The following is a 144,179-nucleotide window of genomic DNA, read 5'->3' on the forward strand; positions in this document are numbered from 1 at the left end:
CACAGCTTATCACATGAGTTCCGGCAAAGATGACGTCGTTTGACCTCTCGGGTAAAGATTTACCTGGCAGACGTCTCAACAGACAGCTTACCCGGGTGTTCTCAGGAGGCTACCCCGAGCCTACTCTGAACAGTCAAGGCAAAGATTTATCCTCAGGGGGCTACCTGGGGGCTACTCAGAGGCTGTCCGTGTTGCGTCTTAAAATGGGATGTTTACAGAAATGAGATGACAATTTTACTCTGCGTTCTATGGTTTGTTACGGGTCATTTGTGTTAAATTTTTCTGGTTGCACATGTGCTACACAGCGTCATGAGCTGGAGAAGAATTTTTCAATTCATCCAACTTGATGCCTCCATTCCATAAAGATTTTTCTCTCACTGGTTACTCATCGGAAGCTAAGTTTATCGCTTCCGGATTTTTTTTTCAATGCGTTTCAACTATGGTCCATGCGATGCATGCTAGTAATATTAATATAATCGACACTCAGTATTGTGAGACATGTAATATACTGTATACTCATCCAACACTGGGGTTCCGCTGTAATCTATGCGATATATTAATCATGATATATCATGTCAATGATTATACGGTATGAATATGATGAAGAGGAGAGTTAGCCATCAAGCAAAATAAAACATCAGTTTGTTCACTAGTGTCTATAACGGCTGCATCCAGCCATACCCATAGCGGTCCTCTTGAACTTCCGGTCTGTGGCAAAGAGAATGACGACGTTCCACCAGATACTACAGTACGTCATGCTCCCTATTATCTCCATACAGCGCATCGGCAGGAAGATCCCGGTGGACTGGGCTAACAAGATGGCTATCTTGGGCACCCACGGGAGGTAGAACGAACCACAGATAAGAGTCAGGGTGACGGTGGTCTTGAAACACTTCCTCATCCTGCATGCTGAATGTGGTGAAAAGGTTTTGGAGTGCGAGTAAGACCCTGAATCTCGGACTCCTTGGAGAACGTCCGGACTTGACTGGGGGTTGGAAGACACGCTCGCCAACCCCAATACTCTCTGATACTTGGTCACTCTGTGAACGAGGCGCCTGACGATGACAAAAGTGTGCAGATTCACGAAAGTTATCGTCGCTAGCAAACCGATTGACAGGAAAACCAGCATGTATAAGAGTACTCTTATTGAGTACAATACCTTGGGTAATGTCTCTTCGTCGCATGTGACGAATGCCTTAAATACTTTTTCGGACAGCGAATTCGGGAGCGGCATGTAAATGAGGGATGTAAGAGAAAAACAACATGCCACGGAAAATGCTACTTTTGCCCTGTAAAGTGTGACGATTGTTGGGTATTTCAACGGACTGACGACCATCACGTACCTATTCAGATTGATCAAGAGAAACAGTCCCTGGGTGGTTATCATAAACGCCACCTCTACGAACGCGGTACCCATCACGATATACCTCTCCAGCATTATTGCCTGGCAGATCCGCGTAGTAAGGCAGAAAGCGCCATAAAGACAACTGAGGGTTGCGAGTGCGCGTAGAAGGAAGTGAGATACATCATCCAGATTGGCGATGGTCTTCCGAAGGACGGCAAGGGCAAATCCGTTGAAGATAACTGCGAGGGCGAGATGCGCGTATACAGAAATTGAAACGGCATTCATCCCGACAAGGCGACTATGTATTGCGGTGATGTTCATATAGTGACAAGACGCCATGGTAAATTATTTTACCGTGCACACTGTGTTTTGAAAGATCAGTCCTGCAGACGTAAGATACTGTTGTCCGTACTGAAGTTTAGATGCTCCAGCTTCGGCGAATCTGAGCTTCTGTTGAGCGAGGTGTGAATAATCGTAATCGTGTAAGAAGCTAGCCTGGTTGCTAAAATGAAGTTGGCGACGGATTAGAATTTGGTCTAGTTGAGACCTAATCGTCAAGATCTACAGTCTTAAAATACCATGACAGTATTACATGTGAGCGTCTCACGTATGCTCCACCAAGATTTAGATTCTTAATACACAAACGCAGACGCTGCGCAAAGCCACGTTTTCATCAAACAAATGGATATACGAAAGCCAAAAGGAAGTGAAAAAAATGACAAGATGTATACTGTAGAGGGAATAATAAACAGTACCTACAGTAGCTGCAACGGCCGAATGATTTAGCACATATATTTCTATCTCCCACTTTGCCTTTTCATAGTCTCATTTGATTACTTACAGAACGTATACACCCATTACAACAAGTGCAATTATTTCGCCATCAGTTGGTGCGTTGTTTGACCACTTCTCTAGTTTTGACACAGACAGATTGCCGGTGTTTATATCAATCGATAACACTCGATGAATAATGAGCAGTGAACGGAGTTATATATTATCAATGTCCAAAGGGAGTATGCTCCTTTCCGCGACCAAAGATCACAAACTGAAGCTTGTATGTGAGTGTGTTTGTGAATGTGTGTGTGTGTGTGTGTGAGTGTGTGTATGGGTCTCAGAAAACTGATTTGAAGCCAACTTTCTCGGCCAATACGTCAGAGACACCATGTATGATTCAAATAGCTTTATGCGTAGGTAGTCTCTCACTAGAGGATGTTCCTACCTGATCATTTCTAATCATTTTGCTTTTCGCTTTAGACGAATATGTCAATTATAACAACTTTTACTCTTCCCCAAATGTTAATCCCGTATGGACCTTATTAGGTCAGTGCTGTTACTGTCACAGACATGTTAATTATTATACTTAAGACAGTATCTTAACAGGTGTTGTTTGAAGACCTTTTCCGGGTACATACCATGGTAACCTCGACCGTCCCTGGCGCCAGCTTGCTGCTGATACACAAACTGTGTGTACGTATACTTTGTCGCCAGTAGGCCCTATGTCACAACGTCGGCAACGCTTGTGGCATGACCCGAGGCAAAGTTGCCGTCATCTGACCTCTCCAGGTAAGATCTACCTGGCAGACGTCTCAACAGACAGCATACCCGGATGTTCTCACTCTGGACAGTCAAGGCCAAATTTTATCCCCAGATTAATCGGAAGCTACTCCGAGGCTGTCCGTGTGCGTCTTAAAGTGGGATGTTAACAGACACGAGGTGACAATTTAACGCTTGCGTTCTCTGGGTGATACCATGGGTTCTATTGTCTGTTACGGGGTATTTGTGTTAAATTAATGCGGTTGCACATGTACTATATAGCGTCATGAGCTAGAGAATAATTTTGCTATGGATGCATCTTCATACCTTCATTACACAGAGATTTTCTCTCACTGGTCACTCATCGGAAGCTAAGTTTATCGCTTCGAGGATTTTTTTTTTCAATGAGATTCAAGTGGTCTATGCGATGCATACTAGTCAATATTAATATACTCGACACTAAGTATTTAGGGATAGGTGATATACTGTATTCTCATCAACACCGAGTTTCCGCTGTGATCTACGCGATATATCAATCATTATATAGCATATCAATTATCATATGATATGAATATAATGAAGAGGAGAGTTAGCCATTAAGCAATTAAAACATCGGTTTGTTCACTAGCGTTTATAACGGCTGCATTCAGCCATACCCATTGCGGTCCTCTTAAACTTCCGGTCTGTGGCAAAGAGAATGACGACGTTCCACCAGATGCTACTGTACGTCATGCTTCCTTTGATCTCCATACAGCGCATCGGCAGGAAGATCCCGGTGGACTGGGCTAACAAGATGGCTATCTTGGGCACCCACTGAAGGTAGAACGAACCACAGATAAGAGTCAGGGTGACGGTGGTCTTGAAACACTTCCTCATTCTGCATGCTGACTGTGGTGAAAAGGTTTTGGAGTGCGAGTAAGACCCTAAATCTCGGACTCCTTGGAGAACGTCCGGACTTGACTGGGAGTTGGAAGACACGCTCGCCAACCCCGATACTCTCTGATACTTGGTCACTCTGTGAACGAGGCGCCTGGCGATGAAAAATGTGTGCAGATTCACGAAGGTTATCGTCGCTAGCAACCCGATGGACAGGGCAACCAGTATGTATAAGGGTACTCTTATTGAGTACAATACCTTTGGTAATGTCTCTTCGTCGCATGTGACGAATGCCTTAAATACCTTTTCTGACAGCGAATTTGGGAGCGGCATGTAAATGAGGGATGTAAGAGAAAAACAACATGCCACGCAAAATGCTACTTTTGCCCTGTAGAGTGTGACGATTGTTGGGTATTTCAACGGACTGAAGACCATTACGTACCTATTCAGATTGATCAAGAGAAACAGTCCCTGGGTGGTTATCATAAACGCCACCTCTACGAACGCGGTACCCATCACGATATACCTCTCCAGCATTATTGCCTGGCAGATCCGCGTAGTAAGGCAGAAAGCACCATAGAGACAACTAAGGGTTGCGAGTGCGCGTAGAAGGAAGTGAGATACATCATCCAGATTGGCGATGGTCTTCCGAAGGACGGCAAGGGCAAATCCGTTGAAGATAACTGCGAGGGCGAGATGCGCGTATACAGAAATTGAAACGGCATTCAACCCGACAAGGCGACTATGTATTGCGGTGATGTTCATATAGTGACAAGACGCCATGGTAAATTATTTTACCGTGCACACTGTGTTTTGAAAGATCAGTCCTGCAGACGTAAGATACTGTTGTCCGTACTGAAGTTTAGATGCTCCAGCTTCGGCGAATCTGAGCTTCTGTTGATCGAGGTGTGAATAATCGTAATCGTGTAAGAAGCTAGCCTGGTTGCTAAAATGAAGTTGGCGACGGATTAGAATTTGGTCTAGTTGAGACCTAATCGTCAAGATCTACAGTCTTAAAATACCATGACAGTATTACATGTGAGCGTCTCACGTATGCTCCACCAAGATCTAGATCCTTAATACACAAACGCAGACGCTGCGCAAAGCCACGTTTTCATCAAACAAATGGATATACGAAAGCCAAAAGGAAGTGAAAAAAAATGACAAGATGTATACTGTAGAGGGAATAATAAACAGTACCTACAGTAGCTGCAACGGCCGAATGATTTAGCACATATATTTCTATCTCCCACTTTGCCTTTTCATAGTCTCATTTGATTACTTACAGAACGTATACACCCATTACAACAAGTGCAATTATTTCGCCATCAGTTGGTGCGTTGTTTGACCACTTCTCTAGTTTTGACACAGACAGATTACCGGTGTTTATATCAATCGATAACACTCGATGAATAATGAGCAGTGAACGGAGTTATATATTATCAATGTCCAAAGGGAGTATGCTCCTTTCCGCGACCAAAGATCACAAACTGAAGCTTGTATGTGAGTGTGTTTGTGAATGTGTGTGTGTGTGTGTGTGTGAGTGTGTGTATGGGTCTCAGAAAACTGATTTGAAGCCAACTTTCTCGGCCAATACGTCAGAGACACCATGTATGATTCAAATAGCTTTATGCGTAGGTAGTCTCTCACTAGAGGATGTTCCTACCTGATCATTTCTAATCATTTTGCTTTTCGCTTTAGACGAATATGTCAATTATAACAACTTATACTCTTCCCCAAATGTTAATCCCGTATGGACCTTATTAGGTCAGTGCTGTTACTGTCACAGACATGTTAATTATTATACTTAAGACAGTATCTTAACAGGTGTTGTTTGAAGACCTTTTCCGGGTACATACCATGGTAACCTCGACCGTCCCTGGCGCCAGCTTGCTGCTGATACACAAACTGTGTGTACGTATACTTTGTCGCCAGTAGGCCCTATGTCACAACGTCGGCAACGCTTGTGGCATGACCCGAGGCAAAGTTGCCGTCATCTGACCTCTCCAGGTAAGATCTACCTGGCAGACGTCTCAACAGACAGCATACCCGGATGTTCTCACTCTGGACAGTCAAGGCCAAATTTTATCCCCAGATTAATCGGAAGCTACTCCGAGGCTGTCCGTGTGCGTCTTAAAGTGGGATGTTAACAGACACGAGGTGACAATTTAACGCTTGCGTTCTCTGGGTGATACCATGGGTTCTATTGTCTGTTACGGGGTATTTGTGTTAAATTAATGCGGTTGCACATGTACTATATAGCGTCATGAGCTAGAGAATAATTTTGCTATGGATGCATCTTCATACCTTCATTACACAGAGATTTTCTCTCACTGGTCACTCATCGGAAGCTAAGTTTATCGCTTCCAGGATTTTTTTTTTTTTCAATGAGATTCAAGTGGTCTATGCGATGCATACTAGTCAATATTAATATACTCGACACTAAGTATTTAGGAATAGGTGATATACTGTATTCTCATCAACACCGAGTTTCCGCTGTGATCTACGCGATATATCAATCATTATATAGCATATCAATTATCATATGATATGAATATAATGAAGAGGAGAGTTAGCCATTAAGCAATTAAAACATCGGTTTGTTCACTAGCGTTTATAACGGCTGCATTCAGCCATACCCATTGCGGTCCTCTTAAACTTCCGGTCTGTGGCAAAGAGAATGACGACGTTCCACCAGATGCTACTGTACGTCATGCTTCCTATGATCTCCATACAGCGCATCGGCAGGAAGATCCCGGTGGACTGGGCTAACAAGATGGCTATCTTGGGCACCCACTGGAGGTAGAACGAACCACAGATAAGAGTCAGGGTGACGGTGGTCTTGAAACACTTCCTCATCCTGCACGCTGACTGTAGTGAAAAGGTTTTGGAGTGCGGGTGAGACCCTGAATCTCGGACTCCTTCGAGAACGTCCGGACGTGACTGGGAGTTGGAGGATTCGCCCGCCATCCCCGCTACTCTCTGATACTTGGTCACTCTGTGAACGAGGCGACTGGCGATGAAAAATGTGTGCAGATTCACGAAGGTTATCGTCGCTAGCAACCCGATGGACAGGGCAACCAGTATGTACAAGGGTACTCTCATTGAGTGCAATACGTTGGGTAATGTCTCTTCGTCGCACGTTACGAATGCCTTAAATGCCTTTTCGGACAGCGAATTTGGGAGCGGCATGTAAATGAGGGACGCAAGAGAAAAACAACATGCCACGCAAAAGGATGATTTTGCCCTGTAAAGTGTGACCATTGTTGGGTATTTCAACGGACTGACGACCATCACGTACCTATTCAGATTGATCAAGAGAAACAGTCCCTGGGTGGTTATCATAAACGCTACCTCTACGAACGCGGTACCCATCACGATATACCTCTCCAGCATTATTGCCTGGCAGATCCGCGTAGTCAGGCAGAAAGCACCATAGAGACAACTGATGGTTGCGAGTGCGCGGAGCAGGAAGTGAGATACATCATCCAGATTAGCGCTGGTCTTCCGTAGGACGGCAAGGGCAAATCCGTTGAAGATAACTGCGAGGGCGAGATGCGCGTATACAGAAATTGAAACGGCGTTCAACCCGACAAGGCGACTATGTATTGCGGTGATGTTCATATGGTGACAAGACGCCATGGTAAATTATTTTACCGTGCACAGTGTGTTTTGAAAGATCAGTCCTGCGGACGCAAGATACTCTTGTCCGCACTGTAGTTTAGATGCTGGGACTAGTTAGAATTGGGTCTAGTTGAGACCTAATCGTCTTAAAATCCACAGTCGTAAAATTCCATCGCTGTATTACATGTGAGCGTCTCGCGTTCGCTCCACCAGGATTTAGATCCTTCGTGCACAAACGTAGACGCTGCGCAAAGCCACAATTTCACCGAATAAATGGATATACGAAAGCAAAAAGGAAATGAAAAAATGACAAGATGTACCCTGTAGAAGGAATAACAAACAGTACCGATACCTACAGTACCTGAAACGACCAACTGATTTGGCACATACAGCGTATATTTTCATCTGACACTTTACCTTTTAATAATCACGTACAGAACGCATACATCCATTACAATAAGTGTAATTATTTCGCCATCAGTTGGTGCATTGTTTGACTGCTTCTCTAGTTTTGACACTGACAGATTACTGCCGTTTATATTAACCGATAACACTCAATGAATAATGAGCAGTGAAAGGAGTTGTTATCAGAGTCCAACGGGAGTATGCTCCTTTCCACAACCAAAGATCAGAACTAAAGCTTGTGAGTGTGTGTGTATATGGGTATGTATGTGAGTGTGTGTATGTGTCTTAGGAACTAATTTGAGGCCAGCTTTCTCGGCCAATACGTTAGAAACACCATGTATGATTCAAAAAACTTCATGCGCAGATAGTCTCACACTTAAGGATGTTCCTACCTGATCATTTCTCATCATCTTGCTCTTCGCGTCAGACAAATAATATTATGTCAATTATAACAACTTTCCCTTTTCCCAAAAATGTTAACCCCGTATGGACCTTATTCGGTCATTGTTGTTACTGTCACAGACAAGTTAATTATCATACTCCTGAGATAATATTTATTTAACAAGCAATGTTTGAAGACCTTTGCCGGGTACATACCATGGTAACCTCGGCTGTCCCTGGCACCAGCTTCTTGCTAATGTACAAATTGAGTGTACGTTTACTTTGTCGCCAATATGTCACAGCTTATCACATGAGTTCCGGCAAAGATGACGTCGTTTGACCTCTCAGGTAAAGATTTACCTGGCAGACGTCTCAACAGACAGCTTACCCGGGTGTTCTCAGGAGGCTACCCCGAGCCTACTCTGAACAGTCAAGGCAAAGATTTATTCTCAGGGGGCTACCTGGGGGCTACTCAGAGGCTGTCCGTGTTGCGTCTTAAAATGGGATGTTTACAGAAATGAGATGACAATTTTACTCTTGCGTTCTATGGTCTGTTACGGGTCATTAAGTTAAATTTTTCTGGTTGCACATGTGCTACACAGCGTCATGAGCTGGAGAAGAATTTTTCAATTCATCCAACTTGATGCCTCCATTCCATAAAGATTTTTCTCTCACTGGTTACTCATCAGAAGCTAAGTTTATCGCTTCCGGATTTTTTTTTTTCAATGCGTTTCAACTATGGTCCATGCGATGCATGCTAGTAATAATAATATAATCGACACTCAGTATTGTGAGACATGTAATATACTGTATACTCATCCAACACTGGGGTTCCGCTGTAATCTATGCGATATATTAATCATGATATATCATGTCAATGATTATACGGTATGAATATGATGAAGAGGAGGGTTAGCCATCAAGCAAAATAAAACATCAGTTTGTTCACTAGTGTCTATAACGGCTGCATCCAGCCATACCCATTGCGGTCCTCTTGAACTTCCGGTCTGTGGCAAAGAGAATGACGACGTTCCACCAGATGCTACAGTACGTCATGCTCCCTATGATCTCCATACAGGGCATCGGCAGGAAGATCCCGGTGGACTGGGTTAACAAGATGGCTATCTTGGGCACCCACTGGAGGTAGAACGAACCACAGATAAGAGTCAGGGTGACGGTGGTCTTGAAACACTTCCTCATCCTGCATGCTGACTGTGGTGAAAAGGTTTTGGAGTGCGAGTAAGACCCTAAATCTCGGACTCCTTGGAGAACGTCCGGACTTGACTGGGAGTTGGAAGACACGCTCGCCAACCCCGATACTCTCTGATACTTGGTCACTCTGTGAACGAGGCGCCTGGCGATGAAAAATGTGTGCAGATTCACGAAGGTTATCGTCGCTAGCAACCCGATGGACAGGGCAACCAGTATGTATAAGGGTACTCTTATTGAGTGCAATACCTTTGGTAATGTCTCTTCGTCGCATGTGACGAATGCCTTAAATACCTTTTCTGACAGCGAATTTGGGAGCGGCATGTAAATGAGGGATGTAAGAGAAAAACAACATGCCACGCAAAATGTTACTTTTGCCCTGTAGAGTGTGACGATTGTTGGATATTTCAACGGACTGACGACCATCACGTACCTATTCAGATTGATCAAGAGAAACAGTCCCTGGGTGGTTATCATAAACGCCACCTCTACGAACGCGGTACCCATCACGATATACCTCTCCAGCATTATTGCCTGGCAGATCCGCGTAGTCAGGCAGAAAGCACCATAGAGACAACTGAGGGTTGCGAGTGCGCGTAGAAGGAAGTGAAATACATCATCCAGATTGGCGATGGTCTTCCGTAGGACGGCAAGGGCAAATCCGTTGAAGATAACTGCGAGGGCGAGATGCGCGTATACAGAAATTGAAACGGCGTTCAACCCGACGATACGACTATGTATTGCGGTAATGTTCATATAAATATGGTGACAAGACGCCATGGCAAACTATTTTACCTTCACACTATGTTTTGAAAGATCAGTCCTGCAGACGGAAGATATTGCTGTTGTCCGCATTCAATTTAGACGTTCCCGCTTCTGGAGTCCTATGCCTGAATTGGATCGTCTGTTGACTGGTTAAAGACGTGAATAACTGACATCGTATAAGAACCTAGCACGGTTGCTGAAATGAATCGGCAGATGGGTTAGAACTAGGTCAAGTTGAGACCCAATCGTCTTAAGATCCACAGTCTCAAAATATCATTGCTGTATTACATGTGAGCGTCTCGCATTCGCTCAATCAGGATTTAAACCCTTGTTGCTCAAACGTAGACGCTGCGCAGAGCCCCGTTTTCACTAAATCAGTGGACATACGAAAACAAAAAGGAATTGAAAAAAAAAATCACAAAATGTACACTATAGAGGGAATGATAAACAGTACCTATAGTAACTACAACGACCAAATGATTTGGCACACATATTTTCATCTGCCACTTAGCCCTTTAATAATCACGCACAGAACGCATACACCCATTATAACGAGTGTAATCATCGGCATCAGTTGGTGCATTGTTTGACTACCTCTCTAGTTTTGTCACTGACAGATTACTGGCGTTTATATCGGCCGATAACACTCAATGAATAATGAGCAGTGAACGGAGTTGTTATCAGTTATTACCAAAGATCACAACTGAAGCTCTTGTGTGTGTGTGTGTGTGTGTGTGTGTGAGTGTGTGAGTGTGATCATGTCAATTCCAACAACTCTCACTCTTCCCCAAATGTTAACCCCGTAAGGATCTTATTGGGTCACTGCTGTTGCTGTCACATACAAGTTAATTATTATATTTCTGACAGTACCTTAACAGGTGTTGTTTGAAGACCTTTGCCGTGTACATACTATGGTAACCTCGACCGTCCCTGGCGCAAGCTTGTTGCTGATATACAAATTGTGTATACCTCTACTTTGTCGCCAGTATGTCACAGCGTCTGCAGCACTTGTCACATGACATCTGGCAAAGATGACGTCATCTGACCTCTCTGGGTAAGATGTACCAGGCAGACGTCTCAACAGACAGCTTACCTGGGTGTTCTCAGGAGGCTACCCCGAGTCTACTTTGGACAGTCAAGGCCAAGATTTATCCCCAGGTTAATCGGAAGCTAATCGGGGGCTGTCCGTGTTGAGTCTTAGACTAGGAGGTGACAATTTTACTCTTGCCTTCTCTGCGTGATACCCTGCGGTCTACGGTCTACGGGGCATTTGCATTAATTTTTGGGTTTTTTTTTCAGGTTGCACATGTACTACACAGCGTCATGAGCTGGAGAAGAATTTTGCAATGGATCTTTCTTCAAATCTCCATTCCACGGAGATTTTCTCTCCTTGGACATTACACTCGTCGGAAGCCAAGTTTATCTCTTCCAGGCCCCACTTAAAGTGAAAGAGTATGTGTAGTAATCGCTGAGTGAAACTTTAACAATTGTATGAGAGCAAAGAGAGTGAAAGTGTAGGCCTATTGAATCGCAGTCTGATGGATCCGACTGTAATATGTAGGTTGACTATTAGGTAAAAGTCAAGCATGTCGGGTGATGATTCGATGAGGCAAGATCGTTCGATGAGGATCACGCGCGACATGTACGTCTGGCACTCACCTGTATACTCGACTATCCGGGTCGGATTCATCAGAATGCGATTGGATACACTTCGATAGGTGGAGTAGCAAGCAGCAAGTTTTGCTTCCGATTAGAGACCAATACGAAAAAGAAAAAAAAATCTTTGTGGAATGAGGTCATGAGGGAAACAGTGTGGAATATGTGTAGAGTATTTCACGTTGACACAAATAATGTCTCTTTAGAGTCAAGTATCTCCTCAGTGTAATTATGAAGTGTCTCTCTTATAACTCATTCCATTTAGAGTTGTTTTTCTCATCGGTTATTATAAAGTTGGAAGCAAACGTTTTGCATGCGGCCACCAATCGAAATGTACACTGTTCGCAGTCTGGTGATTCAGACTTGTGTTGATCGACTATCAGATCGGTGTCAGACATGCCGGACGTAATCCGATGAGGCAAAGTCGTCCGATGAAGATAACGCACATGTCTGACACTGACGTGATAGTTGTCTAAACACCAGTGGGATTCCTCAGACTGCGATCCAACTTTGGTGGGTGCAGGATCTGGAGCAATAAATTTCACTTCCGACGAGTGACCGATGGAAAAAACCCACTATTTGGAATGGTTGTATAAGGCGATTTCCGGAATTGTATAGATATAAATTATACATGTACATAGTAAGAATTAAGGTGTATGCCTTTTATGATACTTGTAATACCAGGGAGGTCCCTGAATACGTTGTTCTATCATCGTTACAAGTGGTACTATAATGTCTCCATGTATGAATGTGTGTGTGTGTGTGTGTGTGTGCGTGTGTGTGTCCATCCATGTTTTCAGATCTACTTGAGACGAAGGCAATAATGAGACACGACAAGTCTCCAAGTGTCGTCAAATACCAAGTAATAAATTTTATTCAACAATAGAACGTTTGCAAAGTCCTGGGCGCAAATTCAAATTCAACAATGCCTGCGCCGGGAGCAGCTATAACATACTAACTGCTCTGATACCGACCGGCCCTAGTAGCGCCTAAACTGCAGTCTTTTCGGTTCATATGCTCACGTGTGTGTACATGTAGGCTACAAGGGGGTATCTCACTGAGCGGCGAACGTTTGCGAACGTAGCGAATTTGGGAATTAGCAGGGGTTCGTAAACGGTTGCAAAAGGTTCGTTAACATTCGCAAGAAAATTCGCAAACGGTTTTTATTGTCGCAAACAGTTTTTCTTGTCGCAAAGACATTTTGAACATGTTCAAAATTTCTTTGCGAACCTTAGCGAATTTGTATTTTCGCTAACAGTTGCAAACATTCGCAAACATTCGCAAAACACTCGTAAGAATTCGCAAACGGTCGTAATACGGTGTCGCTAACGTTTTTATATGATTCGCCACCGCTAGCGAACAAGCAACCACATGGTTCCTATATAAAAGCTTCTAAAACAGACAAGGTTCCTCTCTAAGAAAGTTCTTGAAGCTCTTGACATCTCCATCATGATTGTAATTGCTTCAAAAGCTTTTCATATTGACTAAAGTCTGTCCTCTGCAACAAGCACTCTCTGACTCTCTTTCTTTTCTTCTTCCTTTCTTGTTTTTCTTTATCTTATTTCTCTTATGCTGCACAACTCTCTAAAAAAGAAAGAGTGAAAATGTTCACTCTTGAAGGAGTGAATTACAGAAAAGAGTGAGTTTTGAGTGAAATTGGAGTGAATTTTGAGTGAAAATATCTATTTTCACTCATTTTGGAATTACCTCAGGATCACTCGAAAATCTTGGAGTGATCCCTGAAGTCACTCCAAAATGAGTGAAAATGAACATTTTCAGTCCAAAATCACTCTAATTTGACTTGAAACTCACTCTTTTCTGTTATTCACTTCTTCAAGAGTGAACATTTTCACTCTTTCTTTTTTAGAGAGAATAGCTGTAGCAGCAGCCTGACAAAGCAGCTCTTCAAGGATAGCAACACCTTGAGCCTCTTCTTGGCAGAAATTTATTTCCATATCCTGGAAATCCATCTTGAACGGTTGTCACAAGAGATCTGAATTCAGTGGAAGGTTTTATGTCGTTTTATGGGTCTTACTATACACAATCGCCTGGTACTTTTCTAGGTCCAAGAACATTCGCAAAATTGTCGCAAAGGATTTGCAAACAGTTGCTAATATTTGCAAAACTGTCGCTAACATTTGCAAAATTGTCGCTAACATTTGCTAACATTCGCTAATAGTCGCCACCTGTGTTCGCAAACACTTTCGCAAACATTCGCTAAAGTGTTGCTAATTGTCGCTAAACATCGCTAAAAGTCGCTAACTGTCGCTAATGGCAGAAGCGAACTTTGATTTTTCGCAAACATTCGTCAGAAAAGTTGGCGAATCTCAAATTCGCTACGTTCGCAAACGTTCGCCGCTCAGTGAGATACCAGCTTAGTTAGCAGTTTGGCTTTCTTATAATATTGTAGCGCGCGAGGATAACCCCGTGGGCCTTACAATATTGCTATGAAAAGAACCCGGCCCTTATCGGTAATAAGTTGTTCAAATCTCTTCTGTGAATTCTATCAAAGCAGAACGTAACGCGCAAGTAGAACCATTTCAATCATTGATTTTGAAACTATTGGGATAGTGCAACAGATATGGAATAAGAGCTTGTGCAGCCTTCGTAGATTTGCTAGAATAGTGACAACTGCATCGACCAATTCGATTGCTATGGAAACGTCTCTTGCCGGTTGGCAATGGGGTTGTGATGAAAGTATTAATACATGTTCGTTGTCCTACCTAAAAACCTTCTTTAACGCTAGTTTACACCTTGAGTCATGTTTAAACAGCGCACAGCATGCAATACGACGAAGAAAATGTTAGGCATGATGAACAGCACATTATTTTTGGTGTCCCTAACGGCCGCATCCAGCCAAACCCATTGCGATCCTCTTGAACTTTCGGTCTGTGGCGAAGAGAATGGCCACGTTCCACCATGCGCTACTGTACGTCATGGCGCCTAAAATGTTCATCCAGCGCATCGGTAGGAAGATCCCGGCGGTTTCGGCTATCAGGGTAACTATCTTGGGTACCCACTGGAGGTAGAACGAGCTTGTAATGAGAGTTAGGGTGACGGTGGTCTTGAAACACTTCCTCATCCTGTACGCTGACTGCGGCGAGACGGTCTTGGCCCGCGCCGGGTGAGACCCTCCCTCTCGGACTTCGTTGAGGATGTCGGGTCCTGACTGGAAGTTGGAGGGCGCGCTTGCCAATCCCGCTACGGTCAGAAACTTGGACGCTCTGCAAGAGAGGCGCCGGGCGATGACGAATGTGTGCAGATTCGCGAAGGTTATCATCGCAAGGAGCCCGAAGGACATCGCGACAAGCACGTACATGGGTAATCTTATTGAGTGCAGTACGGTGTGCAGGGCCTCTGCGTCGCAGGTGACGAACGCTCTGAGGGCTTCTTCGAAAAGCGAATTTGGGAATGGCATATTAATGAAGGAAGAAGTCAGAGAGAAAGAACAGCCTATGCCAAAGGCTACTTTTGCCCTGCATGGTGTGACAAGCGCTCGGTATCTTAGAGGGCGGACGACCATCAGGTACCTATTCAGATTGATCAAGAGAAACACTCCTTGGGTATTAAGCATAAACGCAATCTCCACGAAGGCGGTACCCATCACGATATTTCGCTGGGGAATTATTGACTGGCAGACCCGCGTGGTCACGCAGAAGGCACCAAAGAGACAACTGAGGGTCGCGAGTGCGCGCAGTAGGAAGTGAGATACCTCATCCAGGTTGGCGTTGGTCTTCCGAAGGACGGCTAGGGCAAATCCGTTGAAGGCTACCGTGAGGAAGAGCTGCACGTAGACTGAGATTGACAGGGCGTTCAACCCGACGAGGTGACTGTGGAACGTGGTAATGTTCATAGGTTGGCAGAACATCATGGTAAATTTTTTCGAAATCCGTCCTATAGGCCTACTTGTGGTGACAGACGGGGCAGACGACTGTTCTCCTTTTATTCAGTAAAGCCGTTCAAATAGGAACTCTTGCAATTTATGTTGAGATGTGAATATCCGTATACCGGTACCTACAAGAATGACGTAGTTACTAAGATGAAACAGGTTGGTTGGAACTGGGTCTATACAGTTGATATGTAACCGTCTAGGGACCACTGACCGTATTAAAATCCAAATGCCATTACATGTGAGCGTCTCCAGTTCGCCTCTACCTGGATTTGGGTTGAAGTTGCGCGTTCGTTGCTCCAGAACGCACACAAACACACTTTCCTACGCATTGCTTTATCACCAACATGACCTCGATAGGAATGTGTGATCTTTAACATGATGAGCAATAAACAGCGTTATGCCACGTATTCACAAGCAGAAGCAGTGAGCGTAATTTATGCGGGATGAAAACAAAGAAAAAGAACAGAAGATAGGCGGTAAAGGGTAGAACAAACAAGAACTGCAGTAGGAAAGACCCAAAAATTGGTACATCACCTATTTCCCTATATAACACTTCGTTTTCCGTGCGTATGCAGAACCTACTTAAGAATGTGTCTATCAAGTCCTACACTCTCTTCAACATGTTTGATTAAAAGCTAGTTCACTGTTTGACAACTCCTCTAGTTTTGACAGGAACATATTCGCGCCATTATGTCTACCGGTACCGGCAGGCCAACAACAATCAACGCACAACTCGTGAATGGCCAATACAAAAGTATGAATAAAGAGCGATGTGCAGAAAATCAGCAGCGTCTAATAGAAGCATACTCAAGTGCAAAAATCATAAACGGAATCAATACTCTTGAAGATTGTGTGTGGGTGTGTGTGTGTGAATGGTGAATGTGATAGGTCACTGCTTTGAGGCCATGCTCCTTCAGTAAGCCAATATATTGGATTAGTTTGGTTACAATGAGCACCTTATGGGTTGCACTGGTATATAGTTTGGGCGAGAGATTGAACCTAGTAGGACACCGTCCGCCCAGTGTTTCCAAGATAGTTTTACGGTATTTCGAGAAGGCTGAATCCGAATCTGGATGATGCAACTCTTGCGTCCTTGAGGATTTGGGGATATTCAAAATTGCCATCAAAATGGCCACCAAAATCTGAAATTTCTAGCATTTCTTTTATAGGTGGCAAAAATTGGAAACGAAAATGAAGATCTTACCTTATTTCAACGCTGCTGAATCTGAATCTGAATGAAGCAACTCTTGCTTCCTTGAGGATTTTGAGATATTTCAAGATGACCGACAAGAATCTCATTTCCAATATGTCCTCATAAAATGGTGAAAGTTAAGGAAACATGATTGTTTAACCTATTTCCAGGGTGCTGAATCCGAAACTGGATGAGGTAATTCTTTCATCCCTCAGGGTTTTGCGATATCCAAATTACCATTAAAATTGAAATTTTGATAAAGTATTTCCATATACAAGGGTTATGAATTGAAGATAAACTGTTTTTTTTTTCCCTTTGAGCCAATTTCGAGAGTGCTGAATCCGAATCTGGTTGATGCAACTCCTGTAATCTAAAGGGCTGTATGATACACTGTATTCAAGATGGTCGCCAAAATGGCACCCCAAAATCATGAATATCTAAAAACCTTCAAGAGTGCAATTATTGCATCAGCCAGATTCTTGATTCAGCGTCCTGAAAAGAGGGCAGAACCATCAATCTATTTTCAATTTGAAAGAAAGATGTTATTCAGAGGGGTGAAGGCTCAGGTTTTGAGTTTCTTCAGTTTGTCTCCCTCTACAAATGAAAATTTGTTAAGATCGCAACTGCTGATCTGTAAATTAACAAACATGTCGGAAAAAAGGAACCAGTGGTACTCGAACCCGTCATCTATTGCTTTCCGGGCAGCGACACTACCACCAGGCTGTCCCTGGTTGCCGGCAGTGACACGATGAATATGGAACAAATACCCAAGCTCCGAGATTCCGACATTGTTATGTTAAGTAGTCCAAGGCGGACAAGGCATAGGATAAATGAAAGAAAGATGTTATTCAGAGGGGTGAAGGCTCAGGTTTTGACTTAACGTAACAATATCGGAATCTCGGAGCTTGGGTATTCTTTTTAATTTTCAATATCCTGTCAAGGATATATTACGTATGTGTGTTTTTTTCCAGTTTTAATGGCCCTTTTGGCAGCCATCTTGAATATTCCCAACCCTCAAGGATCCAAGTGTTGCATCATCCAGATTCAGATTCAGCACCATCGAAATAGAGGGTAGAAACCATCAAAAAATATTGGGCAAACGGAAAAAGAAGTTTAGGCTCAAAATCTGACTTTCATCAATCACACCATATGGGGAGGATGAAGATGCATAAGGAGCCCTTTGCTTAAAGGACAAGTTCACCTTCATAAACATAAGGATTGAGAGAATGTGGCAATATTAGTAGAACACATCAGTGAAAGTTTGAGGAAAATTGTACAATCGATGCAAAAGTTATGACTTTTTACAATTTTTGTGTTGGAACCGCTGGATGAGGAGACTACTAAGGCTCGTGATGTCATATGAGTACAACAGTATAAAGAAAATGTAAAGAAAATTCAACATATTTCCACTTTTTTCGCATAATAAAAGAGCACTTGACTTGCCTCTTTCTAAAGGCAATGGGAATAATATTACCCATAACATATGTCAGTAACGAGTCAAGGGAATGTGTACTTTTTTTTAAAAGATGAAATTTTGTGAAATTCTCTTTATATTTTCCTTATATTGTTGTACGCATGTGACATCATACACTGCAGTAGTCTTCTCATCCAGCGGTGACTGCACAAAAACTTCAAAAATTCATAACTTTTGAACGGATTGTCCGATTTTCCTCAAACTTTCAATGATGTGTTCTACTAACATTGCTACATTCTCTCAATCGTTATATTAATGAAGGTGAACTTGTCCTTTAAGGTGAGCTTTACACTTTGGTCACATCCTCTCATTAATGTGCAATAACTGATTGTAATTTATCTTGTGCTTCAATCGAGAGCAGAGATTGAAAGTTAATGCTACAGGGTACAGACAAAACTGGGCTTCATTTGCTCATCAGACGTCAGTGTAAATGAATAATTGGCAGCTACTGATTGTTAATGACGACTTCAAGTACGAGGGCAAATTCCCCATTAGATTTTCTTGTATGTGTGTCCTGCTTGTTTCACTTCTTTCACTTCTTTCACTGTTCTTGCTCTCTCTCTCTCACAGCACACACACACACAGACATGCGCACACACACACACATACACAGACATATATTCATAATGAGCTACAATATACATATAGTGATATACCTGAATATCTAAAGAGATAAGTTTGCATATGACTTTATCCTATTCCTTTTTCTTTTCTTTTGCCATTATTCCCTAAATTCAAGTTACCATACTCCAAGGAAATGTCAGTGGCCATATATAGCTTGTTATAAGTTCTCATGGTGAATAAACTATACTATGAACAAATATTAAATGTGTCTTGTAAGATACATGTACTTAAATAGTTTTTATATCACTCTAATTGATACAAATACTATTATTTTTGTGTGTGAATGTGTGTGAGTGTGTGTGTGTTCTGGTCTTATGAAGTCTTAATGGTTCACATTATCTGATGAGATTCCGTAGAAATATTCAGAAATGACATCAACATGGTCTCTGAGTCTCATAAAATATCGACACTTTTATTCAACAAAAGAATGTTCGCACATCGACACGCCCTTCAAAAAACATCTGAGCAGTACATCTTCAAAACTACGAAAAGTCTATAAACACATTTATTTCGTCCTTTAAAATGACTAGCACCTGCTACACAATGGGTCTCGACATTTGAAATGATTTTTTAAACATTTCACTATTGACAGGTGCAAACATGGATTGTTGCCATCGCAGTGGCTGCAACACTGAATTTTGGAGATCAACATGCTGCACTACTGACATAGAAAAAATACACAATTTTCAATAAAGTACCATTATGGAAACAACTATTACCTGGGTATTTGAATTTCAAGAAGACTCAAACAAGACATGACAATTTATGGATACAAGGTGTAATGATGCCATTAAATTCATGATTAGATTTTTTTTCTGTTGATCCTGGCTGTCTTAGCGCATCTCAAAATGGTGGTGGGGAGAAAGGAGCCCCGACAGAGCACAGCACCCCCAACATTGTAAATATTTTCAAATGCGATCCCTGCATGTAAAAAATATATTCAGTCTTCAATAATGAAAAGAGACAGATTTTATGGGATTTTAGGCATGAAGCAAATGGAAGGGGAGCTTGCATGCTACATTATGTACATTGTAGTTGCCAATTTGTGCTATGTGATCACAATTTCAAAATATCTTAACTTTCTTAGTTTTCATCACAATTGCCTAAACTTTCACTGTCCTGTCCCTTGAAAAATGTTCTGCTTTCTATTTACACAAACTAATTTTCAGGGTGAACTTCCCCATGTAGGCTTGCTTAATGTGGCTTAACGTTGAACATGGTACTGTAACAAAGCCTGTGTATTAAAGATAGGCAAATAAACAATTTACATGGAATCTAAAAATGACACATAATTCTTGGGGTATACACATAAAAATTAAAATGTACAAACAAGATCATTATATCAACATTCATTACATTATGATAGACAGAATAGGACAGTTTTAATGCACGGACATTCAGTGCATCTTACATACTCAATATGTGACCGTGCACCTAAAACGAACATAAAGTCGCACACACTGATTTTGCGTGAGGACTGAAAATAAGTGAAATGGGGCAACCTAGCCGTACTTGACTTTTTCATATTTTCTGAAAGAGTGGGTCTTCTTTTACATTATGCTAAAATTTGGTATCATAAAACGGGAAGGAAAGTGTGTTTTTCAGCAGTTTATCTCGAAATTTTTTTGGTACAATAATGTGATTAGGTGTGTCTTTAGAATCCCTTTTTCATTTCAGAAAAACCTTGTCCACACTCTTCACTTTCAACTCTAATAACTTATGAAAGGATAGTGTTACTGCTTTGAAAGTTGGCATTAATTATGGACAGAATATGTTAATGAGGCATGCTTAATTTCAGCTTAATCTGATAATCTCTTCATTGTTGTTACCCTGGTAGTTTACTTCCTGTTTTTTGTCCCATTCATCGCACAGCCAGCACGGTTTGGTAAAGATTAAGCGCTTGAATAGACACTGTACTTCAGAGCCTCTTTTCTCAGTTCACACTTTTCCTGAGTTTGTGCTTTCTTTCCAATATTTAGATAGGTTAGGAGAGTCCATTTGATTTGAGTTATACATCATTTTAAAGCTTAAAGTCTGCTCTTTGAGAGTATGGTCTTTACTAAAAATTCATGTCTGGCGACTTTTTGTTTGTTTTGAGGTGCAGTGTCACATATATTCTAATACTTGAAACCATTTCACATGCATCAGTGATTGCTTCATCAGGGAAAAGCTCCAGCAAGTTTGTAGTTGTCAAGAACAACCTTTGTTAGAAAGGTTGGCATTGAATAGGCAGGGTTGCACATTAACCCATTTTTTTCTACTTGCCTGACATGTATGTCAGACCAGTCCCGTACCCAGTTTTTTACTGGTCAATTCCTGAAAAGGGTACTGGCCCGACATTGATTTTTACTGGTCAGGGACCATCGGACCAGTGCCAGTGTGCCAGTGTTGGAATAGGAATATGTTGGTAAACTGGTCTATAATCCAGATCACTGATACAATCTGAACATCTGTGGACTTAACTTAGGGTATAACAGACTTTCTCTTGAAATGGTCCAGTTTACTAACATATTCAAATTTGAATGTTTCCACTGTCTTGACACATCAACGTACTATTCTGTTAACATGTACCTCAAAACCACTTTTCAATATTTCTTCGATATTTTCTAAAGTCATTGCTGTGTTGGGTCAGCTTTCAAGTTAGAAAAACCACTGTAGCAATGGCATGCATAAAATGTTAATATGTTAGCCAATCAGTCTATTGACTTGAAACTTAGGTTTTTGAAATGAAAATTATGTTATGACAATTCATCTATGAACTAGCTGTGTATGAGAATGTACATGTGAATGTTTGATTATTTTCAACCAAATAATGCAAAGCCGTTCATGCAGCACTTACATGTAAATGACCACTTTCTGCTTGGCTGCTTTCAACTGCTCTGGATTTCACTTAAATGATTCATCAAATGTCTAGAAAAATCTGGGGTTCAAAGGTCATTGAAGACCATAGCCACCAGTGAGGGAACTGGACGATCATGGTAAGCAAGCAAACACACCACAGTCTTTTGCAGGGCACGTCTTTCAGGTCTGCAGCTCAGGGTTCATGCGTAGGATGAAGTCTACTGTCTCCTGAAGCAGAGTCATGTTGTAGTGTCTGGAAAGAAATGTTGTGGGAGAAGTGGACAAAGTGAATACTGACAAGAATGACCTTTGACCTTGAAGGGGAATTCCACAATGCCATTTTAAAGTTATTTTGAACAGAAAGGCAACATATGACAAACACCACAGGGAAGATTTGTCAAAATTGGTTCAAAAGTAAAAGAACTTATGAAATATCAAAGATTCACAATTTCTTGCATATTTCTCAATCAATTAATATGAATATGTAAATGAGTCCACTGACTACATCACAAATTATTTAAACAAAAAATAGAAAACTTAAATTTTCTGTCATGAAAGTGTAAAACGAAATGTTGTTCCTGGATTAGTAACTTTAAAATCATGATCAGTTAGTCTTATCAGGTTTGGAGACTGGGACGTAATTGTGTTTGAACAAACAACTGCAAGAGACTCAAAAAATGTCAAAATGTTATGTTCAAACCATATGGCAAGTTGTGAGGGCATGACATCATCACTTCACTATTTGCATAGTTATCTTGAGAGTTCAAAAACTGTTCTCTGAAAAAAACAGTGTAACTTCTTAATTTCATCACTTCTTTATTTTTGATCCAATATTGATTTAATTTCATCCCTGGGCTTAATAGAAAATGTTACTCCTTTTCAGACTAGCTCTAAACTGGTCTGGAATTTCCCTTCAAGGAGATGGGTGCTTTCAAATTGTGTCGGGGATAAAATTCAACCAAGATCTGTGATGAAAAATTGCCATCGGTTGAACCAATGACACACAATAAGTCAGCACATATCAGAGGGACAATCACATCTCATCAGCTGTTCAAAAGTGAGTCTTTTTATCAATGGTTAAAAGTTTAACAAACATTCGACCAGCTGAGCCCTGAACATGAGAACTGCAGTTGCTCTGTCAGGCTTATCGCGTAATCACAAGTATGTTGAACAAAAGGAGACCTATGACTAATTTCATATTCTTTGCAGCTAGGAAGACAAATGACAGACATACTGTAAAACCATTTGAACACTGCTACATGGTGGAAAGGTAGAGGTGTATCATCATTTGCATACACTATTCAACATGTAGAAAGGTCGGTGCTACTGGAGTGATTATTAAAGGGAACGCAAACCCAAAGAGCAATGTGGATTGAGTGAAAGCAGCAACATTTAGTTGAACACATCAGTGAAAGTTTGAGGAAAATTGGACAATCGATGCAAAAGTTATGAAATTTTAAAGTTTTGGTGTTAGAACGGCTGGATGAGGAGACTACTAGAGGTTATGACGTATGAGTGGACAACAATACAAAGAAAATATAGACGAAATTCAACAAAAATTCACTTTTCTAGCATTATGAAAAAGCACTTGACTAACCGCTTTTAGAAAGCAGGGGAAATAATTCCCGCACTTAACATATGTCAGTATCAAGTTGCTGGAATTTGTAATTTTCATGAAAAATTAATTTTTGTGGAAATTTCTTTTTATTTTCTTTATACAGTATTGTTGTCCACTCATACGTCATAACCTCTAATAGTCTCCCCATCCAGCGGTTCCAACACCAAAACTTTGAAAATTCATAACTTTTGCATCGATGGTCTGATTTTCTTCAAACTTTCACTGATGTGTTCTACTAAAGTTGCTGCTTTCACTCAATCCACATTGCTCTTTGGGTTTGCCTTCCCTTTAAGACTTGTATGAGGTTTGCAGCAGTTTTCTCATCTATTCCATTTCTGTGACTCACTTTGCAAGGTTGCTGAACGTTTTCACTTTCCTGATGAACGTCTCGTGAGCGATGACCGTCTTGAAGTTGCCTGCACACTCACAGTACGTCGCCATATTGCTCAATTTCACCTGGTCAATAATAATCATGACGATAATAAAGGTAATAAGAACAATGACACTCATTTTCCATGCATCTGGTAAACAACCATCAGCATAAAGTTCAGCAAAGATTTTTGGAACTTTTTATCTATTTCATAAAACAGATAACTCATTTTTTTTCTTTTAATGTGGGTTAGTAGAAATCAACACAGCACAATACATTGTATCTGAATATCCACAGCTTCATGGGCTCCTAATGATTCAGAAGTACTTCGTCCTACCTACCTACCCTGAAACCTAAGAAATAGGGACAAATGAAGGGAAAATAACTTAAAAAAGGGACATTCCTTAAAATTTCCAATACATTACTACACCAAGATTTTCACAAAAATAGGGACACTTGATAAAGTGGTTAAAGGAATTTTTCTCTCTTTTCCTGGAGTGAACAACGGGACAATCCCTATTAAAAGGGGACTGTTTGCAAGTATGCATTGTGTACATATTTTTTATCTGGACATCTAAACCAGCGAGACATTTTGTGCATTGTGCCAGGGATATTGGATGGTGAGTACAGCACAGTTTGCTGCATCAATTGCCAATCTGAAGCACACTAAGGAAGAAAGTGTTATCAACATTCTATTCACATTTACTTTAGTGTCATTGATGTCATTGGCGACTGTTATTCAAACTTTTTATTAGGGTTATCACAATCACTTTCACAAGCTCTGGGATAGAAAGTGGAGAAACAATGGGACGATATAAACACAAGTGCATTAAAAGACAACTATGACATGCACCACCTGCTCAATTTTCCTTGTCATCAACATTGTTGGTTGTGATAAAAAGAAATACAGTCGAACCTCGATTATCCGGCCATCGATTATCAAGATGTCTTCATATATTTTCAGTGCCTAATCTCACGCAAACAAACAAGTGTTCAACCATATACACGACGGGATATATTCTAATCATCGCAGCGGACTGAAACTTTAAGACAGTATGTGAGATGATGGCAAAGACTGGTGCCGCACTTGTCACTGGCACTGAGTGCACAGCAATGGTACAGTACAATGCAGTGGCAGTATTTGACAAGTCGCAATATTGATCTCATTGTTGGTAAATATCACACAAACAATACATGAACGGATATTTTACTTTATTGAATACATGCATATAAAAAATGTGTTTTGCTTTATTTCCACATCACGAAGTATCTCTCTTATCCCGCAAAATCGATTAACTGGATGCCTGTCGGTCATGACGTGGCCAGATAATCAAGTTCCAACTGTAATGCCAACTCTGCATAAGGTGAGCTTGACAGGACTGATGAAAACACATCAACTCCTGCAACATTTGACTTGCGTGCGTACCAGGGAGTGATATACAGTACACTGTTCATAAGCCTATGAATGCAATAAAATTTGTGACCTTTTTTTTCTTTCGCCTAGAGAATTATTTGACATGTCTATGCAGTGTCAACTTATGCACAGTTGACTGTATCACTCCTTAAGCAAATACATAAAACAAAAAAAGAATTTGTATATAAAACATTCCTGACTACTGACATTATTCACGCTCTGCACAAAATTGACCTTTATAACGTTTTCTTGGGTTGGTAATGCAAGATCAAATATTAAATCAGTATGTCATTTGCGTCAAATCATTACACACACACACACACACAAATCTGAATACATTGTCTCATGTCCCAAGTACATAATAACAGATATCATTGAATGGATGCATTCTAATAAAAATCATGGTGGTATAAAAAACCACACTAATTGGTCGGCACTGTTTTTATTGGTAAATGCTGCGGTAATGAATACCACAGTGATTCACTTGGTATCATTCTCATGCTTTAAAGTTGAAATCCACCCCCAAATATAAATAAACTCTACAAAGAAAGGGAAAGAAAAAAATTCACACAGAACTGTCCTTCGTTTTAAACTCTTCGAAATATGTACCCTGAATGCAAGACAAGGGCAATTCGTTTTTGTTTTGCTTTGTTTTATTTTATCACTCTAATTGCCAATTGAAAGTGTGACTATAGCTATTATCTTAGCAGATCCCCCCCCCCACAAAAAAAGCACATTACACTCTCTTGTATCTATTCATCGACATAAAGTCTTCCTCATTTTTTGTGTTCTAAACTGTCCTTTAACTCTACGAAAGGTACTCTCAATGCGAGACAAAGATTTTTTTTTTTTCCAACTGTAATCGCTTTATGATAGTGTGACTACAGAAGGTAAGGTAATAAAAAAAGAAAACAGTGTGTTAAAGGCGCATAGTCCCGGTAGTGTAGAGGGCGCTGTTGATGATACTGCTGATCACTGTCAGCATTGATACGAAGATTGCCGAAATTGAGCTGTCATCAAGAGTAAAGCACATAGGTGTTGCTAAGTAACGTTGCCTTCGTTGTCTTCTCTCATCATGCAGTCTGCAGTAATGCCAGGGTGTGTGCATGTGCTTCTTAGTATGACATCACAAAAGATGTTTGCTAAAGCTATAACCCCCCAGCCTCAGCCGAATCATGAGCCGCACTGTGATCGGACCACTGACTACAGTGGATCAGACTTCTTTGGACTCGGGGGAAATAGGTTACAGCGTAAACGTTAAGAGGAGCCGATACCGTAGGTCTCTATAGGAAACGTGTTCCGAAGAGTTGCCATATCAGCCCAATGCGATCAGGGTTGGCAAGATACATGTATGACACATGAGGCAGAACCAACAGACACAAGTCAAAAAGCATGCCACAGATACTTAGAAGTACACAATGTTCATGAGACAAATTATGTTTCCTTCTTACAGAACGTGCTCATTAATTTCCAAATTAACGACCCTGCTTGTCGGATAGTTTCACTTCAATTGAAATCTGAATACTTGATGATCAAAATGACACGTTTAATGTGATCAATACGAAACTGATAATCTAAACTAGATCACGGAGAAGTAAAGATGGCATCCATGTCTCTGCTGCCATTATTCTTTGATACAAAGATTGACTGCCTGACTGACATACATGTAAAAAATACCTTTCACATGGTTATGTCTACTATAATTATGAAGGTCACTCAATCTTGATAACAATGAACAGTCACATACATAAAGCAATAAGCCATTCAATAGCAGCTCTTCAAAGCACCATTTAGTAATGATTCCTATCAAAGAATGAATTGCACTTTCCAACATGTCACCCTGGCATCTTTATAATTGTGTGACGAGAGCGATTTGCCAACAGGGATGTATGATGCACACATCAGCATTCTGACTGATATATAACATAAACCCTTCAAATAATGTTTACTTCAATGCATGAAGTCATTCAGTCATAATGATAACTAACAGTCACATTTAATAATAATAGTATGTATACAACTAGCAGAACTTTATGGCAATGTCTAGCAACGCTACTTGTTTGAGAAAGCAGAGCACTGCTGAACGGTGCAACATGTGCCTCTAATATCTCATGCTGTGTGGCAAGAGTAATTTGACTACTGCACAGTTCGACTACTGCACATTGTCAACTGGGATGCCCCCACTTCTCATGCATTCACCGTGTCTGCTGTATGTGGGCCTTCACTTGTACACTAATCTAAAGCACATTCAAATTAACCCCACACCAAAGACTGTTCTTTGATATCTCTCTAAAATTCTCTGCTTTTCAATCTATTTCTACCTGTTACACCAAACAAAATTTTTAATTGGCTTTACCAGCATACAAACCCTTGAAAGAAAATGTGAGGTATTATTGGTACAACTTTTACCACTTAATGTTCTACCGCTAGAGAAACCTTCAAAGATTTCATAACTTTATCTTCTTGAATTCACGTCAGGAGAATCTTACTTTGGCTACATGAAGTATATCAACCTTTGACCTTGACCTCTGACCTTTAAATCAGTGTAATTTCAGACAATTAATTGGTCATTTATATCTATCCTTTAAATACACTATATCGCTAAAGGACGTCCATCGCTGAAGCTTGGGTCGAAAAATGAAATTCCTATTACCAAAGTGCAATAAGCTTTGAACTTGATCTTTGATATATATCAACACTATCATATTCATGCAAATAATCATAAATTATTTCATCCTGTCTACCGAGAAACATCATCACCGGATATGTATAGTTGCACTAATGACTGAAGATCAAATTTTTCTTTCAAAGTGTAGTAACCTTTGACCTTCCTCTCTGTGAACTTTGTGCTTAAAACCACAGCACTGAAGTAGAGTTCTCTGTTGTGACCACAAATTTTGACCTGGTGCACACTTGGCAAGTGCTTCTTGGAAACATTTATAGGGTTTTTTTATGTGAGAGCATTCATAAGATCATATGGGAACAGAAAGTGACCTACAATTGAATTGGCAACAAGCATAGCTGCTGTAGAAAGGGAGGTTCCCGATGAATGATTCTTTTCATTTAAGCGTTGTTGCCGAGTTATGAGTGATCTGGAATTTCCCAGCGGTTGTCTGGCCTTTTAAACAAGAAACTATGACAGTGGTCTTCGGAGAAAGAGACAAGTTCTTGAACAATAAAAGCCACAGAGTACTAAAGTGGTGATGTCACAGTCTTTTCTTAAACTGTAAAAGTGGAAATTTTTGTGATGTGGAAATTTAGCACATTTCATGCGACCAAAAACAATTACTGGAAAAAAGCATGCAAATATTTTTACTTGCTATACCTTCTACGATAAAATGTCTTGATTCCACAGAATTAAAAATTACTAGGGTGAAAATATCCACCTTTACAGTAGCTAAGTGCTGATTGTACATAAGATACAGTTATGTATCCTTGCAACAGGCTCTTGGGAGTCAGTGGGTTGGAACTGGGTACAAGCCTTGTCGGCAACTGCTGCGTTCAAATATATTCGGACCACTTGAGGTAATTTCTTAGAACAAGTTTCCATGGCAATGAATGACTATGACGTCACACTTCTGTACTCTATAAAGTCATGTACGGAAAGCCTCCCCTCCTCTTTCATCCTCCATCGGGATGTTTGCAATGGATCTTAACCCACGAGGACGAGCTGATTTTGCTACTAGTACTACTCGGGACTAGTCTTGAACAGGTTAAAGAGGCATTCCAGACAAATTATATTTAGTTTCACATCAGCTCACGTAGCACATAAATGGACCATAAATGCCATGTACAGATATATGTGGGAATATACATCTCTGCGCAGATAAATCAATCCTGTAAAAAACACGACAATAATACACAAGGATGATGACATACACAGAGGCTAACACACATCTTAGTACATTGTAGCAATGTAATTCCATCACAATACCATTTGCTTTAACAAAGTTCACCTGTGTGAAATGTATGCATGCCTTCTTCTTTTGTTCTGCTCTCTTGAGCACCCAAATCATGCCTTCTATTAAATGTGAAGCTGCTACATCATCATTCTTGTTCATTACGGTTTGTTTTATAACTTTTGAGAACATTCTTATTCCTTATCCCAATCACTGTAATTTCTGAAATTATGTACCCAGTATTGGGTGCTCAAAAGCAAAATGCAAAAGCCTAAATATTATCTGGAGGTCTCCTTTAACTACACTGTGATCAATCATGTGAATGTGAAGTCGAAATCAGCTATACTTCAGACTGCTCACACTTTCTGCCCCGTGATGGAAACTATAGAACAATCTGCCTAGAATGCATGAGCAAACAAATACAGGGTGAAATCTACTCACACAGGATCACAGAGCTCTCGAAGAATCTTCATGTCAGATATCTTGATTGATTCGCATACAAAGTGGCATCACTAGTCCATTTATGAGATTTGAACACGTGTTCATTTTGTTATGAAGCAAAACCACTACTTGCTACATCAAATATGGCAAGTAAGTGGACAGAAGTGTAGAAAGTTTTTCAATGCAACTGATAGGTAAACCCTTACAGGAGCAGGTACTTCACATTTATTCAAATGAATAGTTCTTGCATCAAGTCGTCTTTTATTGCAACTCGTTGACAAATTACCCTTCATTGACCAAGATGGAAAGGTGTTGTACGTGGCAACTCTGATTTCAAGTGGAATATTCAGATTCTCATTAAAACTTCACTTTTTGAATTCAAAGTATCAATTCATAAAGCGTCAGTGTATTGGATAACAGAACAATGGTAAATTTTTCATGAGTATAAATACTCAAGAAAAATTCTTTACAGGAGTTAATGAGAATAACAAACATGCAAATCCCAGATTAATAACAAAATCACAATTATTACATGAGTTAATATGGAGAAAGTAGTTTCGAGAAAGAGGGGTTTGCAGAAGTGCATAAATTAATACCTAACTTCAGCTAATGGTAGGCTGATCATCACATGCTAACCTTCTTCTTGTTTTTTTTTTAATCAATGAAAGACCTGATAATAGCAACGAAGGATTTTTTGTCTGCTTTTAGTGGGACTATGGAAAGTATGACAGGGGGAAGGACTCAAGTGTGCCAACATTTGTGGCCAAAGTCACACACGACAAGTTAGGCACTCATTTCTATCACACATACAGTCAAACCTGTCTGTATCGGCCACCCAAGGGAGACACGAACCAAAGTGACCATTAGAGACAGGTGGCTGCTATAGACAGGGTTGTTTACATCCCCCCCTTCCCGAAAAGGGGGGGGGGGGATTAATAGTGGCCATATGCGGCAAACGGCAGCGATAGACAGACGGTGAGGTTGAATTGTGTGATGTGATGTGGCAAGGTGTTATGTGGTGTGGTGTGGTGTTAAGCTGTGTTGCACTGTATTGCATTGGACTGTGTCATGTTGTATCGCATTGCGTGGCATCGTGTTGCAATGTGTGTTTGATGACACTCTACGCCATGTGATTTTACCGCCACGTTGTGGCATTTTCCATTACCATTTGTTACACTACACCACACTGTGTTACACATGGTCTCATCACATAACACCGATCTACTTAACACAACACCCTACCTGATGACACTTGGTGCAGGTGAGGTCTTGTAAGGTGTATGCCATTGACGCCTTCTTGATGGCCTCCACCAGACTTTCCTCGATTGCAGACACGTCATACTCACTCTGGCACTGACCACACTGCCAGATGGCCCTACAGAAAAGAAGAAAACACCATTTTGTCAAAGTCATCTTAACCCGCTGAGGATGGACTGATTTTACTGTAACACGCATTTCCCATAGACCCCTGCCCGAGTATTCTTGGGACTCGTCTTCAACGGGTTAAAGACCTGGAAGCGTGGGGACACCATGGAGTGGCAAGGCTGGCCCAGCTCCAGTATGTTCCAGAATCCCCGTAATGAATTGTGTATGGTTTTATCACTGATCTCTATGTAAGTACACTCAAAGCCAAAGAATCTCAACTGGAGATGACCGTTACCGATGAACGTACACATTTTTCTGGATGGGCTGGTGGGCCCTATTTGTGGTTTCTGAATGCCCGCGGTGGGCAGCAAATTCAATCTGACTACCCATGTTTCCCCACACTACCGGAGCTTCAGCTTGTTCCCTTTTGTTCAGGCAGCTACGGATTGGACTTTCTTTCTCCGACACCGTTCCAAAGCTTCCAAAAGACATTTGAATCAATGCATCATTCTTAGAATAATGGACAATGATCTACAATCAGTTTGAGATTCAGATTCAGATTGATTTATTGTCCATATAGGAAAGTCTTTTGTTGGCAATGGAAGGCAAGCCTAACCTGGTGCTATGCTGTTTTGAACAAAAATAGACAAATCAGAGAAGCAAACCAGAGAATGACTGACAAAAATCAGACACATTTTATACCAAAATTATGCAAATTCAGAGAGTTTAGAATGAAAGGCAAATAGGCAACTTCATTTTTTTTTCTGTTGCACTGAGGCACATTGTAATACCCAAGTGAGGTGTTTAACGTTGTAGTAGCTCAACATTTGCCTACTAGTATCTATTATGATAATGCATGAAGAGGATATGCATGCAGTACATATTCTTTGTTGTAGTTGTAATATACAGTGTGTTATGCAGTGTGCATATGTACACTGCTGTAGGTTTTTTTTCTAACACACACATACACAGTTACAAGTGTACAAAACTTTTCAACATCTACTGTAGATGGTGGCTTATTTTTGTGTATACATTGTACAGGCATTGCAGGCTAGACGTACCCTGGATGCCCAGGTCACTTCCTGTCTGCAATGTCATGTGATGTCTGGTTTTATGCAAATGAGGTAATAATGAATAATTATCTTTATGACAGCCAATCATTTTAAGTTACGTAATATATTCAGTATTCTTTAGCCAATCAAAATAGTTTTGACTTTGTGGCAATTCAGAGCTTGCTGAGTTAGTTTGCAGGCCCCAAAATCTAGGCAGTCCTGCTGCAACTTTCATAGAGTCACGTACTTGGTCTACGGTCTACGTAGACCCCGAGTTGTTTTCCTGCACAGTCACCTTTATACTGATTCTGATAGAATGTTTTTATATCATTTTGTATTTGGACTGAGCATCATTTTGGATAATAATTCCAACCCCCGGAAAAGCAGGCACTCCTGTGACGTTAGATTTGTACCACAAGAATCTACCAAGGTTTTTATCGGTCATGCCATCGGCCTAGCCTACTCGCTGCATAGTAGACGTCTACTTCTCATTGGACATTGACATACAGCAGCTGTGTATCACTCCGTGGCGTGGGGAGCTTCATCGCATTGGTCCCTTCTTGGTTTCCAGCCGTTTTGTTTGACGATGCCGGCACCCTCCTAGTTTCATCGTCAGCCGCGCCGCCAGGGTTTCCTTCCAGGCTATGGACGGTTTCTAGCACCTGTATACTGTCGGATTTTAACTGTCGACGGACTATTACCGACATACCGACTACCGTGCTACACAAGGCTAGTGCTGGACTATCCTAGCAGGTAGCTTTATATCATACTTGGTATTACTATTAGGTTCTAGATTTATACCTGGTACAACGATGTACTTACTAATGCGTTACAATCCATGTTTGTAAACAGCGGCGGCCTCCCGCTATAGAAACAGTGCCTGTAGCTAACTGATTACTTACAGTAACTTATATATTTTATACACTCCCTGCTGGTTAACATACGTACTGTAGGGCCTACTCTCTTCTTAACGTTACAGTCTACACCTTGCATATAGGGTAGGCTATCTAGTCTATACCGTTTAGCCTCGCTCATTTGTCGGCCATTGGCATTGATGTACGTTAATGTTTACAGTTTAAGCGGCGGCCTTCCGCTATACAAACAGCACCACACCTTACTTATCAACCTCAATTGAAAAGCTCTGGTCTGTATAGACACGCTGTGTTTTCTCTGGATTTATTTTGATGGCTGATGCCTCATTAATAAAAATGGTTTAAGCCAGAGATTTGGAATAGTAATACCGATCATTTCCAAAGCCTTTTTGTGTTGTGTAACCTTAGTGTTAAGCCTACCTGTGAATCCCGTGATCAAAAGTGTGGGGGTGAATGGGCATGTGGAGTCATTGGATTTTTAGTTGTTTTTACTTTGAGCTGCACTGAGAGTTAAAACATATTCATGTGAATAGTGTGTGTGTGTGTGAATTTATTGAAGTCAGAGATCAATCTTACTTTTGGTTACATTTCATCTGATATCACACACTCATTAAATACTCGAGGTATCTCATAGTACATCGAAACACAACAGCATGCGTCTGGTGAAATCCGAACACATGGCTCAAGCCCTGTATTGCACTGTGGGAAACACTGTACGCATGATGGGGAAAAGGGCAGAATTTTGTTAACTTTCAGGCCCATTTTATAAAATTAATTATGAACAGGCCTATTTCGTGGATCGGTAAGAAGCGGATGCTCTCATTTAACTTTGGAAACAGTCAAAGACCCACTCATTGTGCTCATGGGTTTTCACAGTTTCAAAGTTTAACTTGCTCATCCATTTCTCACCAATCCACTCTGTCTTGTGCATCATTTGTGTTATACTGTAAAAGTGGATATTTTTGCGCAACTAATTTTTTTACGCTCGGCAGGCAGGGTAAGTGGAGTTTTGCGTGTTTTTAATTCCGCAGAATCAAGACATCAACCACTGGAATGTATGGCAAGCAAAAATATTTGTGTGCTTTTATTTTTACACTAGTTCTGGTTGCGCGAAATGCGCAAAAATTTAAACACCGTGAACATTTCCACTTCTACAATACAATTGATGACTCCTGCCTCTACAATATATTATGAATGCAACCACACACGTCATGGCAATGATGCACTTGACTCACGCTGAGGAGCCATCTTGGACCAGCATTGGGTCCCGACAGAGGTCCAGGTCCCGACAGTGGTTGCAGACCCGGCAGATGACCTCAGGCAGGACATAGGACAGGCAGGGGTCGCGCCAGTCCGCGTCGTCCGAGAACTCGCCCACGCCGATGAGGCGCAGGAGGTTGCGTTTCATCTTGGTCACCTGACTGGCGATGTTGGTGTCGAGTGAGAGCACCTAGGTGACGGGACGAAGACATAAAGAGAATGAGTGGGTCCTATGGAGTGTGCTGAAAACCATTCTGCTCTAACTCATTGAGGATGGGCTGATTTTGCTACAACACACATTTCCCATAGACACCTGCCCGAGTAAACTCGGGACTCATCCGCAACAGGTTAATACTAGGGCTGTTTGCAGTGAGATGTGAATAAAAGCTAAAACAACAACAACAAAAATAAACCAAATGATCATGCTACAAGTTGGAGATGGTGTTTGCAAAGAGAGAAAAAAAAAATACAAAAAAAAAAAATTTACAAACATTTCCCATTTCTGTTATATACGTCAGAACGTCGGGCCAGCCATCTTTTCAAGCAATGCTTATAATGGCGGCCCTCTGCATAATCGTTTCTTAACTATAAATGTTATTCTTATCACTGCTGCATAGACATGCATACTGTATATCATATCTCTGTCATATCGTTGTTTATGCAAGTCAAAAGACTGTGTTAAATTTATTTTATATATTTCCTACATGTTCATGATTATGTACTTATATATATCGTGGTTTATGCAAGTCAAACGACTCTGCGTTGAATTTACTTTGTACATTTCCTGCATCTTCATGATTATGTAACTTAAGTATATTGATTTGCAGAAAATAAAGTATCTATCAAACAAAAACGTTGATGAATGTTGATACATGTAAAGAGATGCCAAAAAGAATGGTATCTGTTGCCAATTCATGCCTTTCGTTTCTACAAACTGAATGTATTATTATGATCTGTAACATGCCCCATCATATTCTATGTACAAGATAAGCTGTACATACTCATAAATTATTACACACAGTCATACACAGATTCCTCTTAGCTCATAGATGTAATTATAAGAGAATTTAATAAACAGGGGCCTGTTTCATAAAAACTGAGCATAAGTTGCAATCAATCACAAATTGCCTTTCATAAACAACTTTGCCATTGATTGCAAGTAACGCTCAATCTACCAAAAGTTTCACTTGATTTTTCTTGAAACAAGGAAAAGTAGAAATTACGCGGTGCGTAATATATGTCCCCGCCGGAAGTAGCATTTTGTAGCAAAATGTACAATACAGGTCACAAATCAAGATCACAGGTCAAGAAGTCAAAGGTCAAAATTCTGTGTAGAAAGTTTTGAAGCCCTCACCTGCTGCCATCACATAAAGCAAACGGAATCGAAATCGGGTTAGAAATGGCGAAGGAGTAGCATTTTGTAGCCATTGTACAATATAGGTCAAAAATCAAGGTCAAAGGTCAAAGAAGTCAAGGGTCAAAATTCTGTGTAGAAGTTTTGAAGCCCTCACCTAGTGCCATCACATAAAGCAAACGGAATCAAAATCGGGTTAGAAATGGCGAAGGAGTAGCATTTTGTAGCAAAATATACAATATAGGTCAAAGGTCAAGGTCAAAGGTCACAACTGAAATTCTGTGTAGAAGTTTCAAAGCTCCCACATAGTGCTATCATATAAAGCAAACAGAATCAAAATTGGCTCATAAATGACAGAGAAGTAGCAAATTGAAGATTTTGATCACACACGGACGCACGGACACACGGACGGACACACACACGGACACACACACGTACGGAGCCCGTTTCATAGTCCCCTGCTCGAACTCGTTCGGCGGGGACAATTAAGCGCGAGTGTCTTTATGAAACAGGACTTACGCTCAATATTGAACTTACGCTTGATTCAACAAGTTACGCTCAATAGATCGTGCGTGAAATCAATCACAACTCTTAATGAAACAGTCCCCAGATCAGAACCTTTTGGAGACAAGCATCAAATATGGCATTACTGCTTGCATTATCCACAGCTTCTGATATCTACACGATGCGAGATACAACTGACCTCAAACTCTTCCTTTATCTATAAAATGCAAACAGCAAACAAGCTTTGAAAGTAGGAGAAAGTAATGTACAGGTTGTGTTTAATATTGCATACCACAAAACCGAAAGCATAATGATGGCTTGTTGACAAGATGCCTCAAATGTCCCATGATTTATTTCCTGTTTCTCTGCACTACAAATAGACATTGGAAGGTATATGGAAGGTATCAATAGCCAGTGGCCAAAGGACTAATAAATTGTAATTACCTCTGCCAAGGCAGGAGGCTATGTTTTCCTCAGTGTTGGTTTGTTTGTTTGTTTGCTAAATAACTAAATTGTGAATTGATATGAATGAAACCTGCTGGAAAAGTTGATAATGACAAATTGAACATAAAATCTGGGAATTTTTATGGATTTTTAAAGGAATATTTATGTTTTGGCAGATAGGGGCAATAAACTTGGGTGTTCAAGCTGCGCGGCCGTAATCTGGCAGAACTGCATACAACTGTATCTCCTTTAACACATTACGCCAGAAATCGGGTTTAAAGATTCAATGTTACACCTTTCTAAACTGGGATACGATGAGTTGCATTTTTCCTCTTTTCTTGGTCATAGTTGGTCTCAAGAATTTATTTCCAGCAAAAAATTGACAATTTGACCTTTTTAAATAGTATTAATTACCAATTTAAAAAACTTACGCAATTCTGCCAGATTAATTGTCGCCAAAATTTTTACGATCGTAATCTGGCAGAACTGCGTATCTCTGGTCATGTGCCCAGGATGATCAGCCAGAACTGCGTACTAAGTCTTTGGTCATGCGGGGGGTTTTTCAGGCAGAATTGTGTATCTCTAGGAGATACGCAGTTCTGCCTGATAAGCACGTGTTTCTTCAGGCAGAACTACATACTCTTTTTGTCGTCGTATCTCTAGGAGATACGCAGTTCTGGCTGATAAACACGTGGTTTATCATCCAGAACTACGTAGTTCGGTCTATTTTCTGCGGGTTGTCTATCAGATTTTACCATCCACCCCCCTTACTATTCAGCGGATGCAGTGTCAAAACAATGAATATTTTAGATCGAGTACAATTTTTTGAAATATTTGTATTGTATAAAGTCATCATTATTGATTCACATTCAATTTCATTTTATCCATTCATTCGTAAGTGGAAAATAACTTGCTTTCCCCAAATGTTGTCAGTCTGTGTTCATGTTTCAGTATTATTTAGCGGCACAAGAAGTACCGCTACATCAAAAGCCTGGCAGCTGCTTGGGTTATTGTCGATCTCATGAAGCATTGCATTGGATTAAGAATAATATTAGACTAGATGTTAAGCTATATTGTTCATCAAGACTACAGGTACTACATTGTAGACCGTCTAGACCGTAGTCTATTCAGGCCTAACGATACACTAGACATCTAGAGACTAGTAGAGCGGTACGTAGGGATTTGCATACGACAGGCCTACTGATCTCATCATTCCTACTCTATGCCCAAAGTAAGTATAGAGTATGCCTAGACCCTTTTGGCTGAAGGCCTAAACTCTATTTAAACTAAAGAATACTAGGAGCAAGGCCTGACTAAAAGTTTATCTACAGCTTCATTAGAAATAAACAAAAATAGACCATAGGTCTCGTTTGTGTCGACTCCTAGTCCTACTGTAGGCCTACTACAGTACTAACATTTAATAGGGTAGTAGTGTTCTAACCGTTACTCTCTACGCAGGCCCAAAACGTACTAGAACTCTCGAACTCTTTCTACTCGATTGTCAGACTAGGTCTTTGTAACATCCAGACGTCTATTTTGGGGCGTCATTAACAGACTAGTAATATCAATGAAAATTAGTTTCTAGTCTAGACTCTAGATCTAGACTCTATATCCAGGTAGGGGCTAAATCTAGAGCTAGACTGTTTATTGGGGATCTAGGCCTATTAACGGTTAGTACTAATGTTACTAATGTTATAGTAGATCTAAGAATAACGTAAGGCCTAACCTGCCTATCTAATGACTAACCGTAAAGTCTATAGCCTATAATGTCTAGTAATACTAGTAGTATTATAGATCACAGATCTAGATCTAAGTTTCAGATCACAGTTCTAGATCTAAGTTTCAGATCTATTTCTAGGGCTAAATGGTTATAATTTAGCTTTTAACTTGTAGATTCTAGATTCTTCATATTACAGACTTAAAGAATGTCTATGCCGAATCAAATCTAGAAAAATAGAAAACTGAGTAAAGACAGAATAACCGGCGATTCAGCCTAAGTTAAGTAACGGTAGGCCCCAGTAGTCTAAAAGGCCCCTACTGCACAACTCTACTGGGAGTACCGGTACGGTACCGATATTAAAGAGTAAACTTGTAAAAGAGTTAATAGTATTGATCAATTTCTGACGTCTGTAGGATTGGATCAAAAATGCCATCATTATGGACAGTATCCTAGATATTCATTAAACTTCTCGAGATCAATCCCATAGATCCAAGCCAACTAACCGCTTATTACAATGAAAAACAAAATAAGAAGCTATGGATTACAGATATTGTTGTTCGCGTGACCTACGCTATCACACAGTACATTGATTTCACATACACTAACAATGGACAAGTGTTGCAGTACTAAGTAGGCCTAAAGTTGACTGGAGCGTGATGTCAGACAAGATGCAAACTATAACGTTTGTTAGATCTAGAAATGTTCTAGGCTTAACTAGAAATGTCGCTAAGGCGACTGGTATGCCTCCGCCATAATGCATGATTCTCCTAATAGATCTATAGTACATGTAGACAATGTGTGATTGCATTTTCACAAAATTGGCAAAATATTAAAATGACAAGTTTGTCACAAATGTTTTGAATGTTCACCTTCCTTGACCTAGGTTTAATTGGATGAATAGGAGAGCATGTATTTGGGGATTTAAGGACTTTAACTTGACTTTGACCCATTCATAAGTTTATGCATTGAGAAATTTTCAAGTTATGAAGAAAAAGTGCAATTTCTGTATTGAAAAGTTCATTGTTACCAATTTCATCTAGCCTTTGACCCTAAAATTCATAGGATAATCACTGTCAGGCACAACATGCATAAATATGTAGTAAGTTTCAAGATAACTTGAGCCACTTCTGAGATATGGAGGAAAGTTAGTTCAGCACTTTCCCTTGATCTTTGACCTTTTGACCTTTGAGGCAAACCCAAAAAAAAAAGAAAAAAAAAAAGCTTCCAGAGAATCTCTATTAGGTTATACAAGCATACACCAAGTGTAAAAAAAACCAATAATAATCCTGCTGGCACTGCATAAATATGAGGGAAATAGTAAAAATTTGAAGTGTTGCCCTTAACCTTTGACCCCTGACCTTTGACCCACGAACCCTAAATTCTCTGGATAATCACTGTCAGTCAGTACATGTATATATACTATGTTCCATGAAGATGCCTTGAACAATTTCCAAGATATGGAGAAAAAAGTGAAGTTTTGATATTTTTACTTGACCTTTTGACCTTTGACCTTTGACCTAATGACCCCAAACTTTCACCACAGAATCATAATTGGGTAATACATGTATACACTAAGTTTCAAGAAAATATCTCAGGCATTGCATAGATATGGTGGAAATAGTGAAATTTTACGTATTTGACCTTGACCTTTTGACCTTTGACCTTGAGCATGTGCACCAAAAAGTTGATAGGCACAACTTCACCCCCTAATACACATACATGCCAAGTTTCATTAGGATACCTCAAAAGGTTTTTTAGTTACGCTGTCCACAAAATTCATTACGGACGGAAGGACGGACGGAAGGACGGACGGACGGACGGAAGGACGGACGGACGGACGGAAGGACGGACGGACGGACGGACGGACGGACAGACGGACAACCCGAAAACATAATGCCTCCGGCACCACTTCGTGGCGGAGGCATAAAAAACACTAGATTGTAGCAAAACTTAATAGTAAGGCATACCACATATCGACCTGTTTTGAAGCCTGCCAGTCTATGAAGGGAAAGAAAGAGGCAATTTCCCCCAAGAGTAACGAGGGTTATTGCTTTTGGATCCATTGCTTTAGCGTGACTGTCGTCGTGTACAATACTCCGTAGCCGCATACATTACGACGTGTCTAGCTAGCTAGGCACTGCTAGCTTGAACGCGCAGCGCGTTTGTCACTACCAAGGCCGCGCACGCGCGTGTTAAGATGTCCGTGCGGGATGCAGGAACACCTTGGTCCAAGCGTTGTCGTAAGTCGACTTACGCAGTTCTGCCAGATTAACATCGGAAAATTCATTTCGTATCTCGACTTACGCAGTTCTGCCAGATTAATCGCCCTCTCTCCTCAGGAATTTTGCCAAAATTACTTTCTAAAAATAACTTTCCGTACCGAATCACAACTTATTTTTTGGCCCACTTGAAAGAGCATGAGAAAAAACACACAAAACACTCAAAACCTGAAAATCGACCAAAATCGACTTTGGGAGTTCTGCCAGATTACGGCCGTGCGCATATTTGAGGTTTGCATACGCGCTTTAAAGTGGGTGCTCTGCTTGGGAAAGGCGCCAAGCAGCTGGAAGCCGATGACTTAAACAATAAACGATAGCAATACTGAGAAATTGGGCGATTTTTAGCATGCATGTTTTGTGGAAATCAGCTGCTTGGCGGAGGTCTGCCCTCTCCGAGTGCTTTTCTACAATTTGTAGTTAACATCTGTAATCACTTTAGAATCTCAGCTCCTAGAAATTTGCATGATAATGCTCCAGTTGCACAACTACAGGGATGTTTATTTATTTATTTTTTTAATTTTTTTGTATAGCTCCATACAAATGCTGTGCATTATCATCATCACCACCAACACATCATCATCATCATTACCGCCTGCATCAGCACCACTTCCATCATCATCATCATCATCATCATCATCATCATCATCTTCATCATCATCATCATCAACATCACCATTATCACCATTACAAACTCCACCACCACGATCACCGTCATCGCCATTGTCATTTTCACCGTCATCATCATCATCACCACCATCATCATTCATGTTCTCACCTTGGTGATAGCTTTGACAAACTCAAGGGCTGGGTTGTTGAGGGGGAGGTGGGATCCGGGGAGCTGTGGAAATTCGGCCGACGCCTCCTGACGAGAGCGTCGGTTTCCAGACAACTTCATCTGAATCTTCTGTGTGATTCTGTGAAAGAAAAGCGGACAAAAATGATAACATAGGTTCAACTAAAAAATAGAGCTACAATTGCAAGTATTCTTGTGGTATTAGATTAAACCAGAAAAGTTTGGATTTTGCAACTGTCATAACCTAAACTTAGTATTACACCAAGTGTGATGAATCAGAAAGTACCTATTGTAGTCTCCTTTCTTTTCCTTCTGCTACAAGTTTTTCCTCTTGTTCGTTCTTCTTGTTCTTCCACTATTTAATCTTGTTCTTCTTTTTCTTGTTGTTCAATTTCTGTTATAATCTTTGTTCTAGTTACTTCTTTATTCTCTTACGCCTAATCCTGTTTTTATTTTTGTTTTTGTTTTTGCTAATAAAACGTATTGTTCTTAAGTTGCTTGTTCTTCTCCTTCTCATTAATATCTTCTATTTTTTGCCTTCCCCTCCCTTGTCCTTTTCTTCATTTCCTTCTTTCATGTCAACCAGCCTCCATTGCCTCCATTGTGTAATATGAGTTATATCAATTGGTCTATGTACAAATGTAAGTACTGGTTGGTAATTTGATAAATGTCTTAAAGGGATCGTATAGTTTGGCTGAGACCTATGATGTAACTTCCAGTTTCTAACATTTTTGGATGAGATAATGAGAAACCTCTTATGAAATATGAAAGAGCATGTAATTCCAAGAGGAATTCAACATTTATTCTATGAAAATTGTTTTTGAAATGGCTGAGATACCCCAAACAGAGCAATCCTAATGAAAGGTGGGACCCATGTTTTATAACGATCGCTTTGTCTTACTTTGTTTTTGAATGTCTTGGCCATTCCAAACCCCATTCTCATCACATAAACTTTGAATTCCTCTTAGAATGGTATGCTCTGAACTATTTCACAAGTGGTTTCTTGATATCTCACAAAAGTTAAAAGCCCAATCATCATCTCCACCAATACTAAACCATCCCTTTAACGTGACTTGCATGTGAGATCGAAACCATCGCATTGCGAGCAGTGACATCATGTGAGGTACATGACATTGTATAACTTGTCAGGTAATATACTACCAGAATTTGACAGGCTGCCAACAGGGCTACAATGAAATGTTGCACATTTATGTAGACCATACAATATAACAAATATTGCCTTTTGTCTATCATTAATACAATAGTCCTAAGACTTAGACAGTACCTTGCCAGTGGTATATTCCCCCCCTCCCTCCGACAATATTTTCCCTCAGCACTTCACAAACTGGGAAAACATAATCTGTTGGGGAAAGACAATCACTTTGGGAGAGATATTTTCCCCTTGACGTAATATTTTTCTCAAGCACTTCGCATTTGGGGAAAATATAACGCCTGCTGGCAAGTCAAGTGTTACACTGTATTGTACCTCTAAAAAGGCAATATACTGTATGTCCCCCCCAAAAAAAATTACAACGGGACCCTCCGCAACAATAACTTTAAAAATAGTGAATCAATGCAAATGCAATTTCAGGGTATGAAAGTATAACTTACTACCGACATCTTACAGAAAACCCTGTCCGATTTGCTTCAGTGGTCAAAGAGAAATGAGGGCTTTTGTAGAGCATGTTAGGAATCCCTTCCCTCCAAGTTTTGTCCTTTGTGTTCAGACATTGATATGCAGCTCTAAGAGCATCCAAGTGCCTAATGTGGAAGAAGCAGACCCATGACATGCTTTACAACGATCTACATTTCTCTGTGACCACTTAACCCAATTGAATGGGGTTTTCTGCAAACGGATAGGAAAGATGTTATATTTTTAGACCCTGACACAGCATTCAGGCAATTTAATCATATTGAAGGTTATCAATGCAGAAATCTTGTTGTAAATTTTTTGGGGACATACTGTATGCGTCACTAAAGGTGACCAGGATTCTAATGTGATGTTCAAACTCACGCAAACATCCTCTGGGACAGCTCCTCCTCCACCAGCCCCTGGGAGTAGCTGACCAGACTGGGCGTGGTCGTCAGGTCGCCATGCTGCTGCTGCTGGGTGGGCTGGCTCTGGTTGCTACGGCGACGGATGGGCGTGTCCCCGGGGTTCATCCTCTCCTGCTCCTCCTGGATGTGCTTGTGGATGGCCAGGATGTAGCCAGCAATGATCATCTGCGTACATGGAAAACACAGTAAATAAATATGATGCTCAACATACTCAATAAGTGAACTATCCTGCTATGACACAGAGATGCACTTGACAAATCAAGTAAATAACTAATCTTGAATGATCCTTCTCTTTTTTTTTCTGACTGTGCATAATCCCTGATCTATGGCAGTTGTAACCCGAGGGCAAAGCACTCATCTTTGCTGCCTAGTCCTTTGGAAGAGACTTCGAGCCGTTGGTCCTGTGGTTAATCGCTTACAAGCATCAAATACATCCTTAGCACCCATGCAAAAACAAAACACAATGGAGAAATACGGTCAAATCTGCCTTAGCAGCCACCTGTCTATAGTGGCCACCTGCCATATACAGCTATCACAATTCTTGTGAGAGAGAGAAAAAAAAAAGCACTGTTAACGATATTCAGGCATAGCAATACACTCATGAAAAGCTTGCTCGATGTATGCATGCTAGTGTGCAATGACGTGATCAATAACTGCAATGTTCAATGTACAAAAACAGGTGCATAGACTTTGTTCCTTACACATACATGTACATGTACATTGTATATAACACCCATAAAATTTAGAGAATCTTTTTATAGCAGCCATCTGTATATAATGGCCGCTATTTTCATCTCCCTTGGTTGGCCATTATCGACAGGTTTCACTATTAACCCGCTCCATACTGAATTCTGACATCCCCATAGACTTAGTACACAGGCCACCAGTTTCCCAGGTGTGGAATGGGTTAAAAACATGAAGCTAAAGTCTGAACTCACATTAAATGTTGTCTGGCAGGCCCCTGCTGTAGGAAGGTAGTGCATGATATTCCAGTTCATCTCCACTTCCTCCTGATTGGATACAACATAGAGAAAAGACAGCAAAAGGAAGCATGACTTACACACATTATAGATAATACAGAGCCTCTGCCTACGGGAGAATTTTGTATACTGCAAAACGAGGAATGTTCGTGTGCATTTTAATTTCGAGAATTTCGTGAGAGTAGACTTTTCCAAATTAAAATGCACGCTAAAGATCTCGTCTACACCACATGCACCGAATGTTAGAGGCACCTCGTGAAAATTTCATGTGCGAAATACTGTGTTTTAGAGTAACCCTTATTTCATTACTATCTTGCTTCATTCTAAGATAGGCAGGAATGCTGCAGTACTTTGTACAGATGTCTGGAAACTAATTGTCAATGAACACAGATTACCTAACTAAATCCCCCTGCAATTCTTAATTCTAACATCAAATTGGTAACAATATTATTTGCTGTCTAAACTGAAATGTCATTGAGATGTGCCCAATTTCATCCACTCATGACCTAAATCTTAGACCACCATTCCACAGAGATTTTCTCTCATCGGTTACTCATCGGAAGCAAAGTTTACCGCTTCTGGCCACCCACCGAAGTGCAACAGATCACAGTCCGATGAATCTGACTTGTGCTGTTTAGACTCGCTAAATTTATAGTATATACAGTATCAGGTCAGTGACAGACATGTCGGGTGGTGATCTGATGAGGCAATATCATCTGATGAAGATCGAGCGCGACACGTCTGACACTCACCTGATAGGTGACTAACCAATTCAGATTCATTGGACTGTGATCCGATACACTTTGGTGGGTGAACAGAAGCAACAAACTTTGCTTCTGACGAGCGACCGATGAGAAAAAAATACTCTGTGGAATGGGGTTATTAGATGCAAGCAAAGTCTGATATGGTTTATTCTTAATACTGAAAGTAAAACTTAGTGAATGTTGATATCAAGATAACAAGAGGAATTCCTTTCTCACCTCCTCTCCATCATCTGGCTGATTGGGTGGAGTTGCCATGACAACATCCTCCTCTGACTCCTCCCCATTCTCTCCAGTGAGAGATGCGGGTATCCTGCCCTTCACTCCGCCATGGTTGGCCTGGGGGATGGATAAACAGAGGAAACATGACAAGACTTTTAAACTTTGAACTCTGAACTACAAACTTTGACCCTTACACTCTCTGAAGGATGAGACAAAGGAGCAGGTCATAGGATTTTGCTCCTAAAGGTGATCAAGGAAAAGCAAAATGAAATGGGTGTAGCCACGAGAGTAAATTGGTCTAATCCGAGTGGGGACCCATTTCCTGCAATTATATCCACGTTTCACCCATGGCATAACAAAATTTGCTTTGTTCTATACAAAGGGTGTGGGAAGGAATGGATAAAGTCGAAATGAAAATGTAACATCTCGGAGTCATTGTGGGGTGAAACTACTTCGCAGCAGAACAGTAAACAGTGATCTTATCAATTGCTGACACATTGTACTGTATTCTGAAACCATCCATCTTATCAATTCAAAATGCATCATTCCTCAAATAAGACACACTTTTCTTTGAAGCATCGTTTAAGCCCTGTACACTGTAAACCACAGCTCAATAAAAAGACAACAGGTACTGCAAAAGTAGAAATTTTTGCACATATGGCACACCTGAATGAGCACATAAATAAAAGTACACACAAATTTTGTTGTGATTAATACTATTTCATATTTTGATCCTGCAGAACCACAAACATAATCATATGAAATTGATCTTACCCGGCTGAGTGTGAGAAATAAGTTGCTGCAAAAACTGTTCACGTTTAGAAGTACATTTAATATCTTTTACAAAACTCAGCACCATTGACCCCTTGTGGTTCACTCTAAGTGACTAGCAAAAGTCTGCAAACCACAATCCTCTGTATATGCCAAATATTTTGCGAGGTTTTTATTTTCGAGAATTTTGCGAGCCAGGTGCTATTCATGAAATTAAAGACATGCAAAAATAATGACTCTGATCCGGATATGCATGTGACACACACTATACATTTCTCCATTCAGTACAGTACTCCATGCTTAAGAATTTAACCACTCATGAAAACGTTGTGAAGTCCTGATTCGAGAAAATTTAGACTCCCTAAATATTTGGCGTATACAGTACCTCAAACGGCACACCATATGAAAGAAGAAATCTGAAAGCGTCAAACGCATTTCACTCACCGTGTCGAGCCACATGAGAAAGTGCCAGCACTGCTTGTAGGTGAGATCAATGCCATGGAACAGGTCGCTGGACTTGATGGTGTTGGTGACGTAGTCCACGTAGGTCAGGGCGTCCACTACCCGCCGCTTCTTGGTGCACAGGACGATCTGGTTGTAGTTGGCGTGGACGATGACCGCCCCGAGCCGCTTGAACTCCGACATGAGCTGGAGGAAGAGCTTCTTCATCAGTCCATTAAGAGAGCGCCGCAGGGCGGGGTCGTATAGCAGGGCAGACGGAGATCGGATCCATCTGAAGGGTGGCAAGGGTGGATAACAAATAAATCTTCTTCTGTTGTATGCTGCCACACTAATGACAGGTCATAGCCTCATAGTTTAATCTCCAAGTTGCTAATCTAGTCCAGGGCACAATCCTCAGCTTGGGTGATGGCTACTGTCACGTGGTCCACCCTGTCCGGTACTAATGAAATCAACCTAGTGGAATACAACTTTGCACTACAAATAAATAGGAGTGTTTCATGATAATAAACAGAGAACCATATAGGTGTAGTGGACATCAACTAAAATTGGTGTTTAAATATATGTTAAATATAGGATTGATTTTGCTGACTGAGAGTAGATCATGAGTTATGTTTAGCTTATATACCTTATATGACTACAAAAACTGTCATACAAATTCACGGATGCTCGATTTTTCCAGAACATTGAAGTAGATGAAAACATGGAATAACTTGCAAGAGACTATCAACATTAAATTTACTAATGTGGGTACGCACGTGTGGGACTTGACCGTCAGAGATTTGAATTTCTACATCTTGGTCTATGCATGTATATATTCCATGATGTGTTGTGTCTTTATGAGAAAGGAGAATCACTTTATAGGTTTTTATTCACAGTAGTTTTAGATGGTTTGCATGGAACTAGATGCATACTTCTACATTACACACAATCTAAGAATTGAAAAAGCAAGTGCATTTTTACACTCAACCCCCATTTTGCTATATTTTGCTGTTGTGAATCATCCCTAATATTCATAAAGCACTGCATAAATATCAGTACATTCCCTGCTCCGTCCAATCCCATATGTGACATTCTGATTTGGTGTTGACAATTCATTAACCCTTACAACGTTTTGTTTGCCATTTGGCACCCAGGCTAGAGTAATTTCTTCAGTGATTGGCAGGGACGTCTTGCAACTGGCTGCCGATAGATACAGTATTACCTAATCCCCAATCCCTATTGTGTAACCATGGCCTTCCTGATGGACTGAGACACATTACTACACCTGAGTGAACGGGATTGCTAATAAATTTAAAACTACACAAGTTTGGATGGATTGCTGCATGCTGATGAAAATGCTTGGTACAGCTGCATGCCTTGGACACATCTAAAGGGTTAAACTCACCTGTAGAAGTGCATGATCTGATAGTCTGCAAAGACGTTGCTGTACGCCGTCACGTCTCTCAACCATCCATGCACCATGCTCTTCATTATCCTGTTTTAAACCGACAAAACAACAATATCAAGAAGGGGTCGACTTAAACATACAGTGGTTGAAGAGTAGATCACCTAGATTCTCTTTATTCACAGCAATCGAAAACTAACTCGCAGAGAGCCAAACTTCACAAGATGACTAAAAGTAAGTAGCTGTGGGATGAATTTCTTATTCATGCCTGTTGTCGGAGGGAGGTCATACGCATTGCATTTATGATTACACTTTAACATTTCTTCAACTAGCATCAAGCAGATAGTCTCTTCAGTCCAATGCACTAAAATTCATGCCGGTGGAGAAGACCAGTACTCAACCACAAATTGTGCAATCAAGCAACAAACAAAATATGGCATAGAGGAGCTTTTCTACCTGAAGGCCACTGTGCAGAGGGCGGTCTCGTCGTAGCTAGCCAGGGATGCGGCTGCTCCTGGTTGCCCGGATACCATCTCCTCCAGGGATGTCTGCTGGATGGCATCAAAGGCGATACTACCAGCCCCTCCTTCCAGCTCACTCACATGGTGGGACTACAGAGGGAATACACAGGGAAAGGGATTTAAGTTGTCAGAGTACATTGACTGAATGCTGTTGCCATAGTAACCACTTTTCATCAGCAGACAAGACATTCAAAGAGCAGATTATGCTTGTAAAAAAAGACAGTTTCCATTATCTATGCATAGGCATTTCTTTCTCCATCGACAGCTTGCATCTAAGGGCATATGCATGTAAGTCTGTTATCACCTTACAGAAGAAGTGTATATTGTGCATATGATGCTCTTTACACATACAGTTATGTAAGATAGTAACCTCTCAAAAGCCAATGGATTAAAAAATATCGACAAAATATGAAATTAATCAATCCACTGGATATATGGATGAGTAACTGTCTCAAAAAAAAGGGAAAAGAAACATCAACAACAACAAGAAATTGATATCAATAAATTAATGGTTGCATGGACAACACTTATTAAAATAGTTTGAAATCAATCCCTGTATTTCTAATGATGGGAAGCTTGATTTCTGCTTATAGTTCATTACAGGGAGGTTCCAAAAATTAGTTAAATAGAAAGATACTCGTGAAGTACATTGTACATGCAACTCATCATACCAAAATAATCCCCTTATCATGGATAAATTTGTGTTTCAGTGTAAATTTACAAAAAGTAATTTTCCTTCTCAGGGCGCCTGTGACAGAATCAAGGGAAGCTTGGGAGCAGTGCTGTTGGAATAGATTCACTGGATTTGACCGCTCACCTGAAGGAGAGTGTTGACCGCTAGACTGGCCATGTCCAGCTCCACACACACTGTCTGGTAGCACCCACTCTGGTTCAGTTCGACACCGCCAGACTCGTCAAACTCTGTAACAAGTCTGTGCAACAAGAGGGAAAGTTGAGAGAGAAAAAGGTGTGATGATGCACAGATAAGGTCTGATATTTTCAGGCTGATATGGTAATGAGGACAGATAAGATTTCAATTACAAAGTTTCTCTTCGCAAAAGTCAAATATACGAGGAATGCCTTGGGAATTAACAATCACAACTTCCACTATCTTTTTTTGTTTGTTTTAAGCACATCGCCACATGCAGCCACATGCTTTCACAATGATTAACCCAGACTTCATGTTACATTTGGTGGCTGCTCTACAGCCTAACCCATTGAGGATGAGTCCCGAGAATACTCGGGCAAGTGTCTATGGGAAATGTATGTTTTAGCAAAATCAGCCAGGGTTAAATTGTCTTGACAATGAAGTCAAATGTTTGTACTGATTCCTTTTCGACACTGCATTCACTTTTACATTCTTTGTCACACAATCCTGTTTAGAATCAAAACCGTGGACTCATATTTCAGTTCGCTTTCCTATGTTTTGGCAAAACTTCACTCATTCTTTCTATTCAGCAGATGCCATTTAAAGTCTAATTTTGCAGACAATTCATTGGGTTTACATGATTTCACAAAATGGAACAAAAAAAAAAATATTGTTACAAAGGTGACATGAGCAGAGAACTAAACGAGTCCAAAATATATTCCTGCTTTTCATCCTTGCTGTATTACTGTGACCAGACAGACGTACCTGTTGTCGTCAGCCTCTTTCCCGCCAAGATCTGGCCGGTTGGTTGGTGACGCCCACATCACGTGACCGTGCTTGTTGAGGTGACGGGCGAAGAAGAGATCGGCACCGGCTATCCCAGCATCCTCTGGGAGGTTCCCCACTGGGATGTGGAAGTATCGGCTCTGCTCCAAGTAACTCTGTATTCAAGGAAAACAGATGTCAATGTGAAAAATAGAAGGTATTTTTTTTTTTTTCACGAGGGTAAAATAGTCTGATGGACTTTATTGCCAATTTGTCAAAGAAGACACCACTAATATCTAGATATCATTTTCATTCTTATTCTTGTTCTTCTTGTTCTTTTTTTTCTTATTATTATTATTAGTATCACTATCATTTTTGATATTGATATTATTATTATCAATATTACCATCATCTTCATCATCATCATCATCTTCATCATCACCATCATCACCATCACCACCATCATCATCATTATTATTACTTGTTCGCAGATTGGTTGCATGGTTGCATACTGAAGTGTTTGCATCATCATCATCACCATCATCATTATCATTATTATTACTTGTTCCCAGATTGGTTGCATGGGTGCATACCAGAGTGTTTTCTTTGCTGATTGACACATATGTCTGGAAACAAATTGTCAATAAAATAGAGATTACCTAATCCCCCTAAACCGCATTTGTGTCACTATAGCCTTCCTGTCAGACTGAGACATATTGCTATAGAAAGCCTCAGCGGGCTTACTAACATTACAAAGTCTTGTTCCCCTTTCAGTAATTCCTCTGGCTCGGGCCAGGCCCGAACTAAGTCGTAAAATTTTGAGTTTATGAATGGGTTAGGCCAAAGTGGCCCGCGCCAGGAGCGGGCTATTTTGGTGCTGCCGAAGCTAGCACCAGGCGCAGGCCAGGCTTGGGCCTGGTGCCGATCAAAGAGTTTATGAAACGATAGCAGCGCCAGGCTCGGGCCAAAATTCCTTGCACGGTCAAAGGTCACAATTACCTGGCCGTGCCCTCCACCGGAGTGCGCATTCAGTTAATGGTAGTTATCCCTGTGTGGCCGAGCTCGTGAATGGGTCATCATAAAAGCAGCCTGGCTCTGCTATAGTTACTGAATGCAATTTTTACTGCTTGGCACAGGCCAAATTTGCTCAAGCCACGAGCTGATAAAAAATGTATTAGTTACTGAAAGGGGTATACGTGAACTTTGGATGGATTACTAAATGCTGCTGAAAGACCTTGGCAGATGAAGCTACAATTGTAGATGCCTGTAAGCGGGCACGTAAAAGGGTCAACTGCTTTGAAAAACTTTGTAACTTTCAGAACTTTTGAAACTTTCTCTCGCCCAAGAAGAAAATCGAGCATACCAGGAGGAGAAAGTCTGCGTTGAGGTAGTGCTGCAGCAGACGACGCGAACCCTGCCGCTGCCAGTCCAGCACACTGTACACACTGTCACTCTCGGCGACGTGAAGCCTGACCAATGGGAAGTCGTCGAGGGCGGGGATACTTCGCACCAACTCCCCATTGCCTGAAAAGTGATGTATAAAAAAAAAAAAAATGGAGTATGCCGGTATGCTACAAACCTTGCAAACAACATTGCAGTATTTTGAGGGCTGGAAAGGTGTTTTTTTTTTTGGTAGAAAAACACTAAGTATTACTTTTACTGCAATACTTTTGTGCAGTAAACACTGCAAAATATTTTAAAAATTTTGTGCCAATGATAATTCAACTGCAATTGCCTATAGACAAATCCAAACAGAAGTACTGAAGTGAAAAAAAAAAATCTGGAAACCTACTTGATGACGACTGGACAGCAATGAACGTTGGGCCTCTCTTCTCATCTTTAAAAGCCAGTAGCAGCCGATGGATGATTCGATACGCCTGTCACAAGAGTCAAATTGGCAACAATAATCATATTGGAACATTGCTAAATTTAGGATACGTACATCATCATTGATTTCTAAAATATTTCAACAAGTATCAAATGAATGCTGTACTGAGAAAATTACTGGATAGAAATCTCCCTCATGAAATTTTGAACATGTGTTGTCAGTGGCTTATTTTTTTGAACTACATGTAAGTGTCATTTACAGCCATTTATTTTTCTATGCATTCTAACTCACAATCAAAGTCAGCAAAGGACAGGAAAAATATTTCAATGAAAGAAAGTGATGGTTTTCCAAAGAGTATTTCATAAAAATATATTAACGCAGAATACAAAAGGTGAAAATGCTCAAGGTCGAAATGTTGTTGCAGTAGTCACAAGACAAATTCATAACCTTCATGGGTCTCCTGTCAGACTTTATATTGCTTAGACTTTAATATGTAAAAAATCTATAATCAAATATCTAATTTTCTGTATGAACAATTAAATGTATAGGTAATCTTGTATATGCTTTTGTCTTGATACCTTTAGATAGAGATCATGCAAATTGTTTGAAACTTAGCATTACGGTACTACGTACATATGACCATGTTTGATTTTGTACTTATGCTACAAACATCCTGTTTGCCTTTTTTCAAGTCGTCCAACTCTTCATCCTGTAATCAATTAGAGAGGGAGAGAGAGGAATGGGGGAAACAAAAAGACTGGGAACCTTTTTCATGTCCTTCTCCACCATCACATCAAACGTATGTTCCTCTGGAGGAAGGAGTTCAGTCTCGCTGCCTCTTTCAGCCCTGTGAAGGTAAACAAAGTAGAATTATGACCTTTGACCTCATCTCATTCCGTTCTTCTCGCTACAATATACATTCCATGTCAATTTTTAAAAAAAGAGCAGAAAAGAAATCCAGCTTGCATAATCATTATGCATATTAAATCTTTCCCGATGTGAGTGTGAAAATTAAAAGAAAAAAAAATCATAAAAGCTATTATTAGTCTAGTTCAAGGTTTAAACTTCGTTCATTCAATATGTACACCTTAGCATCACAGTGTGCAGAGTTACAACCAAAAGGTAAATGAGAATAACAACTGAAGAACCAAATACAATGTTCACTGGAAAAAAAGATCAATAAACAGAATAACAAATTTCTATTTTGTGTAGGACGAAAATTACATAATTTTTTTTTCTCAAAACAAGCCATTGCATTCAAACTTGTAATGGGTTTTTAAATACCTTGTGGAATTCCGAACTGTAGACAGAGAATAAAATGACTGCGAATTAGCATCATAGTCTTGAAGATTGAGAAGAACAAGCTCACTAATAGCAACAGTGATAAACTAGACCCTTCAAAAGTGAGATGTGCCCTTCTGACGCTGACTCTGCAAAATTACAGGGTAGGACTAATTTGCATTGTCATACAACAATCCCAGACTGATATGACACTTAACGGGCAAAATGTAGACTTACTTTGCTTGTCGCTCATTCTGGTACATGGAGTTGAGGTTGGGCATCTGGTTGGTGCGCACCGTATCCACGGCGATCACTGTCGCCTTGGGTGAGGTGGAGAAGAACAATCCCATCATGCACTTGGAACCCCTGGAGAATCCAAACAATGGTAGAAAAATAAAACAATAACAAGACTTTATACGCCTATTCTATGCAACATCAAAACTTTATGACGTCCATCGGGATTACAAGATTATTTCCTAAAGAGTCTGGTTTACCACGGGTTGTCTTTTTCAATTCAATTCAATTCAAATGATTTTATTTCCATATAAAGTAATACAAAGCAATATACATAACGCTTACATGAGTACATATTATTCTAAGGAATTTTGAATCACCAAAGTTTCAACAAAACATAGATACAATATTATGATAATATCAACTTTGGTCTTTAGATAAATAAACAAGTTTTCATGGTTATCATTGCCCTTGCAGGGGGCGATGCAGTATTCATTGCAACAACTTTGCCAGGAAGTATTTTTTTACACCGAGGTCAAATGGAAACTAAAGGGTAACACATCTTGAATATGAGAGGCGGAGGAAGGGGAGGAGGAGGAGGAGGAGAGGAAGACATAGAGAAAGACGAGGAGGAAGCAATAAAAAAAGATGAAGAATAAGACTAAGAAAAAGAAGATGGAGAAGAAGAAGAAGCAGAAGAAGAAGAAGAAGAAGAAGAAGAAGAAGAAGAAGAAGAAGAAGAAGAAGAAGAAGAAGTAGTAGAAGAAGAGGGGAAAAAATGAGAAGATGATGGAGAAGAGAAGATGAGGGAGAAGGAGGAGGATAACTCACACAACATTGTGGTAGAAATAGATCCGTCGTAGACTTCCAACAGGCAGGTACTGAAACTGGGCGAGTGTCTTGAATTCCAGCTGACTGAGGTCAAAGGTCTCCATGTCCTGGGGCAGACAAAAGTACCAGTAATTCATTTCGTTTGCATGTGTCACACCATGACAAATATTACCCAAGTTCAAAATCATCCTAAAGCTAAGAGCTAGCCAACATTATGATGATTACTAATATTGGCTTTTAATCTTTTTGTCCAACATGACACAGGAAAAGAAGTGGAAAGCAATATTATGCATCAACAGACCTTCCAACCTTTCTGAGTGAAAAATGGGAATAATTTGGCTCAAAAGTAGGAAAGAAAAGGCAGATCCCATAGAAGTGTGTACTAAAATGATCCAGAAAAATAGGAAACAACTACTGAAACAAGAGCTAGGATTGGTAAAAATTCACATTCTGTCCTACAAATTCAGAATTGTTGGGAGGTGTGCATTAATATCTCCCTCCATAACAGCAGGAGGCAATAGTTTTAATATAATCACCCTCCATAACAGCAGGAGGCAATAGTTTTAATATAATCACCCTTCAAACCAGCAGGAGGCAATAGTTTTTAATATAATCACCCTTCACACCAGCATTGTGAAATATCTGTTACCGGCTAGCAAGAATTTCGCATTTTACCCTTCTGGCCAGCTGGTGCCAAATGAGAGTGCTAAGGAGTTTCTCTAAACTTTTAATACTCCTCTAATGAGGTACTGCTAGTTTACCATACAAATGAAGGCACTACATGCACCACCATCTCCCTTCAAGACAGTAAAGCGACCTATTGTACGCTGTATCTGTCACCCACATACAATCAAGTTGTACATTGCCTTCCAGGCTAGCGAGAAGGCAAATAATGTACTGAAGAGCTTTGTGCAATCTTACCCCTCCAAGGAGGTACTTGGCGTACTGCCGGTTCACTGTGCAGATGCAGCCGAGCTTCATGAGGGCCCTGAACTCCAGGGGGACCTGTGTCTCGTACACACCCTCGATGTCTGGGGCTGCCAGGTCCGCTGTCAGCTCACTGGAAGGAGAGAAAGGGGCGGATCCATGTCATCACAATATCTGGTACGGTCGTTCTTTCTGTTCATTTTGAATTCATGTAGATAAACTTGTCTAATGGTTCCCATATGCTGAATATTTACTGGAGTGTTATCGTAGGTTCATGTTATGTTCTCAAAGGCAAAAGCAATCATGGTCAGGCAGATGTAGAGAAAACAGGTTGGACATGAGACAATGCAGAGGGCAGGATGGGCAAACCTGGCAGGTCATGACTGCCTGGTTTAATTTCAAAATAATTTGCTGAAGCAATCACGGAGCAGATGATAAACCTAGTAGGCCAAACTAAAACAGAGTGAGCGACATATTACTGTATCTGCAATGCGATAAGAGAAGACCAAGCTGTTAAGAATGAAGGCCAAAATGTGAATACAGAAAAAGCACAGCCAAAATCCAATGGTACTTCCATGACCGCCAGGAACATAATGTGGACTTTAATAGCAATTCAATATTTCTGTGGCTTGGGCCATGATGGGTATGTATTGTTTCCTCTTTGTCAGAAATATGAGCACTACATCTGTATCCCAATCCCGGCAAGATGTGATGAAGAGTACTGTATACGCTATAATTTTCACGTACATATATTTTCGCGAATTGCCGCTGTCACACATTTTCGCAAGTGGCTAAATTCGCAATTGGGGGACCAGAGAAAATATGAAGTGGCAAAGAAAGTGTGAATTTTCAACTTACTAGCAAATAAGAATGATACTAGTTATACACTGCATGAAAAAAACTTACCAAACTCTGCGAACTAGTACGTTAGAATTCAACATTTTTGAAGTGGTTAAGTCCATCGCGCTAGATTTCTGACGAGTGGTCCCCTTGCGATAAGGGATTGGCTCTCTACAGTATTCGTAAGTAGACGTGGACGTGCGTAAACAAGCTTAGCCAGTATGGTCTGTTCGGTAAGCCGTGACATGGTATACTAGTACTGAAATGTTTGTATCATCAAGGCAAGGGATTCATTTTGGAAGGTAATATTTTCGCATGTTGTTAATTTTGCGAATAGCTCCCGACTCGCGAAATTTGCGAAAATAAAACCCTCGCGAAATATATAGCGTATACAGTATTTTACATGTAGAGGGTCAAAAAATTGGTATCTTTGAGAGAACCTCCAACAAAAGTGAAGCATCAAGACTCTCTGGAATGAGACAGACAAGAGACTCACTTTGCGTGTTGACGATAGAGGTCCTCCGGAACAGTGTACTGGTAGAGGTTGAGGACTGGGTTGGATCTGGGTAGAGTGCGGGTCACTTTCTTCCACACTTGAGACAAAAATTCAACAACAAATCATTAAAAATGGTAGTTGATAGTATTTACAGGTCCACCACATAACATTTTATCTTTACACTACTGCATTCAGTCTTTATTATTTTATGGGAACGCTGCACAAATCATTATTGAGGATTATTCTGATTGAACTTAGAAGGAGAATTTGCTTGAGGAAAATTTAAACATAGTCAAATAATTCTGCCTGATTTAACATGCCATAAATTCAACCACTTTATAACACCTCTACAAAAATCAATGCATTGAGTTTGTACTACATGTATTAAAGTCGCTTTTTTGTCATATTTTGGACAATGACAACAGAAAACTGAACTCGAATCATCTCAAATTGTTTGGAGTGAAAAAGAAAAAAAAATTCACTGAGATGAATATTTGCTACTGCTCCTTCCCACTTTCATTTTTTTTCCCCACTGGATAACGAATTGGTAATCATCAGTGGAATCACATGAAATATAAACTAAAACCACAACATAAGGTGCAAAAAGAAAGTCACACTTTCTTCACAGCTGTGCTCTCTCTTCATAAAGGAACGTATACAGCACAGTTTGAAAACATGGCAATCATCATGACAAGTGGCTATGAACTTGTTTCTGTGTTCTCACTTGCGCCCTCGTTGCTGTCCTTTGGCGTCTTTTGATTGACGTAAAAGATGCGAGGGACCATCAGCTTGACGTGGTGGAGGTCGGAACCAATCAGGGCCCAGAGTTTGAAGAGACCAGGATGACTCGTCTCCATGATCTTTTGGCGGCAGCAAAACAGAAAGACAGACAGTCAGACAATAAGACAACACAAAATTCACACTTGTTATAGATATGGGCCGTGCAGCTGTTCATAAAGTTACGCATGACTTTAGGAGCAACTGGCATATCAAGTGCCAAAATGTGCGCAACTTTTTTTTTTCCTTATGTTTTCACAATGTACGACTGTATGTGAATATTTCATCTATATTGGGGCAAAAATAAACTTTAAGCTAAAAGCATGTGTCAACAAATAACAATAATCATCATCTGCAAATTTCAACTTTAGCTGTTGAAATTAACAATGATTAGGAAACCCACTTGGCTTGCCATATCTAAGTTGTTCGTAAAGTTGTGCGTATCTTTATGAACACCTTTATGAAACTGGGCCCTGGAAGAACAGCTGTGTGCCACTTCACATGATAAAAAAATAGATGTACATGGAGACATAGTAATAGAAACACATGCATGAACGGACAATAATACTTTATGAGCTGTGTTAAAATCTAGCCTGATGAAAGAGTATAATGTGGGAAAAATCTGCTAGGAAATGGACTTTATCAAATTTGACAACCACATTATTTTTGTGACAAATGCGCTAATCCTCTGCATGCCACATTACTTTCCTCACCATAGGTTTGTGTGTGACATTTGTGCACACTTGACTCATTGGAGCAGGAAGGGTTAAGTGGGAACAAAGCTGGTACAAATTTCAGCGTGGTGGCACAACCACCAGTAGGTGACTCACCTGAATGATCTGCCATGGCTGGTCAAGCATGGTCTTGGCAGTGCGGCGGAAGAAGCTGCCCAGTCCCGTGCTGGACAGCGCCCTCACGACCCCGCCGCCGACGACGTCCATCCCGCCGGAGTCCACTCGTCGGCGCTTGCGCTCTCGTCTCTGTCTGGCCTGCAGCGCCCACTTCTGCTTGTGGTACGACACCCACTTCTGGAGGTGCTTCTGTAGATTTCAAGAAGGGAGATGCATAAAATGTGAGTTTTTTTTTTACAGCCAAGCAAAAGCCCTTTTTATTCTAATAAATCAGCATCTGTTCTATGTTCTCATATATGTGACCCGCTACAACAAAAGGATCCTAAAGTCGCTGACGGGTTAGCCGAGAAATTCGAGTTTGAAGTAAGATCACCAAAATCTGTCAAAACGTTCGGATTTCTGTTTTTAACATAATTTTGTAGTCTAATGTATCTCCAATCATCTACCGAAATTTCGAAGCTAAGTGATCAAAGGAAAGGCCTGAAAATAGCATTTTTCTGGGCCATGCTCGGCTCACCCGTCAGCTACTTTAGGATCCTTTTGTTGTAGCGGGTCACATATTGTTGCTCATTTGTTGATATAAGCAAAGTAGTCACAAACTTCATTTTGAGTGTTTTTACTACAAATGTATAATCAATTAATTTATTTTAACTCCACCTTAGGAACCTTTGTGAGGACTTGAGTCCTTTTTGCCAGAATTCATGAACTAAATAACATTTTTATTTTCCTACTTTATAAATACCATCATGCAATTAGTATTAAGTATTACTTCATCTTACAAAAAGTAAATCTTTGAAGAACAGGATACTCAAAAGAAAGAACGGACAACTACTCTACGAGTATGGAGTTTGTACACACGTTTTACAGAAATTATGTAGCTGAACAAGTATTGAGAAATACTTTTATCTATATACTTTTGATTCTGAATCCATCCATAAACAGGATCACACCTCAAAACAATATCCTAGTTATACATTTATGAATTATGAATAGTCTATATAGGACCAGCTAATTTTGACGTAACATGTATTTCCTATACACCAGCTCGAGTATATACAGTTCGACCTCGATTATCCGGCCATGTCGGGACCGGCGCTCATCCGGATAAGCGAATTGGCCGGATATGGGAGACACAATGTTAATATATATAGCTGCCATCCAAGCTGCCGTCCCAGCGCGCTGGCAGCTAGGCAGGTAGCGTACCCTGCAACGGTGGTGATGACTGCTTACTTGTACGGTGATAATGTGGTGTGAATTTATGTTAGTTCTGTCGGGAATATTGTAGGTAAATCGTGTGAGTTTTGTAGAAATTTCAATTGAGTTTAAAGTGACTGTTTTTTCTCAATTTTTGGATAGAAAAAAAAAGTCCTTCACTGCGTGAACGCATCCGGATAACAGAGACTTCCGGACAAAAGGAGGCCGGATAATCGAGGTCAAACTGTACTCACAAATAGTCTTTAACCCACTGAGGACGGGCTGATTTTTCTACAACACGCATTTCCCATAGACACTTGCCCGAGCATACTCACTCGTCCTCAATGGGTGAACAGGTTGAAGTGTTTTGAATTCATTGCCCAAAAAACAAACAAACAAAAGGCAACATTGACGTTCTCACCCTCTTCCTCCCCATGGAAGGAGCAGGACCCAAAACATCCTCCCAAGACTCAGTCAGGGCCTCTGCACTGTCTATACGCCCTTTCCCTCCATCCTCCCGTTTCCTCTTGGTTGCTATGGCAACACCCTTGGGAGACTTCTTGGCCCCGGAGGGCCTCCCAAAGTCCTCCATGTCGGCAACGCTGGCCTCTGGTACTTCATCGACCGTGGATGAGACCGGCTCTGAGTCTGGCTCAGGTCGGCTCTGCGATAGGAGTAAAAAGTTTGAAATCTGTTTTTAGCTACGTTGACTTACATTGTACTTCTATAGAGTACCGAAGTGATGATTTCATATACATGTACTGTAAAACGAGGAATGCTCATGTGCATTTTAATTTCACGAATTTTGCGAGAGCCAACATTTTAGAAATTAAAATGCACGCAAAAGTTCTTGTCTACACTACTGTATGGGTTGAATGTCAATGACAATTTACCAAAATTTCATGCTGCAAAACTATCTTGCTTTACGGTATCTTTCATTTAACTTGAATAGTGCTGGTTCCAAACAAGATATCCTTGCACAAGGTTTCAAACAGGCTGGAACCAGGTATGAAGAGCATTGTTACAGCAATTGTTCTGTTTGCAGATTATATACAATATACGTTAGGTTGATTAAAACCAGAGTCCATGGCAATGAATGGCTATGACATCACACTTAAAGGCATAATTTACCATCTGCGGGATGAAACAAAAACCCAGCATTAGTGCTTTAAACTGGTTCTAAAATGTGAGTTAGGGATAGAAACAACCTCTGCAAAAATTTTGAATTGGTAAAATCAAGGTTAAGTATACAAAATGTGAACAATTGTTATAATTGAAATGTTTCCAGACTAAACCATCTACAGTTATGGTTTCTTGAGAAAAATACAGGTATTTCTTTATATTTTAGGTTTTATTACAAAAATTTTATATGATAGGATGTTTTGTGGGACAATAGACCTACACATATACATTAAATGTCATATCTTGAAAATTATTAAAATCACTGTTCCCAAAGGTAAACAGGACCGGTAAATACTCTATAGACTGGCATGCTTGACATATTCCATTATGTAGTCTGAATATTTAACACCCTACTGACAATATAATTATACTGTATATAGCCAGCTACTTTACGGACTACAATTCCCATTCGGAAGGCATGATTGGTCAGTGAAGAGAAAGGTGTCTGCCAATCAGTAGGGTTGTGGGCGTGGCTTCCCACCTGTTTGGGTTTCCTGATGAACATCTCACTGATCTTCTGTTGCTTGAAGACATCATTCTTTTCACACAGCTTCTTGTGCAGCCAGTCGGGGTGAGCCACCCTGGGAACAGGATTCGAAACCTGTTTTGGTGGAACAGCAGACATCGACATAAAAACTCTACCCTGATTTCATGTAAGGAAAGAAATTAATCAATTGGAAATGTGAATTCCACACCATAAAGCATAGTGTCAAATGATCCATTACCAGGTATCTCCCAAAACAGGGACCGATTTTCATGAATTATCATTAATTGCATGCCACCACCTGAGGTGGGAAACAAAGAAATGTAGTAAACTGCATAATCATTCCATTTTTGAAGGCAAAATATCCTAGACTGCAAAAGTGTTCAAAAAAGAAGGAAAAAATACATGTACTAAAGCATAATTTATCAAATTTCAGAAGAAATATATTTTTCATTCAAAAGCAGATTTTTATATTATTCTATTGAAAAAAAAATGCCTTGAAATCATTTAAACAAACACAAGTTGGCAGCTTCATATACACTGTAGGCAACAATTTTTTCCTCCTACCTGTTGAAGAGCTGCAGGGATGGTAATGATCTTCTGAATGCAGCTACCCAACCTCTCTATGTAGTAATTCCAGTCAAGGATCTGTGGACAGAAGGCAAAGAACCATAATTAGATAATCTCATGAACATGAAACCATCTATGAATAAACAATGTTATAGTACCTGCACTTGGACCTTAAATTACACCACTTCCAAAACAGCCTCTGTCCAACCTTATTCTGGGATTGCAACGCATGAGCATTTGTGGAAACAATAAGTTTTTCAGAGACATTTAAATTCTTAGGCAAAGGTATAGAGAAAATTGAAAGCTTTGCTTTGGATGTAATTTTTATAACAAGCCATGGCTTTGCCACATTCAATGAACTGTAGTACATTGCAACTTATTGATCAGTTTGTACAAGGCAGTGCAGTCAAGCAAAACATGCAAAGTTAGCAAACTTGAGTCGGGTGTGCAAAATGCAGAACGCAGAGAGTTAAAGGTTATCAAAGGGCACTAATCAATAGGTAGTGACTGTCGAAAAAACTCTAAGGCCTGAATTTGTTACTTCGTTACAAAATCAGCTATTTCATTGTTGAAGAAAAAATGTTCATTTCGTTACGAAATGTTAACATTTCGTCGACAAAATGATCATTTCGTCAATGAAATTCGGGCCTAAGTGCTTGAGGGTCAGGCTTACAGTCCTGATGTCGTAATCCATCATGCCCTGAAATTTGAGCCACTTCTTGAGGTAGTGCTTCTTGATGCTCGGCTCCGCCTGGAAGATTGCCAATGGGATGGCGCGCTCCGTCACCGGGGCACCCTCTGGCTTCCGAGCGATGATAAACTTACAGGCGAGTCCCTTGTCCTTTACCATCTGGTCTCCCAGAAACTGTTGATGGAAGAAAACAGAAATATTAATGCAAATTTTTGCGCATTTGGTGCAACATGAAATTGATTAAAAAAATATAAGCACACAAACTTTTTGTTTGTTATAAGCAATCTTATTCTATATCACTGACTTTAAAGGACAAGTTCACCTTTATAAACATAAGGATTGAGAGAATGTAGCAATATTAGTAGAACACATCATTGAAAGTTTGAGGAAAATCAGACAATCCGTTCAAAAGTTATGAATTTTTAAAATTTTTGTGCAGCAACCGCTGGATGAGAAGACTACTGCAGTGTATGAATAACTTGCGTACAACAATATAAGGAAAATATAAAGAGAATTTCACAAAATTCCATCTTTTGAAAAAAGTACACATTCCCCTGACTCGTTACCGACAAATGTTATGGGCAATATTATTCCCCCTGCCTTTAGAAAGAGGTAAGTCAAGAGCTCTTTTATTATGCGAAAAAAAGTGAAAATATGTTGCATTTTCTTTTACATTTTCTTTATACTGTTGTACGCATATGACTCACAAGCTGTAGTAGTCTCCTCATCCAGCGGTTCCAACACAAAAATTTTAAAAATTCATAACTTTTGCATCGATTGTCCAATTTTCCTCAAACTTTCACTGATGTGTTCTACTAATATTGTTGCATTCTCTCAATCCTTATGTTTATGAAGGTGAACTTGTCCTTTAAGGTAGGCATATCATAGGGATATTGGTCTTGTGTCTGTTTTTGTTTTTGTTTTTGTTTTAAGGTTTTTTTTTCCATTAGTGCCGTAGCCGCTAGCGTGAGTGAATTTGCTGTCGTAAAGTGGAACAGCTACAGTGTATCTTTTAAAGTAGTCCACGTATGTGGTATCAAAGCCCTTAACCACTGTGGCAGGCTGTTTGAAGTGCTTGTTATGTTGTCGAGACCATCCACAAACTTCGTCTTACTCTGCGGAATGTGGAAAATGACTCGTGCGAGAATTTCTGCTTTTACAGAAGTAGGAGATACACTGGAGTTTGACTCCCTGCCTCTAATAACTTGCATGCAGTGTATTTTTTTTTTCCTTGTGTGGTCATTACTGGTAAACTCCATAAACATCAGCAAATTTCAAACATTCCAAGATATGTACACATACATAAATATTAGGCACTAAACAGTAAGAGTGGTCTTGGCATTAAATTTGACTCTTTGTCCTGCACAATTTTTTTCTTGCCTGCAATGACTAAAAAAAACTATTAATCAGTTGTAAATATCTTCAAGGCAAATGTATGCATTGTTTAATTTGTAACTAGATATATCGCTACGGCGACTGATATGCCTCCGCCATAATGCATGGTTCTCCTAATAGGTCTATAGTACAATGTCTTGACAATGTGTGATGACAGTTTCACACAATTGGCAAAATATTAAAATGACAGGTTTGCCACAAATGTGCTGAATGTTCACTTTCCTAGAACTAGGTTCAATTGGATGAATGATTAAAATGTCAGAGTGCAGGTATTTGGGGAACTGATGATTTTTACTTGACATTTGACCCTTTTATAAGTTTATACATTGAGTAATTTTCAAGGTATTGAGAAAAAGTATAATTTCAGTATCAAATGGGAAAATAGCATTATCTAAACCTGGCCTTTAATTGACCTTTGACCTCACAGTTCCAAAGAGAATCACCATTAGGTTGAACATGCATAAATATGTAAGTTTCATGATGATACCTTGAGTTACTTTTGAGATATGGAGGAAAAGGTGCAATTCAACACTTTCACTTGACCTTTGACCTTTTGACCTTTGACCTTTCGGCAAGAAACTTCCCACAGAATATATATCGGGTAATACATGCATACATCAAGTTAAAAAAAAAAAAACCTTCAGGCATTGCATAAATATAAGGAAAGTAGTGACATTTTGAGGAGTTGACCTTGACCTTTGACCCCTGACCTTTGAACCATGACCACCAACTTCCCTAGATAATCACTGCCCATTGGAACAAGCATATATACTAAGTTCCATGAAGATACCTTGAACCATTTGCGAGATATGGAGAAAAACATGAATTTTCAACCTTTTTTTTCACAAAATAACCTGTGACCTTTGACCTTTGACCCCATGACCCTAAAATCCAAACAAAGTATTATCCCCCAAGGATATATCCTCATACCAAGTTTGATGTAAAACCACCACACGGTTCTTGAGATATCGACAAAAACAAAACGGGACGGACGTACAGAATGTACGTACGGACGTACGGACGGACAGACGTACGCTACGACGGACGGACGGACGGACGACCCAAAAATATAATGCCTCCGGCCACTTCGTTGGCGGAGGCATAAAAACCAAAACAAACAAATGAGCAAGTTTTACTCAAATACAGTGTATTAGTAATTCAGAAAGATGTGCACACAATCACCCACCCACCCATACACACACACACAATCATATATCGTCGCTGGGGTGACAAGACCTTGTATCGGCAATTTTGGTGAAAATGACTTTCTTGAATTAATGGTCAAATAATGGTTTATGTGATGTCCTGTCCAAATCCCAACTGTCTTACTCCAAGAATGAAGTCACCACGGCATGTCAAAGGAAAGGTTATCCCATTCACTGTAGTGCTTTGGCCGCCGTGTATTTTGGCTCTCCTGAACATTTGACATTTTGTAGATACGAGGTCTTGTCGCCCCAGTGACAATATGTCACAACCACCATGTTCATAGATATCCATTTGCATTGCACCGTTACCTCGGCTAGTCGTTTAGCCGTGCTAATGGACGTGGACTTCTGTTCTCCGTAATCCTCAAGCTTACGCGACATGCTGCGGTTCTCTGAGATCAGATCAAAGAGCTCAGAATCTGGCATGTCGACGGCCTGTAAGAGGAAAACACATAATCAGTAATTATATAGCTAGCTGTATACTGCCCCACATCCACTCTGTAGAGTGCTCAAGTTGCATACATACCACTGATATCATTGTACTACTACCTACATGTAAATACTATTAACAGTAATTAAATGTACATATCACATTCCATACTACAATGTACATTGTATTACCGATTGTTGCCGAAATGACTATGCTACAGAGCACATTGCTGGCAAAGTTTGTGGTAGTCCAAATGCAGTGAACTCACTCATTTGAAGTTTGAATTTACTTTAATTGACTTTACTTACTTAGTACAAGTTAATAGATGAAAATATATCTGAACATATCATATCTCCCAAGAATACTTGTACATGTTGTACTTGTGTTCAATTTTTATGTTAATTCAGTGCAGCAAAAAAATTGGCACAAGAAAGTTACATCCCGAAATATTCCAAACCTGCAGTGGCCAGTATAGTGTAAAACCAGAAATTTTTGTGTACATGACACGCAAGGAGCCATGATGCATCAAAGTGAAATTCATGTGTTTTTCTACATAATGCATTCAATGCCAGTGGTAATCTGCAAAATTTTCATGCAACAAAAAAGCTGTAGGCTCCAATTTGTGAAAATTTCATGCCAAGAATGATTGTGGTTTTACAGTACACATCCCCCACACCTCATCCCCACCCCCCCCCCCAAAAAAAACACATGGACACTATACACAGTTTTTGTATTTGATATATTGTCTCATCGGCCCACCTTGCTGTAGAGAACATCCAGCCAGTAGTCCGCTACCTTGGCGACCGCTGCGTAGCACTCATCTAACGTGACCCCCTTTAGGAAGGCCTCGAAGACGGAGGCTTGGAAGATTTTGATCAGCTGCAGCTCCCCGTTGCGCTTCACCTCAAAACCCTTCAGCTCCGCTAGCGAGCCATCAAAGTTGAAGACAGCGTACCTGTAGGGTCACAAAGAGACAATGGGATGCAGGTTTGTTTCTATAATCAAAGGATGCAAAGGGCTGTCAAGATTCACAGATTAAAATCAGGATTCCAATGAGATATCTGTGTGTTGCATGCAGCCCATAGGGAAACAATGATTACCAAATTAATAAGGAATTTATTATTATCTCTTATCAAGCCATGAAAAGATATCTTAAAGTTTTCATGGAGCCTCTTGCAAAATAACAGGGACTTGGAAGCTCTGAAAGCATAGATAAGTACACATAGGTGGATTGATTGATGGATAGATAGACACATGGATAGAGAGATAAAAAGAGTGAGGGTTGGATAGTTTTATGTGTGATAAACAGTGCAATTTTAGAGAAACAGATAAGGGGTAAAGCAAAATTGTTGAATGAACACAAGCTGAAAACACAGATGAATGAATGGGCTAATGAATGAAAGAATGAATGAATGAGTGAATGAATGAATGAATGAATGAATGAATTCAATGAATGAATGAATGAATGGTGAAAGAACATGATGAATGCAGGGATAGATCAGATGAATAAACGGACTATGAGTACATACAGCTTACGTATAAGACAAATGTATACACCATAAATTTTGCAAGTCTACATTTTTCGCGAATCAGGAATTCCCGACGATTTCACAAGTGGTTAAATTTACGATCGTGGAGTCCTGTACTGAACGGAGAAGTGTACACAAGTATATCACATTCATATCGGGATCAGGGTAAATATTTTCGCGTGTCTTTAATTTCGCGAATAGCCCCTGAGTCGCGAAATTCACGAAAATAAAAACCTCACAAAATATTTGGTGTATACAGTACGTAGATGGGTGGATTGTTCAATGGCTGAACTAAAAGATGGCTGGATGAAGGGAAGCACATAAGAAAAACAAACAATATTACCTCTTCTTGAGTTTCTTCCCCTCTTCTTTGGATGCCGGTAGGATCATGGCCAGGTACGGGCCGTCCACCTCAAAGAAGATGGAGTTCTCACTCCGGACCTCGTACGTCAGATTCATGGGGTCCACCAGTTCCTGGTACTGATCGTTTGTGTTGTAGTCCTGGAGAGGAAAGGGGAGTAGGTTGAAGAGGGCTTACAGACAGATCTCAAAACATCTATCAACAGACAAACACATTCCCCCCCCCCCCCAATCATTACATTATCTTTAATACTGTAAAATGAGCAATGTTTTTGTGCATTTTAATTTTGTGAAATTCGCGAGAGCCAAGATTCATGAGATTTAAATGCACATGAAAGTTCTTGCCTACACTATACTTTGAATGTCCATGGCAATTCGCGTAAAGTTAATGCCACTAAAAAAAAGCCTGTCGGCTTCAATTTGTTAAAATTTCATGGCGCGAATATATTGTTTTACAGAACGCTTGAAGATATCTTGTTTGCAACCAAGAGAGGAGAGGACATTCATTAAGAGCAGAGAAAAATACAAAAAAAGGCGGAAGAAGTAAACAAAAAAAGAGTTTGTTTGCAAAAACCGATAAGTCCATTTTTGAAGATTTTGAAGTACGATGTCTGTCATAAAGTGCAAAATAATACCTTTTAAATGACATATTGGTCACTACATAAAAAGGTACATTTTTGAAGTTATGGTCAAAAGAAGCAAAAATTTGCTTATTTTTCTCTTTATTTTTCTTGACCTTTAATCGCAAATATCTCCATTTGGCAAATATGGACTTATCAGTTTTTGCGAACAAACTCTTCAAATTGTCTAAATGTATGGTCAACTTCAATGTCACAAACTAAAAGCCTACCACATTTTGGAAAGATACAACATGTTCCACAAAGAGGCACTCACTCACCCGAACCATGATGTTGAGCATCGCCCCAGGGTAGGAGATGGCCACTTTGGGCTTCTTGGGGTTGGTCGTCTTGACGTTGAAGTTCTCTGGGAAACTGGCTGGGAGTACACACCAGATTCCATCAGTGTCCAACTCCAGAGGGCGCCTGCCAAGAAATCATGACATAATTTTTTGGTTTTTTTTTCAAAATAAAAAGATAAGAAGGAATAAAGAAGGAAACTAGAGAAGCACTCAGAGAGCGCAGACCTCCATCAAGCAGGTTTTCCACCACAGATCTTGTTCTTCCATAGAGATCAGTGATTTCCACTCATACATGCACGCTGAAAATAGCCCACTCTCCCAATACAGAAGCCTTTTGTTACGTCATCAACTTTCAGCTGCATGGCACGCCTTGCCCTAGCAGAAACTAGAGCATGCACTTTAGTGCACGTATGAAAACCTCAAAAAAACTCCCAAGTTCATTGACCCAACCTGCCAAAATATCAAAAATCCTTCATAAAATCCACAAAAAATCACTACCAAAATTTAATCATCTGTTACCTGCATCATCTCTCAACCTTTCCCGTAAGTTGCATCCAAATCCGTTCAAAACTTATTGAGTTATTTTGCACATGGACAAACCAATGCCGATGAAAACATAACCTCCTCCCTTGATGGAGGTAATAAACATTATTTTCAGAGTGTATGTAAATGTGCACGAATATTTCCTCAACAAAGATTACACAGGATGAAAGAAAACAGTGAGATAACAGCCTCTTTCTAGAGACAAAATATAATTTTTGTTTGTTTCATAAAGACAGGGAGAGCAATGGATGGACAGATGGAAAAGATGGAAAGGTAGCAGGAAAATAAACTGAGAGATGGACTGACAGATATACAGATAGATGGATGAATAGACAGACAGATACAGAGACAGACAGGACAGGGACAAAAAACAGACAAACACAAAAACTCTCAGATGGAAAGACAGAATTTCCATTTTTGTTTCTTTTTATGTAATATACAGTATAATAGATATATAGTGTCATACAAATGCTGTGAATCGTCATCATCGGACAGACAGACAGACAGACAGACAAATTAGCACACACAAACACACTTGCAAACAGACACACCAACTCACCCAATCTGTTCTACCAGCTCCCTGGCCCTGGTGATGATACCAGCTCCCGTGTAACAGACGATGCCTGCCATCTCCATGGAGTACCAGCGAGCTCTGAGGAGGAGGAGCGAGTATAAGTGTGATGTGACAAGTGACATGGAAAAACATGAGGAGCTGTTGTGGATGAGCGGTAAAGACTAAAGACTCACAATCAGAAGGTTCCAAGTTCAGGTCCTTGGCAGCTATACATGTAGTAAAGACCTTTAGGGATGACACTTTACCCACATTGTATACATGTAGTTCAACAAAGGTAAATTGATTAAAAGTAATGTGTACAAAAGACACATGAGATGTGTACAGGTAGCATCAAATTTACTCACGAGTATATAAGATAACAGGTACAATGTGTACAAGAGACTGTTATCTCACTCTCATTGGTCCCACAAGTGCTTACTAATGGATAGTCAATCTTTTGCCCCTGAGATAAAGCTATTACCAAAACAGTAAATTAGTACTGGGTGACACTTATTGTAAGGAAAGGATTAACTGATGCAAAGAGACTAAGAATGCTACTGGAGTACTATCACACACACACACACAAAAACAACAACACAACCACAACCATAACAACAACAACAACAACAACACCTAATGTACAACCAACATACAAACAAAACAAAATTTCCCACAGAAAACACAATACCGACGAATAGGAACAGGATAACAATGATAGCCTGATTTGAAGTATCAAGTACATGAATGTTTGGTTATATTAAGTGACTACCATTCACCGACACAAACCGCTTTTCTACCAACTCTAGAGGGCTCCCTTCTGTAGTGTCTTGAATTGAGACTAGCAACACATACGCACTATATGCTCACTGCATGCTATAAGCCACGTCACTGTAACTATGCAGACTCAAGGAGACAAGTAAAGTCTATCGAAACTGTACTCCTCCGACTCGACCTGAGTTAATCAGTCGCGTGACCATTGCGTGAAATGGATCTGTGATTGTGAGCTGACTAGTGATTGTCTCTTGTGATTGATTCCGTGGTCAGAAGTTACACCTTCCCCTTCCTCACCCTTTCCTCATGACGTATCCGTAGAACGAGTTCAGGATGCACTTGTGGGCCAACTGAAGCGAGTCGTAGAGAATCTCCTTATTCATGGCACTCTTGATCTCAGCAGCATCTCCCTTCTCCACAGCAGCTGATACCTTCTTCTTCCAAACCTGCAGGATTTGATTGAAAACTTGTTTCTATAGCTGCATTCATATTGACCGATTCGGGTTCGTTGAGGGCAGCAGACATTTTACGGCACAGGGCGCAGCCATAGTGGGTGTATCGGTGTGTATCAGCCGACCCCCCTGCTCTCCCCCACCCCCGGGCAACATGTTTATCACGCACTTGTAACAAAGGTTCGCGCACTAGCAAGCATTCGCGCACTCAGTACAAGACGCCCCTTGGCTAAAGCAGTTTTTCATTCTGCGCGCGTGCTAATGTAGGGAGAGGGGTGGGGGAGTGTGGAGGGGGGTCGGATGATACACCCAGTATGGCGCTGCCCATGCCAAAAATACACATAGCGCGTCACAGAATCGGTCAATACATCCAAAATTAACCATTAATGAAACTTGAATTTTGCAACAAAAAATAGTTAAGAATTATTGCAAATCCTCATGATTGCAATGTAAAAATCAGTGCTGCTTGTTTTTTTTTTTTATTTCAAGAACAGAACTGATGATTATGTAATTGTTGATTATTTGTATTCATAGTCGATTTATATGTTTGTTTTCCTTTGCTAAAAGTGTAAAGCGTTTTGAAACAGTTTCATTTTAAAGGGATCGTATAGTTTTGGTTGAGATCTAACTTCTGGTTTTTAACATCCTTTGGTGAGATAACGAGAGACCTCTTATGAAATATGAAGGAGCATGTAATTCCAAGAAGGATTCAACATACAGTGTATCTTTAATGAAAATTGGTTAAAAAATGGCTGAGATATCCAATACAGAGGAATTCTAATAAAAGATGGGACCCACCTTAGGATCGCATTGTTTTATTTTGTTTTGGGATGTCTCAGCCATTCCAAAACCGATTTCAATCTAATACACTTTGAATTCCTCTTAGAATTGTAGAAAAATGCTCTGCATTATTAGGTGATACGCTTTTAGCGTATCACCTATTGTGTTTGTCAAAATCTTCCTTTCTTTCTTTTTATTCTTCTTTCTTTCTGGCACATTTTGTGTCGTGAATATCTCAACACTGACATGACGGAATAACATGACATTTTCAGTCAACATGTCTCATGACAATATCTAGCCACAATAAGGTTTTCATGACAGTAACATATCTATGACGTCATCTAGGCGCCATTTTGTGATTTTCGGACCATGTTACATGATCGATCATAACTTCATAACTAAAGGTCATTTCTGTATCATTTTCGTTGGACATAAAGTTCAGGTCACGCTCTATCTTACTTTTTAATGCTAATTACCTAGGACATCATTACGCGCGCATTAGCGCGCGTCAAAGTTTTTAAATGCTTAAAACGACTTCCCAATGGGAAATCTCGAAGTTTCAGACAATTTTAAGCGTTCCGCGCGTTCGCGTCCGTCCGCGCATTTCCGCGCGCAGTGCGCGTAAGCAACATGAAAATGCACATTTTTTGACAGATTTGGATTCCTGATACATTAAGTAACAATACCCATTGATTTCCGATCAATTTCGACCTATAACAAGGGAATGCGCTGGCGTCAAAGTTGAAATTTCGTGTGCGCGTCTATGTGGAAATATAGCGAAAAACATGTCTTTGTTTATTTCGCCATAGCTCTTTAAAACGTCAGGTGACCCTATGTTTTTATTCCATATTACAAAAGCATATGAATTGAAAATAACGTTTCAAGTATCAATATTCCCTAAATACATTATGACGTCATCATATCATCATCTGAAATCAAAAAAGTGGAATTAATTTTTTTGAGGTACTGTTTCTGACATTCATTTGCTCGTATCTCTGTTGTTTAAGCTCAATATTATCCCAAATTCATATATGTTGTACTTTGAACATTTGCCTTTTAAGTCCAAGTCATGGTTTTGAAATTTGATGACGTCATCATACCTAAAATTGTGATTAAAGGTAAAGATGCAAAATCGGACAAGTTTACATGTTATGTCTATGGGAGGTGATTTTTTTTAAAACCATGCATTGACTTGACAACGTTTAAGCACCTTTATCTCAGCTGATTTCGCTTCATTTCCTCTGAAACTTAAGTATGTTGTAGCTGAGACAATAAGCTTCAGTAATCAAGCATTTTATTTTTTGAAATCTCATCATCAGGTTGACAATTTTGCAGTTTAAAACTGAAAATAAGAATGGAATGTGGACAAAACGATTCCCGATTCATCTTTCACATACACAAGTTTACGTTTCTCATATTTTTCTCGCCGAGACGTATGGCCGAGTGGTTAAAGGCGACGTCTCAGAGACGTGAGGTTGCGGGTTCGAACCCCACAAGATCACGAAACAAAATATTTAGCTATTTTACTTTTTTTCTTCAATTTTGTATTACATATTCGTCCATGTAGAAATCACGTTCGTATATAAACGCACCTATACACACACACAGACACACACCATATCCCTCTTTTTTGTGTTGGAGACCACATTGCTTCAACTGCTGCAAAATTTTGCAGGCTGACTTTGTCAAACTGATCATAGTATGTAATGACGACGACGGAGGTGTTGTACTTTGAACAATTGTCTTTCAAGACCATGTCATTGTTTTGTACTTTGATGACGTCATCACACTGAAAATTGTGATTAAAGCAAGGTATCAAAACCAGCCGATTATAGGCTTTATGTCTACGGCGCGTATTTTTCCCAAGTTGCCAGAAATGGCATAGCGACATCAGTCGTTACCAGGCCGCATTTCCGTCTAGCAATGCAATACATGTTCACGCGGCCACGATTGTTGAGTGGGCATTGACTTTTTCCCCCTGTAATATCTATACATTTCTTTTTTGCCTTACCATTTCCGGGGATGTCCCGTGGCCGGGTGGTTAGAGAAACGGTTTTGCATGCACACTCAATATAACTTCAAGGTGCCTATATCACATTCTTTTCTTTGTCGATCACAGATGACCGACACCTGATGACCCCAAGCGTATCACCTAACTCGTCAGCGTGACGAGTTTCATATCTCGTTTTATAAGTGGTTTCTTGGTACCTCGCAAAAAGTTAAAAGCCTATTCCTCTTCTCCACCAATACTAAACCATCCCCTTCAGCGCTCTATAAATTTTCCATATTATTATTATTATTTATACATGTGAAAGACACTACAGTCTCCGTGTTACAAGGAGCTGCCACTACCTTCAAAAGTCCCTTGAACTCGTATCTCCTGTCACGGAACGCCCTCACGGTGTCGACGTAGAAGGAGTTCTCTCGCTGGCAGATGGTGGTCTCCCGTTCCTCCTGCCGCGTCACCTTGGTCTTCTTGTAGGCCTTGCGACAGTAGTCTGGACCAAACAGTAACAAGGTACGTTAGGGCAAGGTAGCACACAAAGACCGAATTATACAGGGTACTAATTCTCTCTATATTATTATATAAAACAGAGACATGGACACTCAGGAAAGAAGATAAAAACCTCCTGATTGCTTTTGAAATAACATGCCTGCGGAAAATACACAAAGTGTAAGTGGCGTAACACGAATGGTTAGAATAATTAAGGAACACCACAATAATGAACCAATTAAATGCAACAAGAACGGTATTAAATAGAATCTCTCAAAGAAGATTACGATATTTTGGTCATCTAATACGTATACTGGTAACACGCCTTCCTAAATTAGCAATGGAGGGAAGAATTTCTGGTAAGAGACCACAAGGAAAACCACCCAAGAGATGGACAGACTGTGTAAAAACAGACTGTAGGAGCAAAAACATATGCTCACTAGTAGAAGCCAGTCATCTAGCCAGCAACACCCAAGAATGGCAGGACATCATGAAGCGGATGCCACCACTCAACCCTTTGTTGGAGTGAAAGGCTTAGGTCAAGGGTACATGTAGGTCAAACAGCAACAACACACCACAAAAATTACCAGGATAGTTCCTAGACCATCTCCCAGGATGTTATATTGGATATAGTCCAGTCCCATCAAACCAGGGTCACATTTCATAAAAGATGTTAGCATGGCAGCTTTTGCTGAAATAGCAACTTCCAATAGCAACAGCCAATCAGGATCAAGCTGGATTCTTGTTGTTAAAATGAAATTAACATTCCCTGGAGAGTTGCTTAATGCTATCAAAATGACCTTTAATGAAATTGTGCTGTGTTGTTTCTTTGTTTGTTTGTTGTTGTTGTTTTTTTCAGCACAATACATGAACAAACTAGAAATGTCGCTATGGCGACTGGTATGCCTCCGCCACAATGCATGATTCTCCTAATAGGTCTATAGTACATGTGGACAATGTGTGATTACATTTTCACAAAATTGGCAAAATATTAAAATGACATGTTTGTCACAAATGTATTGAATGTTTACCTTCCTTGACCTATGTTTAATTGGATGAATAGGAGAGCATGTATTTGGGGATTTAAGAACTTTAACTTGACTTTGACCATTTCATAAGTTTATGCACTGAGTAATTTTCAAGGTATGGAGAAAAAGCGCAATTTCTGTATTGAACAGTAAATTGTTATCATTTTCATCTGGCCTTTGATTTATAAGAGAATCACTGTCAGGCAGAACATACATAAATTCAGCATATGTACTAAGTTTCAAGATAACTTGAGCCACTTCCGAGATATGGAGAAAGAAGTAAGTTCAGCACTTTCACTTGATCTTTGACCTTTTGACCTTTGACGTTCTTGGCAACGAAAAAAAATCCCAGAGAATCTCTATTGGGTTATACATGCATACATCAAGTTTTAAAAAAAATCCTGCTGGCATTGCATAAATATAAGGAAAATAGTAAAATTTTGAAGTATTGCCCTTGACCTTTGACCCCTGACCTTTGACCCCATGAACCCTAAATTCCCTAGATAACCACTGCCAGTCAGTAGATGCATATATACTATGTTCCATGAAGATACCTTGAACAATTTCCAAGATACAGAGAAAAAAGTGAAATTTGAACATTTTGCTTGACCTTTTGACCTTTGACCTTTTGACCTCATGACCCCAAACTTTCACCAGAGAATCTTAATTGGGTAGTACATGTATACACTAAGTTTCAAGAAAATATCTTCCGGCATTGCATAGATATGGGGGAAATAGTAAAATTTTAAGCATTTGACCTTGACCTTTTGACCTTTGACCTTGAGCATGTGCACCCAAAAGTTGATAGGCACAACTTCACCCCCTAATACACATACATGCCAAGTTTCATTAGGATACCTCAAAAGGTTTTGGTAGTTACCCTGTCCACAAAATTCATTACGGACGGACGGAAGGACGGACGGACGGACGGAAGGACGGACGGACGGACGGACGGAAAGACGGACGGACGGACGGACGGACGGACGGACGGACGGACGGACGGACAACCCGAAAACATAATGCCTCCGGCACCACTTCGTGGCGGAGGCATAAAAAGAAAATTCATCTTTTTCCTCAGAACAATTCAAGCGAGGAATCCTGATGCAGGTAACATCAAATCCACATCTAACCCAGATGCAAGTTTAACAAACACACAAGAAGCAGTCTAAGATGATCCACAGGCATTCATAACTCTCCTATGATTTGATTGCTAATTTGACTGACTAAAGGATACTTATAACTGAGTTAGTCATCGTCTGAGTTGACACCATTAACTCATTTAAATCAGGGAGATTACAAGGATCAATAAAGGAGATACCTGTGCATTAACTGCGACCAGCCCCAACACGCAGTGTTGGGGCTGCGCATTGTAGCAGACATGATCATGACAGGCGAAGTATAGCGCCTAAAAATCAATATGAAATCGCAAAAATTCTGCAATATGAAGACTTACAGGTGAAGATATAATGTTGAAGACTGACTGCGTTCAACTTTTGGTTCTGGCAATAGTCCCTTTCTGCTCGGTTTGATGAGTTAAATGCGACTCGGTCGAGAGGAACTCGGGAGAACTACATCTTATACAGTCAATGGATTTGAGATTTGTGCGCATGCGCTGGCCGTCAAGTCGTGTAGCTTTGTGGCAAGGCCTTATCATACTGTTGGCAAACCCTCTCGCTGTATATTGCGTTGCTTTCTGGGTGGGTGCGCGCGCGCAGGCCTTGTCAGAAGGCTAAACGCATTGCGACTCCGCCAGCACATGAATATTTACGTGCGCAGTGTACTGCATACTGATTTCGAAAATGGTGAATGGGATGGGGAGCTAGGACTACGGACCCGTATATGGCCGTGAAAAAAACGTTTTTTCAAGATCATTGGACCAGTGTGAACAAGAACAAGGTGAACGAAGGGTATTAATTAGATAAGAATCTTATGTATACTATAAAAGTACGTTTTTTCCTCGTGATATTCGAAACTTACGGAGGTGCGAAAATCTGTGACAGACTGTGTATGTTTTTCAAGTTTACCGATATAGCACTCTATTGACTCAGGACGCTCCCACAGTGTGTAACTGTATACGGAGCGTCCCGGGGTTACCTGTGCATTATACACATCTCAACAGGCAAAAATCTATTTTTGAATTGGAAAGGTTTATATGTTCTTTCAGCAAGACAGGAAGAGATGACTGAGTTTTTAATTATGATTAATAGAAACAACATGATGCAAGGATCATTATTTTGAAGAAAAAAAATAGCAACACGCATGCACACAGACAGCCAATAGATGTAGTGCAATTGGGAATATTTGGTAAAATGGGGGTCCAGACTAAATAGTTCAAGAGGGTCTCAAAAAATATAAAACAGCACATAGTTCACTAAAGAAAGAAAGAAGAAGTGAATGGCCAATCAGAATACCTTGCAAGCGTTTCTTCTCCAGGGTGGCTTGCTCCTCTCTACTCAGTTCATGGAAGACCCGGTGAGGCTCGCCGGGATTGGCAGGTGGGATCTTCTCTATCTCAAGCTGCTGTTGAATCCTGTGGTACTCACCCCTGCTTGCTGGCACTACAGTAGGTCATGGATCAAACAGAATCTCATGGTCAGTTGGAGGAAAGAATGGTGACAATGAGTGCATAATTGAAACAATGTAATAGCTATGAAATTTGATGCCAGTACAAAGAGAGACATTTCAGGGATGGCGTAGATAATGGAATAATGAAGAAACTTTGAATATTACACTGCTTCTTTTAACCAACTTATACAACTGCTTACATGCTTTCTTCCTAGTCAGTACTAATCATTTGAAATTAACTGTCAGGAAATAAAGAAGTCAGGGAAAATGACTAATTTGTATTGTATCAAAACTGTCTTATAGTGGGGATGTTGAAAGGAATTGGAGGGTTCTCTTATTAATGTTACAGCCAAACTTTTGAAGTAAAGGAAGTAAATATCTGATATAGACAGCTTTGCAAGTAGCAGTGGAGAGTATTTGCCCTCTAAGGATGAAAGAGCAATCCAGATATTTGATGCAAGGCCCTACTGCTATAAATCAAACTTAAAATAGGCCACATTCTCCTAGAACCAAATAAATCTAAAGCCAGAAATCGTACTGTAGTCGCCACGCCACATCCAAGACATCTTTCGCTGGCATCGCGCCCCAGGCTTGTTGAAGTCGCAGGCCGCACACACCGCTTCGTCCACCATCGCTGATGGCTGAAAGTAAAGCAAATTGGGCGAGAAATTATGTCTTGTTAGAAGCAGATGCATGAAAAGAAAATAAAGAGGCATATAAAGATGATGCCTGTTGCCAATGCACACCATGATCATACAACTGCTCTACCTATTAAAACCAGGTACATGTACCTTGATATACGATATGTGACCCGCCACGTCAAAAGGATTCGAAAGTCGCTGACGGCTGAGCCGAGAATATCGAGTTTGAAGTCAGATCATCACAATCATTTGGCGTAACGTCGTAATCTAATGCTACATCTATCATCTGCTCAAATTGTGAAGCTAAATGATCAAATGAAAGACAAAAAAAAACTAGAGCTTTTCTTGGCCATGATTTTCTGACTTTAAGCAGAACAGAAACGTGTCCGAATATGTGGATTTAGCGCCACAGATAGACTCTTCCCCTAGCAACGAGGGAGTGATTTTATTGGTCAGTGCGCGGCATCCTGGTTACTGATTGGTCATGCAGACCGCCGGCGCTAAGCTTGAATGAACATCGTGGAGGTTGCTATGAGCACACCTCCTATTGTCAATCGGTGAAAACTGTCTTACCTCCCCTTGATCACGATAGTGACAGAAAGAAAACTTTGAAGGCGGTTTTCTCGAAATGCCGATTTCCGTCGCCACTCGACATGTCTCATAAAATCATCAATATCTCCGCCACCAAGTACTTTTATGAGTCATGTTTTATATAAAATTAAAGTAGAAGAGTGAGGAAATAATGTCATATCATTTTCAGGAACTCTACCCTCCTCGACTTTTGAATCTTTTTGTTGTAGAGGGTCACATATGCTAAGACTGATGTGAAGGTTACAATATTTTTTGCACCAGTGAGTTAATATGCAGCCTTTAGTGACAAGTTTATCCTGTTTCAGACAAGTCTGAGTATGTTCTGGAAGGTGTTTGGGAAACATATGTTATAGCAAAATTAGGTCGTCCTCAAAAGGTTAATGAAGGCTGCTTTTCTTAGAGTAAATCAAATTTGGCTAGGTTTGTACCTAAAAACATACAATTATATGTGTCTGAAAGTTTAGACAAATTATTTCATACTAATACCTTCTACTCAATACCATGGCCATTCTGTTCACTCAATGATGCCAGACTGAATAAGCCACCAATTTAGGTTATCACTCTATATGATCTACATGATCATGCCAAATATGTACATAAATATCAACACTTTTTAAAATAAGAGTGCTTGTCAACTCCTCTGTACACTAGTTTAAACTGAGAAAACATACCACTGAATCTACTGCATTTCATGAGTCTTATCCAGTTAGCTTGACTAGTTTCATATTGCTGTTCATTATTGATAGATTACTTAAGAAAGCAAACAATTTTTTGACTGCAAGAAAAAATATTAATTTGACAAGTTTGACAACACAGGTAATTGTGTTATATGGCTTTCACACTGATGTAAACAGAAATGATGCAAGAGACCTGAAGAAAGAGAAGGAATTTCTGCCTTTACCTGAAGCCTGTTGGTGAGAATGATGTTGGGGTACATTGCACCGACGTCGAGATGGTAGATGACCGGGTTCTCCAGCCGGGCGGGAGTGTCGCGGAGAGCCGCTAGCTTCTCCTTGATCTCTTCACAGACCTGACGATGACGATGATGATGACGACGATGACGATGATGACGAGGATGATGAGGATGATGATGATGATGATGATGACGACGATGATGAGGATGATGATGATGATGATGACAATGATGATGATGATGAGAAGGCGGTGGAAGAGAAGAATGCGAATGATAACGGTGATGGACATGATGACGGCGGTGGTGGTAGTGGCGGTCAATGATGATAATGATGATGATGATGATGATGATGATGATGACGATAATAATGGTGGGATGATGATGACGATGATGACAATGATGTCGATGATGATGATGACGAGGTGGAGGGGGAGGAGAATGCGAATGATAATGGTGATGGACATGAAGATAATTGCAAAGAGGATGATGACGGAGGTGGTGGTGGTGGTGGTGGTGGTCAATGATGGTGATGGTGATGAAGAAGATGATGATGATGAAGATGTGGCAATGATAATGGTAATGATAGTAATGTTTGTGGTGATATTCATGATGAAGATGATGTAGAAGAGAGGGCAGAAAAAAAAAAAATCCTTTGTATAAGAATCACTATGCCAGAACATGTATCATGAATATATAATAGACATAATTCATCTCTGTTACTTAGTACGTATCATGTACCGATATGAGAAGGCAAGAAGTGCAGTGCTACTCATTAACCCTAAAGGGGCCGGGCTTTTTTGGCTATGCTCAGACCAAGGGGGAATGGATTCCGCCCCCTGAGATCTCGGCCATCGGTGGTGCGATCGCGATGAAATTTTGCATGTGTGAGACCCACGTCATACTCTACAGGATTATGTCATAAGATTTTTTGAAACAATCAATTTCTAATTTTAAATAATTAATTATGCAAATTAAGCTCAAGATGATATTTTAGCCTAATTAAAAGCACTGAGAGTCTAATTTTTGATCTGTAAATCTGTTTTAGCATATTCAATAATTGCACATCACCAAAACTTCCAAAACTCATTTCAATTCTTATGTATTTTATTGTTTTCAGAATTTCTTATGTATTTCGTTGTTTTTCAACTTTTGTTTTTTCTTTGTTTTTTCATTGAAAATTGTCACTGACCACTTTTCTACCATAATTAGCACAAAATTAATCAATGAAAGTGATAAATTGTAAAAATAATCCGGTTTTTATGACTTTCACGACAGAGCACTGTTTTCCATAGGAAATGTACACAAAATCACAAAATTGTGCCCGTTTTGGGGCGACATTCCGTTACAAAAATGGGCGTGGCTTCGCAAAAGTATGTGCGGACATTGCAAATTTGAACTCAAAAGTTGCGCGAGACTTGAACGAAGAAAGTCAAGAAGCCTCGCGACGAGGCCTTCTTGCGTTACAGAATTATAGCGCGAAACGTCCAGGGGGGGAATCCCCCACCCCCCCCCCCCCCCCCCCCCCCCCCGGCCCTTTTAGGGTTAAAGGGCTGCTTCAGGTTCTAAAGTACATAATCTAAAAAGAAAGGAAGAATAACATTAGAGTAAAGAATTGGATACTACAGTATCAATTTGTAGATTCACTTCCCAGATTTTCAATATCAGATATGACAGTAAACATAGCAGGATTTTTGTTGTTGTTGTTGTTGTTGTTTAAATTATCTGTAAATGAGGTCTGCTTAAATACGAAATACCAACTTATGGCACAAGTACTTTTTCCAAAGGTATACTGAGGGAATAATGGTAGAACTGGCTTTCTATAATAATAATAATGACGATACGGTCTTCAAAATCAAGGGTCCTTCATGTACAAGAAGAAGGGACAATGAAATGGAGTACAGACACTGACAATGATGAGGTTAAAAGAGAACCATCAATTTTTACAAGTTTTTTTTTTTAAACTCACTTCCTCAAAGTTAGTGACGGTGTTGATGGGTATCTTCTCTTCAACCTCGATGGCGTGCTTCATGGTTCTCTCCACATCGTCAATTAGCCCCTGGAATGCCTCGGGTACCTGCAGTGGAGGTTGGTGCGGTGTTCACAACATAAAACCTTGGGGAAATATCAAACACTGCACGGCAAAGCTAACAAGGCATTCTCTTTTTCACTTTGCATTGTACAAGTTTGCATAATTGTTCTCTCTCAAATGAATTGGAAACAAAATGTAGAAATAAACAGCAAGATGGCAATTAGTCTCTAAAGGTCCTCAAATTCGAGTGTAAGTGTTTGGCATGGGAAACTAGTCTCCTCAGATGTAAAGTTAAAACAAAATGAGAATCCATCAATCATGATGAAATAGAGGACACATCATTAAAAATCTCTGAATTACAATTGATTTGATCTCACAAAGTTGCAAAAACAAACACTATAAACAAACCTTCACAGTACATACCATTAGGAAATAAATTAACAACAGACGAATAAAACTTAAGAAATGACGAGTGCGCACCATTCGGAAGCGGCAAGGCAGGTCACTGCGGAAGACGCCAGACTCCAGCGCCTCCACATGGCCACCGACGTACGTCTCTGTCTCCAGGACGTGACCGTCTCTCGTCAGCTGATTGAAAGCCTGCTCCTGCTTGTTGGGGAAGATGATGTTGGCGTGGAACGCCTGCACCATCAGCAGCGCCTCGCAGAGGGTGCCCGACCCCTTTCTCAGAACCTGTCGTAGGATGAATGGAGAGTCAACAAAAACATTACCGCATCTTTCATGAGGGCAATGAAGTTCGTCTTTTCACGCCTTTAAAACTCAAAACTTTATGATCAGAAGTTACCAACTACTATTGGCCTCTTCTGTTTGTTTGTTTTTTTAATTCTATATCTATTTTAGATACCTAAGTGTGCAAAATGTCACAGATGGACTGAGTTAATTATAAACTTGATTGAGACACCTTTTGTATATCTTCTGTTGCAGTGATTCTTATGAAAAGAATATTTCTTTTTTATTTTAAATAATGCAATTGTTCCCGCATTTCCTTTCATATAATCTTCATTATGATCAGTACCATTGTCATCATCATTACTATCATAGCCATCATCATCATACTCATCATCATCATCATCATCATACTCATCATCATCATCATCATCATACTCATCATCATCATAGTCATATTCATCATTATCACTATCATTGTCATGATCGTCATCGCCATCATCATTGCCATCGCTGACCACCACCCCAATGATCAGCCTCCTGCAGAATCGGAGCGTCTTGGCGGCTCTAAACCCATGTCGATTCGGTATAAAAGAGTACAACACCATTCGCAAAAACAAATATTCCCAATGAAGTGGACACCCACCCTGCCCATCCAAGATTGAATTGCAAACGCTCTCACCTCATCAGGTTCCATGGGGATGATGGTGCAGAGGGCAAAGATGAAGGGGTGGACGTACTTCATGTAGAGGTAGTACGTTGCCACGGCGTCCGAGACGGAGTAGTTGGAGAGCGTCTGCGGCTGCTCACTCGCCATGCGGCACATGTCCTCGGGGTCGAGCTCGATGGGATCGTAGCGCAGCTTGGCCTTGGTGGCCGCCTTCAGATTCTGCGATCCAACCGGCAGGTAGCTGTCGCGCTTCACCCACCTGTTGGCAAACCGCAACAGACGAATTACGATCTCTTCGAGATGCCATCATTGGTAATCGCACAAATACTGTAAAACACGATATCTTCGCGGCATGAAAATTTCGTGAATTGGAGCCGACGGCCTTTTTTCAGCATGAAACTTTCGCGACTTGCCACTGGCATCCAATGCATATTGTGTAGGCAAGAACTTTCCATGCATTTCAATTTCGCAAATGTAGGCGCTCGCGAAATTCGCGAAATTAAAATGCACGCGAACATTCGTTTTACAGTACTTCATAGTAATGAAACATTTCACTGTGTACCATGGCAAGCAGTATAATCTTCACTTTTTAAGCCTGTCCAAAACTGCACACATCAAGTAAATGTGATCAAATCCCCCCCCCCCCTTGGTTTATCCCCAGACAGTAGGAACGCAAGATACCTCTGATATCTACAACCTGATCTCTATGGAGGGTAGACAAAGTTGAGGTCCAAGTTGTATTGATAATGAACATTGATACACCAAACAAATGAATTCTATATATCTTCAAATGTCCCTTTATAAGACACGCCAAGGTTTGAGGACTTCTACAATAGGTGTGAGATTTTGCCTGAGAGGTGTTTTTTTTTTTTTTTTTTTTTTGGGGGGGGGGGAGTCTCCTCCCCTCCAACCGTAAAGAGTTTTAGCATCTTCAAGTTGTCAATCATGTAGTCTTCTTTTCCCCAAATTGTCAAAACGTTACTTTTTGGTGGTTGGAAATCCATGCTTTGGGCTCTTAGGCAGGCGTGAGAGAAAGGTTGTTCGATGTGTAAGTGTAAGATAGAAAACTGGGGCACGAGACTCACGCCTAATGAGTAAGGCTTGATAGTTCTACCCTTGCATTTGTAATCTGGAATACATAGCACACACACAAATGCACGATACCCAACTATTTCCTTCAACATACCTGAAGGCATCCATATGAATGCAGCTCCTGCACTTGTATTCGCCCGCTGCATCTTTCTGGAAGCCGATCTCCCGGTACATGTCGATGCCGTAATGTTTGTAGCGCGTCTCGATGAAGGGCCTGGAGGGGTGGGTACAGAGAGAGACAACAGAAATTCTTTCCCTGAAATCAGACTGTTGTGTTATTTCAATCCTCTACATGTTAAGGCTCTAAGCTTCCTGTACCGCTGTCCCCCAAAAATTAACAACGGTACCCTCCGCAACAATAACTGTAAAAAATAGTATTCAAATCAATCCAAACACAATTTCAGGGTATGAAACTATAATTCATTCTCCACATCTTACAGAAAACCCCATTCAGTTTGCTTCAGTGGTCAAAGAGAAATGAGGACTTTTGTACAGCATGTCAGGAATTACTTTCCTCCAAGTTCTGTCTATTGTGTTTACACATTAATACATGTATGCAGTTCCAAGAGCATCCGAGTACTAAACTTGGAAGAATCAGACTCATGACATGCTTTACAACAATCCTCATTTCTCTGTGACTGCTTTCCTAAATTGAACGGGGTTTTCTGCAAAATAGCAAAATAGAGGTGAGATTTTATATTTTAAGACCCTGAAGTACCATTTCGACGGTATAATCACATTGGGTGTTATCAATGCAAAGATCCGATTGTAATTTTTTGGGGGACATACTGTATAATGTCATATATTTAGCTAGTCTAATTTTGTGTGTGTGTGTGTGTGGGAATTGGGACTCACAACAATATCACATTCAAACAATTACATTTTGGATTGTGGAGTGCAGCACTGAAAGGAGAAATGCATGTGCACACATCACATTCATGTCAGGAAAATCAAAACCTCACGAAATATTTGGCATATACAGTAGTTTGCCATGCATCTTATTTTATTAATCAGCATTCAGTAACCTTCCCAAACTTGACTGCCCTACTTTGGCAAAAGGAAGCAAGTGACAAAAGTGACATTTCTCATAAAAGAGCAAAATGTGTCTGTCATTTACACTGACGTCAATGGACTATCATGATGTCTTATCTAACATATCTCTTAGTAGGATGAGTGTTTCTGCATGAACTTTGGCCTGGAAGAAGAGCTCATTATGTGCATTATGAAAACATTAATAACTCAAATTCGGATGGTATGTCACTTGCTTCCTTTTGCCAAAGTAGGGCAGTTGACCTGGGTGTAAAATTTGCAAACCCTCTCAGATGTAGCAATGAGCCTAATTCCAACAGGAAAGATAAGGCGACACCAAATGTAAAAAAGGCTGTGCTTGTAAAACTTCGCTCTTTCTTTTCAGACTAACTTAGAACTGATCCGGAATTCCCCTTTAACCCTAACTAGACAGGGCTATTGTGATGTAATCTGAAAAACTGTAAAGTTGATTTTTCAAAAAAAAATATGCATATGCATGAATATCAAACTTATTATTATCATTTCGAATATATTATGTCTTTCTTTGTTTTTTCCACTGTTTGTTTTTCATTGTTTTTTCGCTGAAATTTGTCCGTGTCATTGTTCCGAACATGAAAATGTGCTATTAATTGATTGTAATCAATAAAACCCCCAAATAATCATGCTTTTATGAAATTTGACTGTAAGCACAGTTTGCATTGAAATTGTACAAGAATTCACCTTTTTGAGCAATTTTTGGTCTGACATGCATATTGTACATATTTACGCATTACTTTGGTACCATGTGCCCGGTCGTCACGAATTTGGTGTCAAAAGTTGTGGGAGATTCAAAAGAAAAAAGTTGTGAAACATCGCGGCAATAACTTTTTGTGATAGCCATACATCGCACGGAATGTTGAGGGCCTATAATATCCCTGGCCTAGTTAGGATTTAAGGGAATCTTTACTCACCAGTCAAACATGTCTCCATTGTAGGTTACGATGATGTTCGGCTTCACCTCCAGGACGTGGTCGATGAACTTCTGCAGCATGGCCACTTCGTTCTCCTCGTTGAAGATGGTAAAGGGACCCTCAAACTCCGGCTTTGGAGTGTACTCAAAGTCCTCCACGTCCTCAGAGACGATCTCACGGTTTGTGATGAGGAATCCCTACGTAGGTAAATCGGATAAAGTGTAATTAAACTTTTGTGACTGTCTTGACCACAACATAGCATTTTTTTCAAAATTATGCATTGGTTTTTAAGATTATCTACCTTGAGAATAACAAAAATTCAGTTGTGTGTAAAAAAATTTTGCCATAACAGGGCGTGTGCATACATGTATCTGAAAAAGATACCACCTTAGTTTGAAGTAATCTTCGAAAAGAATAACATACAATGCAACAATTTCAAAGGATATTGTCTGCAACATAAGTAGGAGTGAAATTATAATCGTGCGTGATTTTTTTTTTCCACCTCTGGATAAATTGAGCATTATAAAGCACTTGCACTGCTATGATATATGAAAGACTTGCTTAAACATGATTTTCTTTTCTATCAACTTATCGTATTTTCAAAATTTAAACAAAAATATATATATATACTACATGTATTATATTGACGGCATTAAAGAAGAATGCAGTGAAATATAGTCAATGCTAAAAACACACACCGATAAACACATTCCATCATGATGAATCATGCTAACATGACAATGCATATTAGCAGGGGTGTGAGAGTACTTGGAGAAAGAAAAAAAAAATGTGGAAAAAAATCTGAAATTTATGTATGAAAAGAAAATCTGAAGATTATCAAACTGTGAACACTTCAATGCATTTGAATTGCTAAAATATTTGGAAAGTGGGTTTTGGACAGAGTAAAAAAAAAAATCTGAAATCAGATTAAACTATGAACTCTCACATCCCTGATTTAAACAAAACATACACACAAAAACGCCATCAAAGAAACAGATGGACACACATTCAGTGGAGGATAGATGTCAAACAATCATACCTGTCCATCAATCATGTAAGAGATCATCATGACGCTGTCTGTCTCTGCGTCAGGAAACTTGAGGGGGAGCTTGGTCGTTTCGATGTCAAAAGCAAGCACCACCGGGTCCTGGAATCACAATGACAATTAAAATCTCAATGATCATGTTTTAAGTGACTGTTCTGGGTGTTCATCCTTTGGTTCCCATTATTATTGACATCACAGTTACCATCATCATCATCAGCATCATAACCATCTTCAGAACTACTACCATCATCTTCAAGGTCTTCATCGCCATCGCCATCACCACCACCACCATCACCATCACCATCACCATCACCATCACCATCACCATCACCATCACCATCACCATCACCATCACCATCACCATCACCATCACCATCACCATCACCATCACCATCACCATCACCATCACCATCACCATCACCATCACCATCACCATCACCATCACCATCACCATCACCATCACCATCACCATCACCATCATCATCACCATCATCATCATTAAAATCATTATCAAAAACATCAATGTGACCATCATTGTTATCATCATCATAATCATGACTATCACCATTACCAGTATGACTATCACCATTACCAGCATAACTCTCATCATAATGATGTACATGGTTGCCATGGTGAAAACTCACCGGTCTGTCCAACAGGTCATCTCGCTGTGTGATGATGGGGGCCATTGAGCCCCGCCCTTGGACCGAATACCAGTGGCCCTGTGCAAAAAAAAGGATCAACCGCATTATGACATGAAATGTCTCTAAGCGCTACATGGGAAAAAAATGGAAAAATCATCCATTGTTTTAATTCTTCCACTAGTAGCCATTATGTATCATTGTAATTGTTTAGAGTTTTTGTCATCTTTACCACATGGATTTTCCTGTCAATGGCCACCCGGACGTGGTAGGGGACATCGTACTCCCGGATGTCCACAATGTTGTCCATCTGGTCAGAGATTTTCTTGCCCCCTGCAGGGCCGCTGGCGCTTTCATCTCCTCCAAGATGGCTGAATGAAAATGAACAGAATGGAAAACTAAGATGACACTTTCTCCCAGGCTCTACCAAGAGGGCACTTGTGCGTCTATGTCTGTGCATTGATACATATGTTCTGATGTTCCTTTCTTCCTTCATATTATCAAAAATTCATGAAAACATTAAAATTGATCATAATTTGAGCAAATACACAAGGGAATATCATTTTGGATTCTTCATTATAACAACAAATCAAATCAAATCTGCTTACCAAGGCAAAAACAAAATAGTTCAAAATATGCAATATACAGGAGACCCCTCTTTTTCAACTTTACTGTGGGAGGTAGAAAATGGGTTTTTTCTACATTTCCGAGTTTAATCTCTTGAATTCTCTTACAATAAAAATATACATAATAAAAATACTAGCAATGTACCAGGTTTGTGTTATTGTTGTTGTTGTGGGTTTTTTTTTGCTTTGTTTTTCTTGGGGGGGGGGTTAATAAAAAAGGTTTAATCTCTGAATGTCTGAGTTAATGACAATTCAACAAACACTTCTGAAGCAGCATAGAACAAAGAAACAGCACTGAGAATGACCCCCATCTTATTTGCCATGGCATACCTTGCTAGTAGGCTAGTGTAGGCCGAAGACGACTTCATCTGCTCACGATTCTTGCGCACTCTCGGCATGATGTCCCGCCTTGCCTTCATCAGGTCCTGGGTGGAGGAGAAACTCAGCTTCAGGCAGCTCCTCTTCAGTCCCACCAAGTGGTTTGGCTGTAGGGGACAAACCAAGATCGAAACCTAATAATCTTAAGTCCCAGTATTAAAGTATTAAAGTATTTTTATTTTTTTTTTTTTAATTGGTAGCAACATTAACACTCATTAGTCCCACTAAAGTAGTTTGGTTGTAGGGAATAGAATGCAGTGGATTGTATAATTATCTATTGATAACTTTATGTGTCATTCATATCATTTGTTTCCATATCCTCCTTTCCACTCTCCTTCTTTGAAAATACCCCCAAGGTTCTGTCCATCCCTTTAACTCTTCTCTTTCCCCCTCTACATATGATGGAACTGCCCAAATGATGAAATACAAATCTACACATAATTAATATCAGTCTCAAGAGCACTTGGTACCATAAATCACAAGTGTCCAGTTTTGTCATCACCTCGGTTGCATATAAAGTATCAACTATAGCAGTATTCCTACCAAAGATGCATTTCAACTATCAATCAGTTGTGCATGTGTGCTTGAGTAGAACACAGAGAACATCACACACCTAATAAGCTGTTCTTTGAGAAAAACAGCCAAGTTGTACGCTGAAGACTTTTGACCCTTTCTGTGCCAATTTGAACCAATCAGCATTCAAAGCACACAAAGGATTAAGCAATTCTGCTCACTTGACCACCAGAAAAGTGCCACAACTCACATTCACTGTCCCTCTTCCAAACAACACTAACAATTTACACAGTGCCATAATGGAATATTACCAAATCTAGGTCCTCCTTGTAGACGGTCTCCACGGATGACACGGTTCCGGCGTACTTCCTGTTGAGGTAGGCTGACACCTCACGCTCGCAGTCCTTCTTGGTGACGATGTAGAAGTAGGGCTTAAATGGCAGTGAAACCTGGGACAGGCAGTGTATAGTAATAATGATAATAATATGAATTTACATTGCGCCAGAGCCACTCTGAAGCCACTCATGCATGCATATACATGTATTTATACTGGCTTTACACTACTATGCCCCCCCCCCAAAAAAAAAAAAAAAAAACAACAACAACAACAACAACGGTGAAACTGCCATGAAAGCCATAGTACTGGCAACACTTTGCAGCCTTGAGATGGCATAACGACGTATCTACATCCAACATCATTTCCAGTAAATCGAGTTTGAAGTTTTGCAAACCACACGTACATGTACACATGTAGATGGCAAAACAGCGTTTTGCACGTAGATACGTTGTTTTGCTAAGTCTAAGCCCAGCGTGTGTTGAGCAGGGGCAAATGTATCTCCGCTTACATTGTTTTTTCAAACAAAATTTGAACAATTCCCACTGGGAGGGAGAGTCATATCTCAGACTTCAAGATTTGGTCAAGAGTTAGATTATACTAAAATAAGCTGAAATATGTGACTAAGTCAATTCTATGAATTTTTGACATACGTTGTTTTGACATCTCAAGGCCGTTTGACATTATTTTGTTTCATTTGGATAGAAGCAAAATGCACACCACAAATGTGTCAACTACTCGTGTAGTTCCATACATGGGTATTCATGTTTGCACACAGCTTCATCATACGAGTCATCCTTTGTGTAGGCCCCTACCTTAAATCTGCTGCCATCGTCTTGGAGGAAGTAGTAGTCCACGGCACTGATGAGTTTCTTGCTCTCATCCAGGATGTCAGCCTGTAAGATGCAGATATGGGAGAGTTTAGCCCGTTGAAGACTAGTCCCAAGTTTACTTGGGCAGTTGTCAATGGGGAATGCATGTTAGAGCAAAATCAGCTTGTCCTGGATGGGTTAAAGGTAGTGCTCTCAGGATCACAAACTACAAATGACAATGACAATGGGTGTAATTCGGTACTGGTGCTGGCATGAGTGTCATCTCCCAAACAATTGCCTTGAACTGAGCTATCATTGTAAGATAAAGAGATATATACACTGTACATGTAGTTGTGGTTGAGACCAAACTTCAGGTTTCTAACATTTTCTGGTAAGATGATGAGAAGCCTCTTATGAATGTGAAAGCCACATAATGTATGCAATTCCAAGAGGAATTCAGCATATATAATTTGATGAATATTGGTTTTGAAATGGCTGAGATGTTCAAATCGGAGCATTTCAAATAAAGGGTGGGACCCTCCTTTTATTATCATCACTTTGTTTTACTTTGTTTTGGGATGTCTCAACATTCATCAAATTAACTTTGAAATCCTCTTTAGTATGCTCTGTACTATATCACAAGTGGTTTCTTGGTATATCTCGCAAAAACTTAAAAGCCCAATCCTCATCTCCACCAATACTTTACCATCCCTTTAACGCGAGCAATACCAATTATAATTACTGATTACAAACACTTGTGTAATCCTCTCAACACTGCAAAGTCCATAGGATTCTGCTATGTGCATGACAAAAATAGTGACGGTTTATGCTTCAAGTCACATATGAAATAAAACAAACAGCCATGACTGCTTTCATAGTCTTACAGGTAGACAAATGATGGAGAAGACGGATTAAAATGCCACAAATTTCCTCCCTTCTCCGTAATACGACAACCTTAATTTTGCTTCCCGGCTCAGAGTTTTAAAGTCATGTCTAGTAGAGTGTTCATGTGTATTCCTCGGGCAACTACTGTATTTAGCATAGGCTTTACTATGCACATACTTTATTTATGGCAAGTAGGGATATTTTTATTTCGCTGTAACCGGAATTTCGTTTTATAACCGTGTTTGTTATAATGGGAGTGCACTGTATCAAAGTATTTCTCAGCGCTAGACACCATGTTTGGTTTTTTACTCACAGGATGCATGTTGATGAGCCAGCCCACCCTCTCAGCTGGCTCCTTGTAGCGATCGAAGCCGTAGAGAGAGTCCAACTCATCATTGATGATGGATCGCTGGAGGCGGGCTTCCGAGGAGTCTTCAGATCTGTCATAAAGGAAGTGATGGCGGTTAAATCAAGTCCATCTTGATTCAAATGTCAAATTTATTTACACATGAATTTAAAAAAAGAAAAAGATTTTTAATAAATAAATTGATTGATTAATCAATTAATTCAATTGATCAACTAATTTAAAACATGAATAAATACAACCGTGTACATAAATATGAATAAAAAAAGGAAAGAGCAGTAGCTATGGTGTAGGGGAAAGTGCATGACAGTTTGGATAATTAAATGATAGTTTGGATAATTCAGCTAGAGCCTAGACTAGATCTATCATCTCACTTGTTAGACTCTTAACAATATTTGCCATGGAGACATCTACATCCCTACATGTTTTTGTATCATGATCCACTTTTCCTGGATACGCAATGGTACGATCGAGTTCCGAAGAATGCACAAAAGTTTACTAGGGTGTATCGTAGGCCCTATCTATAGATCTTAGGTGTGTCTATGTCACAAGCACACTGACATGATGGAAAGCACATTAAACTTTACATTGAGAGTCTAGACATTCTAAATAAACCAATTACACGAATTAGATAGACAAATATAATCTGAGACTGAGTGATAGTGATATTACGTTAATCACGTTACAAGAGCGCTAGAAATTAGTGTAATAGAATAGAACTACCCCACCATTTCATTTGTACACGGACAAGTAAACTTACCTAACTGTTTTTAGTGTTAACTGTTAAACTAAAGTTTAAATTCATTTAGAATTTATGAAGCAGTAGATAACTATACCATTACCACAGTCACAGATCTTTTCAAAATATACAGCCACAGACGGCACAGTCACAGACAGTGTAAACTTACTGTAGGCCTACCGCCAAACCGGTACTCAATCTCACAAATGTGGTTTAATTTTAGCAACTGCGACCACATTTCCATAGTTGGGGGTCTATTTGTTAGACACGTTCTCAATACTCAACATTACCGATTGATTACGTACAGTAGATCTAGGCCTAGATCTAGTACTGCTGAGCTGAGTAGACCCTACTGCTACACGTCACCATTCTGAGACCCCCATATACTGACGTACCTTCCGCCAGAGCCACGGGCACTGCTGTCGCTACGATCCGGTCGATACTTCCCGCTGTTCTGCAGAACCATCGCTTATTCTTTCTACACTTCCGCTTCTTGATTTCAGCTCAGAATTACACAGCTACGCGAATGGGAAACATCAGCAGGAATACTGAGAAATGTTCATCTCATCAGCTTGATGGAGACACGTCTTTTTGTCGAATATCTGTCTGATCGATCGACACGATGTAAAAGTTTGTTGTCTGTTTCACTTCTCTTACTAGACAGCGTGAGCTGTACGTATAGTACCGGGTACCGGACCGGGTAATCTAACTGCACTGCTGGTACACGTAGCGCATGTCGCAGCTAGCACAGTCACAATCTTGTGTTCGAGATTGGCGCGAGCGCGAAGTTATTTAGGGTTTACCGATAGAGGGCGACATTTTTAATCGCTGTACATTACTAGTATCTGTGCTCCTTTTGTAGGGAAGAGGTTGTCACATATTATCATAATTATACTAGTATTTTATGACTGTCCTTAAATAGTTTATCGAATCATTGCAGAGAATCCAACCCCAAGCACCTTCTGATCTGGAGATTCTCCCGCCCGAAACCCCTAGCAAACGGGAGACTCCAAGTTGATGTGTGCGAAGCGCGAAGTTCCTAGGATTCTAGATGTTCTCTGGACAGGTGCTATCTAAGGCTTATTTTTTCAACATACGATAGAAATAAGTAAGAAATCCTTTCCACCGGGAGACACAGAGCCAGGGCGGGAGAAATCAAATCTCAAACGGGAGAACGGGAGATTGTGCAAAAATGGGCTTTCAGAGTTGGAGTCTGTGGGAACGAGGTAGGAAATAAACTAAAATTTCCTCAGTTTGTTAATATAAATTGGCTTGACGTTTTACTTGGATTCAGGGAAAATATCAAACTCGATGCTTTGTTGAATCATGTGTTAATTTTGATTAAGCATATGATTTATGCTAACCGTAAAAGTGGAAGAGTTCCAACCTGTAAAGAAATATCTAGGGCAATCGCCACCTCAAAACAGTCTGAATATGAAAAAGCAACTTTAAAGGATAAATTGACATTACATTACGCGAAATGGGAAAATTATACTTCATGAAATACCGGGTTTAATAACTATATTGCATCCTGTTAAGACATATCTTTTGTATTTACCTCAGCCAAAATTATATTTAAAATGAATTGAATATCCTGTGTTTTGCTTTGCCCGCTCCATATACTGGTTCCTTTTCTCTGATCGTCATTATTAAAGCTTAATCAAATATTATCTGGTTATGAATCTCCACTTGCCTAAGACCCAGAGAGATATTAGTTCTTATGATGTTTATAACTGGTGAATAGATATACATTTTAAAGATTTTGTAATTCCATCACCTCTCATATTTCTTGTATTTGTTTTAGATAAAATCTTTACTCAGACTGGTGACTGAATTATGTCAAGTGTGTACATATTTATTAATGTTTAATCTATATTTTGCACAAAACCTTTTTGTTGTCCGTCAAACAGTGTAATATAGATATTTTGTGTCACTACAATGCAACAATGTTGATTGGTCTGAATAAAGGCTATAAAAAGCGTAAAAAAACAACAACAACGATATGTTAGTATGGGATTCTGGGAATGTATGCTCAGCCGCCAGTTTGTCGTCCTGGGAAGGACGTTGGGGGGCCGGGGGGATCTTTAAAAAAACTAATTTTCATTCTTCTTTAAATTACTAACACTATTTATTTGACCTGAAGCTGTTTTCCTGCAACTGTTGAGATTAATTTTAAGGTAATTGAGAAGTGCAGTCAACATCGTGATCAAGTTTGATGCAATTTTAACGTACAATGCATATTATGAACTAGGCATGAAAAAGCACGGTAGTGCCAAAGGACCTATATTGACGCAAACTTGAAGAAGTACTAATTGCGATCACCATTTTCCAATAATAATTATATTTTCACTTCTTATTGCATGTATTCCTCCATCATTCAAAAATGGTAATCTACCATTGATTCAAACTCAGTTAAATGATATCACTGAAAGTATAGTAGGCCTATTAAATTTCGGTCGATAATCAAGCAACTATAAACCCATCCCCCCAAAAAAGTTATGATTGCCAGGTTATAATGGAAGGAACTAGTGACCTGAGATGACAGACCACGGTGTGGGCAGCCCTGATTTATCAATGACCTAATAACATCAGGGCATAATCCACTCGATGATCCCCCCCCCCCCCCTCCAGGATTTCGCACTTCGTATCAAAAGTAGAATGTCCAGTACTTTTTTAGGATTATCCATTTTGTCATTCCACTTCCACACTCACAACTATATACTCTTCTCCACCACCTCCTCTTTTCTTTTCACTTTGCTCGTCTCTTGACTCTCTCCGCAGTCCTCTCAGAAGTCAGGGCCGGGCGGAACGGGGAGGGGGGGGGGGGGGGCTCAGTCCCCCCCCCCCCCACACACACACACTTTTTGCACCCTTACATAGGAATAGTGCCACCTTATTGGACCCCTGCTCTTTTTTCTTTTCTTTTTCTTACCCCGGAAGTGACAGTAGAAAAAGAATCTAATGAAACATTTGAGCGCGGTAAGGCCGTTGTTTTCGCATTGAGGACCTTTTTTTTTTCGCTTGTCAGCTGAAGAAACCCGGAAGTGGAGTGAGAGAGATGCACCGATGTCCGGAAGTGCTAGCTATACTGTCCTTTTCAGGACTTTTAGTCACGTGTTGTATACAAACCTTTCCCAGTGACTCACCACCATGCAAACCATGAATATCATTACCATGGAGGACATAAACATGTTTTATTCAACACTATATATCGCAAAATTGCAATGCCAGTGAGAGTCACTGCACTTTCGAATTCTAGGTACTCCAGTATTCCCCGGAGGAAGAAGGATCACTGTTTATTCCGTCAATACCACGTCATCATGAATATTGTAAATCTATAAATAATCTGCAGCGCTTCACTTAGTGGATGAATGCAGGTCGTATTAGTATGGTTTTTGTTGTCAACATGGAATCAGTAAATATGCTTCCATATTATAATCTATGAGAGGAATCTCAATGATTCTTTGTATCATGGAGCAGAGATAAAATTTTGAAGTACATGTACTGGTATTTATGATTATTCATAACTTGAGGCTGACCACTGTCGTGTAGTTGACCAGTAGAATCTCATATCTAGTTCTATTACCATGATTACAAATATTTTTTACCGCTTCTCCACTATGTATTATTACAATAATTATATATTCTTAATTTAAGATAACATTCTACAATTTCTGACCGTCACGACGTAATTTTGTACGGCCCATTGACCAAGCTCGTGTGAACATACAATGAAATAATATGCGATATGCGCGCCCCGCGGGGATATGTTTATTTCCAGCAAACGTATTTCATGATCATCTCATCGCGCTGTATATGGATCGTCTGTGGTTTAACTCAGAGAAACTATTGATGTAATCTACTTTTTTTCTTTTTTTTTCCAAAGCGCAATACTTTCATTCCATTTCCCCTTTTTCCTCAACTTAAAAATCAACAGTGAGATAAAAGACAAACATATCGTATGCCGACAAAATAATAATATCTGACGAATCGAAAGTAAAGCTATAGATTATTGTTATTTTCCTTTTCAAGCGAATGATAATCATTCCACTCATACTGCAACAGACTTGTCAAGGAACTTTATTGTGTTTGTTTTTTCCCCTCTTGTATACATAGTTACCACAGTGTGTCTAAGTATTCGGTCAAGCATATCGTTTCAAACAGGCATCTATCCAAGACATTGACACCACGTCTAAAGTTTGTTCTAATACAATATCCCATTTTCCATCTTTTATTTTCAATCGTATTGCCCAAAGTCGTGGCACTGACATATTTCTATATAAAATGAGAATGATTTGTTCAGACATCTCGTGCATCTGTGAGAATACCTTAAAAGGAGACTGTACTGACATTTTCTAATTGTCTGATAATTCTAATCTACATTTTTGATTCCTACTACTGGAAAGAGAGGATTCTAAAACCAGGATAAGCCTGTAATGATTTTTTTTTTGAAAAAAAAATGAAAACGAGCAAGCCATGGAACGATCCACACAATCTGGCCTACGTCACAGGTGCTCGGTGGTGCACAACTCCGACTTTAGCAAGTCGACGAACTACATTTTGTCAATTTACTGATGAAATCGCACACGGAGTACTGCAAAAGCTATTACGTATATAATTGCAATATTGAGCTGAAATGAACATGTTAAACAATATCTATTAAGTTTTAAAAGCAATCTCTTCAAAAGCTTTTTATTTAATAAAACTTGTAGGGAAACTTCCAGATAATATGCAAAATGAAATTGGCATCGTTGTCGAAACGTGCTGCCCATAGAAGACTGTGTGCAAGTAACGTTACACTAACTATGCATGGCACATTGAGCGATACATGGTTACGTTCGACAGTTCAAACCTGGTTCAAACTATCTAACGTAGATGAGGGCTGAGTGATTTTTAAAAATCTAAATCCAAATAGTCTCTCTTCAACGGCACGCACGATTTACGCCTAGTTAGATGAAAACGGCACCCAGTACACATAGACTCTGATAGACTAGAACTAGGACTAGGACTACTGAGCAGTCAAGGAGTAAGTTCAATTAAATTCAATTCATTTATTTTAATTGTTATTTTTTTCTTTCAACAAAAACATAACGCAAGATAAATCAGGTATTATACATCATAAACAGAAAACATTTGCCTTTGCAATATATAAATGATATCGATAAACATAAGAGCGCATACTGGCAAAAAAAAAATAATAATACAAAGTCATGCTTCAGTTGAAAATAAAAAGGAAGAAAGAATAGAGAAGTCCACTCGAAAGCAAAGCTTGTAGATTGTAAAACTAATATAAAACTTATGAATTACTTATTTACAAACACTTGTGATAAATATGATATACGACAGGACGGGACAAAACAGAAGAAACACAACAACATGACACAACTTGCCAGAATAGATGAAAAGTATGGAAGGAAAGAAAGAAAAAGAGAGAATGAGAGAATGCCTACACGCTGAGCAAGGGAAATGGAACAGGGGATGGTAGAGAATGTGCTTCATAGAGTCGGCGCTGATTGCAGCTGTGCAAGGATTGTGATGGCTACTTCTTTACGTAATAATTCTATGTGGCTGGCAGTCCAAGTTTTGATGAATACACTCACTCGCCGTCGACAGTGTGCACAGCGCTACCCAAACTCGGGAACCTACAGTTTTACAAGCGTTACTGCTTTATGTAGGCCTCATCATGCAATGTATTTCTGTTATTTCCTTGTGGCACTTCACATCATGATATGACCATAATAATATTCATTTGTGTTCAGTATGTTTTTCGTTTCAAGCAAAAGATATGGTTGAATATATTTTGTTTTCTTACTTCTTGTATTACTGTCAATCATTTTGAAATTTCATCGAGAAAGCGTTAATATGAAATAAATTTTAACTATTTTGAACTGAACCAATATCATTAGTTGCACTGGTTAGGCCTCAACAAAAAAAGGGGAAGTACGAATCATGTAAAATTAATTTACAAGAACACCATGCAAAACACATTATTAAACCGACAGTCAACAATGATCTGAAGAACTCACGAGGAAAGTAACCGGAAGGGAAAAGGTAACTTTGAATTCCTTGTGACCAAGATCAAGACGTGCTCCCTCCAAGTAGTATAGATCATTGTGTGTTCTGCGTGTTGATTGGCAAAGATCGCACTGTCACGACTGTATAGCATCATCCCATTGTCTAGCTAGTAGGCTCCACACTTTGCAAAGTTCCTGACACAGACATCTTGTTCAAATAGGGTCAATGTAAACTGTGACTGTTCTGCTCCAGATCTGCTCCGTTAACTCTGCCACCATCGATCCATCTGAAAAAGGAGGGGAACATCTCCCTGAACGCCTTTCGGAATAAGGGGTTATGAACGCTGTAGATGAAGGGGTTCGCTGCCGAGCTGATATTCAGGAAGAAAAAGTTTACGTCGCTAGCGAGGACGTAAGCAAGAGGACTTACACGAAAGAAATAATTGAAGGTAAACCAAACGCAAGTTGGGAATAAGCTGAGGCAAAAGATGACCACCAGTAGCAGGATGGCGCGTATTGCTTTCACCTCTTGCTTGAGCTTTTGTCCCGGAGGAGGGACGCCCATGGGCGGGTGAGGAGCCGCCATCTGGATGCGGCGCGCTTGGGATTTGGCGATGACGAGAATTCGGAGGTTGTTACCAATGACTACGAGGCTAAACACGACAATGAAACCACTGGTGACGAGGTCATGAACTTTGCCGGACGATTTCCTGTTCGGCTCAGGAGCGCAATACTCACTTACGGATTGGTCCTCGCTAGCGCCATAAGCAAACATGAAACCATATGTCAAACCGATCACCCACACCACAACAATCACCAAGACCACTCGTCTGGATGTAACCATGGAGACGTATCGCAGGGGTCGAGTTATGGCGACATATCTGTCTGCATTTACCAACACGATGACCACAAAAGATACCCAACTGCAGATATAGGACCATATTGAGAAATACACTGCTGTTTCCACTGTGCAAGTTGCGTGACTTAGAAAAATTCTGCTGCAGATTTCTACAGGTATGGCAACCAGACCCGTCAAGAGATCCGCTAGGGCCAGACAAGCCAAGAGAAGGTAGCTTGGTTCGCTCAGCGTCGGTTCCCTCCGTATGGTGAGGATGACGAGAGCGTTGCCGGTTACAATGGCGATGGCGAGAGGTGTGAAAGCGATAATCATCAACGACCGATGAAGGTGGCTTTCGATCAGGGCAGATTCTAATAGTGGTACTCTTGTGGCGTTAGAAGAATCCATTTACCTCATTATTATTGTAGTACCAGTGAACACAACAGCTCTACGATTCAGGACTTGATCGGCCAATGTTCATTTTTTTTTTTGGTTTTGCTGGCAGTGAAGTAACAACTGATCTAGAAATGCTGTTTTTGTCTAAAATCAACTTTACTGGAATGCGTACTCTTTTAGTACTTAACATTTTTCCAATCCAAACTTTTTGCCAATCCAAACTTGTTGTCACAAAAGAGTGATGCTGTGATTTAACCAACATCTACAGTATATCAGTGGTGATTATTATTATCTACCTTGTAGAAAAGAACATTCAAAGTGTTTCCCAATGTGGGCCCTTTATGGACGCTCTGGCAAACAAGAAAGAGATCAGCCAGCTGTCAACAGTTGATAAATTATGTTTCCAAGAGATTTCCTCTATCATATCAATTGGCACAGTGTTATTTACAAGTCACGCCTCTAGACAAGCGCTGAAGTTGATGGGCCTATATAGGCCTATTCCATATATTATAACAAAGTTATTTCAAATGATAGTAAAAAAGGTCACGAAATAACCCTATTGTCCGATTGGAGCAAAACAAACTTAACGTGTAAGATGTATTCGAACGAAAAGTCCGTACAAAACTGAGATCCAAAGCCTCGTGTCTGAAACAATCCGGCCGACAAATGGCATTTTATGGATCTTCATCTGAAGCTGTGAATAGAATAGTCACGTTTGCGCCGTCGGTCCGCAGAGTTGCCATTTTATAACTGCTCGGTCATCGCTTTTGGCAAAGTGTAGAAGTATAATGATATGAAAATAAGAATGAAAAGATGACCGGCTCCTATCATGCCTGACATCTTTCCAGGAAATAATATTCTGGCGAAACCATTACTCATCAGTCTGTGGTCATAAGCTTTTATTTGCATAGTGTTGTTCGTCGTTAACGGCTAAGGGACATTGTAACGAAAGGAGGTCGATCAAATTTTATGATTTGACATTGACCACGCTTGCTCTTGTCTGTATATCATCAACTTATCAGAATACTCCTATCAGAGACCCTCATTATCTAATGTATTTTCCAGAACGCGTCCCCCGAACCACAAGCAATTTAGGACAGTACTATATTTGTCAGAAGATATCAGTGTGGTTGATGTTGCGAGATATAATAGCAACTATAATTTATACTGATGTATACAAATTATCATGATTACAGTAACTGAATTCCACATAAGTTGAATTCGCGTGAGAAAAATCGCATAAATCAAAACCGAAGAGATCCTCCCCAAGGATTTATAATTCATCGTGTATCGGAAGTTAAAGTACAAAAAAAAGAATATATATTTGTTTATGATTTATTCATTGTTGCTTTTCCATTACTGAATGAAATAGTAATAAATAAATGGTGACAAGAATGTAATATACATACATTATATATGTGTGTGTGTTTGGAGAGAGAGAGAGAGGGGGGGGGGAGGGTTAGGGAGAGATGGAAGAGAAAGAATTCTTAGAATTGAACCCTCTCTCATTCATTCTATTTTCATTCATTAATTACACGAAAATAAGCAGTTTTTAGATTGTTTTGTTCAATTTACCGAACCATGCACTCGTCTCGAAAGCCTAGCGTATACGCGAAAATAATTTCGCGCGTTTGAAATCTATTGATTGTTTCATTTTATAAAAGACTAAGAACGTCTTTCTTGATTCAAAGCAGCAAAAATTTGATAAAATCATAGTCACTATTTACATACAATTACATGAAATACTTTGTTTACGATGCAAATAACTAGGAATGTTAAATGTGTAATTTCTGTTATTCCAACGATGCAGTTTAGATTGACACAATTCCCTCACCTCTCTTACAAAGTAAAATGATTGATGGAAACTCATCTCTTAATAGAGGCAGTTGAACAAAGTAAGAGAAGAGAAGAAGAATAAACACAAAAATAATCAAGAAGTAGAAGAAAAAGAGGGGAAGGAGGAGAAGGGCATGGACAAGAAAGACGAGAAGAAGAAGAACAAGAAGAAGGTAGAAAATAAAGATGGAGAAAATAGAAAATGAAAGTAGAGGGAGAAAACTTTCCTTGCAAGCCCGATTGACAATCTGGACAACGCCCTCGACGACAGGTGTGTGAACTGAGCACTGTATACTAGAAGTACGTCGTAATTATATTTACCGGATCTAAATTTTCGCGAATCGCGACATACCGAAAATTTCGCGAGTGGTTTAATTTGCGATCGTACTGCACTAAACGGAGAAATGTTTATGTGTGCGTCACATTCATACCGGGTTCAGAGTCATTATTTTCGCTTATCTTTAATTTCGCGAATAGCACCTGACTCGTGAAATTCGCAAAAATAAAATCCTCGCGAAATATTCGGCGTTTGCAGTGTACTCATGTGTGGAGTGGACTCGCTGATATCAACTCGGTATGTGTGTTAATTTGATTGGACAGAAGGAAGAGAGCTCTCATTAATCGAATTGATCCACCGGATTCTGAATTTTAATGCCCGAATAAATTTGGATGCATGAGCTGTGTGAATTTGAATGCCTATTCATGAATTCGAATGAGAAAAGTAGGCCAATATGAAATTACCGTGAAAACCTAGGTTATAATGAAATGCAATTTATGGATTGGATACCCAAACGTTACTCAGAGGATAGCCATTGCAAGATAATATTTATCAGCCTTATGGCAATGTGAAAAATATGCCCCATCAACGAAATATGTATTTTATCCTTAAAAATAAAGATATTCTCCAACTACCTCAAACTGGATGATTTTTTGTTTAATTTAACATTAAATGGAATGCCAGTAACTGCATTGCACCGTCGGATTCCAGATATTCCATAAACAGGAAGGAACACGGATTATTGGTTTTTTATACCATAATAAGATGTTGTAAATTGGAAATTCATAATTCAACAGCAATTCACTTTTAGATGAAAGCAGAACGTGTGGCTAGCGTTTGCGGTCAGCAGAGAATAAAACTTTCATGTTCTTCTCCTGTGTGAATTAAATTCCTCCATATTTTTTTTTTTTTTTTGGTTATAGGCAATTTAAAGTCTGCCATATGTTACGAATTTCAATGATTTTCACATCGCGAAACACAAACAGGGACAAAATTATATATGAATAGCCCGTATTCATAGTCATCTATAACTCGAGGCAGTAGAATCTGATATTTGCTTTATTGCTTTTCTTAGGTATACAATTGATATCATTTATTTCACTTTTAATTCATTTTCCACATTTTACCCTTCACTTTCTGACTTCATAAGGATTTCATGAAACTTAAAGCACGTATAACTATGCTTACAAAATAATGTATTGCATTCATTTCAAGTTACTTTTCTTCGTGCTGTTGATTCAACTGTCGAACTTGATCAGAAACTCTAACAATTTTATCCACTATTTCCATATTCGATATTTCAACCATTCCATTCCATTCCCTTAGTTGGATAGAACCTAACGCAGTGAGTTAGAAGACAAACAAGTGGCGCACTTGTACATAAAATAATACAGTTGTACGTTTTTGCAAATTGAACGCAAAGTTTAAGTTCTCTCTCTCTCTCTCTCACACACACACACACACACACACACTTTGTCATTCAAGCAAAAAGATAGCTTTTCAAGTACACTGCCTCAGACTTATTTGTCAAACAAAATATATTCTTTAATCTCAATGTACCAAACCAATATTGTGTAAATTGTTATCACGTCATTAACTAATAATTAGGTTAGACACGCGTTTCGAACCAAGTGATGTAATTCAGCATAACAAAACTAGCTTTAGTCAGTAAGTTTGTTCTAATACTCATTTTGCATTATCTATTTTAATCATAGATAAATATAAAATATCTTACAAACGAACAGGAGCCTACCACATATACCGTTTTGATGTCACGGAATGACACAAACACAAGTAGTAACTATAAGGATCAGGATATAATCTGTATGATTATTCATCTTTGGAATGCATTGTCATAGTCAAAGTTCCAGTGATCTAAATTAAGCAGAAAATAATAATTTTACAAAACAATGCCTTCGGTAAAAGGATGATTTTTTTCCAAAGAAATTTGTCATCTATCTTTCTAACTGTACTATTGAATCGTACGTTATAGCCCTTATCATATGCAATAAGAACATCGGAATAATTTTGTACATCAATAATGGAAAACACATTATGAGAAATTATACTTCGAGTAAAAAACAGCAAAATGTATTTATTGATAAGAGAACTCTATCCCTATTTTCGGAATTACACTTGATGTAATTATTTTATCACGATTATTATCATTATCTGTATAGGACTGCTTGTCACTCGGTAATGAGGCAGTTTCAGTTCCAATTTGTGCATCTCTTTCTATAATCATTTTTTTAAAAATTTTGATATCTTATTGCAGACATTTAATTCAACATGATTTTATTGAAATAAAAATCCAATGGTATGGTGGACAATCAAAGAAAGCAGTCAATTAAAGGACAAGTTCACCTTCATAAACATAAGGATTGAGAGAATGTAGCAATATTAGTAGAACACATCATTGAAAGTTTGAGGAAAATCAGACAATCCGTTCAAAAGTTATGAATTTTTGAAGTTTTTGTGCAGTACCCGCTGGATGAGAAGACTACTGCAGTGTATGAATAACTTAGATGTCACATGCGTACAACAATATAAGGAAAATATAAAGAGAATTTCACAAAATTCCATCTTTTGAAAAAAGAACACATTCCCCTGACTCGTTACCGATAAATGTTATGGGTAATATTATTCCCCCTGCCTTTAGAAAGAGGCAAGTCAATTGCTCTTTTATTATGCGAAAAAAGTGAAAATATGTTGAATTTTCTTTTATATTTTCTTTATACTGTTGTACGCATATGACTCACAAGCTGTAGTAGTCTCCTCATCCAGCGGTTCCAACACAAAAATTTAAAAAATTCATAACTTTTGCATCGATTGTCCAATTTTCCTCAAACTTTCACTGATGTGTTCTACCAATATTGTTGCATTTTCTCAATCCTTATGTTTATGAAGGTGAACTTGTCCTTTAATCAATCAATCAATGAGACATTATTTTTGTGTAAGATGAGAAACAGACGAAGCAATTGCATGTTCATGCATACATAATATATATATAATACGTATAAGTATATAAATGTGTATAAACAATATAATCCAATGAATTAACCGAAAATCACAATTTCGTGATAGACTCATGAAGATGAAGATAAACTTGGGAGAAAAAGCGTAACTTGAATCTCACCAATTGCAGGAATTTTGCCAAGTGGTCTTCTAAGAAAAACTTTCTCCAATAACCGTCCCTCTATGGCTCTGTTACACATCAAATTTTCTTCAAGCTCAGTCAATGTAGATTGTGATTATTCTGCTCCAGATCGACATTGACTTTGTTACCATCGAGCCACCTGAATAAGGAGGAGAACATCTTCCTAAACGCCTTCCGGAAGAAGGGATTTTTAGTGCTGTAGATGAAGGGGTTCGCTGCTGAACTGATGTTCAGGAAGAAAAAGCTCACGTCGCTTGCGAGGACGTAAGCAAGATTACTTACGCCAACGAAATATCTGAAGGTAAACCAAACACATGTCGGGAATAAACTGATGCAAAAGATGACTACCAATAACAGGATGGCGCGTATTGCTTTCACCTCTTGCTTGAGCTTTGGTCCCGGAGGAGGGATGCCCATGGGCGGGTGAGGAGCGGCCATCTGGATACGGCGTGCCTGGGATTTGGCGATGGCGAGAATTCGTAGGTTGCTGCCGATGACGACGATGCTGAACATGACAATGAAGGCGCTGGTGACGACATTGTGATCTTTGCTGGACCAACTCCTGTTTGGCTCTGCAGTACAATACTCAATCACGGATTGGTCATCGCTAGAACCATGGGCAAACATAAAACCATACGTCAAACAACTCACCCACACCCCAATAATCACAGTGACCACTCGTCTGGATGTAACCATGGAGACGTATCGCAGGGGTCGAGTTATGGCGACATATTTGTCTACATTTACCAACACGATGACCACAGAAGACACGGAGGTGAAGACGAAGGCCCAGATTGAGAAATACACTGACGGTGCAAAAGTGCACGTAGCGTGACTTTGAACAATTCTCTTGAAGACTTCTACAGGTATGGCAACCAGACCCGTCAAGAGATCCGCTAAGGCCAGACAAGCCAAGAGAAGGTAGCTTGGTTCCCTCAGTGTCGGTTCCCTCCGTATGGCGAGCATGACTAGAGCGTTGCCGATTACGATGACAATGGCGAGAGGTGTGAAAGCGACAATCATCAGAGACTTATGGAGATGAGATTCCATAAAGACGAAATCTGTGTCCTGTGGTGAGCTTGAGTTGTTAGAAAATTCCATTGTTGTCTTGTATAGTATCAGTAAACACAATGACTATTTTGCTATGTATCACTCTGCCTCAAAGTTCCTTTGGAGGAGGCCTATAGGGCCTATATACTGGAAAAATATCCTCGTACAATTTTTTTTTCTTATGAGATTTTCACATTTCTGCTCTTACCATCCGCTTGCATATTGCTAATCCAAACTTTTTTAACATTGTAACAGTTGATATTTAAGATATGTCATATCCGACATCATGAGGACAATTGTTTGTGAAGGTGGCCTACAGTTCTACCTCGTGGTTCTCATGCAGCACATTATGACTTTCTACCAGAGTACACCATCTGACAAACAAGAAAGCGAACAACATACTTTGCTCTCAAGAGCTGTCCTCTTAGAGATCCTGGACATCCAAGAGTCACAAGAATTGTTGATAAAGGCTCATCCGATTACGAATATGATTCCTCTGAATAAAACATTGGGGAGTCATACCACTTACCCCACTGATAGACCAAAAACAAGCTTAAGAGGCAGTCAAACGAAAGTTTATCACATAGGTCCAAAGGCACGTATATTGAAGAATCCCTCGTACTTATTGATTCTCGCATAAAACTGTAAATATATCAGATTGTTCGCGCCGTCGGGGTCAAAAGAGTATGCAGACATTGCTTGCCGTAATACAAAAGTGATCCGGAAGTTTGAAAGCCGTTTGGAAGAATGACTCGATCTCTCACACCAAAATTGTTTCCATGAAATTTATTCTGGCGAAGCCTCTGATGGCAAAGCCTCTGCATGGCGAAACCAACTGATCAGTAGTCTTTGCATGGTGACATTGTTGCACTCCGACACGAATACTCGTCGAGCCAGTGAAATTAAAATCCTTGAACTGGCCGGACCATGGAGCATAACGAAGGGACTCTTGTCACTGAAGAGCATTCATAGGGTAATGAAAAGGGGTTGATTTGATTGCTCGAATTGAATAAACCAATCAGAGTACCTCCTGACAGAATGCTAAATATTCATTTCCTTGAACTCGTCCCGCATTATAAAAACCACAACGCAGAGCATGTAAATAAACATGTTCGGTTTGGGTGATTTTTTTTTTTTCCATCACCCATTGTTGGACTATAATGTAATCTGCACCCTCAGCCTTGTCTGAATTAGACATTGTGATTTGCTTATTTTACTTTAATGTACATTTCAGACAAAATTGCGGCTCCAGTAGGGTCCTATACATGCCAACGATGGTTGATTAATTACCTTTATTCATTTGCTCATGTTTTTCTTCAAGAATACCGGTAGTAGTTGATAATGATAATGATAATAATGATAATACCACTAATGAAATTAATTATAATCATTATTATTATCATATCATTGTTGTAATCGTTATAACAATGATAGTAATCATAATAGAGACATTAACGCGGTACCCACCCACTTGGGTGCTCAAGGCGCTCGCAGTTATTGTTCATAAAAACACAATTTGTCAGTAGGCCTATACATACAGCTGCGTCAGAGGGCAGGCACAATATTAAGTTTGCTGTTTTACAACGGTACCCCGATGTATTCATACAGATAAAAATGACACGTAGTAACATGATACATGTGTATACACAAATACAACACAACGAATTGAACAACAGACTTGCATACAAACATCGATGGTAAAACAGAACTGGAGAAGGTTAGAGTGACTATTAAGGAGTGTCTGAGGAGTGTGACAATGAAAAGTGAAAAAGCTTTAACTGTTGGATTCAGGTTGAAAAAGAGATTACGCATGCGGATAAATCTTGCACAATTTTCTCTAAATATTGAACATTGCCGGTATTAAGAGTCGAAGTCATCTCTGACAATGTTTACTGCAATGATATGGTTAGTCTTTTGAAATGGGAGCTACCGGCGCATGTAAAGGAACGTGTTTTGTTTTTGTTTTTGTTTTTTTCTGCACGAAATCGGTTTCGTGTAATACATTGATGAAGTGAGAATATTTTGCTTGGTTTGCATAAAAAAGAAGTAGGCAAGTACAGGCAAGAGAAGGTGACTATGAAATATTGTTGATTTGATTTGATTGGTGTTAGTTGATTTGATTTATTGGTTCTTGCATTATCGTTGTACGCGAGCATACATGGACATTTAATACGTACACACATTGTTGGTATACCTTGTAATTATAAACATACGTTGATTTAACTTGATTACAAAGTACTTGTGTCTCCACTGGTTTTACAATATGTAACAAAACGTTTCAGCAATACAAGTACTGCAACTTAAACGTAGCTTGATTTGTTTGCAGCCCTTGATAGAAGAATAGTAAGGAGGGATGACTTGCGTAGGGATAGGATAGAATAAAGGAGAAAGGAAAGGAGAGGTCTGTCTGATTTCATCAAGGTTTACGCAAAGTTAGATTTTTATCTATTTATTCATTTACTTCTAATCTTTTGTCAGGGTAGCCCATTCACCAATAAATAGTTGTCTTCCATGGAGCCCTGAATAATATTGATAGAACAGTAATCAAATTGTGGTAACACTAGACTATTATAAAGTAATTTTAGGGACTGTTGGGGCAAAAAGGCCTTCGCTCTCTTTATCATGCAGACACTTTTCAGGGTACGTTTACATACATTTTCGATTTGTTTAGACCATTTCAGTTCTTCATCTATTAAAACACCTAAACATTTGGTGAACTGAACTCTTTTAATCAGATTACCATCTAATGAAATACTGAAATTTTCAATTTTCCCGAGATTAGCACGGGAGCCGATAATCATGACAGAAGTTTTGTCAGTGTTAAGGACGAGACGATTTTCCTTAATCCACCCCATAACTTTGTTTAGTGCAACAGTTATCTTTTCTTCTAAAACTGCTGCGTCATTAGCACTGACAGTGAGGGTCGTATCGTCAGCGTACATATCCATAACACCTTCTGAAGTACACTCGGATAGACTGTTGACATAAATTGAAAATAAAAGGGGACCAAGAATTAACCCTTGAGGTACACCTAATTTGATAGTTGAAGGGTGGGACTTTAATTTATGCAAAAGTAGGTCAAGATCTACAGTGTCAAATGCCTTCCGAAGATCTATGAAGGCAACTCCAGAAATTTGATTATTATCTATATTCAAAGACCACTGGTTCACAAGTTTTGCAAGAGCAGTTGATGTGGAATGAAATGGTCTAAAACCAGATTACCTGGAACACTGACCATCGTAATTTGATTGTATCTTAAGAGTTTGATATTTTTTTTTCTTAAACAGAGTGTCATCAAATTAATGTTCCAAGCGAAGAACCATGGGGTGTATTAATAACAACCAACAACCAGCACTAATCAGGCACACTTGTGCTGCATCCTTTGAATTTTTGCATGTTGGGTAATAGGAGAGCAAAGTAAAAATTGATCTACACGGTGTTTTTGTTGTTGTTGTAGTGATCTGTTATGGCCAATTTAACGTTCGATTGCTCGAGATATCTTATTCCACGTGTATGATTGTTCTTCAGTGGTTGTGAACATGATACCAAGGGTGTTTAACACAATCAGTACTTTCTAATATATCATATTACATTATCATTGATACGTTTTTTTTTTTTTACATTTTTCGTTTTCGACCTAAACATTACCTTAGTGTACTCAGAATACAAAAACACACCATAACTTTTTAACCATGCATCTTTTAATCACAATTGGATCTATAGGTAGATAGCAGGCAAACAAAATGAATTGCAAAATCACGTCTGGCAAATCGCACGTAAAGCTTTTAAGTTCTCTGTCCCTCTCTCTCTCTCTTAATTTTCGTCATTTTTCTGTCTTTCAAGAGAAAATTATCATCATTACGGATGCAATAACATATTCATCGAGCAAAATGTATTTGTTTTTTACATCTAGATGTACGCACAAATTACGTCAACGTTTTAATATTAACTAGGTTGTTCAATCAGACATGCCTTTTGAACAATGTGTATTCAGTAGGCCCTATATTAGTAAAGGTAAAGTTTGTTCTCATACTTATATTCCAGTATTCATTTGTTTTGACCGAGCATATAAGATATCATCATTATAAACGAACAAGTTTGTTCAACATGTTTACGAAATGATATAAAAATGTTATCCATGGTTATTCATCTTTGTCATGCATTGTGATTGCCATACCTTGCAGTAACACAACAAAGTTTTTCAGTCAGACGAGCGTTTTGCAACAATACATGTGTATTCATGATATTGACGCTATATAAAGTTGATTTTTATATTTATTTTCGAGTATGTATTCATTTGATTGCTCCGACCGAGCATATAACATATAAACAAACACGAAACTATACATAGTATACCGTTGATGTATGTTTATGAAATGATACAAACACAAACCTGTATAGAAGTAGGATATAATACATGGTTATTCATCTGTATCATGCATTGTGATTGCATAAGCTGCAATGATCTTTTTAGCCATGGAATGTCAGTTTTTGTATATTAAAGAACAAAATGACTCGTTTTTTTTTTTACCTAACTGTCATATACAAACACTTTTAATTACCGTTGATTAGTTTTCTACAGTTATGTTACTTCATAAGCAAAGTGACGAAGGCTGTAGGCCTATAATTACAAATGAATAATTTGTGTATCAAATAGAAAGCAAATTTCGGAAAAGACAACTTGAGTAAAAGCGACAGAAAGGTATGTAATGAGAGAAAAGCTATCTCTGCCTTTATCATGATTTTTATCATTATCGGTAATAGGCTTATGACTGTAAGATTATTATCCAGTAATGAACTGGGATTTTTATTTCCAGTGTGTTTACTGTTTTTGTGTGTATTTGACTGCATTTTATGTATATAATTATGTTGTCTATATACGTTAAAATATCTACGCCATGATACACTGAGCAGATAATCAACATGATTAAAAAAACACAATCAATTAATAAATCAGTCAATCAGAAGAGAAACAAACCAAGCAAACTTACAGCAGCACCATATGACCCGCTGAACAGACAAGCAAAATGACATGATGCACCCACGAAGATAATATCCGAAAGAAATACAAAATATTGACTTCAAACCCTTTGTGGCAGAGAGGACCCCCACCCCGTCTTTCAATGGTGCTGACACATCACAATGTTCTTCAAGCTCAGTCAGTGTAGATTGTGATTATTCTCCTCTAGATCGACATTGACTTTGTTACCAGCGAGCCACTTGAAAAAGGAGGGGAGCATCTTCCTAAACGCCTTCCGGAAGAAAGGATTTTTAGTGCTGTAGATGAAAGGGTTCGCTGCTGAACTGATGTTCATGAAGTAAAAGCTGATGTCGTTTGCGAGTAAGAAAGCAAGATTACTCACCTCAAAGAAATATCTGAATGTAAACCAAACGGTTATCGGGAATAAGCTGACGCAGAAGATGACTACAAGGAGTAGGATAGAGCGAATTGCTTTCACCTCTTGCTTGAGCTTGAGTCCTGGAGGAGGGATGCCCATGGGCGGGTAAGGAGCCGCCATCTTGATGCGGCGTGCCTGAGATTTGGCGATGGCGAGAATCCGGAGGTTGCTACCGATGACGACGAGGCTAGACACGATGATGAAAGCGCCGGTGAGAAGATGGTATATTTTCTTGGACAACATCCTGTTGGAATCTGTGGTGCAATAACCCGTGACGGATTGGTCCGAGCCAGCGCCATAGGTATACATGAGACCGCACGTCACACCAAGCAACCAGACCCCAACGATCACCATGACCACTCGTCTGGAGGTAACCAATGAGACGTACTGCAAGGGCCGAGTTATGGCGATGTATTTGTCTACATTCACCAGTACGATGACCGTAAGAGAAACACAGGTGAAGATGTAGGACCAGATTGAGAAATACACTGCCGTTGCCTCCGCGCACGTAGTGTGACTTTGAAATATTCTGCTGAAGACTTCCACAGGTATGGCAACCAGACCAGCCAGTAAATCTGCGAGGGAAAGACAAGCTATGAGGAGGTTGCCTGCTTCCCTCAGCGTCGGTTCCCTCCGTATGGCGAGCATGACTAGAGCGTTGCCGATTACGATGACGATGACGAGAGGTGTGAAAGTGGCAATCAACAGAGACCGATGGAGGGGAGTTTCTATTAGGGTGGAATGCAATCCCTGTGGTAAGCTTGAGGTGTTAGAAAATTCCATGTTGTGTTCTCAGCAAACTCAAGGACTTACCGTAGCTCAGGATTTTGTCTAAAAGTTCATTTGAAGTATAATGGCATCGATAAAAATAACTGGGCTATCAGAAAAAAAATTGTTCCGCTTACAGATTTGTCAGTTTCTGTTCTTACAAAACGGTTGCTTTCTACCAGGGCGGTGAGTTTCCTCTCACCTCCCTGTTTCTACTAAACAAACCTGTTTGTCACAAGTTAGAGTTGTGATGATGTATGGATACTTGACATCATGAGTACAGTTATGTGAAGGTGACTGATGATAGCTCTACCTCCTATCCACATGATCCATGTAGCAACCATCCATGAGTCACAAGAGATTGTTTATACAAGCTCTTCCGATTACGAAAATGATTTGGAAAACAACATTGGTCAGTTACAACACTTTTCGACTGGAGCAAAAACGAGATGAAGATGAAACCAAACGAAAATCTGTCACTCAGATCCAAAGACACACGTAATATCAAAGAATCCCGCCTGCTTCTTGATTCTCGTCTGAAAGGGTATCAGTTTTTTTTTCGCGTCATGTGAGCCAATTAATGTCAGAATAATACTGTATTCTGTCATTGCTTGCCGTAACATAAGTATGATCTCTAGAAGTTTGAAAACGTTCTGGAAGACCGGCTTTTCTCACTTCCAAATTTCTTTTATGGAATACTTCTGACGAAGCCTCTGCCGAAGCCAGTAGATATAGTCCTGGCTATAGTTCGCAAGAAATTATAGTTGAGCGAGTAATGTGACTATCATTGAGCTGGACTGTGGAATATACAGATGAACGGATTCATGGTCTTCTGAGTATACCAATGATTGAGATAACGAAAAGAGGCTGATTATGTTGTTAGAATTTTATGAACCAATCTGAACGCCTCTCGACAGAATACTAAATGATAAATGCATTAACTACGTTAATGTACCACAGCGCGGAGCCGGAGTACAGGATGGAGTGTGTAGAGCTGATCGGTTTGGGTGCAGTGTTTTTTTTTTTCTTTTTTTTTTCAATGTCTATTCCAGACATAAGGGGGGGGGGGGGTGAGTCAGTGTCATTATGCCAATAATGTTTTATGCACTGCGGCGTTAGAATACACCTGATTCATTGCATATCCCATTGAATCATCTGTTGTTGTTGTTTTTTTTTTGGAAGTACCCCCCGTTATGGCCGACATAAGTAACAGTGTTTTAAAACAAGTCTACCCATGGTCATGAGACGATATTATGTTTGGTGTGATCGTTTAAGTATGGTATAAGTACTATAGGTGAGCCAGGCCTTATACCTCCTTGATGTGATGTAGCAAGACAGAGTGCGGTGATAAAATTCATATATACATTATACTACTGTATTGTACAGTGAGCTACGCATAGTCGAATTCGCGTGAGAGAAAACTTATATCGGTAAATTAAAGTCTAAACATATCAGTCATTCGCCATACGGCCATGTGCTATTAACCAGTTTTGTCCGACATTGATTTGATGTCTTTAGCTATCTGTGCGACTTTTGTGCACATTTGACTCATTGACACGGAAAAGGTAAAACGGTTGTACCGATTGTCCAATTAGATGAATATCATGAATTTCGCTTGAATTCAACGTGTGAGTTGCAGTACATAAGTTTTGTTTTCTTATCCAGTCATACATTGCAGAAACCACTTTTGACTTTTGAGAAATTGTATATGAACGGAAAGAGGAGAACTTCTTCTTTACAGTCACATGCGTATCTTAAATGATGAAGGTGAAATATTGCGACCGCGAGACAGGAAACAACAAGTGTCATTTTAATGGACGAAATCATGTACGAGTATTAACCGCAGTTCAATTTTGTCCACGAAGTGGCACATTGGGTCGCGCGCCTAGTGTGTCCTGTGTATTCGCGAGTACAATAAGAGGATTTCTGAGATGCGATATTGAAATTGTCCTTGCGATCGGGTTTTTTTGTGTGGAATATATGTGATTTATTGTCCAGGGAAGCAAGAAGGGTATTCTTTTTCACCAACTATAACCATGATTTTTGTTTTTCAAATCGAGGAGACAATATATCAACACCACAAAGTTGCAGACATTTGTGCCATTTCGTGAACGAAATCATACGCGTATTTAAACGTTGTTCCATTAATTCCACGAAGTGGCACATTGGCCGCCCGCACGACATGCCGTACGTGCACCTTGTTCATAACAATGAGGTATTCACGTGTGTTTTAATCTACGAAATTACTTTCAATCATTTGTGCATCCTTAACAGTGAAAGTGTAAACATTTTCGCGATATTTGTTTTGAAAATGTGTAATTTTGTTATAAACCCTAAATGATTGTCTTCTTGGCTATATCACAAGAACAACAACTTCATGTAATAAACAAGCACTGTTGCAGCTATTTTCAGTGCCTTTTTGTGTTGATATGATGACAAGGGGTTGATTTCTAATCACAATTATTCTCCTCATCTGTACATTTACTCCAATGTATAGTGAGCCCTTTTTTCTTTAAATACTTGATGTTTCACCATGCTCACAGTCGTGATTAACGCCTCAACGTCACATGCAGACTTTGTTTTACAGTGAAGTCTACTTTCTCTTTCTTTCTTTCTTTCTTTCTCTCTCTCTGCCTATATCATTAAGGTATTTTATGCCTATCTCATCAACCATAATCAGTCTTTTTTATTATACTTCATATTCCAAAAGAATTCTCACTTCTTTCATTCGTCTATACAAAATATAGCAGAACAAAAACAAATCCACATAATGATAAAGTTTGAATAAAGAATGTACGAAAACATGATCAAATCGATCCCCAGAAATCATTTTCCTGTTTTGTGCTATAAAACGCTTCATATTTTATTTCCTTCTTCACTGAAAAAGTAAAATGGTCATTATTTTGACAGAGCAATTTAAAATTATCTTTTAACACTGTTTCAGACTCAAAAATATGCTTAAATTTCAAACATGTAATGGAAATTTAGTATTGAGAAATTGACAGTTAACTTCATATTGCATTTTCATCTTATTGTAATAACACAATTATATTCTGAAGGTATGTGAAAGAATAGATAATTATATTTTCATATATATATTACGATTTAAAGCAAATTACATTCTAGGATAGGCCAGCTGCAGAACAGATTAAAAATAACACTACAGCAGTTTCTTTGTGTGTTTTTTCTCGTCCACTTTAAGCTAGTGATAAGCGGAAGAAAATGAATAATTCTGTGAAACACAAACCTTCATCCTCTTAATTAGCATCAACGTCCATTACCCTTCACATCAGCACTTAAAGACGCATCAGCGATCAATATTTCTACTTTTAATCAATAAATTATTGACTTTGAGCAGTGTATCTTGGCAAATGAGGTGAATTAAGTGAATGAGATTAATATTTTTCTGAATGTCCAATATTAAAGACAACCTCAAAACCAGAACTATTCAAGAACCTGACCATTCCAACCAAAAAAGATGAAAATAATTCAAGAAAAATAAATAATTGTGCGGAACACATACCTGCATCCCCTTAATTAACATCAACGTCCATTACTCGTCGTATCAGCACTTAGAAAACGCATCAGCGATCAATATTTCTACTTTTAATCAATAAATTATTGACTTTGAGCAGTGTATCTTGGCAAATGAGGTGAATTAAGTGAATGAGATTAATATTTTTCTGAATGTCCAATATTAAAGACAACCTCAAAACCAGAACTATTGAAGAACCTAACCATTCTCTTTATTACCTAGCAAATATACTAACACGTTTTATCCAATCTAGCAGTTGGACCCTCTTCGTGCAGAATTATGTAGTTATTCATTATACTTGTTAAAGAATGACTTGATAAACAGTAAACCCATAACAACAATTAAGAACCTTACGGTATATCGAAAGGCATAAATGAATTCCAACTTTACTACGATTTCATTTATTTTCTTTTTATGGAAATGAAGTATGATTCAATGTTGTAATAAAGATAAAAAGGTGAAATTATTCAAGTACTTTTTTAACTGATTTAATATACCAGAGTGAATTGAATGAACTAAAAGTTGTGTCCATGTTGCACCGCAAAATCAAGATGCGTGCTTAAATTTACACAAATATGTAACTTACAACCCTACCATAAACTACTGGAAGTAGAAGGGAACATCTAAGTAACTTTCGTTGTTGTTGTTCAATTCTCAATTTGTCATTTTGACTCTACGTCTGCAGACATCTCTACTGTATTTGTATCAATAATGTATTAGGAGAATTTTCTCATGACATTACATGTTTTGTGCACTGACATTCTTGCCATAAAAACAATACAATTGTTAAAAAAATAGAAAAATAGTACTGAAATGATTTTCAACTTCTGCTTGAAAATAATAGACATGGTAATCATATATAGTGGTGTTGTAATAAACACGTTTCAAATTACCAAAAAAAAAATACATCCATAAATGATATCAGTCGTGGCATTTATTTAAAGATACCTTGCAATATACACAGATATAATGAATATTTATTCGTGCTTGTACTTGCTAACGAATCTTGATTGTTTCGTGTTTTTTTAATTATGATGTTTTGTTGTAGCATTATTCTTCGTTGTTTTCCTTGATATTTATTTTCAAACCAATGTATAATACTTGCATAGGCCTTACTGTTATCATTATTTTGTGTTTATGATTGCGTTGTATAGTTTTTTTTCTTTGGGGATATTTGTTATGCCGTATATTTTTATATTTTTAACTTTATTATTTGTATCGTTTTGTTTGTACTTTGAATCTTTAATTGTTATGACTTCTATGCACGGAACCATTGAAAACAGCTTATGCTGAGTGACACGCCCGTGTTAAAATGAATGAATGAATCATGAATGAATGTCGGTAAATGTATTGCACATTCGGATTCACGGTATTCCATCAACAGGAGGCCAGGGAACGAGGATTGTTTTTGTTTTCCGCCATTGTCACAATTTAAATTATAGATTTATAATTCAGCAGCAATTCACTCCAGCAATATAAGGCAGAGCGTGTAGCTGTTTGCTATTAGCATATTAACAGCCTGTTTGTTTCGTTCTTCTCCTGCTCATGACTGTATTAATTCCACATGTCATAGATTTCATGAAATGTTTACATCACGGAGCATGAATAGAGACTAAATCATGAAAAACCCTGAATCATGAAATCTACAGTATTAAATCGTCGAGGCATTAGAATTTGATTTATTGCTTCTAGCTCCCACGTATGTCATATCATTTACTTCACTTTTATGGAAATTTATCTGCAATTTTCCCTACAATTTCTGACTTCATTTAGTTATGCTCCAAGGGATAGAAGTTGTAGTAGTTATAGTAATAATGATAACAATAACAGCATTAATATGAATGGTAATATTGATATCAATGTTAACAATAATATTAATGCTGTTGCAACAACAATAATGATAATGATAATGATAATGATAATAATCATCATCATGAAAACGATAGCGGATATAATAGTAATTATAGTCTTCCTTATTCAGGGTAGCTTTTTCAGTGTTGAAACTGTACTGCCAGAAGGCTCTACCAATACTATTACCCTGGATAGCGTTAACAGGTACTGATGTTGAATTGAATTGAATTTATTTGATCAGCACAAAAAACATCAAAGAATGACAATGATAAGCAATCATGACAATGATAACCAATAATGACAAAGCACAGAGTAAAGGCGGATCTATGGAATACATAATATCTGATAAGGGAAGCAGCCAACGACGAATTAAAAGTTTCCTTAAAATCTAGCCGACACACGTAAACAATGAAAAAAAATGTCTTTGTGGTAATCATTTTCATATTTTTTTTTAAGAGATGAGCAAATATACAGATGTAAGAAGAGAATAAAAAGAAAAAAAAATCTACGGCAATGATACTCGAACACAATACATTTACATTACAGAGAAAGTAAAAAAAAAACCCACAGTGAATTATAATCATTAGATGAAATAATGCCATCCAAGCATATTGAGAAGTGATGAATGATGATTTTGTATAACATTCTCCTTAAGTTTATGTTTGAATACATTGAAAGAGTTAGCTTTACGAATATCGTCTGGTATTGAATTCCATATTTCATAAGCGGACGTAGATATAACACAGATTTCTTTTATTTTTTATAATGATCTTCTTGCTCTCGGTATGTGAAAAAATCTCAGCGTTTCTGGTTCGGTAGGGATGAATATGGCAAGTTAAAGTGAAATAATACAGCAGAGAATTGAGGAGAAGCTTTCTGTACCATAAAAACATGAGACGAGAAGGCCACGGTGTATTCTACGATGATTTACTTTATTATCATTCAATTCTAGTTACTTGTTTTCGTACTGTATAAATTCAACTGTCGATTGTGGTCAGAGAATCTGATGTAATTCACTCTTTCGATATTTAGATAACATACAATGGTCCTTCGATTGCTCCGTTCTCCTCAAAGTAGAAATTCATGTAATGACATTATTATGCTGTTATATAGCAGGTAAACAAAATGAATTGCAAAATATTGTATCTGCAAAAATTTAAGTTCTCTCTCTCTCTCTCTCTGTCTGTCTTTCTATTCAGTTCATTTTATTATTATTATTATTTTTTCTTTTTGTTGGGGGGGGGGGGTCCTTCCTTTAGCCGAACATTATCATCCTCCTGGTTACAATGACACAGACTCATTTGTCAGTCAAAATGTATTTTTCCCCATCTCGATGTACACACAAATTGTGCCAACGTCTAAATTGTTTTGATATCAACTACGTTGTTCGGTCAGACATGCGTTTTGAACAATATATTATATTTTGTGTATTAAGGATATTAGTATAGGTAAAGTTTGTTCTTATACTTATTTTCCAGTATGTATTCATTTAATTGCTGTGACCGAGCACATAAGATATAAAGAAACATGAACGTATACATAGTATACCGTTCATGTAAGTTTATGAAATGATACAAACGCAAACCTGTATGGAAGCAGGATATACAGATGCATGCATATTCATCTTTGTAATGCATTGTGATTGCAAACGTGTTGCAATGATGTAAATAATCATGGAATGTCTATGACTTCATCATTAACCCGTTCCATATACCCACAGACTTTGATGATAAATACGCAGGCCACAAGGTTCCCGTATACAGAGCGGATTAACAAGTGTATATTAATGGTCAAAATGATTTTTTACAACATACGATTTTTATCACCGTTGATTATTGTTTCTACAGTTATGTTAATTCAAACTAAGGCTACTATTGTAGGCATAAAATGATTACATATAAATAATTTGTGTATCAAATAGAAAGCAGAAAGGTGTAATAATGTGAGAAAAACTATCACTGCCTTTATCATGATTATTATCATTATCGGTAATAAGTTTTACTGTAAGATTATTATCCAGTAATGAGCTAGGATTTTTAGTTCCAGTGTGTTAAGTGTGTTTGTGTGTATTTGAATGCATTTTATGTGGGTATGTTGTGCGCTGTAATATATACGCCATAACACACTGAGCAGATAATCAAAATGATTAAAAAAACACAATTAATAAATCACTCTATCAGAATAGAAACAAATCAAGCAAATTAAAGCAGCACCATGACCCGCTGAAACAGAAAATCAAAATGACGTGATGCACTCAGGTAGATAATATCAGGAAAAAAACAACCCAAAATGTGATTTCAAACCCTTTGTGGCCGAGAGCCCCCCCCCCTCACCCCATCATTTAATGATGCTGACACATCACAATTTTTCTTCAAGCTCAGTCAATGTAGATTTTGATCATTTTGCTCAAGATCGACGTTGATTTTGTTACCATTGATCCACTTGAACAACGAGGGGAATATCTTTCTAAACGCCTTCCTGAAGAAAGGATTTTTAGTGCTGTAGATGATGGGGTTCGCTGCAGAACTGATTTTAAGGAAGAAAAATCTGATGTCATTTGTGAGTACAAAAGCAAGACGACTTACTTCAAAGAAATATCTGAAGGTAAACCAAACGCATGTCGGGAATAAGCTGACGCAGAAGATGACCACCAGGAGTAGGATAGCGCGTATTGCTTTCACCTCTTGCTTGAGCTTTTGTCCCGGAGGAGGGATACCCATGGGTGGGTGAGGAGCCGCCATCTGGATGCGGCGAGCCTGGGATTTGGCGATGGACAGAATCCGGAGGTTGCTACAAATGACGACGACGCTGAACACGACGATCATACCACTGATGAGGAGGCCATGAGCTCTGCCGGACGACATCTTGTTCGGCTCTGCGTCGCAATACTCAACTACGGATTGGTCCTCGGTGAAATAAAGAAACGTGAAACCATTCGTCAAACAAGCCACCCACACCCCAACAATCACTATGACCACCCGTCTGGATGTCACCATGGAGACGTACCGCAGGGGTCGAGTTATGGCGACATATTTGTCTACATTCACTAGTACGATGACCACATATGATACCCATGTGAAGATGTAGGACCACATTGTGAAATATACTTCCGTTTCCACAGTGCAAGTAGCATGGGTTCGAACAAGTCTTTTGAAGACTTCTACAGGTATGGCAACCAGACCCGTCAGGAGATCCGCTAGGGCCAGACAAGCCAAAAGAAGGTAGTGTAGGGGGTGGGCCGAAATGTGGGGGATGAGAGAGAGAGATGGAGAAGGCAGGATTGATGTGAAGACGGTGTGTGTGGGTATGTGTGTCTATGAAGGAGACATGGTTATACGGCACGTGGGTTCGGGTGGGAGGTCGTGCAGTCAATAAAGACAAGCACTCGACAGGAGTCCTGTGAACAGCAAGCAGAGAGGTGCCTGCCACATGGGGGCGCCCCTCCGTTGCTGATGTCTCTGCATAATTAGCATATCCCCACAACTCTTCCCCGCTTAAAAGGTCATCGTCCCTGATGACCATATTATGTAAGTATATATGTACGTACACATACATGTACTTTATGGGATAACTATGGATGCGAAGTTACTCCACTTGTAAGTAGCTCATATATTCAACACTTCAAGAAAACAATGCTGGTTCGATCCTATAATAAAGGAACATTGTTAAACCAACTGAACATAAGTTAAATGCTTTAACCTTGAGCTTTCACAATAACTACATCCATCTGGTTTCATGGAGTCCCACTTTATATATACCACTGTGAGCCTATAATTTGAATGCATGCAAATTTGCATTCATAAGTCCTAACCATACTCTGGACTTCAGCAGCCACAACAAATTTCATAAATAGCAAATGCAATAACTACGCATTAACTGTTATCCAAACTGGATAAACTCCAAAAACGAATAAAACTTCTTAGGGAGATCAACTCCTCCCCAAAGTCTGCCATCTTTGAGCGACCCTTGAAACTGTTCGCATCCGGGACTGATGCTGTCGAACATACGACTGCGCACCACGGTGAGCTCCCTGCTTCACTTCCCCGCTTAAGCTCAGATCACGTGGGAAGCGTCCATTCCTTCCGAACAGGAGGTTTGCTAACAGTACAGCGCTTACACTTGGCGCACCATTGTTTCACCGACTTCTCCATCCCATGCCAGAAGAACCTGTCTCTAACCAACTGGTAGGTACGTCTGAACCCGAAATGCTCTGCCTCATCATGAAACCGGGTGATAGCCTCCTCTTGAATGCTCTGCGGGGCAATGACCTGCAGGTGCTCTGTACCATCGTTCGGGCGGCGCCTTCTCCGCAAAAGAACACCATCTCGGATGACGAGCCTCTTCCAGTCTCGCAGGAGAGCCAGACTTCCCGGTAAACAGCTGCCCTTCTCCTGACGCGAGGGTGGTGCACCCCTTGACACAAAGGAGCGCACTTGACTGACAAGATCATCCCTCTCTTGTACCCCCTGAAGATACTCAGCTGAGAACTCAGGCATGCACGCTTCTCCACCTAGACGTCTCTCCTCAACGCAGGTACTCAAAACAACTGGTATATCTGTTCCTTGAGAAACTAAGTCAAACTGGGCACGGATTGTGTCACTACTCACAATCATCTGTCCTTTTCCCTCAAGAGGATCCAGACGGGAGAGGGCATCGGGAGCTTGGTTCTGCTTACCGGGCCTGTGTCTCTGCCTGATCGGTGGTGCACCACCAGTCTCTATGCGATGAGTGATACGGTCAGTGTAACCAAAGTCCATGTTACCATGAGAAAAGGCATCATGATGCTTTTCAAGAAGGCCTTGTAGCTTGCCACACTGCTCCTCCCTCTGCCGGGTATGAATAGCTTGTAGTGCCTCTTGCCATACTGGCTCTGGGGTGGGCCAGAGTATCTTGTTCATGTGTTCCTGCCCGACACCTACTATCTGACTCCAAACCTCCTGCAGTACATTCATTCCTAGTATCCCTTGCACGGAACTCTGACCCCGCCTCATGGCCATGTCATCTTTCAAGACCAAGACAATCCTGGCTGCGATCAGATGTCCCAAGACACTAACATCGACCTCAAAACACCCCACATATGGGATATCATCCCCACTTGCGGAGACCAAGGAGAAGGACACTGGAACGTCCTTCATCTGGATACCCGCCGGTTCTAACTTCTCTCTAAAGTACGTCTCTCCTATGGTAGTTACTTGGGAGCCGGGATCCAGGAGACAGGGCACGGTGATACCCCCAAACTCAACGTCAACAGAATAACACTCTCCAATGGCCCTGGACACGAACCCGTCATCCCCTCTAGTACCGCTGGGGACCACCTCCACCTCTGACATACGTCCAACTGGGGCACCTGATCCATGTGGTCCTGCGGAGGGACTCCCTTGTCTGGTGGTTCCACCACCTGCATGATCTGGCGGACTCTCCCTCTTCTGGGTATTTGGGGTATGGGATACCTGGGGGACTTCCTGTCTACTGGAATCGGGATGATGTCCAGGCATGTCTTGCCTTTGTGAACTTCCCCTCTGCTCTGCAAAATCAGGATGACCCCAATACCCATCTGGTCCTCCCTGGAGGTAAGTCATTCCTGCTCTCGGGGGAAAATCCTGGCCTCTACTAACTCTGCCATTGGTCCAATGTGGATTGGGAGAGTAATTCCTGTTCCTGTACAACTCGTTGAAATGAGGCGCACCAGGCTGTGGAAATCCATGCTGCCAACTCTGATCACCAGGCCGAAACTGTGTTCTACCGTAGTCTCTAGTGGGACAGTCTCTGGCAAAGTGTCCTAAACTCCCACATGAAAAGCAGGCACCTCTCTGCTGTCTGACCTGAGAGTTCCATGTTCGCGCAGCCGGTGGTGCAGAGGGGGCAGTAGGCATCGCATCTCGGACGGCTTGTACTATCTTGTCACCCATCTCCTGAATTGTCAAGAGGACGTCTGATGGTTGAACTGGGTGTTCCCCCTGTCGAGCCCGCACAGCAGCCTGACGTGCACCCTCATGGCCTTGCGTGCGACACTCCTCTTGCCCTGACCTATGGATGGCAAACTCACGTAAGACCCTGAAGTTTGTGTGACCATCCCGCTCATACCGATCCCTGCAAGCGCTTCGCAGGACAGGGTCCTCTAATCCTTCGATGAACTGTTCGACTAAAATCCCGTTGGGGTCAGCATATAGTTTGGCCTCACGACCGCTCAGATTGTTGAACCTTCGTTCCAGATCTACCGCAAAATCACGAAGTGGTTCCCCTCTCCTCTGCTTTCGCTCAAGAAAAAGCCGCTGCAGTTCGCCAAGATTTTGCACACCTGCGTACGAATCTCTCAGAAATTGCAATATCTCCTCCGCTTGCTTCCCCTCTTTGATCAGGGCTCTCACCTCCATCTTTGGCACTCCTCGAATGAAGTCTAGCAAGTAAGAAGCCCTTTCCTCTTCCGGTACCCCATAGCGGGAAAAGGCTGACTTCATGCCGGAAATAAACTCCTCTGCATCTCCTGCCTTCCCGTCGAACACCGGTATTTTCCTCTCGGGCGCCATCACCAGTTTGGGGGGCCTCATCGTCAGTTCCCTGATCTGCGTCTTCAGGTCCGACAGCTCCTGGTCTACGCCATTTTGATCTGCCGCTGGAGTGGAGGGCGAGTACACCACACTGTCGTCCCAGCCATCAGGTGGCGGCCGGATATGTCCCTGTATGGCAACTGTCCTTCTCTTCCTTCCATCCTCTGCCATGTAGACCAGGCCATTTGCACGAGGATGTACCGCTTGTAACACTTCCAGCAAGAGATGACCTTCCTTCTCCAAAGGATATTCTGTGACATCCCCTGGGCTGTCTTCAATCTGCAAAAATAACATCTTTGCCATATCCTGAATAAATATCAATGTATCACAAATATCCCAAGCCAGACAGCTTTCGCTTAAACCATGTGCTCACAAGCTAAAACAATGCAAGCAATGTCTCAATATCCACTCACATTGCAGGGAAAAAACTACTAAGGCATCAGTGTGTATGTAGGAACACACCTCAAAAACACTATTGAAGTCAGCATATACAAGTAAATGCCAAATATCTCTGAAATACAATTAAAGTTCCCAAAAGATTATACAGTCCTTTCTGAGAAGGATCAGTAATAAGGGAAACCAGCTCTATAACCAAATCCTAATGAGTGGTGTCCAACAGTAACACTCCACTGAATGGAAAGGACAATAATAATACACCTTGAAAAAGCTGTTCCAATCCACTTGTATCGCTGATTGCATTTAAATACAGACACAAATACCCACATCAAAGCAGTACAACACTACCTCATGACCTACTGCAGTAATACACAATGTATCAAAAAATAGCAAACCTGCCCAAAACATCATGACAGGCCTAACTTCAATAGCCCTTCACAGTATAATCACTACAGTCAGTCCCACATTCATAAAAAATCCCTTGTGTATACTTGCAGTGTCTGCAAAACTCTGTATACTCCGTATCAATACCGTCACAAATAGTTTAAATCTCAGGACTGACACTTCAAAACTGAGTCCATCGACCAATTACCTATTTCCCCTTGCCCTTAAATCCGGTAATAACTCTATCCACACATGATAGGGCAAAACTGTATGTAAATCACACAAAAACGTCTACTAGCTCAGCAGGTTACATCAACCTCTAATCGCATCATGTCCTTTCTCCACGAAAGGTGGTAAAAACTACCTAAACAGGCTATCTACCAGTTCAAACAGGGATAATATCTATTACATCATCCCTTCTAGTATCTAATAATGTCAGGCTGCACCAGTTCAAGTTCACATCCGTCTACTTGAAATCGCCTGTCTGCCGCTACTTCATCCACTGCAGCTGAACTTCGAGTCCTCTACATCACCACCTCGTCTTCCGCAAACAGTCCTGCAGCTACCTGGAACAATCTCCTGTCCATCTCTGGATCCCCTTCACCACCAGTTCTTCCTGTCTACCCGTCCTAGACGCCCAGGAGCACATCACCACCCAATCTTCAGAAAGGACCCCACTGGAACTCCCCCTTTAAGTCCCATACTTCCCACTGCATCTTTCACTAAGCCGTCTTGGAGCATCCAGGCCCCATTAACTCAGCCCAAGTCCTCTCAGCAGTGACATCTAACTATGCTGTATCCTCCCATCCCATCCTCGTCGCCAGTTGTAGGGGGTGGGCCGAAATGTGGGGGATGAGAGAGAGAGATGGAGAAGGCAGGATTGATGTGAAGACGGTGTGTGTGGGTATGTGTGTCTATGAAGGAGACATGGTTATACGGCACGTGGGTTCGGGTGGGAGGTCGTGCAGTCAATAAAGACAAGCACTCGACAGAAGTCCTGTGAACAGCAAGCAGAGAGGTGCCTGCCACATGGGGGCGCCCCTCCGTTGCTGATGTCTCTGCATAATTAGCATATCCCCACAGTAGCTTGGTTCCCTCAGCATTGGTTCCCTTCGTATGGCGAGCATGACTAGAGCGTTGCCGATTACGATTACGATGGCGAGAGGTGTGAAAGCGACAATCATCAGTGATCGATGTAGGGGAGTTCCTATCAGGTTGGAATGTATTTCCTGTGGAGAGCTAGAGGTGTTAGAAAATTCCATATTGTGTTCTCAGTAAACTTAAGAACTATCGTAACTCTGGATTCTGTCTCAAAGTTCCTTTGAAGTATACTGGTAGCAAAAATAACTGCGCCATTAGAAAGAGTGTTTTGTTTGTTTGTTTGTTTGTTTGTTTGTTTGTTTGTTCGTCTTACATGCAGACTTGCCAGCTTCTGTTTTGAACAAACGTTTGCCTTCTACCAAACAAACCTCTTTGTTAGAGTTGATGATGTGTATGGATACCCGACATTATACGAACAATCGCTTGGGAAGGTGACTGGTGATAGTTCCACTTTCTGTTCACTTAATCCATGTATACACCCTTCCATGAGTTACAAGAGCTTGTTTATTCAGGCTCTTCCGATTACAAATATGATTTGGAAAACAACATTTTTGTGATTCACCACACTTTCCGACTGGACCAAAAACGAACTGAAGATGCATCCAAACGAAACTCTATTACCAAGATCCAAAGACACACATAATCCTGTCTGCTTCTTTATTCTCGTCTTGAAGACCGGTTTTTCTCACGTCCAAATTTTTTTTATTGAATAGTTCTGGCAAAGCCTCTTCCGAAGCCAGTCAATCTAGTGCTATGGTTTGCAAGAAATCATCATCGAGCGAATGAAGTGACTATCATTGAGCTTGACTGTGGAATATACAGATGAGCGGATTCATGGTCTCGGTATACCAGTGACTGAGGTATCGAAAAGAGGCTGATTAGGTTGCTAGAGTTTTGTGAATCAATCACAACGCCTCTTGACAGAACACTAATTAACAAATTCATTAATTACGTTCCGCGTATGTCATGTACCACAGCGCGGAGCCGGAGTACAGGGTGGAGTGTGTATAGAGCTGTTCGGTTTGGCTGCAGTTTTTTTCTTCTTCTTGTTTTTTTTTTTCAATGTCTATTTCAGACATAAGGGGGGGGGGTGAGTCAGTGTCATTATGCCAACAATGTTTTATGCACTGCGGCATTAAAATACGCCTGATTCATTGCATATCCCATTGAATCATCTGTTGTTGTTATTTTGGAAGCCCCATTCCCCCCCCCCCCCCTTATGGCCGACATAAATACCGGTGTTTTGAATAGAATAAGTCTACCGTTATGAGACGATTATTATTATGTTTGGTGTGATCGTATGAGTATAGTGTAAGTACTATATAAGGCGAGCCTGGCCTCATACCTCCTTGGTGTGATGCAGTAATCAAATCCATTATACATGTACTACAATAAAGTGAACAACGTATTAATTCATTCATTCATCCATGTTTTGAAGGGCTGCTAAAGAGAGAACTTGTATAGTGTAGTCCCCTCACTTACGTAACATTACTACAATACATCAATACATACATGTAGCTTACAATACTAACAATAATCATTGAAAGTATACACTTTTTATGACATCGATAGTAACATGAAGCATACGCTTTATAGTCGAATTCGCTTGAGAAAAACTTATATCGGCAAAGTGTGAAGTCCAAATATATTCATTCTAGTCCAAGAGCATTAGGTCAAAAAAGGCTTAAACCTGGACATTTTTGGTAACAAGCTGATTTTTTTCAGGATAGGTCCAGAAAAATGTATAGAAAACATACTAAAAGTGGTAATAAATCTTCTATATGAGTGTTTTCTGCAATCCAAGATGGCGTCCAAAAATGGCCGCTGTTTCCAGAAATTCTTACAACTTTTTAACTAGAGAACCAAAATACAAAATTTAAATGTCTAATGTTTTGAAGGATGAAGAACTCAGTAAAATACATAATTATTAAGAGATTTTGACGCACACAAGTTCCAAAATCCAAGATGGCGTCCAAATTGGCCGCCATTTCCTGATATCTTTATAACCTTCCAACTAGGAAACCCAACACACAATTTAAGAGTCTAATGTTTCGAAACATGAAAAACTCAATAAAATACATATTAAGAGATTTTGACGCACGCATATACCGACTAAACCTCTCGAGCTCTTCCTAAAATGCAAATGGCGTGCAAAATGGCCGGCAGTCATAATTTTTTCTCACAATCATGTAAATAAATGTCAGAATAGTAAAAAAATTGTATAAAAGTATACAAATAAAACATTTGGGTGATAATCTCAAGGAGTGTGTCATTGTTACGAGAGAAACATTTCACCATCAGATTTGTTGCTAAACAGAGAGGCTACTAGGAGGCAATCTGTATCTTTTTGCCACATGGTCTATTTTCGTTACCTCAAGCACATGAGATAAAAAATTTAGTGCTAGCCCCTTTTAATTACCAACGCATTTGATGACTACCATGAGGTGAGTTCCAGTTAAAAATGTCAATTATTCCTTGATAAGTGATTACGACTCTTCATCTACATGTGCTACAAAATAATGTGTAGTTCATCACATGACAGTGAATTTCTTTGATGCACCATATTGCTCCACCTAAACATAGAGTTTCTAAATTATCTTATTCACTTCGTGTAGATTAGGTAAAATTATATAATAGATAGAAATCAGAGAATATGGCACGCATAGTTATTGGTACATGGAGGAGGGATACTCCTCTCCCACACGAGGGATCTTTTTTTTTCTCGAAAGTGAGACATATTTAATTCAATTCAATTCAATTCAAACTTCATTTCATTTTTCGAAAAGAACATAAACATTTCACTTTCTTTGGAAACAGAGAATAAGGTTACATAATATAATCAAACCAAAGTAACTGAGAAAACATAATTGTGGAACCTTGGTGTAACAAATAATTATGTTGTAATGAAAATTGATTGAAGTGATATAGACGATATAACATTACACAAAATATCGAAAAATGGAGTGATCCACTAAAAAGGCAATGCTTGTAGAATGTGGGCCCCTCAGGTACAGAATGTCAATAGAAAATGAACTGATGCAAAAAGGGGAAAATATTGGGAATAAAGTCAGGAAAAAAAAGTCTGGAAGCCCAATAAGAAGACAGAGTAACAGACAGACACACATACACAAGCGAATGAACATTAAACGAGACTGGGACGACAAAACTTATAAAGGGGGACTAAAATACAAGACAGAACAAGACAAGACTGACATGGTAGGAAGACAATACAACGGACAGAAAGGCAAAACAGATCCAGCGATCCTCGACGGAACTATATCGAAAAAAAAAATTGGATGCGTGAAAAGGATACGGAAATATGGAAAAATAGAGAGAAATAAATGCGGAAGTAATACAAGTAGAATCGAATCTACTCTGTGTCTCAGGACAACAGGGACGAGAAAATACGTGACAGTATTATTATTGATAATTAAAATTCTTCGAAAAGAAATTAAAATGAGCCAACAAGCTGATTCAATTCTGTAGGAACATAAAATTGCAATAAAAAGACTTTAATCTCCTTTTAAATGAATATATAGAGGGTGCATTTTTTATGTCATTATTCAGAAAACTCCAATAAGTTGGGCCAGTATAGATAAGTGTGTTCTTAGCAAGAATTGTTCGTAAAAGTGGTAAATGAAATTCATTGGAACGTCGAGTAGGATAGTCATGGAATGATTGACTTCTTTGAAACATAGAATCGAAAATGGAGGGGAGTGAGTTGTTGCTGTACGTATACATAAATTGCCCCACCCAAATTGAATAAATACAACTCTTTAATTTTTAGCAGCTTATTAGCGGCAAATAACAAATTTGAGTAGGAGGGTATGAAAGGATAACAGATGACACTATTTAATGAATTGTAATTAATAATCCCGATTGTTGACGAAAACGTGAATCAGTCAATAAAACATGGAATATCTTAAATCGTAACTTTGAGAATATTCCGTGTTATGTAAGAAGTGAGCCTCCACTGGAAAGGTTTTATTATGATCTGTTGGACTAACTTTTAAATGGTTAAAATTTACGATAAAATCAACATTTTCAATCTGTTTTCCTCTTCTTCTTTTAAACACGCAGTCACTTTTTTCTTAGGAATACGTGATCGGTACACAACGTTAAGATTAAGAGCTTCATGTGTAGGTTTATTAGTGTTTTGATATTTTCGTATATAAGATTGGGCCTCATCCATGTCAAGCTCTGTTTATGATGACGGTCCCCTGTGTTTATTTCTTCTTTGTTCACCTATGCATACGGTATGCCTAAACATGTTCCTTTAATTCATATATCATTAGAGATGATGTTGTTACGAAATTTACAATTTTTCTTATATTGATTTGTATGTTTTACTCTATCTTTTTTTTGCATACTCTGTATAATTTTCTTTCCATTTTCTATTGTGCTTGGAGGAGGAATCAGAAATAAAATCAATACAAACAAAACTAAACCAAACCAAATGTTATGCAGTTATTAAAGTGCATTCAATACTTTCATTAAGACTAAGTTAAAGAAATAATAGTGTAATATCAGATGGACTAAATCTAACAAGTTTCATTAACATAAACGACATGAAAGAACATATGATTTCGAAATTGCACAGTTTTGCATTCTAAAGTACAATATTGAACGAACGAAAAATGTTAACGCAAACTGGGAAAAGTTTATGAGTAGGCCTATACCTCACATTTCAATCTTTGATTTGAAAACATATTATGTCGTATAATTTTTTTCATGTCTCCATAATCCACGTAAAAGTCATGATTTCCTGGCTATTGGAAGGAAAAAATGTAGGTTTTCCCGGCCAATTTCGCACTTTTGTCAGTCCAATTCCTAATTGCTGCATTCAATTTCGCAAAATTTAGCGTATATTATAGATGACATGTTCGGTAATTCAATTTTACGATCTCTTCATTCAAATTCATTTTGGAGCATTCAAATTACTTTTTGGGCATCCAATTTAACATCTTTTGCAGTCAATTTAGCACGCATGTTTATGCTTTGGTTCTTTCTTAATTCTTTTCTTCAACATAGTTATTGTTTTGCAAGCGTCATTACATTTCATATTTTCGTGCTCATTTTAGAGATTTTGGCAACAGTTTTTTTTTCTTCAATGTGCTTAGTGAGTCTTCCAATCCGAAGATAGTGCGTCATGTGGCCACAACTTATCTGGCCGTTGAGTGCTTTATTCCGAGTGTGTCGGCCACTTCTAGGAAGTCAAGGTTATGATCATCAAATGTTCCTATAACCCTTTTTCTGTCTTCTTGAGAAATACGTCTGTATCTAACTTGTGCTGTCATGACTGTAAAGAAGATGAAGTTAATCTGTAGTATTGGTACATGTAGGCCTAAAATGACATGTGTGAAAGAAAAGAAGCGTTACAGAACAACAAACTCGAGTTATATATTGTCAAAAATATGATACTTTTGCTGCTTAACAGTGCAAACATGCGTGGATGAAACAAAAAGTCGCATGGAAATATACGTTTAAATGTTATCACATTTTCAAAAAAAGAAATAACATGACGTTAATTTGAATGAACATTTATTGTTTGGAATTTGACTGCCCATACGCGAAATTGAATGACTGAAATACCCCTTTCGGCCAGTGCTGGCGAATGACTGAAGAGCACGTGCCAATTTAAATGCCCGTTTTACGAATTCGAAAGGCACAAGTGCAAAGATCATAGATGGAAATGCTGAATTGAACGACCAACTTGCAATTTTGAATAACAGAATGTGCAGTGACGAGGATTTTTGCTAAATTGAATGACCCTTTTATCAAAATGGACTGGCACAAATGCGAAATTGGCCGGGAAAACCCATACTCATCTATTTTAACACGAACATGATCAATCGTATCTTCAAGGACTCTCCCATTATCATTATCATTATCATGAAATGCAATCCTATATTTAGACTCAAACATTATTCCCAGCCACATTAAATATACTTTTAAGCCTCATCACAGCGTGAAAAAGCCCCCTCATCAACATAATGTCTATTATTCATACCTTTAAAATGACAAGATATTCCCAACTATAAATCAAATTGGATGACTTTATTTTCTATTCAACACTAAATGGTGATGGAAGTGCTTAATAGCTCAAAAGCTATATATCAGAAGAAAAAAAAAACTCTCATTGATATGAGTAATAGCGGAATAGTGTACAATTTAGTAGGAGGTGATTTTGTGAATATGAAAACCTAGATCAGTTTCATGATATCCATGATTTCAAAGATAGGTTCCAGATTTTGGTCAAATTTTAACCCTCTGTACAAAACCTGTTGAACTTTACACAGGAATTAACGATGTGTATGTGAGTGTGTACTTACAATGACCCCGAACAATGGACCTGGATGCCATCTGATCAGTGCCCTGCTCCGATCGAGGCACATGAATGCTTTACTGTTTGTTCATGATGGGTTGCCTTTGCGGTGCTAGTCTGAATTCCTAGCAAAGGGTGAAATGCATACACATGAGAAAAAGTAAGCACATGTTTCCACGTGCTTACATACACCACATTTCAGAGTGAATGAAGACTAGCTGTGATGGTGCAATCTCTCATGAATAAACAATGGAGCATTCAAATCTTGGTCATTGTTCAGGACGATTGTTTGGGTGTCAACTACACACTTCCATACACACCAATTGACTTCTGTGCAAAGTTAAAGTTTTGTACAGAGGGTTGAAAATAGAGCAAAATCTGAAACCTAACTGACAAAATAATGTTCAACTTTAATGAAACTGAATTATGCTGTCATTTTGAAATTGCCTCCAACAAAATTGTACACTATTCAGCTATTGCTCTTGTCAATGTCAGTGTTATCTGATATACAGTTTTTGAAATGTTAAGGATCAAAAGTCGGAAATTATTTTTGTCACACCTAGTATCTGCAGTGCATTTTAGGTATCTTTGTATTCCATGAACAGGAATTAAGGAACATGGATTATAGTGGGGTTTTTCCGCCGTTGCCACAATTGTAAATGAATAGAAAAGATGTATAATTCAACAGCAATTCACTCTAGTAGATGGAGGTAAAACGTATAATAGCTTTTGCAGTCAACAAAAAATCAATCTCCTACTTTCGTGTTTCTCGTGAGCACATTAATGCTTCCATCCTTTGCGTTCCCAGCTACATTTTGACGTTTTCTGAACGTTCAGGAAACGTTCCAAGTTCGTTATTTGGATATTTTGTCAAAATATTTTCAGAACGTCTTTTGTGGAAGGTTTCCGACGTATTGAAAACGTTTCAAATGGATTTTATGATTTTTTTAAACGTTAAAAAATAAAAAACCTTTCAGAATATTTGAGGACCTGCAGAAAACCTTTTCGACGTTATACACGTCAGTGAAACCTTTTAAGAATATTCAAAACGTCCTCTGGACGTTCTCTGGACGTCCAGAAAACCTTTAAGAACCATGTAGACCGTTCAAAAACGTTTTAAGATCGTCTAAAAAGTCCTATGACCCGTTCCAGAACGTTTAGAGAACCTTTCATATCCGTCTAGAATGTCCAGACAACCTTTTAAGAACGTATAATGTTTTTTTTTTATTGGGCCTTTGAAAAATTATAGTTATGAGATTATACAAACACAATCTTGGATTGATGTACCTTATAAACCTAATCCTATTCTAATCTTTTCCTAATGTCCTACCGCTTATACTACATCCTATTCCCTATTGATGAATCTGAATCACATTCTATCATACCAGCAAAATGTTGTAATGCATGAAGACATGGTTACTAAAATTAGATTACATACACACACCTAATTTAGGCCTATTAACATATGAAAAAACCTCTTCTTAGTAGAATTTTAAATTGTGAATAACTGAACAATAACGTATAGGTACTAAATCCATCAATAGTCAGTCAAAAGAGAAACAAACCTAGTAAATTTACAACGACACCATGATCCATTGAACAGATAATGAAAGTTACATAATAAACTAATAACACACAGATAATACAGTACTCTACGCTTAATCGCGTACCGCTTAAACGGGTACTCCGCTGAATCGACTTAAAACACTTGCCGATGCGGGTTATATTTATAGAAATAATTAAAGGACACAGGGAACACCTTATGACGGATAAGGTGACTATGCAACATTGTTGAGTTGATTTGAGTTGATTTGATTTATGGTTCCTGCATTATCGTTGTACATGCATGTAGGGTCATGTACACTGTGTGCACACATCGTCGGTACCATTGTACATACTATGTTGATTACAAAATACTTGTGTCTCCATTGGTTTTACAATAATATGCAACAAAACGTTCCATCGATTTACAATGAATGGTAAAGAAGTATGCATCTGCTTAATTAATCTCCTTGATTTGATTGCAGCCCTTCATAGAAAATTTGAGGGAGGGATGGCTTGCGTAGAGATAGCAAAGAAGAATAGAGAAAGGAAAGGGGAGGTCTGTCTGCTTTGATCAGGGTTTTCACAAAGAACCATCGTAATTCATTTCTTTCTTAAACAGGGTTTGATTTTGTTTTCATAAACAAAGTGTCTTATTAATGTTCTAAGCAAAGAACACATGGGGTGTATAACCAGCAATTATCACGCATACTTATACTGCATCCTTTGAATCTTTTACACGTTGGGCAATATGAGAGCAAAATTCAAATTGACCAACTCTCTTTTTGGTAGTGATCTGTTATATGGCGAACACGTTCGATTACTCGAGATAACTTATACCACGTGTATATGATTGGTCGAAGGTGACTGTGAATCTGATATTCCCGCCGGGTATTTAACACTATCAGTACTTTCTAATATATCGTTTTACATTATTATTGATACTTTGTTTTTCAATTTTCGTTTTAGACCAAAGCATTACGCTAGTTTGGTCAGAATACAAAAACAAACTATTACTTTCTAACCTGCATCTTTCAATGATATCAAAATAACTGACAATTTTATTGGATTTTTTTTTTGTACGAGTCCATTTGTAAGCAATACTGTATTATCCGCATATAATGACAATTCCGTAAAAAAATTATATTCCACAATTGAAAATTTTCAATTTCAAAATATACAATCAAGAAATCAGAGGGTCCAGAATGGACCTTTAAAGACCCCTGATTTCATAACAACATGTGAATCGTACTTTTGATTGAAAGATGTACACTGTATTCCTTCATGAAAATAACATATAAATCAATCATACTCACAACTTGAAATTCCTAAACATTCTACTTTTCTAGGTATCTAATATTGTGAGGAATAACATCGAACGCCTTTTTCCAACAAATAATCTAGTATATCTGTTTCACATCACACTGTAGAATGTGATGCAATAGTGCCAAACTGTGTTGAAATAAGAAAAATAATACAAACAAAATGTTTACACCTACTTGTACTTTCTCTTGACCTCTGTCCGTAGCAAGACATCTTAGGTCATTGTAAATGCATAATTATCATGTCAGTCTCAACACTGCAACTTATCTGATTCCAGGTATGCGTGATTTGATTGATTTGATTGATTTGATTGATTTGGTATTTGATTGGCACGTGCTCGCTGCCACTCTACGTTAAACTTTGCAAGCCTTGTTGTTGGTCTGTATAGCTTCTCAATAATTCTGAATCTAAGCCTGATTGTTTAATAAGAGGATCAACTTGTGCAAGTTTGAATAGATCCTTATCTCAACAGGGTTTCAACAGAGAAGAGGATTAAATAATGCGTGTGAACACTTGCAGGAGTTTATGCCCAGAAGTCGTTCTTACCGAGGGGTCAAAGTTCAAAATTCGTTACCAATTAACTTGAAAGTAATGTGTAACCTTAATCTTATAGGTAATACTTTCGAAATATTAATCTTAGATCTATGTGTTTTAGTTATGTATATGTGATTCTGTATGTATACGAATATTGTGCATATGCATGTGAGCGTGGATGAAATCAATTATCACATGTTTACATGAAATATAAAATGACAAAACGAAAATTTATTTGTGCTTGTACTTGCTAAATAATCTTGATCGTTTCTTGTTTTGTATTAATTATGATGTTCCGTTATAACATTATTCTTCGTTGTTTTCCTTTTTGACATTCATTTTCAACCCAATCATTGTTATCATTATTTTGTGTTTATGATTGGATTGTTGTGCTGTATATAGTTATTATTTTCTACTGTTTGTGTTGATTCGTTTGTACTTTTGAATCTTTAATTGTTATGACTTCTATGCACGGAACCGTGGGAAACAGCTTATGCAGAGTGACACTTCCCGTGTTGAAATGAAGAAATGAATCATGAATGAATGTCGGTAAATGTATTGCACATTCGGATTCACGGTATTCTATTAACAGGAGGCCAGGAAACGAGGAGTGTTTTTGCTTTCCGCCATTGCCACAATCTAAATTATAGATTTATAATTCAGCAGCAATTCACTCCAGCAATATAAGGCAGAGCGTGTAGCTGTTGCTGTTAGCATATTAACAGCCTGTATTATGATTTCGTTCTTCTCCTGCTCATGCCTGTGTTAATTCTACATGTCATAGATTTCATGAAATGTTTACATCACGGAGCACGCATGAAGAGAGACAAAATCTAAGTGTTAACTCGTCGAGGCATTAGAATCCGATTTATTGCTTCTAGCTCCCACGTATGTCATATCATTTACTTCACTTTTATGGGAACTTATCAACAATTTCCCCTACAATTTCTGACTTCATTTTGTTTCTTCTTTTTAATATTTTAATCCAGGTGTTATGCTCCAAGGGATAGAAGTTGTAGTAGTAATATTAATAATGATAACAATAACAGCATTAATATGAATGGTAATATTGATATCAACGTTAACAATAATATTAATGCTGTTGGAACAACAATAATGATAATGATAACGATAATAATCATCATCATGAAAACGATAGCGGATATAATAGTAATTATGGTCTTCTTTATTCAGGGTAGGTTTTTCAGTGTTGACACTGTACTGCCAGAAGGCTCTACCAATATTATTACCCTGGATAGCGTTAACAGGTACTGATATTGAATTGAATTGAATTTATTTGATCGGCACAAAAAAAAAAAACATCAAAGAATGACAATGATAAGCAATTATGACAATGATAACCAATAATGACAAAACACCGAGTAAAGGAATATAAGGAATACATAATATCTACATAATATCTGATAAGCTGAAGAGAAGCAGCCAACGAAGTTTCCTTAAAATCTGGCCGACACACGTAAACATTGGAAAAATGCCTTTATGGTAATCATTTTCATACTTATCTTCTTTTTTTTTTAAACAAAGACATGAACAAATAACAGATGTAAGAACAGAGCAAAAAAAGATAATCTACAGCAATGATACACGAACACTACATTTACATCACAGAGGCAGTTCAAAAACACAGTGAATTATAATCATTAGATGAGATAATGCCAGCCAAGTATGTTGAGAAGTTATGAATGATAATTCTGTATGAATTCTCCTTCAGTTTATGTTTGAATACATGAATAAAAGAGGTAGCTTTACAAACATCGTCTGGTCTTAAATTCCATAGGCGGACCTTCATAAAACACAGATTTCTGAAATAATGATGTTCTTCCTTTGGGCATTTGAAGATTCTCAGCGTTTCTGGTTGGGTAGGAATAAATGAAGAGTTTGTTCGCAAAAACCGATAAGTCCATTTTTGAAGATTTTGAAGTACGGTCTCTGTCATAAAGTACAAAATAATACCTTTTAAATGATATATTGGTCACTACATATAAAGGTACATTTTTGAAGTTATGGTCAAAAGAAGCAAAAATTTTCTTATTATTCTCTTTATTTTTCTTGACCTTTAATCGCAAATATCTCCATTTGGCAAATATGGACTTATCGGTTTTTGCGAACAAACTCTTCAAATATTGATATTGCAATCTAAAGTGAAATAATACAGCAGAGCCTGGGTACAAGCTTTCTGTGCCATAAAAACATGAGGCGAGAGGGCCACTCTCTAAAAAAAAATTGAGTGAAAATATTCACTCTTAAAGGAAAAAAAAAAGTGTATTTAGAGTGGAATTGGAGTGAATTTTGAGTGAAAATGTTCATTTTCACTCGTTTATCAAGCAAAGTCTTATACATGTTTTTTTTTTCGTCTCGATGTACACACACATTATTGTTTTAATATCGACTTAGTTGTTCAATCAGACATACCTTTAAACAATATGTATTTAGTAGGCCCTATATTAGTATAGGTAAAGTTTGTTCTTATACCTATATTCCAGTATTCATTTAATAATGTTTTTACCGAGCATATAAGATATCATGATTATAAACGAACAAGTTTATACAACATGCTTACGAGATGACACAAACGCAAATGTTATGCGTTGACATTCCTCTTCGTCATGCATTGTGATTGCTGTACCGTTCAGTTACACATCTGAGTTGTTCGGTCACACATGCGTTTTAAACAATACATGTGTAATCATGATATTGACGCTATAATTTATAAAGTTTAGTCGTATACCTTTTTTTCCCCAGTATGTATTCATTTAATTGATCTGACCGATCATATAAGATGCATACAAATACGACCTATACATGGTATACCGTTGATGTACGTTTATGAAATGATACAAACAAAAAAACCTGTATAGAAGTACGATATAATGTATATGGTTATCCATCTTTATCATATACCATCGTGATTGCATTATGATTGCATTAGTTGCAATGATCTTTTTAGCCATGGAATGTCTGTGACTTTATCATAACACGCGTTCAGTTTGTATATTAATGAACAAAATGGTTTTTACACAACTGTAATATACGGACAATTTTAATTACCGTCGATTGTTCTTGGACAGTTATGTTAATTCATAAGTAAAGTGACGAAGGGTGACTATAGTCCTTTAATTATATATAAATAATTTGTGTATCAAATAGAAAGCAAATTAGAGAAAGGACATTTTGAGTAAAAGTGACAGAAAGGTGTGATAATGTGAGTAAAGCTATCACCTGATCACTGTCTTTCTCATGATTGTTATCATTATCGGTAATAGGCTTTACCAGTGGCGGATCCAGAGGGGGGCGCAACAGGCGCACGCCCCCCCCCCCCCTTTATTTTTCATAAAAAGCAAAAGAAATAAAAAGAAAAACAATGAAATGAAACCCGGAAGTGGCACCAGAAATATTAGTCACGCCCCCCCCCCCTTTACAGAATTCCTGGATCCGCCCCTGTTCACTGTAAGGTTATTACCCAGTAGTGAGCTGGGATTTTAGGTCCAGTGATTTAATGTGTTTGTGTGTATTTGGAAGTACGCCAGAATACACTGAGCAGATTAACCTTGATATTGCTTGACATCTGTGTATGAAATCAAATCATGTAAACGAGAAAAATTCTCTCCGCTAGATCTAGCTGATGAAAGCTCTTTCTGATTTTTGCTTATCAGTCGAGAATAAAAATATCCATGGTTGACCTAAAAGCAAATCAAGCAATCAATCTATCAATCAATAAGAAAATGTGGAACATCTTGAATATAAAAATTATGACAGCTTTAAAAGAATTCCTTGTTATGCAAGAAGTAAGGTATCGCTTAAAAGGCATTATTTTGCTCTATCGGATGATGGACTACCTTTCTAGCTAGCGATCAAAATCTTCAAATACTACAATTATAAAAGTGCATTCAACATCCTGATTGAGTTTAAATAAAAAATAGTAGAGTAACATCAGACAAAGACTAAATTTAAAGTATCAGTAAAGTTGATCGACAACAAAGAAAGTTGTATGAATTTAAATTTGAAAAACATATTTTCATTCTAAAGTTGATATTGAGCGAACGCACATCATCAACGCAAACTTGAACTGAGCTGAACTGTATGCTCGCATGAGGTGTGTGTATGGTATCTATGATCGCAAACTTGATACTCTTCGAACGAGGATTGCGACAACCTGATTTGAACAATCCTTGTGTTTACGCATACACCGCATACGCATACAATAGTGCATTATGATGGGAGAAAATATTTACAAAATAATACCTCGTATATTGACCGCAATGATAAAGATTCCCCCCCCCCTCTCTCTCTCTCTCTCTCTCTCTCTTTCTCGTCTTTCAACGGAAATACTATTCTAATAAAAATATAATGCCGCATAGACTTAACTTTGTCGAGCAAACTGTGTTTGTTTTTTTCATCTCAATGTGGGCTAGCGTGGATGTTGTTCTTACATCAACTAAGTTGATCGATCAGACATGCGTTTTGAACAATTTAAGTGTATTTAGAATAAGGACACTTGTTAAAGTATTTTTTTCTAATACAGTGATCCCGTTATAAAGAACATGTACTGTAGTATAAACATCTCGTTACCATGCGGTAAAAATTAAGGTCTCAAAACAATATCATCTATGAATGTCTTAATGTTCGGCTTTCGTAAAATTTCGATATTACGAAAGAAAACTAGCGGACCTGAGAACTTCGTTACGAGATTTCCCTGTAAATTAACCATTATTTCTTTTGTTATGACACAGAATAAAAAAAAATCATATAAAAAAAGAACAATTTAACATGCTTGATATACCGTTCACTTGTTTACGAGATGATACAAACACAAACGTGTATATACAAGTAGGATATACAATGTATATGACTAGAGGCCTATCTGTCTCTGTGTATGTCATGCATTGTGGTTACCAAAAGTGCTGTAATCTATAACCGTGGAAGGCCCATGACTTCATACTTTAAAAGCGCATTCATAATAATTCTCCTGAAAAAAAAAAATGAAGTGTGTCAAAAAAAACCGCTCTTAATACAAGGAAGGTTTTTAGTTATTTATTTTGTTAATGTAGGGAAGATTACTATCATAGGCCTATTGACGTTTGAATCATTGTGTAGGTGACAGTAAAGTGATACCAAAATATAGTCCCTGATAAGAAAAGATTATCACTGCTTTTATCACGATTATTTAATGGGTCTGCTGTAACTTCGTTATTCTCTAACAAGGCACTTTCAGTCCATGTTTGTGTAATGTCTTTGTTTGTATTTGAATGTACCTTTTATGTGTATTTTGTTATACGGTAATATCCAATGTACCATTGTGTATGATAAAGTAAAATAATCAACTAATCAATCAATCAATCAATCAATCAATTAATCAATCAATTAATTAATCAATCAATCAATCAATCAATTATTTATCAATTAATCACTCAATCATTAGTCAATCAAAAGAGAAACAAACCAATCAAATTTACAGTAACACGTAATACCCTGACACAGTGAGCAGATCAATATCAATCAATCAATCGATCAATCAATCAATCAATCAATTCATTAAATATTCAATGACAACAGAAACTAACCAAGCAAATTTACAGCAACACCATGATCCACTGAACGGATAATCAAAATGAGTGAATATACATGAACTCGCGAGGATATACCCGTTGGAAAAGTGTAAAGAAAGTATACCGTGTTGCAGTGTTCAGTATGGCGAGCTATCGAGACCGTCAACTTGCGAGAAATCGCGTGATTTCAGTGTATGAGTAAAGGCCTGTTACATCTTTCCGGGTAAGCTACACGGGCTTGTTGCGAGTAGGGATTTTCCAGCACGCAGGAAAATTTTCTGCAGGCATACAAGGATGTTGGCGAGTTCCATACTGGTAAATACTGCTAGACGCATGCTATATACCTGCTACTTGCGTGTATTCCGTGTGACCTGCGTGAGAGCGTTGAAACCAATCCATTTTCAGGTACGAGTGACATACGTGTACCTGCGTTACAGCTGCCAAGTACCTGCGTGGGAGTTGCCTGCGAGGTGATGCCGTTAAGGGCCTCTTACTGATGTTCTGCGTGCTCCTCTGCGGGCCAGCCTCCGCGACTCTACCGGAACGAGTTTTGAGCATGCTCAAGGCATTGTCACACCGTGTCTGGGGAAGCCTTGCGGGTTGACTCGCGGGGATTTTTTTTTTTTTTTTTTTGCTACCCAGATCTCCCAGCAGTTGGTCCGCACCTGGCAGTACCTTGCGAGTATCTCGCCCGTATAGTTGCCCGGAGGTGCGCACGCAAGTCCGATTTACCCCAGCCAAGTTTTGAGCATAACCACAACTTTTTTTTTTCCGGGATTGCCCGCAGAGGTCCACGCAGAACGCCAGTAGGATTCCCTTAGCGGCAGCACCTCGCAGGTAAATCCCACGCATTCGCATTCCTTCAGACTGCCGGGATTCCTTCACCGAGTTGTCACCCCTCACTCGCAACCGATGCGCCTGACACGCAGGTCACACAGAAGTAGAACGTAAATAGCACGGGTCCAGCAGGTAAGACGCATGCGAAACCTGCCCAAATCCTTGTCCGCCTGCAAAAAATTGTCCTGGGTGCTGGAAAATCCCCACATGCAACAAGCGACAGGGCCTAAACTTGGCTGGGGTTAAATAGGATTTGGGTGAAGAACTCCAGGTAATTACGGATGAGGTACGTGCTAGGTACTGCCATGTGCGGGTCATGTGCGGGGACCTCCGGGAAGTAAAAATTGTTCTTCGCAAGTCGCACGCAAGGTTTGCCCAGAAAGGTGTGACACGGCCTTAATGCGACTGTATTGCGAGTTCAACACGGGTTGTGGCGAGCTGCAAAGAGTAACCAAACTTTTTTTTTTTTTTGTAGCCTACATGTTCAAACATTAAGGACATGCATGAGACTTCAAACAGATTTATAACTATACGCGCCGATCCACGTTGAGTTATCGCGAGTTTTCCCGAGTTACATAAAGAGGGTTACACGAGTTATCGCCTGTGCCTTTTTCAGGAAACTCACTTTAATTCGCATTTATGACTCGCCGCTACAAATTGGCTAAGTTATCTCTGCTTAGCTTGAATCAGTTGTTTACGTGAGGTCTCCCTCCCTCAACAACCCCCCCCCCCAAGCGCTGTTACACATTTTTTTTTCAAGCTGAATTAATGGAGATTATGATTATTCTGCTCCAGATCGACTTTTATTTTGTTTCCATCGAGCTACTTGAAAAAGACTGGGAACATCTTCCTAAACGCCTTCCGAAAGAACGGATCTTTAGTGCTGTAGATGAAGGGGTTCGCTGCCGAGCTGATGTTTAGGAAGAAAAAGCTGATGTCGCTTCCGAGTAAGAAAGCAAGATGACTCACGTCAAAGAAATATTGGACTGCGCACCAAATCCATGATGAAAATAAGCTGACGCAGAAGATGACTACGAGAAATAGAATAGCGCGTATTGCTTTCACCTCTTGCTTGAACTTTGGTCCCGGAGGAGGGATGCCTATGGGGTGGTCATGAGCCGCCCTCTGGATTCGCCGCGCCTGGGATTTGGCGATTATGAGGATGCGGAGGTTGCAACTGCAGATGACGACGAGGCATATCATGGCAATGACAGCGCTGATGATGTTGAGGACGTCGACAAATATGCGGAGTGACTTACTGATCTCTCTGCTCTCTCCTCCTGTTGGCTCTTGCATGCCTAAAGTGCAATACGTAATTACGAATTGGACCCCGCTGAACGAAAGGGTAAGCATGAAACCGCGCATCAAATTAACCACCCACACAGCAACAATCACCATGACCACTCGTCTGGATGTAACCATGGAGACGTATCGCAGGGGTCGAGTTATGGCGACATATCTGTCTACATTCACCAGTACGATGACCACAAATGATACCCCAGTGAAGATTGAGGAGCACATTGTGAAATACACTGCATTTTCCAAAATGCACGTAGCTTGACTACGAACTATTCTGCTGAAGACTTCTACAGGTATGGCAACCAGACCCGCCAAGAGATCCGCTATGGCCAGACAAGCCAAGAGAAGGTAGCGTGGTTCCCTCAGCGTCGGTTCCCTTCGTATGGCGAGCATGACTAGAGCGTTGCCGATTACGATGACGATGACGAGAGGTGTGAAAGCGACAATCATCAGAGACCGATGGAGGGGCGTTTCCATCAGGGTGGAATATATGTGCTGTGGTGTAAAACTTGATGTGTTAGAAAATTCCATATTGTGTTCTCAGCAAACTCAAGGTCTCACCGTAACTCAGGATTTTTGTCTACAAGTTCATTTGAAGTATAATGGCATCGATAAAAATAACTGGGCTATTAGAGAAAAGAAAATGTTCCGCTTACAGATTTGTCGGTTTCTGTTCTTACCAAGCGGTTGCCTTCTACCAAACAAACCTGTTTGTCACAAGTAAGAGTCGTGATGTGACCTCCTATCCACATGATCCATGTAGCAGCCATATATCCATGAGTCCCTAGAGATTGTTTATACAGGCTCTTCCGATTACGAAAATCATTTGGAAAGCAACATTTTTTTTTGTCAGTCAAAGCACTTTCCGACTGGAGCAGAAACGAAATGAAGATGAAACCAAACCAAAATCTGTCACTGAGATCCAAAGACAGACATAATATCTTTTTATCAAAGAATCCCGCCTGCTTCTTGATTCTCGTCTAAAAGGGTATCAGTTTTGTTTTTTTCGCGTCATGTGAGCCAATTAATGTCAGAATAATACTGTATTCTGTCATTGCT

At 39.4% G+C, this 144,179-nt stretch overlaps 4 protein-coding genes across 4 annotated transcripts; all 4 read right to left on the reverse strand.

The window, feature by feature from the left end:
- Window positions 1-21,997: 21,997 nt before the first annotated feature.
- Window positions 21,998-92,612, reverse strand: LOC139712255 (DNA polymerase epsilon catalytic subunit A-like). Its single transcript, XM_071624093.1, has 49 exons — window positions 92,539-92,612; window positions 91,354-91,480; window positions 90,159-90,239; window positions 89,321-89,458; window positions 88,449-88,603; window positions 87,725-87,863; window positions 87,496-87,573; window positions 86,846-86,953; window positions 85,807-86,003; window positions 83,922-84,041; window positions 82,748-82,994; window positions 81,859-82,071; window positions 81,316-81,423; window positions 79,338-79,466; window positions 77,743-77,845; window positions 77,051-77,197; window positions 73,470-73,615; window positions 70,183-70,331; window positions 69,121-69,213; window positions 67,998-68,142; window positions 67,083-67,240; window positions 65,970-66,165; window positions 65,090-65,215; window positions 62,163-62,354; window positions 61,487-61,567; window positions 60,856-61,036; window positions 59,675-59,850; window positions 58,039-58,248; window positions 57,156-57,291; window positions 56,432-56,528; window positions 55,090-55,228; window positions 54,169-54,275; window positions 53,341-53,469; window positions 52,588-52,669; window positions 51,787-51,871; window positions 51,358-51,518; window positions 49,995-50,170; window positions 49,179-49,293; window positions 48,297-48,451; window positions 47,841-47,930; window positions 46,439-46,727; window positions 45,221-45,340; window positions 44,199-44,270; window positions 43,217-43,425; window positions 41,185-41,323; window positions 34,084-34,298; window positions 30,802-30,934; window positions 23,782-23,891; window positions 21,998-22,070 (listed from the first exon to the last, which is right to left on the reverse strand). Exons 1-49 carry the CDS (start codon window positions 92,607-92,609, stop codon window positions 21,998-22,000), a joined length of 6,846 nt encoding a protein of 2,281 aa, XP_071480194.1. The 5' UTR covers window positions 92,610-92,612.
- A 5,768-nt stretch (window positions 92,613-98,380) lies between these two features.
- LOC139712256 (beta-3 adrenergic receptor-like) lies at window positions 98,381-99,403 on the reverse strand. Its single transcript, XM_071624095.1, has one exon. The coding sequence runs from the start codon at window positions 99,401-99,403 to the stop codon at window positions 98,381-98,383; it is 1,023 nt and encodes a 340-aa protein (XP_071480196.1).
- Window positions 99,404-104,739: 5,336 nt separating this feature from the next.
- Window positions 104,740-105,762, reverse strand: LOC139712257 (histamine H2 receptor-like). The gene has a single exon (XM_071624096.1). It carries the CDS (start codon window positions 105,760-105,762, stop codon window positions 104,740-104,742), a length of 1,023 nt encoding a protein of 340 aa, XP_071480197.1.
- Window positions 105,763-132,095: 26,333 nt separating this feature from the next.
- On the reverse strand, window positions 132,096-143,597 carry LOC139712258 (histamine H2 receptor-like). The gene is made up of 3 exons (XM_071624097.1): window positions 142,887-143,597; window positions 136,548-136,601; window positions 132,096-132,143 (listed from the first exon to the last, which is right to left on the reverse strand). The coding sequence occupies exons 1-3, from the start codon at window positions 143,595-143,597 to the stop codon at window positions 132,096-132,098; spliced, it is 813 nt and encodes a 270-aa protein (XP_071480198.1).
- Window positions 143,598-144,179: the final 582 nt, after the last annotated feature.

This window comes from Diadema antillarum, unplaced genomic scaffold (genome assembly GCF_040938485.1).
Source record: "Diadema antillarum isolate AM-2024a unplaced genomic scaffold, OU_Dant_1.0 seq00001779_RagTag, whole genome shotgun sequence".
Classification (NCBI taxonomy): domain Eukaryota; kingdom Metazoa; phylum Echinodermata; class Echinoidea; order Diadematoida; family Diadematidae; genus Diadema; species Diadema antillarum.

Excerpts from the sequence above, each read along its gene's own strand:
- LOC139712255 (XM_071624093.1), bottom strand. The coding sequence starts at position 92,609 with ATGGTTCTGCAGAACAGCGGGAAGTATCGACCGGATCGTAGCGACAGC. Across the intron at positions 54,276-55,089 it reads CCAAGTACCTCCTTGGAGGG|GACATGGAGACCTTTGACCT; the intron begins GTAAGATTGCAC and ends TGTCTGCCCCAG. Across the intron at positions 46,728-47,840 it reads CAGATCATGCACTTCTACAG|ATGGATCCGATCTCCGTCTG; the intron begins GTGAGTTTAACC and ends GCCACCCTTCAG.
- LOC139712256 (XM_071624095.1), bottom strand. The coding sequence starts at position 99,403 with ATGGATTCTTCTAACGCCACAAGAGTACCACTATTAGAATCTGCCCTG.
- LOC139712257 (XM_071624096.1), bottom strand. The coding sequence starts at position 105,762 with ATGGAATTTTCTAACAACTCAAGCTCACCACAGGACACAGATTTCGTC.
- LOC139712258 (XM_071624097.1), bottom strand. The coding sequence starts at position 143,597 with ATGGAAACGCCCCTCCATCGGTCTCTGATGATTGTCGCTTTCACACCT. Across the intron at positions 136,602-142,886 it reads GACCAAAGTTCAAGCAAGAG|AAGACCATAATTACTATTAT; the intron begins GTGAAAGCAATA and ends CCCTGAATAAAG. Across the intron at positions 132,144-136,547 it reads TCATGATGATGATTATTATC|GAATTCAGACTAGCACCGCA; the intron begins GTTATCATTATC and ends ACCCTTTGCTAG.